Source organism: Uloborus diversus, chromosome 10 (assembly GCF_026930045.1).
Source record: "Uloborus diversus isolate 005 chromosome 10, Udiv.v.3.1, whole genome shotgun sequence".
In the NCBI taxonomy this organism is placed as follows: Eukaryota; Metazoa; Arthropoda; class Arachnida; order Araneae; family Uloboridae; genus Uloborus; species Uloborus diversus.
This window is the reverse complement of record NC_072740.1, coordinates 97,264,299-97,408,477: the sequence shown is the minus strand read 5'-3', so window position 1 is coordinate 97,408,477 and position 144,179 is coordinate 97,264,299. Positions and strand designations below refer to the sequence as shown.

Genomic DNA, 144,179 nt, shown 5'->3' with positions numbered 1-144,179 from the left:
ATAAATACGCTCAGTTAATCTTAAAACTGGGAGCTAAAAAATTTTTTCACAACAGTGAAAGATCTGCGTTTTTGCGACTTGTAGCAATTCAGGAAACGTTTTGACAATGATACTTAATTTTTCCAGGAAGTGGATAAAAACCATTAAAATCCCGAAACGTGACACGGAAATACCCAGTAACGTTTCGGAATTTTTTTTACAGTGTGTAGCCTTGGCCATGGTTGCTCTAATACTCCTGGAACTTTCTTAGTAAACCAGGAAAGTTCTAATCAACTACATTTAAAATTTTCTAGAAGGTTCACGACTGGGTTTAACAGGGGAGATTTCCCAATATTTCAGAAAGGTTACTGACTTTTATCGGAAAACGTTCCTGGTTTTTGTAAGATATGTTACTGGTGGAAATCGGGCACATCAGCTGCCTATTATTTTCCAGGAACGTTTCTGAATCGTTTTTACAGTGTAGTGATGTAAAGCGAGTCCTGTATGACACTCTCAAGGGTTCCAAACATTGGTTATCATAACAGGTCACTGTGCCTTATACCTCATGGCCACCTATGCAACCGCACAAGATCATATTTTGTTTATGGTGGACAAGTCGGCAAGTTGTTCACTATAAGCAGTTTCCAGCGGCCAAAACCATTACCGCGGCTATGTACTCGCAGGAATTGTAACGTGTACAACAAGCATTACGAATGAGCCATCAGTAATGAATCGCAAAAGAGTGCTCTTCCGGCATAATAACGCACAACCGCATTTGACACAGGTTTCCAAGGATACCATTTGGCGACCATGTTGGGAGTGAGGACCTTTGTGTCATCCTTTGTTTTCAACTGACTATGTGCCCACAAATTACCTCATCCTTCAATCCCTGTACGTTTATCTTCGGGGAAAATTCTTCATGACAGAAGTAGACCTGCGCAAAGCACTCGCAGATTTCTTTTCATCCAAGACATCCGAATTTTACCGCAAAAGGATTGCTGAGCAAGAGACACGTTAGCAGAAGATCTTCGATGACCATGCAGATTACTTCGAGGATTGGCTATACTTTCTGTAAGCAATCTTTTTTTTCTATCATTAAAAACGGCAAGAACTTTATTGGTTATCTTATAGATGATACATGATATCTAGTAACGGTACACGGAATTAATCAGTGACGTTTCGGAATTTTTTACCGTGAAAATATACCTTATTTTTTTTCCAATATTTTGCTTTAAAATCTAGCATTTGATTGGGGATCTTTACTTTAAAAATGAAAGGCTTCAATATTTATCCCTTCTTAAGGTGTTTTAAAATCACTCACTCAAAAACTATTCTTCTTAAATTTTTCTTTTAAGAACTTTGGAATACATTCTTGGTATGAGTTTTTTAATCAAGATTGTATTAAACTATGCAATACATTCTTGGTATGAGTTTTTTAATCAAAATTGTATTAAACTATCTAATACATTCTTGGTATGAGTTTTTTAATCAAGATTGTATTGAAGGGATAATTTATTCAGTTACATAGCAGCGGAGTATATATAGCAAATAAATAAGAATTCTTACATGTGTAACAGCAAATCACCATGCAATTTTTGAATGATTTGTTAATGAATTATGATTTTACTTCATTAATTTTAGCATATAAGCAAAAACAGTAATGACAGTTGTAATGAATGCTCAAATAATTTTTCTCATTCGGAATCAGTGAAAGTGCTATGTTATTTTTTTATTATGGTACCTGAAAATTAACTTTGCAATTAGTGTTTCTTTTGATTACAAAAAGCACTGTTTTCTGTTTTTTTTTATGTATACAAAGTTAATCAATTACAAAAGTTCTTAATGGATTTTTTAAATTTAAATTGACGCTGTGATTAAGGAGAAATTATTCGATGAGTGATAATTCATTAAATTGTCAAATGAAGACCGAAATGAAAAAGTTCAGAAAAAAAAATATTGAATGAGTTTCATCATCGTTTTAATGAATATAAAGTTAAAGTTTAACTTTATGTAAGTATAAATTCCTTGTTACCATGATTACGCATTGGAAACGGCACTTAAAACAATTCTTTTGTCACTTACTAAAGCATTTTTTCTCAGAAGATGTAATAAAAGTTGTCCAACTGTATTTCTCTGCTTTTTTATCATTTAGTTTTGAAGAAAGCTAAAGTTAAGCTTCACTATTTAGTTCAATAAGCGCCATAGGCAGCACTTTGATACTGGTAAAATATATATTATTAGGAATAGAAAATATGAGCAAGATGGAGCGAAATTTTTAACCAAAAATCCCAAAACACCATGGGGCTTCATCAGGGGGTTACTCCCTAAGGGCAGAGAAAACCATGATATGTTTCGTGAGTACTGCATGCGAAATCGCCTTTAAAATGCATCATCAGTACCAGTGATGTTCCCATCAATTTTTCTAAAGGGTATACTCCCTGTAATCCATTATGCACAGTATGTGTATGCAGTTATAAGGCGTTCAAAAGGCGTTGATTTAATAAAAAAGAAATTTAATTAAATAAGGTTTCTTGTGGGAAAACGTGGTTAACATAAATATATTATTTTTGCATTAAGAAAATTTAAAAAAGCATGGAATCTGAATTATAAATGAAAATTTTTGAAGCTTGAAAATATACGCTATAATTCTAAAAAATATTTGAGCGTATACGCCTTATATGGGGGGTATTAGCCGTATACCTACGGGAACACCATTGTTGTGCACCCCGACATCTCACAAGCCTACCAAAGGGGATACCGAAAGTCAAACAAGCATGCCAGAAATGTAGAATATTTTAAAACAAAAAATACAAGCATGACAGAAATTAATTAGAACATTTCAAAACAAATTTCAAACTACAAGAAAAAACAATTGAACTCAATTGAAATAGGAAAAACATGGAACAAAAACAAAAAAGTCCTACCAGTTACTCCTTCATCAGCTCACAAATGAATTTTTCGGTGAGATGCACTGGATACTGGTTCTCAGTTGAGGTTGCGGTTAATTTTTTATCGCTGTCTCCAGATTTGTTTTATTGTTGCAATTTTTTTTATCTAGTAATTTGCGAGATAATTATATTTCTGAACTTTTTTGCTAACACTGTTGTGAAAATAAATTAATAAGTAAATTTTAAAATCAAAATTATCAATCAAAATATTTAGCAATATTGGGACCATTTTTACTTAATAAAACTTTAAGATCCAGGAAATTAACTGAATCATCTTTATACGTCTGTTACAGCAGAAGTTCATTAGGGTAGATTTTTTTATATAAATTGTGAAAATATGTGTTGTAAAAAATGATAATGTCATCTTTATATATCTAAAAGCTTCGATTCTGTTGTTTGTTAAAAAACAAAAAGATTCGTAATAATGCAAGAAGATATTGGCAAATGTACCAGAAAAAGACGTACCCATTGAGATTCCGTTGATCAGTTTGTAGAAATTGGAGCCGTTGTGTATGTAACTTCCTAAAATAAAAAAAATTGAACCAGGTTTATCCAAGAGTGTAGGAGAGATCGGGGATAGTTGGCGAAATTTTTAAACTTTATTTTTTTAAGGTTGTAAATAAGGTATAGAAAAATTTTCTTTTATTGCTTGGATAATCCGTATGGTATCAGCAATAAAGTCATAATTTGGTTTTGACAGTACAATGCTTTGTCTATTTTTTATATATTTTTTTTGTGAACCTTCGCAGAATTCACACAGTTGCCTCGTCACTTGGTAAGTTGGGGAGCTGTATGGGGTAAGTTAGCGAAGTGAGAAAAACTCATAATAGACACAGAAAATTTCACATAACGCCTTAATAATGCTTTATTAAATAAGCAAGTAAAACTTACCAATGAATGAAAAAAAGCGAAATTAGTATTATAATACTGCTTTAAATATAGGTATGTTACACCATATAAAAGATTTAACTTATTTTAGAAGTAAACGCTGAAAAACGCAAACTTTTTTTTGAAATGAACTATATTATATTTGTCACCGTTCTTTTTTTGTTTTACTTTTGGGTTTACATTCCTTTTTTCTGAGATTCAGAGATTTCTTGTATGTCATGGGGACTTTTCGTGATGATTTGCGTTTTTCTGTTAAAATTCTTTCTTCCTGAAGAGCCTTTTTGACTGGAGTGTTAAAAAGTATTGCTGTAGACCTCTTTTGTTTAAATCCTTTTTTGATTTGACCCTTTCCAGCTTTAAGATAAGGTCGTATATGATCTGGAGTAATGCTCAGAGACGTGTTGGTTTACCTCACACTAGAGCCCCTTGAAAAAGACAGGCTGACTTATCCGACATTTTGGTTCCAAGACAGAATTGGATCCAACCTCGTTTCTAGTATTTATAAATACGTCATAATATTCGCTGGTTGCTAAGTCGTAAAATAAGTGATGATAAGTTGAGTAAAATGTCACTTTAGGTAAATTTTGAAAGATAACTTCGTTTACAAATTCAGCTAAAATGTATCGGGAAATGTTTACGGTAATAAACCTCATTTTCATACCTTATTTGTTTTTAATTTGTATTAATTAAATTGTATTCATCCACAGAATAAAATAATCAAACATCAATCGGGCAACACACCTAAAGTTTGGACACCAGTTTTCTGCAATGAGGCTTTTGTACTAATGTTTATTTTTTTCGCCCGATAATTTTGGAACCAAAATGTCGGATAAGTCAGCTCTCCTTATATAGGAGCCTTACCTCACACATAGTGCTATCTTTAGTAGGAAACTCTAACTCTAAATTATTGAATGAAGTAGCAAAATAATCTGCTCTAAGACAGGTACAGTCATAGAAAAAAAAAAACGAAACACTTTTAATTATTCAGCCATTATACATGCTAGGAAGGAAAGAAAGGTGTCATCCGACTTGGTTTAAAGTCTTCTTTAAATTTACGTTGGTAAAATTTTGATAAGGGACCATATACAAAGCAAAATGAGCACCAACTCTTGATTTTCGAATAGGAACCCCTAATTTTTGCTACATAATTATGTTTAGACCGCAAAATACAGCCAGGGTACGAAATTTCACTGCATTCCGTGCAGTAGAACAGGAGTTATTAACGAAAAACGTTTTAGGGACCGTCACCACATTGAAAACGCTTCTTTCAAGGTCACGGCTTCAACGGAATGTAAGCACTTAAAAAATCGAGATTATCCAGCTCAATTCATGATTTTTTGAAGTTCTCTTTTTTTTCCGTAATTCGATACTTTTCAGCCGATTATGTAGCGGCAAAAAGCGATTTACAGTCGAAAACTTTTTTTTTTTTGAAAAAAAAAGTTAAAATATTTAAATATTTATTGATTTTTGTCTATCTGGATTAACCTAAGAAAGATTTATGGGGTTTGGCGGGTCCATCGTATAGACCGTTGTTTAGTAAATCGAATAATGACAAATTAAAAGTAATGGAACTTTTTGCCTTTTGTAATATGAACCTATTGGATTGCTTATATAATCATTCAGCAAATTAGCCTCATAGAAATGTAAATATGCAACCTTATAACTAGAAATATGATGTGAATATGTTTGATAAATGTATTGCACCTATGTTACAGGTTTATTTTGGAATGAACAGAAAGTCTTTTGATGTAAAATGGAATTTCGCAGAACATCGGCAGAAGTTTGGGTCATCGAACACAAAAATATAAAAAATGTACCGCACTACGTGGTAAGACGCAGCATTAAATAGATTGGAGATTCGAGCGAAGCAAGGTCAATTTATTCCGTGAAAATTTGCTCTAAATACATAAAATGAACGAAGTATCAATCTAAAAAATAAAACAGAAACAGAATAAAATTACCCGTTAATAAGCAAACCGTTCATACTCGAACTTTATTTGGGAAAAATTTGGTTATTTGAATTAACACAGTGGACAAACACAGTAATAGTTCTAGCGGCTTTTTTGTAATTAAAAAAAGAGACTTTGTTTCAAATCCAAATTTGATGATAAAGATCATAATGCGTGGTATTATTTAAAAAGCATAACACAATCGGCGGTTTTAGTTAAACATGTAATGTCTCTTAAAAGCAATTTAGGAAAGTAATTTCCCAATGCTGTTTCTAGCAACGAGATTCGAGATGGTCCAATCCGTAATTTAAAAAGCCCAAAGTTATTTTAGCTTAAACCAAGGTGAACCGAAATCTAAATTCTTGTCATTTCTTCGATTTTGCAACATTACAAACAAATTTTAGCATTATTTGATTTTGTTTCGCGCACTATATACCTGCATACTAACATTTTTTTGTAATATCAGGCTGGCGCACCTATAGCAATACTATACGCAGCATACCCGACAGGTGGATTGATCTATCCAGCCGAGACTACAATTTCGTCCTTGCTGTAGATTTCTCAGACTGGAATCGAAATTAATCGTGCGAGAAGCAGAAGTCACCTTATTGAAGCTGAGAGTTCGAATAAACTGGTAGGTAAAGTAAATTTATCTGCTGTATGTTTAAGGCATCTCACTGGTGAGATAAATTTTCTTCATCCACCAGTTTGTAGGCACTCTCAGCTTCAATGACATGACACCTGCTTCAATGTTTGGTTAAATCTAGTTCAGGGCAGTTGTGCTCATTATTAAGACCCACAGCAGCCATCGAAGGGGATAACTAAACCGCAATTATGTCGTAGTGAAGACGCGGGCCGCATTCAGCCTTTGAAGCTGGTGCGTGTGGCCAGTTGTTTGCTTTATGATTAAGATCAGAAAGTAGGATTAATTCCAGTGTCATAAAGTTGGAGCCAAATATTCAGATATTGGATTCTGAAAAACATGCATTTAATAAGATAGGCATCTAGTAGTTAATAACAATAATTTATTATAACTCTTTTTTCGTCGATATTTTTCCATGTTATTCAAAAATGAAAATAATTTGAAATTTTATCTTTTTCTTGCGAGGATGATTTTAATGGAAATACACGGACAAAATGACCGAGAAAGTAAAAAGAAAAATAAGTATTTTAATTACAGTTAAGAATAGACAAAAACTCAACTTAATCTAACACGCAAATTAATGTTTTGTTAAATCTTTGACGAAGTCAAAAAAAGAAGTTCACAATTAGCTACAACTACTACTTTTGTGCAGAATACAGCTCAAAGCACGTTGCCTACTAATGCGACTGACATTTCCCTTCTTACATCTTAACACATTGAAAATTATTCAAACACTATACAAAAAATAATAATAATAATAATAATTTCTAAAAAACAGTAAACTTATCTAAGAGCAAATATTTTTCACCCATCTGAATACTGTTAAAGTCGAAACTTCACACCGTTGGCTATTTTTCGAGTGCTTTTTCCCGATTTTGGCAAGGCAATAATTTTTCCTTTTAGTAAATTATCACCGGAAAGAGCCATTAATTCTACACTGTCTATTGCAACATGACTAGCAAGACAATGAGGTTTTGTTGTATGTTTCTGTGAAAAAGTTGTGCATGTTAATTTTTTTGATCAATCACGATTGCTTATTGCTTTCATTTCACCGTCCTTGATGTTGTGGTTCTTTTTTCAGCTTGACCAGCACCACCGCCCACCGGCCAGGAGAAGCAGATAGCTCAGGATCGGAGCAGCCGCGCCGCGCCACCTGCAGAGGACGGTGGGCGGTGGTGCTGCAGAGGCTTCTGGTTCAAGCTAAAAAAGGCACGGAACATCAAAAACAGTCAAATGAGAACAATATGCAATCGTGATTGCTCGAAAAAAAAGAAAAAAAAAAGTATTTTAAGTGTAGCTTTTAATTTAAAAAGTTCTATAAAATATTCTTTTATTAGACAATGAAGTAGTGTTTCTCATTATTTAAACATTGATGTCTGAACGATATCCACAAAAAACTGACGGTTGCAATATTGTGTTGTTCTTCTGCAGAGACAGCGAAAAAATTTATGCATTTAAAAAATTCATAGACGGCAACCTCTAATATAGAAAAACCGCGTTATAATTGGTTTGCTTATTTTGTTGAACAATTTTTTTCTTTTTTCACGAAGAAACCAACTTTCATAATTTCTGTTTTAAAAAAGTATACGGTCCCCTAAAGTAGGAAAAAATGAATTTTTAAGCATAGCGCAAAAACTACTGAATATTTTGAGCTCCAATTTTGGATTTCCGCATAAAAGCTCTTCCAGATTGTTTTTCTGTTAAAATTTAATATGGTTTCAGATCATATTTTTTTCAAAAAATATTAAAATAATTCATAAAAAAACTAAAATTACATTTTAGGTGTTGTAAATTATGTATTTATTATTGGGTCGATTCATATTTTGATATAAAAAAACAATCTTTGCCGTGCCTAATCTAGTTTTTGTGTTATGAGTAAAAATATCAAAATACGTTTTAACATTACGAGAGGAATTTTTCAAAATTCGATTCTGAAGTAACGGCTGGATCGAATCAAACAAAACTTTGCATACAAAGTTAAAAAAGGATGCTGATCACAAATATGTGATAAAAAAATGGGGTTCTCATTAAAAAATTTGAAGTTGATGCTCGTTTTAATATGAAGACGACCCCTTAACAACAATTTTTTAATATAATTATGTAGAACTTTTTATTTCTGAAACAATGACACCTTACACGTGACTCTAGTGTTAATAGTCTTTGAATACGATCGAGTGTTTCGTTTTTTTTTTTCTATGACTGTACATCCAGTTTCACTACTTTCTTTCAACATGGTTGCTGCTGGGCCAAACAGATTCGCTCGTAGATCCAGGAGATTGGGAGTCTGGCCGATCAGTAATAGCGTAAGTGCTCCATTAGTCGACCGTGCTGCAGTAGTCGGTCACAAGGACACAAAACTGCTAATAAATATTATGTGTATGACTCAAAATCGGACATGAGCACTACCTCATTCCTTTATCTATCCCCAATTATCATCCAATATCAGTAAAGTTGTGGGTACTTTTTATTGAGTAGTAACGAGTCATTTTATTTTAAATTGTGTGCCCATCATCCTAGTTTGCGATTCGTCTTATTTTTTTGGTTAAGATGACACATCATCTTTAAATGTTAAGTACTCTTCTTTTTTTCGTTCTACTGTCAATTTTCTTTTATTTATGTTTTAATGGATTGTCCAACATAACGTTTCAATTAAAAAATAAACTCCTTCTTAGACTCGATTATTTTTAGAGGGGAGGCCGACCATTGGGTACTGAATTCTTATGCATTTCCAATAGTCGGCCATGGCAAACTGACCACTGTCTATATACTTTTTGCTTGATCTACTCAGTAGTCGACTGCTTACTTCCATTTGATTTTGTAATGTTCATCAAATAGTAATTAAAATAATGTGTTGACACAGCGGCAAATTATCTGTTTTGCGTAAAAATTTCCTTTACGACGTTATTTTTACAAAAGAAAATGTTTAAACTTTGAGCCTTAACTTTTTTTTTGACAAAAAGATTCATTTCGTCATTTTATTGCTTCCTCGAAAACAGGTGTTGTAAATACAGTCGATCGTTGCGTTTAGAAAAAAAGTTCTGTTACTCAACATGTCATTACCGAATGGTGATTAATCGTTTTTCTTATCAAATAATCTAACATTGGAGATTTGATTTTACTAAGGCAAATTATTTCAAATGTTGTAACCACTTCTTATTACTGCTTCTATAACCAAATATTAAATTATTTGGCCTTTATTTCTCTAGGACAGCTAAATTTATTTCTTGTTTAAAATAATGCCGACTTTACTTCAAAATTGCATTACGTAACTACAAATTCCATTTTAGTTTATTCATCGTTTACTAATATTCTTGTTGATAGCTGTATGATTATCTGCACGACACCGCCCCCCCCCCCAGTTTTTCAATTTACCTACAAACAAGCCCGTCATTTGGGCAATCAGGGGGGGGAGGCAAATGATCCCTCTGGATTTTCAAAACGTAATGCAATTATATATTTTGCTTTTTTTCTTTAAAATGCATTGGATTCATACCCTCTGCCCTCCCTTCCCCCGAAAAACTTTGAAAATACGGACGAGCCTATATAATTCATCTTACTCCGGTTCGTTCACGGCGAAGTGCCATTGTTTTTTTTATGATAAATTTTCTTTTAGATATGACTTTGATTGCTAAAATATTACGCCAACGGATTTTTACTTGCATTTTTTGAGGTCAAATTATTTCAAATTTTAATTTTATGTTCGGTACGTTGAAGGTTCGTTCTAATGAACCTGGGCCAGACAAGTGTCAATTATATCGATCAATAATTCGCTCTCTATCGGTCATGAATTCTATCAACTCTTTTGTTCAGTCTTTATGTTAACATAAACAGTTAATACAGAATCATTTTTCGCTATGGGGAAGAGGGGGGGGGGAGTATCCAAGATAAAAAGGATTGAGTACATTTTTTTTTTTTTTTGAGGTAATTCACGAACCAGGTGAGGTTGGCGTGCACATTAGTCACTTTCACATCATTAATGAGAGTGCTGACACTGTATTTCATACTCCAATGTGATCATAAAACCGAATGTCATTTTTTGTTTTAATTTTAATTTTACTTGATAGAACCTAACACCTTCTTTGATATTCTTCTGCTATCCCCTAGAGTCCCTTCCTTACCTTTCCCCATGGGTTAAGAACGCTGATGTAGAAGTCAAATAACAATTAAAATTATTGCATGTTGCATTTGATGCATATTCAAATTGATTGCAGTTTGGAAGATAATATAAAGATAAACGTTAAAAAGACATCAAGAAGGCAGAATGCTTTCGTAATTACTGGAATAATTAGTTTTGTAAGTACACTGCTGTGCTGTAAGTTTTGCATTCAATTTTGTTCAAATTTATTGACTCACACTCAAGGTTTCCAGTCGTCAACCACCAGGATTTCAAGGGACAGTCCCGTATTTTGAAAAATGTCCCGTGTCCCGGGGAACTTCCATACGGAACGGCTTAGATCTTGTATTTTAGCTAATTACAATATTTTATAACACGAGATAGCATTTTAAGGTAAAAAAAATAAATTAAAACGAAAAATGTGATTCAACTAATAAGCACCTGTTCCTGTCAACTTCGATCTGCATGCTGAATTTTGTTCTATTGCTTGATTTATTCTTTGAGTTCCTCTAAAAGTGCTCTCACAAATAAACATACTGGGAGAAATTATTCTAAAGCTATTTAAACATGATTGTTTATCACCCCTTAAAAATACACCATAATTAGTAATTGCCCTCAACCACAAAATTATCATCCCCTCCCCTTTCACTCTTAGAAGCCTGCCCCGTATTTACTGTTCTTAAAACTTGGCAACCCTGATCACACCCCATAAGAGAAATGAAACGGCTGACTACTAGGTCATGCATGGCCGAGCACTTTATTTCTATGGCCGACAACTGGAGCTTTTTCTCGAATTAGCAATTGCTTGAATTTTAAAATAAAAATGTTTTTATTCCAGAAATAAGTTAGTGAATCGTTATCAAAAAAGTATATCCTAAAGTCTTACAATGTTTTTATTGTTGTATTGATTGCTGAAATTTGTAAGTTAATAAAAACCAACAACCGATCTCTTAAACAGCCGACTACTGAAACGTTTACCCTATAACTTGGCATGAAGTCAGTCCTAAAAAATGTTTGACTTGCAGGGAAACACACCAGTTCTTTTGAAACCATTCATCATATTTAGGTAGCTTGCTTCTTGTGGAAAAGCAACTGTTACCACCATTGGTACGTCGTAAATCTTCATTGGCTTTCCTGGATTATTCACTATCCAAGAATCACAGGCGGAATTAACATAATTTTTCAATGGGCCATTTGACCTCTTATCAAGAGGCAGCAACTTATGGCTACAATGTAGTAGGAAAGAGGGTAATGTTATTATTATTTTCATAGTAGTGTAGTAGCTTCCTTACTAAAATCAAACACTTCTATTGATGTGGTAGTCGTAAATGTCTAGTAAGAGAATCAGAGGTTTTTCTTTGAACATCTAGTGTTTTTAGCAAAATCCTTTAAGAAATCTGGAAACATTTCGGCTGTCATCTACCTACTAGGAAATGTACCATACATGCAGCATTACATCTGGTGCAGTTTTCCCTTTGTTTTTTTTTCACTGGTATTTTTTCATTTCCAGAACGAGCACGTATGTTGGCAATTGTATAAGCATGTCCATAAGAAATGATAAGCTCAAGAATAGTGTAACTAATACAATTATTTCATTAAACTGACAATTTAAAAAATTTAATTTTCCATTGTTTAATGTTTTGAGTAAAAACTTAACTTGGGGCAAATATGCGAATTCCCACACTTACCCCGAAAAAAGTTCGCTTAACTACTAAAACTAGCCCCAACTCGTCGCATTGAAGTCAAGTAATACTGGTTTAAAAATGGTTTCATAAACTAATCTGAATAAGACGTCATTTTTTGCTCAGAAGCACGGAGTATTCAATATTAATAAGTTTTGGTAAATTACTCTACTATTATATGTTTTATAAGAAAATAACTAAGGAAAAAATTACTTAACACTGTAAAAAAAAACAATTTTCTCTTGTACAGCACGTTTGGTTTGGCAGATTTAACTGAAAATACACTGATAGTAGAGAGCCATCTGTCAAACTAAAAACGAAGAAATTTTTTTAACATTCGCGCACTTACCCCTTCGCATACTAGCCCCGGTCTCCCCTATATCAAGACTGATGGAATTTTCATATGTGTCCAAACTGAACCTCTAGGTGAAACGTCGATTATAATATTTTGGGTAATGTTAGTCAAAAGATTTTCAAAATCAAAAGTATAAATACTATAAATATCGTAAATACCACTGTTTAAGAAGTCCACAGCTTTCTGGTCGTTTAAAATTATGAAGCTATTTTATTCTGCTATTTTGGCTAAGCAGTTTTTAATTTTTTCAAAAAAAATGTAGCCGGCCTGATTATTGTAGCAGTATATTAAACTAATAACGAATCTGAATTTTAATGGATTTTTATGAAATTTAACAGTTGTAAAAGGGATCTGAGATGTCACGTATTTAGAACATCGTTCGATACAAGTATTATTTTCTTTAAGCTGGACTCTGCTTCATTTACCTTTATGTATGTGTTGACATTTGTATATTCTTTCTATAGCATAAGTTTATAAAAAAAAGCTTGCACATAATGGCAAAATTGTTAGCCTGAATATCAACTGTAGTTATTATAAAACTGTTTTTTAGATTCTCTATACTATTTTCAATTCTCAGTTTTTCAATCAATTAAAATATTATCCTGATCCCACTGAAGATTATAGAAATAACTGAATTCATCCAAAATAGTCTTCTTTCATTCTAGAAAGACTTCAGGGGCTAGCCTAAGCTTCAGTGAGTTTGCCTAAAATGGTCAATTACCAAGCGGAAAAAGAAATTTATTGAAAAGCATAAATTTACAATTTGTGCCAAATCGTTTCTTTTGTAGAAAGAACTGTAAATGCGGCTATAAATACTTTTTAGAAAAACATTGCAAAAACGCCTTTGTTTATATTTGCTGAAAGTACCTCTCAATTCTTTGTGTGCTAAAAAGAAAGAGAAGGAGATAAAGATCGATTTAAAATCGGCTATTTAAAGAAAGGAGCTAGAAACATAAATTCAGTTCGTAAGAGCATCACAAAAATCGACTCCTTTACTAAGATCTACTTCAAATTTTTTCCTGGAACTGCATCTGCGAAATTACTATGATTCAATTTCATGAGGGAAACCATCATGAGCGAAACATATAAATCTTTATATGTTTCAAGATTTTCTTTTGCTTATCATAAATATGTTTTTCTGATTCATCTAATCGAAATCGTAAAAAAAAAAAAAAAAAAAAATACCAATACATTATTAGATTGATTTTAAAATTGGATATTTTTGTAACTACTAGAGTTGTGTCTCTTGACTCTTAAAGCCGAATTTAAATGTTTTAAATCATCCTTATATATTATTTCTGTAGCCTGTTTTTCGTTTTTACGCGAGATATTCCTCAATTCTTGATCGATCCTTATACATTATTTCTGTAGCCTGTTTTTGGTTTACACGAGATCTTCCTCAATTCATGATCGATTTCTTTGATTTACACCTTATTTTAAAGCTTATCGTGCAGGCTTCTAACGAAAAATAGACCAACGACCTAAAAATTGAGTTTTTCTGTAGAAAAACCTGTTTTAAAGAACCAGAATGAGGTTTTCTGTTAAATTTATAACTTTAACTTGCACCGTGTCCGACAGAGCTGAATAGCTTGATTGGCAAAGCGTTCGACTGGTAACTAGAGAATGAGTGTTCGGGCCCTTGTCCAGACTATCTGCATCAAAAAATTAGAAAAATATCGCACGGTACATGAACACTTAATAACAATGAATAACAAATAAAAGGGAATAGATGAGATGGAAACGCTCCTTACTGTAATTGAAACTTGAGGCAACATAGAGCTAAATTGATTCTTAATTGCAAGGATTTTTTTTTAAAGCTTTGGCTCCGGTAAGAAAATTAAAGCATAATGTAAGCGAAAATATAAGTATCAGGTTTAAGATTTCAGACTGCAATGGAATTGTTTTTCGTTCAGAAAAAAATATATAAATCTTATATCTTATATATATAAAAATCTCGTGTCACGATGTTTGTTCGGGGTAAACTCCAAAACTACTCAACCGATTTTTCTCAAATTTCATATCTATGTGTCATTTGGTCCAACTTAAAAGATAGGATAGTTTTTATAATTTTTTATTGCAAATTTCATATTAATTATGCAGTAATAGTGTGAATTAATTGTTTAGTTCTAGAAATTCTTAATAGATGGCGGTGTAAATTAATTAATCGATATAACTCTAACATCGTATGACTTACTACTAAAAACACCATGATAAAAAAACTCAGAAATGCTGCTTAGAATTTCCATATAACGTTTCGGGATATTACAGGTTATTATTTACTTCCTGAGAAAATCAACTATATTTTTCAAAACGTTTCCTTGAATTGCTACAAATTGCAGATTTCACACCGTTGTGAAAAGTATTTTTCTCCACCAGTATCAAGATTAACTAAACGTATTTAATAGGTGTATCGGTTTCGGAGCGATTACGGTATGTCCAGATTGACTCAATACCCTATGAGTGCGAAAAGATATCTGGATCACGAAGCTTTGCAAGAGATAGAGGAGTTACATTCGAGCTACTTGCTTGAGAGTCTATCTTCGCGTTGGCAATGCGTGTATTAATGCTTTGAGAGCTTTCTTAGAAAAGCAGGAAGGTTCCAGGCTGTTATATTAAACCTGCGTTAGGCTTCTCTGAAGGTGCGAGAATCATAACTGCCTTTAACCAAGAAGACTACTGAATTCTTCAAAAATATTCCAGGTTAATTTCAGGAAGGTTAATGAATTTAAGCGGAAAACAATTATTTTCTTTATTTTGTTCCCCAAGAGATTTTTAATATCATTAATTCTTGCAAACATACGTTCGCAACAGAAAAGTGCAGTGACAATTGCATCGTCAGGCGTTGCTGCTACTTTTTTTAGATGGTAGACGAACAGCACATTCAGCTTTAAAGTTGCCTATCAGATATTCATAACAAACAAAACGCAATGTGTAACATTAAAGAAAAAAAAAAAAACGTGGTATGGCTGTAGTGTTGCAAGAGAATGAAATTATAATTTGGGATAAGTGTACTATGGCTTATGAGTAAAAGCATTCATTCGAAGCACATCCTAGGATTGTGCAAGATTTGAACGGCAACGATAAACTTTTAGGCGAAATCATCTGAATACTGTCTGGGGACTTCCGGCAGGCATTACCAATTATTCCGATGAAATCAACGCATGTTTAAAACAATCGTTTTTATAGCGTAATGTCGAGATAATGCGATTGGCCATGAACATGCGAGTATAAACGCAAAATAATCTTATCGCACAAGTATTTTCTAAGCAATTGCTGAGTATTGGAAACGGTGTAATTGAACTGTATCAAAATATACAGTACAACAAAAAATTTAATTTTTTTAAAATCATAATTGCCTCTGTAATCGCGCTGGTTTTGTTGCAGTTTTGTTTTCAGTAAACATTCCCGAACAGACAGGAATATTTGTGGATCGTCAATTGTCGATTGTCAAATACATATCCTGATGCATGTCGCAAATTGTATTTATTGGTCGCACAAAGACACTGGGAGTTCACACTTTCTAATGCAGGTTTGACATAAGGAGAAACTGTATTCGTCAACTGTTTAAAACAATTTTGACGACATACTACCCAACACAATCATTATTTTTTAAGAAGAAACTATATAAGTTTCACGTTTGAAGACGTATTTCATAAAGTTTAAGAAACACATAAATGTCCAAATCCAGATTTTACACCAGAGATGAATATGAAGCTTTAGTTTTAACTGAAGGTTTTTGCGTTTCAATTTCAAATTTGCCACTTAGTTATTATGATATGCCGTCACTTGATAGTTGGGCCACCGACTTAGTTTGCACTGATTTGCAACGTACAACAACAGAGCAATGATGCTGTCTTAGCTACAATTATTGCGAATAATGAGCCATTACTGACGGCTGGAAATAAAAGTTCCCCATTGATGCTGAACAAGCCTATACAGTTGTCGATGAAAACAAAGCAATAAACATTCCAACTGAATTTTTAAATTCCCTGGATACACCAGGAATGCGACTACACGATTTCCAGTTGAAAATTGGCTCAACAATTTATTCTTTTTCGCGATTTGAACCCACCTTAATTACGCAACGGTACACGTTTCTTCATCAAAAGTCAACAATTTTGACAGGAAAGTTTAAAGGAGAAATGTTTGTGTTCCCACGTAATCCATTAATAGCGTCATAATTTTCAAACACATTTGAAAGGCATCAATTTTTGATTCGTTTAGCTTTTGTAAAGACCATAAATAGATTTCAAGAACAAACAATGTCTTCTTTCGGTTTGGACTTGAAAGATAAATATTTCTGTTATTGGCAACCATATATCGCCTACTCACACGTGAAAAATTTTCATACTTTTCGTATTAGCAAAAGACTGATTAAGCAAGAACATTGTGCACAACTTAGTGCTTATACAGTTTTCAAATAATAGAAACAATAGTTCGAAGTCAATGTTATCTACTTCATTGAAAAAATTTAAATTTTCATATGTTTTTAATTTAGTTAGTGTATTTTGTAAAGAATTTATTGATTACAAACTATAGAGAAAGCTGAGGTGAATAAAATGTAGTGTAGAATCTAAAAGTGCATGGTGGTTTACGCTTAGTTTCTACGTTCGGTTATTTTACAATCAGTTTCGATATTTACTATCACTTTCAAGTTCTTTTTGCTTTTTTTTTTGGCCGAAGTCGTACTTACAAAATTTACTAAGGAAAGTATAGTGCTTTTTCCACAGAAAATTTAGTTAGTACTTACTGAATTCAATAAGTACTTTCTTCAGCCTGCACTGTAAAAAAAAAAAAAAAAATCCGGAACGTTATTGAGTAAAAATTTTCGATACTTGCTTGCAGTTCTGGCTAAGCTTTGGCTATGTTTGCATTACTGCTTATAGAAGTTCCTTAATAAATCAGAAATGTGCTAAGCTTTTTTTTCAAACGGGAAGATCTTCGAATTTTTCAAGAGGCTTCAGAGATAATTTCAGGAAGGTTATTAACTTTTATCGGAAAACCCTTTCCGGGTTTTGGCATGACATGTTACTGGCAGAAATTTGCCACATCAGCTGCCCATAATTTTCCAGGAACATTTATGAATCGTTTTTACATTGAATCACGCCCATTATCAATCTCATATGTGTTAAAGTCGGCTATACTATTTTAAGCTCTATTAAAAATATTTTTTTGATTCTATCAAAATAATGACTAAAAGTTTATTTTAATCCAACTTCTTTGCCACAGCAACGCGTGGCTGGGTCAGCTAGTCTATATATATAAAAATCTCGTGTCACGATGTTTGTTCGGGGTAAACTCCGAAACCACTCAACCGATTTTTATCAAATTTCATACCTATGTGTCATTTGGTTCAACTTAAAAGATAGGATAGTTTTTATAATTTTTTATTAAAAATTAGATATTCATTATACAATAATAGTATGAATTAATTGTTTAGTAATAAAATTCTTAATAGATGGCGGTGTAAAATAATTAATCGATACAACGTTATCAGCGTTTGACATCTACACTGTCAAAAAATGAACTGTAGAAAGTTACTGATTATTTCCAAAGAATGTTTCGGGATTTTACAGGTTTTTATCCGCTTCCTACGAAAATCAAGTATATTGGTCAAAGTTTTCTGAATTGCTGCAGGTTCACAAATGCAGACTTCTCACTGTTGTTAAAAACATTTTTCGCTACCAGTATAAAGATTATTTGTTCGAATTTAATTAGTTTATTGGCTTCATTACGATCGTGATGCGTCCGTACTGGTTAAACTCCCAATGCGGGCGAGTATGTTGTTGTGTGTGTTAATGCTTCTGGAAGGTTTCTTGGCATAGCAGGTAGGTGCTAAGCAGTTATTGTAAACTCGCTTAAGTTTTCTGTGAAAGGGCTAGAAACACGACTGACATTAAGCGGGAAGATCATTGAATAATTCAGAAATATTCCAGGATAATTTCTAGAAGATTACTAAATTTAAGCGGAAAGGATTTCGTTTATTTATTTATTTTTTATTTTTATTTTTTCTGCTAGATGTTTCTTACATTATTAAGTATCTTGTAGGTTAAATCATTCTCAAAAAGTTTTACTCTTGAGTTGATTAAAATTCACAAATTATACTATGTTACGGATATCGATGGTTATCAATTGTATCGCCGTAGAAACGATGATAATAGAGGCCACATTTTTCAATGTAAATGTCAAATTCTACAAATCAAGTTGAAATTGATAAGCGGCGTGTAGTTTCATACTCACCACTGCTTTTAAAAATGTATGAGGCTCATATTAATGTCGAAATTTGCAATTAGCTGAAATAAAATACGTTTTTCAAATACGTTATTGAAGTACCTTATTAGGTCGCACTTGAAGTGCGAAAAATACGCTAAAATGACGAAATAACAAGATAAAAAATGAGAAGATATATAAGCAGCAACGAGAAACTATCGGTCATAATTTAGTTTCCTTATCCACGAAAGAGACCCATCTGTCCAGTATCTTGCAGTACATCGCGAAAACGGTGAACGAGTATATTTTTCCAAATAAATCTTCTACACAGAGCACTTAAGTCACCAAAAACGACACTGATCTTTTTACATAGTAGTTTACAACCATATCCAAAACAAAACTGTGCATCTGAAAAAATTAATTTTTTTTTAATTTGCATTTATTTTCGGTAAACATTCCCAGACAATCAGGAATAATTGGGGACCGTTAATTGTCGAGTGTTTAAAACACATCACGATGCATGTCGCGAATTGTAATTATTGGTATCACACAATCATTGGGATTAGACACTTTCTAATGAAGCTTTGACATAACGACAAACAGTATTCGTCAACTGTTTCAAGTAATCTTGACGACTTAATATCCAACACAATCATCATTTCTGTGGGGAAGCTATATAAATTTCATGTTTGAAGACGTACTCCATAGAGTTAGACAAACACAACGACGTTCGAATCTAGATTTTACACCAGAGATGTATAATGAAGCTTTAGTGCTGATTGAAGACTTACGCATTTAAATTTCAAATTTGTTATTAAGTCATTATGGTGTGCTATCACCTGATCGATTGGCGACTGACTTAGTTCACACTTATTTGCAACGAGAAAAGTGCAATGACGCTGTCTTAGCTACAATCATTGCGAAAAGTGAGTCAACTGACAGCTGAATAAAAAAATATTCATAATCAGATTGATACGGAACAAGGCAATACAGTTGTTGCTGAAAATAAAGTGGTATGCATTCCATTGGAAGTTCTGGTTAAAAACTGGTTCATCAATTATTCTTTTTCACAATTTAAACCCACCTAGAGTATGCAACGGTACACGTTTATTCATCAAAAGTTAACAATTTTGACGGGAAAGTTTTAAAGAGAATTTTTTGTGTTGCCACGCACTTCCATTAATAGCGTCATAATTTTCAAACACATTTAGAAGGCTTCAACTTTCAAAGTGTTCAGCTTTTTCAATCACTATATAAATATCTTGAGACAAAACAGTGTCTATTTGCGGTTTGTACTTGAAATATACATATTTATCTCCTAGGAAAACTATCTATCGCCTACTCACGAGTGGGAAAGTTATCCTTATATATTATTTCTGTAGCCTGTTTTTGGTTTCTACGCCAGATTTTCCTCAATTCTTGATCGATTTCTTTGATTTACGCCTTATTTTAAAGCTTATGGTGCTGGCTATTGACGAAAAATAGACCCACGGTCTAAAAATTGTTTTTTTCAGCCGAAAAACCTGTTTTAAAGAACCAGAATGAGGTTTTCGGTTAAACTTATAACTTTAATTTGCGCTATGACCGACAGAGCTGAATAGCTTGATCGGCAGAGCGTTCTCTTCGTAACCAGGAGAATCCGTGTTCGGGCCCACGTCCGGACAATCTGCAACAAAAAAGTAAGAGAAATATCGCGCATTACATGAACGCTTAATTAAGTGAATAACGCCCATGAAGGAATAAAATGAATGAGAAGGAAACGCTCCTTGCTGATATGAAAACTTGAAGTGACGTTGTGCTAAATTACTTCGGAATTGTACGTTTTCTTTTTAAGTTTTGGCTCTGGTAAGAAAATTAAAGCATAATGTAAGCGAAAATATAAGTAACAGGTTTAAGATTTGAGACTACAATAGAATTGTTTTTTGTTCAGAAAAAAAATAATAAATCGTATGTTGAAATATATATTCTTCTAATGAGTTTTTGACTCTTTGTACAAATAAAAAAATTACTACCTCAATTTGAAGGGTAAAATATATATTTTTTCTTCTTTTTGCAAAAAAACAAATAGCTTATCACATTTTTACTACATTCGAAAAGCTACGCTTAAAAAAAGAGCATAGTTCAATTTATTTTGTATTTTAACCGTTCTGTTAAATGATGAACACGTGCTGCCATCTAAGTCATAACGGTTCAAGCAGCCTGCGGTAACAAATTGTAAAAATTTTCAAGATTAAAAAAATGTTTCTTCAATATCTTATCTTATATATTATTCCCTTCTCATTTTAAAACGTATCAGGCAGGCTAATGAAGAAAAATAGACTTACGGTCGAAAAATCAAGTTTTCGAAAACGCCCCTTGCTGTTTCAAAACCTTGATGCTGCCTGTAGTTCTTATGCATTTTTTAAAAGCAAAGTTCTAATGCAGTTTTCCATTTTTTACGTCGCTTTCAGCAAAAAAAAAAATAGCCAGTGTGTGTGTTCATATTTTAATAAAGCTTAAAAGCACTGGACTTAGTTGTTCGGTTAAATTGATAAGTTTTTTCGGTAGAGCGTTCGGCTATAAACTATTCGAACTTCGGGCAAGTTTGGGCTGTCCGAAAGAATATCAAATTTATATTAGTATTACGCATTACATGTACTCATAACATACAAACGTAATAAAATAAATGCAGTGGGATTGCTACTTGGTGTTTCGACTCCTTTATGCAGGCTACAGTTATCATTCGGATAAGTTGACTGTTAATCGAAGAGTGTTCTTCCTTTTTTTAAGCTTTGACTACATCCAGATCACTCAGCATAATGTAAGCATAAAAAAGTATTAGATTTACCAAAAGGAAATTTTTTTTGTGCAGAAAAACATTTTCATTGTATACTGAAATGTAGATGTTTCTAATAGCAGTGTTCGATTTTTTGTACAAATGAAAAAATACTACGCCAAATTAAAACTACGAGTTTCACCCAGTAAACCTTTAATTTTTTATTCGCGCGAATACGATAGAAAGCATTAAAATTATTATCAACTTCATTAGCAAGAAATCATTTTCTACTCCTCTGCTTTCTGCTGAAAAAAAAAAAAAAAAAAAACATTTTGTCTACGTTCGAAAAAATTACACTTAAAAAACGGACTCAGTTCAACTGGTTTTGGTTTTGAATTTTAAGTGTTCGATTAAAAGAGAAACACGTGCGGGCATTTAAGCCGTAACTGTTAAAGCAACCTTCTATGTGAAATAGTTCAATATTCAAAGATAAAAACACTTATTTTCAATCTAATTTATTACTTCTCTAGAATCATCGTTTCAATCGCTTCGTGAGATCTTCGTCATTCTTTAATCTAATTCCATGCTTTTCGAATAATTTTAAATCGTATCATGCTGATTAATGACAAAACATAAAAGTATGATCTTATTATTATTATTATTATTATTATTATTTTTGGCAAAAAGCTTTTTTGCTGTTTTTTACTACGCATTCCTTCAATGAATAGCTTTCGAAAAGGAAGGCGCAATTGCTAGGTTTGTTGGGGTGTCGGGCTGTTACTCAGAATGGCGCCAATTCGAATCCGTGCCAATAAATATCTCTTTAATATTTCTTTTCCCGTCAGATGCTCACATGGGCAGGACTCTGTTTGCCACAACCTGTTTTTTACATGCACAATTATTGCTTTTTCACGAATCACTACTCAGCCACACTTTTAATGATATTTATGTTTGAATTGAAAATATGTACGACGAAAAGGTGAGCGATGATCAAATTATCACAACGTTGTATTTAACGAGGTTTTGTTACTGATGTCTTTAAATTACATGCCTTCTCTTCTGCGCTTGCTTTTTTTTCGGTTCTTCTTCATAATGTTCTTCCTTTGAAATTCTTAAAGAGCGAAATACCTTATAAAACGATTCGAAGCACAGTGCGGAGTTCCGCACGGGTCGACTATTCATACCTATTCGTGTTAGCAAAAGACTGGTAAAGCAAGAATATTGTGCTTATCTTAGTGCTTAGATCAATACTCATTCAAATAATAGAAACAATAGTTCGAAATCAACGTTATCTACCTCGTGCTTAGACTGTTTTCAGTTTTCAAGTAATAGAAAAAACAATTCGAAATAAATGTTATCTACCTCATTTTTAAAATTTAATTTTTATATGTTTTTAATTTACTTATTGTATTTTGTAAAGAAGTCATTGATTACAAACAAAGGATACAATGTAGAATACGTTCTAAAACTGTATGTTGGTTTATGCTAAATTTCTACGTTCCGATATTTTACAATCAGTTTCGATATTTACTATTAATTTCAACTAATTGTGTATGTTTTGTCGAAGTTGATCCAACTACTGCGCGACAGCAACGCGTGGCTGGGTCAGCTAGTACAGGTATATAATCGTGTTTACACGTATACATACGTGAATTCGTGTACTCGTGCTTCCACAGATATATACGCGAGTAGACACGTACAGACACAGGCTAAATGTATTCACGAATTAACTCGTGTATACTCATATATGTACGTATGTACACTTCGCGTATATACGTCCACTATACACGTATATGCTCAGGTATGTACGATTGTACGTATATACTTCAGATGCAAATAGATACACACATATGATGTTCGTTTACACGCGTACATACTCGTATATGCACGTGACACGTATATACTTGTGTAGACACGCATACACTCTTGTAGGTATCCACGTATACATGCTTATATACTCGTGTATACGCGTATGTGCTTGAGTAAACACGTGCATGCATGTATCTGATGTATACATGTATCTACTCATATAGGAACGTGTTTACTCATGTTTACACGACACGTATATACTCGTGTATATACGCATATACTCGTGCATATACTTTTAACTATAAAAATAACCGAAATGAACAAATATTAGGGTTATTTATAATGGTTATTGCATCAATTTAAACTATATGACCACTTTACCCCATGCTATGAACACTTTCCCCCACCCCATGGGGTAAAGTGGTCACAAATACATAAAGAAAAGAAAATGCAATAAAACTACTTAAATCAATATTTCTTTCCCTAAAATTCAATGTACTGTGTTCTTTACTAATACAAAGTAACATAACAACAAAGATATTATTGTATTTATTATCCACCTAAGTTGAAAACCTACGATTTTATGACCACTTTACCCCACCAGACCCTAGTTAAAACTGATATGAATGAAATGTACGCATTAAAAGTGTATGTTGGTTTGTGCCGAAATCGTTCTTACAAAATTTACTAAGCATAAGTATAGTAAGTAATGCCTACCATAGAAAATTCAGTAAGTACACTGTTAAAAATTCAGGAAGATTTTCTGGTAATTGTTACTGTAAAATTGCATCGCCGACGCAGCGCTGATTTTTACGGTAATTTATACCGGAGAAATAAGCGATCCCAGCGCCAATTGGTTGCTGCGGCCTACCGAGGATACCGTAAAATTTTACAGTAACATTTGATTTTTACGGTAATAGTTACTGGCAACATGGATGCCAGTAACAATTACCGTAAATTTTCCGGAAAATTTTTAACAGTGTACTTACTAAATTAAATAGTCACTTTTTTCTGCAAAACACGCCTATTATCAATCTCATATGATTTAAAATAGGCTAAACAATTTGAAGCTTTATTAAAAATATTCCCCTGATTGCTTCAAAATGATTAGTAGAACATTAGGTTAAGCTATTGTAACAACTGAGCAAGAGCAATACGTGGCTGGGTCGGCTAGTCTTTACAGTGGCTCCCAAAAGTGTTCGTACAATTTGAAATTTTTTAGTACCACCAAAATAAAGCGAAACTGAATTCGAATGTGAAGTCCAATATTTTTTCACATCCTTCTTATGTTATTCTAAATAAAACCTGTTTTTTCAAAATATTGACAGATCTTCTTTTTTAAATGGGTCAAAAACGAAGAGACAGAGAAATAACGCGCCCCAAATTCATCGTACACTTAAATATTTTCGAATAAATTCACAATTAAAATTATCATATGTTGTTTTTTTATTATTTTTGCATTGTAGTGACCCTTAAAAGTCATTTGGCTTTAATTTTTGTTTATTTATTCCTTAATAGTGTGCTTATTTCTTTAAAATGGCTGGTATTCGTAAAAAACAAAAAACACCATTCGAAATTTGACTTTTTTCCTTACAGTAGGGGTAAATTGGCTTGAAATGTCTCTAAATTAGTTAATTTTTTCCATTCTATTGTAAAGTACTTGATAAAATGCTTTAAAGAAAGGAATCGGACCGAAAACAAGGTAAGAAAAGGTCAACCGGCAAACTTGACAAAGCGTGATTCGAGATTTAAAGTTAAAAAATGTATGAAAAATTCACATTCGAGTGCTGTGAAAGTTTCTGCAGAGTTAAATGAAACATTTTACATTTTATTTTCACCTAAAATTGTTCGCCAAGTTCTCTGATTAACTGGACTGAATGGGATCTCTTCCCGCAGAAATTCTCTTGATGATGTTAAAAACAGAAAGCTTACGCTTTTCGTCACAAAATCAATGATAAATAAGCTCATAGCGTTTTGGAATTACGTCTTACTTACACACGAAAATAAATTTAACATTTTTGATTGAATTGTTGCATTATTGTAAGTAGAAGAAAACATGAGGATCTTTATCTTGAGAACTTAGTTGGATCAGTTATTGAGGACGGTGAAGGTGTTCTTTTTGGTTTTTTATTTAAAAAAAAATGAGTTTTAATATTTTTAAAAATAATTTTATGTGGTTATGTTGTAAATTGATCATAGACTTTATAATTAAATACCTGTTCCGAATAATAAATTTTAACCAATGGATAGAGGTCTATTTCATTGAAAGTCGTAGGTGTACGAACACTTTTGGGAGCCACTGTATATGTAAAAATATAGTGTCACGATGTATGTTCGGGAAAAATTTCTAAATTACTGACCCGATTTTAATCAAATTTCATAAGTATTGGTAATTGGGTGTAACTTAAAATTCAGAGTAGATTTTATCATGAGTTGTTACAAATTAAATGTTTACTAGCTGACCCAGCCACGCGTTGCTGTGGCAAAGAAGTTGGATTAAAATAAACGTTTACTCATTTACTCATTATTTTGATAGAATCAAATAAATATTTTTAATAGAGCTTAAAATGGTATAGCCTATTTTAAAACATATGAGATTGATAATGGGCGTGATTCAATGTAAAAACGATTCATAAATGTTCCTGGAAAATTATGGACAGCTTATGTGGCCAATTTCTGCCAGTAACATGTCATGCCAAAACCCGGAAAGTTTTCCGATAAAAGTTAATAACCTTCCTGAAATTATCTCGGAAGCCTCTTGAAAAATTAAAAGATCTTTCTGTTTGAAGCTAGTCGTGTTTCTGGAACTTTAGTGTAAACTTAGGAAGGGATTTATGAAAAAAGCTTAGCGCCTTTCTGATTTATTAAGGAACTTCTATAAGCAGTAATGCAAACATAGCCAAAGCTTAGCCAGAACTGCAAGCAAGTATCGAAAATTTTTACTCAGTAACGTTTCGGATTTTTCTTTTTTTTTCTTTTTTTTTTTTTTTTTTACAGTGCAAGCTGAAGAAAGTACTTATTGAATTCAGTAAGTACTAACTAAATTTTCTATGGAAAAAGCACTGTACTTACGCTTAGTAAATTTTGTAAGTATGACTTCGGCCAAAAAAAAAAGCAAAAATAACTTGAAAGTGATAGTAAATATCGAAACTGATTGTAAAATAACCGAATATATAAACTAAGCATAAACCACCATACACTTTTAGACTCTACACTACATTTTATTCGCCTCAGCTTTCTCTATAGTTTGTAATCAATAACTTCTTTACAAAAAACACTAACTAAATTAAAAACATGTAAAAATTAAATTTTTTCAATGAAGTAGATAACATTGACTTCGAACTATTGTTTCTATTATTTGAAAACTGAAATCTGTCTAAGCATTAAGTTGTGCTTAATGTTCTTGCTTAACCAGTCTTTTTCTAATACGCAAAGTATGATAACTTTCCACTTGTGAGTACGCGATACATGGTTGCCCATGAGAGAAATATTTATGTTCAAGTCCAAACCGAAGGAAGACTTGTTTATTCTTGAGATGTATTTATGAACTTTGCGAAAGATAAACGAAGCAAAAATTGAAGCCTTTCAAATGTGTTTGAAAATTATGACGCTATTAATGGATTACGTTGCAAAGACAAACATTTCTCCTTTAAACTTTCCCGTCAATATTGTTGACTTTTGATGAAGAAATGTGTACCTTTGCGGAATTTAGGTAGGTTTAAATCGCGAAAAAGAATAAATTGTTGAGCCAATTTTCAACCGGAAATCGTGAAGTCGCATTCCTAGTGTATCGAGGGAATTTAAAAATTTAGTTGGAATGTTTACTGCTTTGTTTTCATCGACAACTGTATAGGCTTGTTCAGCATCAATGGGGAGCTTTTTTTTCCAGCCGTCAGTAATGGCTCATTATTCGCAATAATTGTAGCTAAGACAGCGTCATTGCTCTGTTGTTATACGTTGCAAATCAGTGTTAACTAAGTCGGTGGCCCAACTATCAAGTGACGGCATATCATAATAACTAAGTGGAAAATTTGAAATTGAAAAGCAAAAACCTTCAGTTAAAACTAAAGCTTCATATTCATCTCTGGTGTAAAATCTGGATTTGGACATTTGTGTGTTTGTTAAACTTTATGAAATACGTCTTCAAACGTGAAATTTATATAGTTTCTCCTTAAAAAATGATGATTGTGTTGGATAGTATGTCGTCAAAATTGTTTTAAACAGTTGACGAATACTGTTTCTCCTTATGTCAAACCTGCATTAGAAAGTGTCAACTCCCAATGACTTTGTGCGACCAATAAATACAATTTGCGACATGCAACGGGATATGTATTTGACAGTCGAAAATTGACGATCCACAAATATTCCTGTCTGTTCGGGAATGTTTACCGAAATTAAAACTGCTACAAAACCAGCGCGATTACAGAGGCAATTATGATTTTAAAAAAATTAAATTTATCTGGGAATAGACTCTCAGTTAGTTCACTTTTCGTCTCAACGGCAGTGTAGAAATTGTCTGGCTCTTTGTTGTACTGTATATTTTGATGGAGTTCAATTTCACCGTTTCCAATACCCAGCAGTTGCTTAGAAAATACTTGTGCGATTAGATTATTTTGCGTTTATATTCGCATGTTCATGGCCAATCGCATTATCTCGACATTATGCTATAAAAACGATTGTTTTAATCATGCGTTGATTTCATCGGAATAACTGGTAATGTCTGCAGGAAATCCCCAGGAGTATTCAGACAATTTCGCCTAAAAATTTATCGTTGCCGTTCAAATCTTGCACAATCCTATGATGTGCTTCGAATGAGTGCTTTTACTTATGAGCCTTAGTACACTTATCGAAAATTATAATTTCACTCTCTTGCAACACTACAGCCATTCTGCGTTTTTTATTTTTTCTTTAATGTTACACATTGCGTTTTGTTCGTTATGAATATCTAGAAGGCAACTTTAAAGCTGAATGTGCTGTTCGTCTACCATCTGAAAAAAGTAGCAGCAATGCCTGACGATGCAATTGTCACTGCAATTTTCTGTTGCGAACGTATCTTTGCAAGAATTAATGATATTAAAAATCTCTTGGGTAACAAAATAAAGAAAATATTTATTTTCCGCTTAAATTCATTAACCTTCGTGAAATTAACTGGAATATTTTTTTGAAGAATTCAGTAGTCTTCTTAGTTAAAGGCGGTTATGATTCTGGCACCTTCAGCGAAGCCTAACGCAGGTTTCATATAATAGCCTAGAACCTTCCTGCTTTTCTAAGAAAGTTCTCAAAGCATTAATGCACGCTTTGCCAACGCGAAGACAGACTCTCAAGCAAGTAAGTCGAATGTAGTTCCTCTGCAGCTCTTGCAAAGCTTCGTGATCCAGATATCTTTTCGCACTCATTGGGTGTTAAGTCAATCTGGGCGAACCGTAATCGCTCAGAAACCGATACACCTATTAAATACGTTTAGTTAATCTTGATACTGGTGGAGAAAAATATTTTTCACAACGGTGTGAAATCTGCAATTTGTAGCAATTTAAGGAAACGTTTTGAAAAATATAGTTGATTTTCTCAGGAAGTGAATAACAACCTGTAATATCCGAAAACGTTATATAGAAATTCTAAGCATCATTTCTGAGTTTTTTTATCATGGTGTTTTTAGCAGTAAGTCATACAATGTTACAGTTATATCGATTAATTAACTTACACCGCCATCTATTAAGAATTTTTAGAACTAAACAATTAATTCACACTATTATTGCATAATTAATATGAAATTTGCGATAAAAAATTATAAAAACTATCCTATCTTTTAAGTTGGACCAAATGACACATAGATATGAAATTTGAGAAAAATCGGTTGAGTAGTTTCGGAGTTTACCCCGAACAAACATCGTGACACGAGATTTTTATATATATAGACTAGCTGACCCAGCCACGCGTTGCTGTGGCAAAGAAGTTGGATTAAAATAAACTTTTACTCATTATTTTGATAGAATCAAATAAATATTTTTAATAGAGCTTAAAATAGCATAGCCAATTTTAAAACATATGAGATTGATAATGGGAGTGATTCAATAAAACAATGATTCTCAAATGTTCCTGGAAAATTATGGGCAGCTGATGTGGCCAATTTCTGCCAGTAACATGTCATGCCAAAACCCGGAAAGTTTTCCGATAAAAGTTAATAACCTTCCTGAAATTATCTCGGAAGCCTCTTGAAAAATTCGAAGATCTTCCCGTTTGAAGCTAGTCGTGTTTCTGGAACTTTAATGTAAACTTAGGAAGGGATAAAAACAAAAGCTTAGCACCTTTCTGATTTATTAAGGAATTTCTAGCAGCAGTAATGCAAACATAGCCAAAGCTTAGCCAGAACTGCAAGCAAGTATCGAAAATTTTTACTCAGTAACGTTTCGGATTTTTTTTTTTTAACAGTGCAGGCTGAAGAAAGTACTTATTGAATTCAGTAAGTACTAACTAAATTTTCTATGGAAAAAGCACTATGCTTACTCTTAGTAAATTTTGTAAGTATGACTTCCGAAAAAAAAAAAAAACTTGAAAGTGATAGTAAATATCGAAACTGATTGGAAAATAACCGAATGTAGAAACTAAGCGTAAACCACCATACACTTTTAGATTCTACATTACATTTTATTCACCTCTGCTTTCTCTATAGTTTGTAATCAATAACTTTTTTACAAAATACACTAACTTAATTAAAAACATATAAAAATTAAATTTTTTCAATGAAGTAGATAACATTGACTTCGAACTATTGTTTCTATTATTAGAAAACTGCAAACTCTCTAATCACTAAGTTGTGCACAATGTTCTTTCTTAACCAGTCTTTTGCTAATACGAAAAGTATGATAACTTTTCACTTGTGAATAGGCGATATATGGTTGCCCATGAGAGAAATATTTATGTTTCAAGTCCAAACCGAAAGAAGACATTGTTTGTTCTTGAGATCTATTTATGGTCTTTGCAAAAGCTAAACGAATCAAAAATTGAAGCCTTTCAAATGTGTTTGAAAATTATGACGCTATTAATGGATTACGTGGCTACACAAACATTTCTCCTTTAAACTTTCCCGTCAAGATTGTTGACTTTTGATGAAGAAACGTGTACCGTTTCGTAATTTAGGTGGGTTTAAATTGCGAAAAAGAATAAATTGTTGAGCCAATTTTCAACCGGAAATCGTGTAGTCGCATTCCTGGTGTATCCAGGGAATTTAAAAATTCAGTTGGAATGTTTACTGCTTTGTTTTCATCGACAAATGTATTAGACTTCTTCAGCATCAATGGGGAGCTTTTTTTCCATCCGTCAGTAATGGCTCATTATTCGCAATAATTGTAGCTAAGACAGCGTCATTGCTCTGTTGTTATACGTTGCAAATCAGTGTTAACTAAGTCGGTGGCCCAACTATCAAGAGACGGCTTATCATAATAAATAAGTGGCAAATTTGAAATTTAAACGCAAAAATCTTCAGTTAAAACAAAAGCTTCGTATTCATCTCTGGTGTAAAATCTGGATTTGGACATTTGTGTGTTTGTTAAACTTTATGAAATACGTCTTCAAACGTGAAAGTTATATAGTTTATCCTAAAAAAATGATGATTGTGTTGGATAGCATGTCGTCAAAATTGTTTTAAACAGTTGACGAATACTGTTTCTCCTTATGTCAAACCTGCATTAGAAAGTGTCAACTCCCAATGACTTTGTGCGACCAATAAATACATTTGCGACATGCATCGGGATATGTATTTGACAGTCGACAATTGACGATCCACAAATATTCCTATCTGTTCGGGAATGTTTACCGAAAATAAAACTGCTACAATACCAGCGCGATTACAGAGGCAATTATGATTTAAAAAAAATTAAATTTATCTGGGAATAGACTCTCAATTAGTTCACTTTTCGTCTCAACGGCAGTGTAGAAATTGTCTGGCTATTTGTTGTACTGTATATTTTGATACAGTTCAATTTCACCGTTTCCAATACCCAGCAATTGCTTAGAAAATACTTATACGATTAAATTATTTTGCGTTTATACTCGCATGTTCATGGCCAATCGCATTATCTCGACATTACGCTAAAAAAACGATTGCTTTAAATATGCGTTGATTTCATCGGAATAACTGGTAATGTCTGCCGGAAGTCCCCAGACAGTATTCAGACAATTTCTCCTTAAAGTTTATCGTTGCCGTTCAAATCTTGCACAATCCTATGATGTGCTTCGAATGAATGCTTTTACTCTTGAGCCATAGTACACTTATCCCATCCCAAATTATTATTTCACTCTCTTGCAACACTACAGCCATTCCACGTTTTTTTTTTTCTCTAATGTTACACATTGCGTTTTGTTTGTTATGAATATCTAATAGGCAACTTTAAAGCTGAATGTGCTGTTCATCTACCATCTAAATAAGTAGCAGCAATGCCTGACGATGCAATTGTCACTGCAATTTTCTGTTGCGAACGTATCTTTGCAAAAATTAATGATATTAAAAATCTCTTGGTTAACAAAATAAAGAAAATAATTGTTTTCCGCTTAAATTCATTAACCTTCCTGAAATTAACCTGGAATATTTTTGAATAATTCAGTAATCTTCTTGGTTAAAGGCAGTTATGATTCTAGCACCTTCAGAGAAGCCTAACGCAGGTTTTGTATAATAGCCTGGAGCCTTCCTGCTTTTCTAAGAAAGCTCTCAAAGCATTAATGCACGCATTGCCACCGCGAAGATAATCTCATGCAAGCAGCTCGAATGTAACTCCTCTGCAACTCTTGCAAAGCCTCGTGATCTAGATATCTCTCCGCACTCATTGGGTGTTGAGTCAATCTGGACGAACCGTAATCGCTTTGAAACCAATACACCTATTAAATACGTTTAGATAATCTTGATACTGGTGGAGAAAGATACTTTTCACAACGGTGTGAAATCTGCAATTTGTAGCAATTCAAGGAAACGTTTTGAAAAATATAGTTGATTTTCTCAGGAAGTAAATAATAACCTGTAATATCCCGAAACGTTATATGGAAATTCTAAGCAGCATTTCTGAGTTTTTTTTATCATGGTGTTTTTTAGCAGTAAGTCATACGATGTTAGAGTTATATCGATTAATTAACTTACACCGCCATCTATTAAGAATTTTTAGAACTAAACAATTAATTCACACTATTATTGCATAATTAATATGAAATTTGCAATAAAAAATTATAAAAACCATCCTATCTTTTAAGTTGGACCAAATGACACATAGATATGAAATTTGAGAAAAATCGGTTGAGTAGTTTCGGAGTTTACCCCGAACAAACATCGTGACACGAGATTTTTATATATATAGATAATACAATAAAAGCGTGTAGTAATTGTTAAATTCTAGGAATTCCTAATAAATGGCGGTATAAGTTAATTCTTCGGTCCAAATCACACACGAAATCAACAAAGAGTTTACACAAAAACCATTTAAGAATGTTACTATGTCATCCAGAAAGGTAATCGATGTTATAAACTATTATTTATTGGCAATTAACAACGCTCTTTTTATATCCGGCATTCATCTGTTGCGCTTCAGAAAAAAATGCCTAACTTACAACAAGTAGCTTGAAGAACAAAAATATTCACATTGCAATTTTTACCGTCAAAGAATATGCTCGATTGTTAAGTTCAACTTAATACATTAATGTCTGTAGTCGATGATAAATGGTTTTCAATCCCCTTAAGTGAATTCTGAGACAAAATATTCTCTTTTAGTCAAAATCAGGCTGAATATTTTATGGTAATGACATCACCAATGAGTTCTTGCTCAGTCACGGCATGCTACTAAAATAGCTTAAAAATAGTCCACCTTTAGCATGTTATGTAATCTGTTTATGAATTGAATTTGAAATAAATGAATAAAAGGGTTGTAGATTACTGTATTGATTTTCCGAAGATTATTTTTAGTGCAAAATGAAACAGAATTGTAGCCATCGAGAATTCTATATCTCATGTCGTGTCAGTTATTAAATAATTTAGTCATGCGTTAGTATGCAGTATGTATGCTCAAATCGTTTCTGAAACAAAATATTTATTTATTTTTTAATGTAAAAAAAAGGAAATTTTTTTATGGATATTTTCTACCAAATTTTTATTTAATTATTGTAAACATAAATATTGACTATTAGATTTAATACTATTTGCTCAAAAGGTTTCATCAAATTATCTTTAGAAATTTATTTAACAAAACAGTCTATCCGAATGCATGAACTAAAAAACCTTTTAGCCGTAACTTAAAATTTGGACTTGGATATTGTTTAAATATTTGAATAAACAGTTAAAAAGAGGAAAAAAATGTGTTCAAAATAGTAACGAAGAAAACATTGTTAAACAACTTTGCGTCAAGAAAAATAAAGAGTAATACAAAATTGTAACACTACATTTTTTAATTTTTTTTCACATTTTTTTAATGTAGTTTGATGTCAATCTTTGGTGACGTTATTGAATTTTTTTGTGAGATTAGACGAATTAATTTTATGTATTAAACTCAGTATCAAGTTATATGGTCAAAACAAAAAGTTTTCATCTAAAATATGCTTCAAAAGTTCAAAAGAAATGATACAGTGTTGCTATTATGATACGTAATGTCTTCCTTATTATATTTTTTTGCTTATCTTGCCTCAAATTAATCGTTTTAAAAGATTAAATTTAAATTCCACTCACTGTAAAATCTAAATTTATAACTGTATAACACAGAAAAAAACAAAAGTAAACTAAATAATATATGAGATAAAAGTTTTTTTTTTGTTTTGTTTTGTTTTTGTTTTTGCTGAATATATTCAGTGTAAGAAAAATATTAAGAACATCTCTGATTCAACTGCAGAAGTAGAAATAGTGTACAAATCGTAAAAGCAGCAATCAATAGAATAGCTTAATGTGATTCTACTGGAAATTTTGTAGCAATGATCCACTGTCGGTCAGGTTAGAAAGGATTGCTTTCTATCGTCGAGGACCATCCATTGTCTAGCGGCGGTTGAGAGGTACACATTGGAAACATGTTTGGTTCTTGTAAAAACATGTTTGATGTGTTTTTGGCTTTTACGTTGGGGAACTATGATACTAAAATAATATTTTAGCTTTGGTAGTGAAAAGCGGGGCTAAAGGTTCCTCGGCTAAGTTGTTCCCATTGAAATATTTCAGTGAAGAAAAAATATAAGTATATTTAGTCAATATCTGATTAAATGTAATGCTGCAGCTCACCGATGGCAGCCATATTAGTCCGGCTAATAGTGTCCGGTATATTAAAAGCTTATCACGTGCATCACTGATCTACTTTTGTAAATATTTTCCATTATGAACTTTTTTCTCTTTTTCTTAAATTGTAATATATCACAGCCTCAGAACAACAGTAAGATATCTAATCCCAGAAATAGCACTAAGATATCTTATTGTTGCTCTGAGGCGACGATATAGTGATTGGTTCCTTAGTGTTTTTATGCAAATATAGATTGTGCATCCTGATGTACTTCGCTGAAGCGATTTACGTTTCGTTAACTAACCAATGATTTGATTTTTAAAGGACATGTGCGTGTGGGGCTAGTTGTTCTTTTTTTTTGGGGGGGGGGGGGTAAGTCGTTCCGAGAAACCACTATCCCCAAGGAACTTCTCGATTTTATTCAACAGCATCAAAAATGCAATAAACAAAAACATATATATATAAATATTACAAGTTTATATTTGTTATCGTGAAAGACCGATTCGTTGTTATCGTGGAGAATGTCGATTTTCACCGACGACTCACCAGAAATATTCGGTCTTTTATAGTAGACAGATATATAATTTTTCACTAGACAGATAAATAATATATACCATTTTTGAAAATCAAAATACCTTTTATGCTTCAATATCAAATTAGGAAATTTTCAAAGGATCTCCTATTTTGTTCTAGAGCTTGATTACGCCACCTTGGGATGGTTTAGGAAATTAGCCAAAGAGGTAAAATAATTCAATGTTGCTCAAGCTAGGCAGATGTATCATCGGAAAGATCATAATCTACCTTATTGGATGTTTCTAGACAGTACCTTTTCAGCCGCCATCAGCCAGAGACTGCACCTCCTTTTTTATGAGTTAAGCCTGGTTGAATTTTTTGAGGTTTTTTTTTTTATCGGAAGTGTAAATTAAAAACACAATTATTTTTTTTTTTTTTTGTTATTTGGAGAAAGTCTAGTTGCAACAGTCACTGAAAATAGCAATTAGAATATCAGACATGTGCAGTTAACTCGAGATAATTCGTGGAATAGGGGGTCACGGTAACCGCGTTTAAGAGAATCGCGAAGAAATGCATCTGATGTTGCACAATAGCACTGTAAACTAATTCCGAAACGTTACATAAATTTTCGGTGGAACATTTCGAGAGTTCACCGTTTTTCATCTACATCCCCGAAAAGTTAAGTATATTTGCAAAAAATTTTAGTGAATTCATACAAAATGCACGAATGCAGAATTTTCACTTTTTTTTCAATGTTTTTAGCAACCAGTTTTATGATTGTCTGACCGTGTTTATTAAATGTATCGGCTCCAGAACAAGTACGGCCCGTCCGTATTGACAAAAGCCTCCAGTGAGCGCGAAAAAGTTCCTGAACAGTTGCAGCCAAGGGTGGAGTCCCTTGAAAAGGATAGGTTTTAACTTCTCCGACACTTTGGTTCCAATATAAAATCGCATCCAACCTTGTTTCTAGAATTTATAAATACGTTATAATATTCGCTGGTTGCTATGTCGTAAAATAATTGATGTTGAGTAAAATCTCATTTAAGGTGAATCTAGAAAGATAACTCAGTCCACAAATTTAACAAAAATGCATCGGGAAATGTTTACTCTTCTAAACCTCATTTATATGCATTTGTTTTTAATTTGTATTAATTTAAATCGTCTTCATTTACAGAATAAAATAATCATACATCAATCAGGCAACACAGCTAAAGCTTGGACACCAGTTTTCTGCAGTGAGGCTTTTGTACATATAATATTTTTTCTGCCCGACAATTTTAGAAACAAACTGTCGGATAAGTCAGCTCCCCTTATATAGGAGCCTTAGGCCAGGGATTCGCTTGATTTATACCTGATATTTCTGCCTTGGTAATGGTTGCATTTCCGCTTCTGGTGCCTTCTTGGTAAATCAGGAAAGTTCGAATCAAAATTGTTAAACTTAGCTAAATTTTCTTGAAGATCCATGAGTCATGATTGGCTTTAACCGGAGAGATTTCCTTATTCTTCAGAAAGGTTACTGACATTTAGCAAAAAACCTTCCTGGTTTTTCCGAGATATGTAACTGGCAGTAATTGGGCACATCAGCTGTTCATTATTTTCCAGGAACGTTTCAGAATTGTTTTTACAGTGAAACAATAAACCATACTGGCTACATACAAGCGCATAAAAAAATGAAGACCACTAACATACATTTAAGTTCTCGAGTAAGAAAATTCTTCGAAGAGACTAACTTTTAAACAAGCACAATAAAAACGATATTTGTAACGTGTAAAAAAAGTACATAAACGCACTATATTGCAAACGGACCTAGCAAATTATGCAAGAAGAACAACTAAATCAAATTAAGTTAAGTTACGCCAAAACACTTAAAGCAGTGGATTTTTTCGAACAAAACTGATCCAGTCTGTCTTCTACAGGTAAAGCGTAAGGAATGTAGATGTAAAAATTGAGTTTCAACTACTCAAGTTTCGGTGACCTAGGAAACTTCGATGTCATTGAGAAGAAGATGGGGAACATAAGGAATGTATAGGAATAGATAAGCACTTGTTAAAATAAAATGTGCATTTTTTGCTCATCAAAACAAAATTAAATAAATAAATAATAAGTATACAATATCCGTTTGTGAGCAATCAGAATTCATTGTAATAACCCCTTTTATGGATAATCTGCTAAATATTATATTATTGTAGTCAGAGATGGTTTTCTGTTATGAATTGTGCAACTGATTTTCCCGTCAACTGATTGTGACCTTTTTACTCTGCAATGAGTTTGTCTCAGCTAATGTGTCTTAAGAACCGTTTTTAGCTGCTAAACCACAGCGTCTTTCTACGACATGGAAAAAAACCTTTTTTTTAGATTTTTTTTTTGTTTGCAATTGACTACCAGTCTTTTGCTGTGCGTGTTCTTGTTTTTATGGACTAATGGACTGAGTGTTGTCGTTGTTTTTCTTTTATTTCTTACGTTGCTCTCGAACAACCAGTTCAGATGTTTACTGGTTAAGATCGAAAACCTTTGAGACTTTTCCTATTTTGTTTAAGTGTGTGATGTGATCGCGTGTTATATGGTGTTTTTTGATGTTACAATTGTATTTACTTTCTTTGAGTTATTTGTATGTGGGATAGTTCCTTTTTAGTACAGTCATAGAAAAAAAAAAAAAAAAAAACGAAACACTCGATCGTATTCAAAGACTATTGACACTAGAGACAAATGTAATGTGTCATTGTTTCAGGAATAAAAAGTTCTACATAATTATGGTAAAAAATTGTTGTTAAGGGGTCGTCTTCATATTAAAACGAGCATCAACTTCAAATTTTTCAATGAGAATCCCCTTTTTTTTATGACATATTTGTGATCAGCATCCTTTTTTAACTTTGTATACAAAGTTTTGTTTAATTCGATCCAGCCGTTACTTCAGAATCGAGTTTTTAAAAATTCCTCTCGTAATGTTAAAACGTATTTTGATATTTTTACTCATAACACAAAAACTAGATTAGGCACGGCAAAGATTTTTTTTTTATCAAAATATGAATTGACCCAATAAAAAAAAACATAATTTACAACACCTAAAATGTAATTTTAGTTTTTTCATTAATTATTTTAATATTTTTTGAAAAAAAATATGATCTGAAACCATATTAAATTTTAACAGAAAAACAATCTATTAGAGCTTTTATGTGGGAATCCAAAATTTGAGCTCAAAATATTCAGTAGTTTTTGTACTATGCTTAAAAATTCATTTTTTTCCTACTTTAGGGGACCGTATACTGTTTTAAAACAGAAATTATAAAAGTTGGTTTCTTCGTAAAAAAAAAGAAAAAAATTGTTCAACAAAATAAGTAAACCAATTATAACGTGGTTTTTCTACATTAGAATTACGTCCATTAATTTTATAAATGCATAAATTTATTCGCTGTCTCTGCAGAAGAACAACACAATATTGCAACCGTCAGTTTTTTGTGGATATCGTTCAGACGTCAATGTGTAAATAATGCGAAACTCTCCTTCATTGTCTAATAAAAGAATATTTTATAGAACTTTTTAAATTAAAAGCTACACTTAAAATACTTCGGTTTTTTTTTCTTTCTTTCTGCGTTTAGCCATTGCCTTTTGTAAAACAATAACTCAAAAAAAAAATATATATATATATATCTATATATATAAAAATCTCGTGTCACACGATGTTTGTTCGGGGTAAACTCCGAAACTACTCAACCGATTTTTCTCAAATTTCTTACCTATGTGTCATTTGGTCCAACTTAAAAGATAGGATAGTTTTTATAATGTTTTACTGCAAATTTCATATTAATTATGCAATAATAGTGTGAATTAATTGTTTAGTTTTAAAAATTCTTAATAGATGGCGGTGTAAGTTAGTTAATCGATATAACTCTATTATCGCATGACTTACTGCTAAAAACACCACCACAAAAAATTTAGAAATGTTGCTTAGAATTTCCATATAACGTTTCGGGATATTACAGGTTATTATTCACTTCCTGAGAAAATCATTTATATTTTTCAAAACGTTTAATTGAATTGCTACAAATTGCAGATTTCACACCGTTGTGAAAAATATTTTTCTCCACCAGTATCAAGATTAACTAAACGTATTTAATAGGTGTATCGGTTTCAGAGCGATTATGGTTCGTCCAGATTGACTAAACACGTAAAGATTGCGAAAATATATCTGGATCACGAAGCTTTGCAAGAGTTGTCGAGGAGTAACATTCCAGCTACTTGCTTGAGAGTCTGTCTTCGCATTGGCGATGCGTGCATTAATGCTTTGAGAGCTTTCTTAGAAAAGCAGGAAGGTTCAAGGCTATAATATTAAACCTGCGTTAGGCTTCTCTGAAGCTGCTAGAATCATAACTGCCTTTAACCAAGAAGACTACTGAATTCTTCAAAAATATTCCAGGTTACTTTCAGGAAGGTTAATGAATTTACCGGAAAACAATTATTTTCTTTATTGCGTTCCCCAAGAGATTTTTAATATAATTAATTCTTGCAAAGATACGTTCTCAACAGAAAATTGCAGTGACAGTTGCATCATCAGGCATTGCTGCTACTTTTTTTAGTTGGTGGACGAACAGCACATTCAGCTTTAAAGTGGCCTATTAGATATTCATAACAAACAAAACGCAATCTGTAACATTAAAGAAGAAAAAAACGTGGAATGGCTGTAGTGTTGCAAGAGAGTGAAATTAAAATTTGGGATAAGTGTACTATGGCTCATGAGTAAAAGCATTCATTCGACGCACATCATAGGATTGTGCAAGATTTGAACGGCAACGATAAACTTTTAGACGAAATTGTCTGACTACTATCTGGAGACTTCCGGCAGACATTACAAGTTATTCCGATGAAATCAACGCATGTTAAAAACAATCGTTTTTATAGCGTAATGTCGAGATAATGCGATTGGCCATGAACATGCGAGTATAAACGCAAAATAATCTAATCGCACAAGTATTTTCTAAGCAATTGCTATGTATTGGAAACGGTGAAATTGAACTGTATCAAAATATACAGTACAACAAATAGCCAGACAATTTCTACACTGCCGTTGAGACGAAAAGTGAACTAATTGAGAGTCTATTCCGAGATAAATTTATTTTTTTTAAAACATATTTTCATCTGTAATCGCGCTGGTTTTGTAGCAGTTTTATTTTCGGTAAACATTCCCGAACAGACAGGAATATTTGTGGATCGTCAATTGTCGACTGTCAAATACATATCCCGATGTATGTCGCAAATAGTATTTATTGGTCGCACAAAGTTATTGGGAGTTGACACTTTCTAATGCAGGTTTGACCTAAGGAGAAACAGTATTCGTCAACTGTTTAAAACAATTTTGACTACCTACTATCCAACACAATCATCATTTTTTAAAGAGAAACTATATAACTTTCACGTTTGAAGACGTATTTCATAAAGTTTAACAAACACATAAATGTCAAAATCCAGATTTTACACCAGAGATGAATATGAAGCTTTAGTTTTAACTGAAGGTTTTTGCGTTTCAATTTCAAATTTGCCACTTAATTATTATGATATGCCGTCACTTGATAGCTGGGCCACCGGCTTAGTTAACACTGATTTGCAACGTATAACAACAGAGCAATGACGCTGTCTTAGCTACAATTATTGCAAATAATGAGCCATTACTGACGGCTGGAAAAAAAGATAACCATTGATGCTGAACAAGCCTATACAGTTGTCGATGAAAACAAATCAGTAAACATTCCAACTGAATTTTAAATTCAATGGATACACCAGGAATGCGACTACACGATTTCCGGTTGAAAATTGGCTGAACAATTTATTCTTTTTCGCAATTTAAACCCACCTAAATTACGAAACGGTACACGTTTCTTCATCAAAAGTCAACAATTTTTCTCGGGAAAGTTTAAAGGAGAAATGTTTCTGTTGCCACGTAATCCATTAATAGCGTCATAATTTTCAAACAAATTTGAAAGCCTTTAATTTCTGATTCGTTTAGCATTTGCAAAGACCATAAATAGATTTCAAGAACAAACAATGTCTACTTTCGGTTTGGACATGAAATATAAATATTTCTCTTATGGGCAACCATATATCGCCTACTCACACGATCAAAGCTATCATACTTTTCGTATTAGCAAAAGACTGGTTAAGCAAGAACATTATGCACAACTTAGTGCTTAGACAGTTTTTTAGTTTTCAAATAATAGAAACAATAGTTCGAAGTCAATGTTATCTACTTCATTGAAAAAATTTAATTTTTATATGTTTTTAATTTAGTTAGTGTATTTTGTAAAGAAGCTTTTGATTACAAACTATAGAGAAAGCTGAGGTGAATAAAATGTAGTGTAGAATATAAAAGTGTATGGTGGTTTACGCTTAGTTTCTACATTTGGTATTTTACAATCAGTTTCGATATTTACTATCACTTTCAAGTTTTTTTTTTTTTGCGGAAGTCATACTTACAAAATTTACTAAGCGTAAGTATAGTGCTTTTTCCATAGAAAATTTAGTTAGTACTTACTGAATTGAATAAGTACTTTCTTCAGCCTGCACTGTAAAAAAAAAAAAAAAAAAAATCCGAAACGTTACTGAGTAAAAATTTTCGATACTTGCTTGCAGTTCTGGCTAAGCTTTGGCTATGTTTGCATTACTGCTTATAGACGTTCCTTAGTAAATCAGAAAGGTGCTAAGCTTTTTTTTGTATCCCTTTCTAAGTTTACATTAAAGTTCCAGAAACACGACTAGCTTCAAACAGAAAGATCTTTGAATTTTTCAAGAGGCTTCCGAGATAATTTCAGGAAGGTTATTAACTTTTATCGGAAAACTTTCCGGGTTTTGGCATGACATGTTACTGGCAGAAATTGGCCACATAAGCTGTCCATAATTTTCCAGGAACATTTATGAATCGTTTTTACATTGAATCACGCCCATTATCAATCTCATATGTTTTAAAATAGGCTATACCATTTTAAGCTCTATTAAAAATATTTATTTGATTCTATCAAAATAATGAGTAAATGAGTAAACGTTTATTTTAATCCAACTTCTTTGCCACAGCAACGCGTGGCTGGGTCAGCTAGTATATATATATATATTTTTTTTTTTTTTTGAGCAATCATGATTGCTCATTGCTCTCATTTGACTGTTTTGATGTCCTTTGATTTTATTTTCTCCCCGCTACCTTCTGCAGCATCACCGTCGACGGGGCCTCACGATGCTGGTTGCATCCATGTCCTACACACATGCGCATACGTACACAACTACACACACACGCCTACATACACACACTCGTGATTGCGAAAAACATAATTTGAATTCAAGATGTCAAAATTCAAAAAATATATATATATACTAGCTGACCCAGCCACGCGTTGCTGTGGCAAAGAAGTTGGATTAAAATAAACGTTTACTCATTTACTCATTATTTTGATAGAATCAAATAAATATTTTTAATACGTTTAGTTAATCTTGATACTGGTGGAGAAAAATATTTTTCACAACGGTGTGAAATCTGCAATTTGTAGCAATTCAATTAAACGTTTTGAAAAATATAAATGATTTTCTCAGGAAGTGAATAATAACCTGTAATATCCCGAAACGTTATATGGAAATTCTAAGCAACATTTCTAAATTTTTTGTGGTGGTGTTTTTAGCAGTAAGTCATGCGATAATAGAGTTATATCGATTAACTAACTTACACCGCCATCTATTAAGAATTTTTAAAACTAAACAATTAATTCACACTATTATTGCATAATTAATATGAAATTTGCAGTAAAACATTATAAAAACTATCCTATCTTTTAAGTTGGACCAAATGACACATAGGTAAGAAATTTGAGAAAAATCGGTTGAGTAGTTTCGGAGTTTACCCCGAACAAACATCGTGTGACACGAGATTTTTATATATATAGATATATATATATATACTAGCTGACCCAGCCACGCGTTGCTGTGGCAAAGAAGTTGGATTAAAATAAACTTTTACTTATTATTTTGATAGAATCAAATAAATATTTTTAATAGAGCTTAAAATAGTATAGCCGATTTTAAAACATATGAGATTGACAATGGGCGTGATTCAATGTAAAAACGATTCATGAATGTTCCTGGAAAATTATGGGCAGCTGATGTGGCCAATTGCTGCCAGTAACATTTCATGCCAAAACCCGGAAAGTTTTCCAATAAAAGTTAATAAACTTCCTGAAATTGTCTCGGAAGTGTCTTAAAAATTCGAAGATCTTCCGTTTGAAGCTAGTCGTGTTTCTGGAACTTTAGTGTAAACTTAGGAAGGGATAAAAAATAAAAAAAAAACTTAGCACCTTTCTGATTTATTAAGAAACTTCTATAAGCAGTAATGCAAACATAGCCAAAGCTTAGCCAGAACTGCAAGCAAGTATCGAAAATTTTTACTCTGTAACGTTTCGGATTTTTTTTTTTTTTTTTTTTTTTTTTTTTTTTACAGTGCAGCCTGAAGAAAGTACTTATTGAATTCAGTAAGTACTAACTAAATTTTCTATGGAAAAAGCACTATACTTACGCTTAGTAAATTTTGTAAGTATAACTTCCGCAAAAAAAAAAAAAATAACTTGAAAGTGATAGTAAATATCGAAACTGATTGTAAAATAACCGAATGTAGAAACTAAGCGTAAACCACCATACACTTTTAGATTCTACACTACATTTTATTCACATTAGCTTTCTGTATAGTTTGTAATCAATAACTTCTTTACAAAATACACTAACTAAATTAAAAACATTTAAAATCAAATTTTTTCAATGAAGTAGATAACATTGACTTCGAACTATTGTTTCTATTATTTGAAAACTGAAAACTGTCTAAGCACTAAGTTGTGCACAATGTCCTTGATCAACCAGTCTTTTGCTAATACGAAAAGTATCATAACTTTCCACGTGTGAGTAGGCAATATTTCGTTGCCCATAAGAGAAATATTTATGTTTCAAGAACAAACCGAAAGAAGACATTTTTTGTTCTTTAAATCTATTTATGGTCTTTGCAAAAGCTAAACGAATCAAAAATTGAAGCCTTTCAAATGTGTTTGAAAATTATGACGCTAATAATGGATTACAAGGCAACACAAACATTTCTCCTTTAAACTTTTCCGACAAATATTGTTGACTTTTAATGCAGAAACGTGTACCGTTGCGTAATTTAGGTGGGTTTAAATCGCGAAAAAGAATAAATTGTTGAGGCAATTTTTAACCGGAAATCGTGTAGACGAATTCCTGGTGTATCCAGGGAATTTAAAAATTCATTTGGAGTGTTTACTGCTCTGTTTTCATCGACAACTTGTTCAGCATCAATGGAGAGCTTTTTTTTAAAGCCGTCAGTAATGGCTCATTATTCGCAATAATTGTAGCTAAGGCAGAGTCATTGCTCTGTTGTTATACGTTGCAAATCAGTGTTAACTAAGTCGGTGGCCCATCTATCAAGTGACGGCATATCATAATAACTAAGTGGCAAGTTTAAAATTGAAACGCAAAAACCTTCAGTTAAAACTAAAGCTTCATATTCATCTCTGGTGTAAAATCTGGATTTGGACATTTGTGTGTTTGTTAAACTTTATGAAATACGTCTTCAAACGTGAAAGTAATATAGTTTCTCCTTAAAAAATAATGATTGTGTTGGATAGTATGTCGTCAAAATTGTTTTAAACAGTTGAAGAATACTGTTTCTCCTTATGTCAAACCTGCATTAGAAAGTGTAAACTCCCAATGATTTTGTGCTACCAATAAATACAACTTGCGACATGCATCAGGATATGTATTTGACAGTCGACAATTGACGATCCACAAATATTCCTGTCTGTTCGGGAATGTTTACCGAAAACAAAACTGCTACAAAACCAGCGCGATTACAGAGGTAATTATGATTTTTAAAAAATTAAATTTATCTGGAAATAGACTCTCAATTAGTTCACTTTTCGTCTCAACGGCAGTGCAGAAATTGTCTGGCTATTTGTTGTACTGTATATTTTGATACAGTTCAATTTCACCGTTTCCAATACTCAGCAATTGCTTAGAAAATACTTATGCGATTAGATTATTTTGCCTTTATACTCGCATGTTCATGGCCAATCGCATTTTCTCGTCATTACGCTATAAAAACCGTTTTTTTTAAACATGCGTTGATTTCATCGGAATAACTGGTAATATCTGCCGGAAGTCCCCAGACAGTATTCAGACAATTTCGCCTAAAAGTTTATCGTTGCCATTCAAATCTTGCATAATCCTATGATGTGCTTCGAATGAATGCTTTTACTCATGAGCCATAGTACACTCATCCCAAATTATAATTTCACTCTCTTGCAACACTACAGCCATACCACGTCTTTTTTTTCTTTATTGTACACATTGTGTTTTGTTTGTTATGAATATCTAATAGGCAACTTTAAAGCTGAATGTGCTGTTCGTGTACCATTAAAAAAAGTAGCAGCAATGCCTGACGATGCAATTGTCACTGCAATTTTCTGTTGCGAATGTATCTTTGCAAGAATTAATGATATTAAAAATTTCCTGGGGAACAAAATAAAGAAAATAATTGTTTTCCGCTTAAATTCATTAACTTTCCTGAAATAAACCTGGAATATTTTTGAAGAATTCAGTAGTCTTCTTGGTTAAAAAGGCAGTTATGATTCTAGCACCTGCAGAGAAGCCTAGCGCAGGATTAATATAATAGCCTGGAACCTTCCTGCTTTTCTAAGAAAGCTCTCAAAGCATTAATACACGCATTGCCAACGCGAAGACAGACTCTCAAGCAAGTAGCTCGAATGTAGTTCCTCTGCAACTCTTGCAAAGCTTCGTGATCCAGATAACTTTTCGCACTCATTGGGTGTTGAGTCAATCTGGACAAACCGCAATCCCTCCGAAACCGATACACCTATTAAATACGTTTAGTTAATCTTGATACTGGTGGAGAAAAATACTTTTCACAACGGTGTGAAATCTGCAATTTGTAGCAATTCAAGGAAACGTTTTGAAAAATATAGTTGATTTTTTCAGGAAGTGAATAATAACCTGTAATATCCCGAAACGTTAAATGGAAATTCTAAGCAACATTTCTGAATTTTTTTATCATGGTGTTTTTAGCAGTAAGTCATACGATGTTAGAGTTATATCGATTAATTAAATTACACCGCCATCTATTAAGAATTTTTAGAACTAAACAATTAATTCACACTATTATTAGATAATTAATATGAAATTTGTAATAAAAAATTATAAAAAACTATCCTATCTTTTAAGTTGGACCAAATGACACATAGATATGAAATTTGAGAAAAATCGGTTGAGTAGTTTCGGAGTTTACCCCGAACAAACATCGTGACACGAGATTTTTATATATATAGACTAGCTGACCCAGCCACGCGTTGCTGTGGCAAAGAAGTTGGATTAAAATAAACGTTTACTCATTTACTCATTATTTTGATAGAATCAAATAAATATTTTTAATAGAGCTTAAAATGGTATAGCCTATTTTAAAACATATGAGATTGATAATGGGCGTGATTCAATGTAAAAACGATTCATAAATGTTCCTGGAAAATTATGGACAGCTTATGTGGCCAATTTCTGCCAGTAACATGTCATGCCAAAACCCGGAAAGTTTTCCGATAAAAGTTAATAACCTTCCTGAAATTATCTCGGAAGCCTCTTGAAAAATTAAAAGATCTTTCTGTTTGAAGCTAGTCGTGTTTCTGGAACTTTAGTGTAAACTTAGGAAGGGATTTATGAAAAAGCTTAGCGCCTTTCTGATTTATTAAGGAACTTCTATAAGCAGTAATGCAAACATAGCCAAAGCTTAGCCAGAACTGCAAGCAAGTATCGAAAATTTTTACTCAGTAACGTTTCGGATTTTTCTTTTTTTTTCTTTTTTTTTTTTTTTTTTTACAGTGCAAGCTGAAGAAAGTACTTATTGAATTCAGTAAGTACTAACTAAATTTTCTATGGAAAAAGCACTGTACTTACGCTTAGTAAATTTTGTAAGTATGACTTCGGCCAAAAAAAAAAGCAAAAATAACTTGAAAGTGATAGTAAATATCGAAACTGATTGTAAAATAACCGAATATATAAACTAAGCATAAACCACCATACACTTTTAGACTCTACACTACATTTTATTCGCCTCAGCTTTCTCTATAGTTTGTAATCAATAACTTCTTTACAAAAAACACTAACTAAATTAAAAACATGTAAAAATTAAATTTTTTCAATGAAGTAGATAACATTGACTTCGAACTATTGTTTCTATTATTTGAAAACTGAAATCTGTCTAAGCATTAAGTTGTGCTTAATGTTCTTGCTTAACCAGTCTTTTTCTAATACGCAAAGTATGATAACTTTCCACTTGTGAGTACGCGATACATGGTTGCCCATGAGAGAAATATTTATGTTCAAGTCCAAACCGAAGGAAGACTTGTTTATTCTTGAGATGTATTTATGAACTTTGCGAAAGATAAACGAAGCAAAAATTGAAGCCTTTCAAATGTGTTTGAAAATTATGACGCTATTAATGGATTACGTTGCAAAGACAAACATTTCTCCTTTAAACTTTCCCGTCAATATTGTTGACTTTTGATGAAGAAATGTGTACCTTTGCGGAATTTAGGTAGGTTTAAATCGCGAAAAAGAATAAATTGTTGAGCCAATTTTCAACCGGAAATCGTGAAGTCGCATTCCTAGTGTATCGAGGGAATTTAAAAATTTAGTTGGAATGTTTACTGCTTTGTTTTCATCGACAACTGTATAGGCTTGTTCAGCATCAATGGGGAGCTTTTTTTTCCAGCCGTCAGTAATGGCTCATTATTCGCAATAATTGTAGCTAAGACAGCGTCATTGCTCTGTTGTTATACGTTGCAAATCAGTGTTAACTAAGTCGGTGGCCCAACTATCAAGTGACGGCATATCATAATAACTAAGTGGAAAATTTGAAATTGAAAAGCAAAAACCTTCAGTTAAAACTAAAGCTTCATATTCATCTCTGGTGTAAAATCTGGATTTGGACATTTGTGTGTTTGTTAAACTTTATGAAATACGTCTTCAAACGTGAAATTTATATAGTTTCTCCTTAAAAAATGATGATTGTGTTGGATAGTATGTCGTCAAAATTGTTTTAAACAGTTGACGAATACTGTTTCTCCTTATGTCAAACCTGCATTAGAAAGTGTCAACTCCCAATGACTTTGTGCGACCAATAAATACAATTTGCGACATGCAACGGGATATGTATTTGACAGTCGAAAATTGACGATCCACAAATATTCCTGTCTGTTCGGGAATGTTTACCGAAATTAAAACTGCTACAAAACCAGCGCGATTACAGAGGCAATTATGATTTTAAAAAAATTAAATTTATCTGGGAATAGACTCTCAGTTAGTTCACTTTTCGTCTCAACGGCAGTGTAGAAATTGTCTGGCTCTTTGTTGTACTGTATATTTTGATGGAGTTCAATTTCACCGTTTCCAATACCCAGCAGTTGCTTAGAAAATACTTGTGCGATTAGATTATTTTGCGTTTATATTCGCATGTTCATGGCCAATCGCATTATCTCGACATTATGCTATAAAAACGATTGTTTTAATCATGCGTTGATTTCATCGGAATAACTGGTAATGTCTGCAGGAAATCCCCAGGAGTATTCAGACAATTTCGCCTAAAAATTTATCGTTGCCGTTCAAATCTTGCACAATCCTATGATGTGCTTCGAATGAGTGCTTTTACTTATGAGCCTTAGTACACTTATCGAAAATTATAATTTCACTCTCTTGCAACACTACAGCCATTCTGCGTTTTTTATTTTTTCTTTAATGTTACACATTGCGTTTTGTTCGTTATGAATATCTAGAAGGCAACTTTAAAGCTGAATGTGCTGTTCGTCTACCATCTGAAAAAAGTAGCAGCAATGCCTGACGATGCAATTGTCACTGCAATTTTCTGTTGCGAACGTATCTTTGCAAGAATTAATGATATTAAAAATCTCTTGGGTAACAAAATAAAGAAAATATTTATTTTCCGCTTAAATTCATTAACCTTCGTGAAATTAACTGGAATATTTTTTTGAAGAATTCAGTAGTCTTCTTAGTTAAAGGCGGTTATGATTCTGGCACCTTCAGCGAAGCCTAACGCAGGTTTCATATAATAGCCTAGAACCTTCCTGCTTTTCTAAGAAAGTTCTCAAAGCATTAATGCACGCTTTGCCAACGCGAAGACAGACTCTCAAGCAAGTAAGTCGAATGTAGTTCCTCTGCAGCTCTTGCAAAGCTTCGTGATCCAGATATCTTTTCGCACTCATTGGGTGTTAAGTCAATCTGGGCGAACCGTAATCGCTCAGAAACCGATACACCTATTAAATACGTTTAGTTAATCTTGATACTGGTGGAGAAAAATATTTTTCACAACGGTGTGAAATCTGCAATTTGTAGCAATTTAAGGAAACGTTTTGAAAAATATAGTTGATTTTCTCAGGAAGTGAATAACAACCTGTAATATCCGAAAACGTTATATAGAAATTCTAAGCATCATTTCTGAGTTTTTTTATCATGGTGTTTTTAGCAGTAAGTCATACAATGTTACAGTTATATCGATTAATTAACTTACACCGCCATCTATTAAGAATTTTTAGAACTAAACAATTAATTCACACTATTATTGCATAATTAATATGAAATTTGCGATAAAAAATTATAAAAACTATCCTATCTTTTAAGTTGGACCAAATGACACATAGATATGAAATTTGAGAAAAATCGGTTGAGTAGTTTCGGAGTTTACCCCGAACAAACATCGTGACACGAGATTTTTATATATATAGATATACTAGCTGACCCAGCCACGCGTTGCTGTGGCAAAAAAGTTGGAATAAAGTAAACGTTTACTCATTATTTTGATAGAATCAAATAAATATTTTTAATAGAGCTTAAAATGGTATAGCCTATTTTAAAACATATGAGATTGATAATGGGCGTGATTCAATGTAAGAACGATTCTTAAATGTTCCTGGAAAATTATGGACAGCTTATGTGGCCAATTTCTGCCAGTAACATGTCATGCCAAAACCCGGAAAGTTTTCCGATAAAAGTTAATAACCTTCCTGAAATTATCTCGGAAGCCTCTTGAAAAATTCAAAGATCTTTCTGTTTGAAGCTAGTCGTGTTTCTGGAACTTTAGTGTAAACTTAGGAAGGGATTTAAAAAAAAAAAGCTTAGCACCTTTCTGATTTATTAAGGAACTTCTATAAGCAGTAATGCAAACATACCCAAAGCTTAGCCAGAACTGCAAGCAAGTATCGAAAATTTTTACTCAGTAACGTTTCGGATTTTTTTTTTTTACAGTGCAGGCTGAAGAAAGTACTTATTGAATTCAGTAACTACCAACTAAATTTTCTATGGAAAAAGCACTGTACTTAAGCTTAGTAAATTTTGTAAGTATGACTTCGGCCAAAAAAAAAAAGCAAAAATAACTTGAAAGTGATAGTAAATATCGAAACTGATTGTAAAATAACCGAATATATAAACTAAGCATAAACCACCATACACTTTTAGACTCTACACTACATTTTATTCACCTCAGCTTTCTCTATAGTTTGTAATCAATAACTTCTTTACAAAAAACACTAACTAAATTAAAAACATGTAAAAATTAAATTTTTTCAATGAAGTAGATAACATTGACTTCGAACTATTGTTTCTATTATTTGAAAACTGAAAACTGTCTAAGCACTAAGTTGTGCTTAATGTTCTTGCTTAACCAGGCTTTTTCTAATACGCAAAGTATGATAACTTTCCACTTGTGAGTACGCGATACATGGTTGCCCATGAGAGAAATATTTATGTTTCAAGTTCAAACCGAAAGAAGACTTAATTATTCTTGAGATGTATTTATGAACTTTGGGAATGCTAAACGAAGCAAAAATTGAAGCCTTTCAAATGTGTTTGAAAATTATGACGCTATTAATGGATTACGTTGCAGACACAAACATTTCTCCTTTAAACTTTCCCGTCAATATTGTTGACTTTTGATGAAGAAATGTGTACCTTTGCGGAATTTAAGTAGGTTTAAATCGCGAAAAAGAATAAATTGTTGAGCCAATTTTCAACCGGAAATCGTGAAGTCGCATTCCTAGTGTATCGAGGGAATTTAAAAATTCAGTTGGAATGTTTACTGCTTTGTTTTCATCGACAACTGTATAGGCTTGTTCAGCATCAATGGAGAGCTTTATTTTCCAGCCGTCAGGAATAGCTCATTATTCGCAATAATGGTAGCTAAGGCAGCGTCATTGCTCTGTTGTTATACGTTGCAAATCAGTGTTAACTAAGTCGGTGGCCCAACTATCAAGTGGAGGCATATCATAATAACTAAGTGGAAAATTTTAAATTGAAAAGCAAAAACCTTCAGTTAAAACTAAAGCTGCATATTCATCTCTGGTGTAAAATCTGGATTTGGACATTTGTGTGTTTGTTAAACTTTATGAAATACGTCTTCAAACGTGAAATTTATATAGTTTCTCCTTAAAAAATGGTGATTGTGTTGGATAGTATGTCGTCAAAATTGTTTTAAACAGTTGACGAATACTGTTTCTCCTTATGTCAAACCTGCATTAGAACTCCCAATGACTTTGTACGACCAATAAATACAATTTGCGATATGCAACGGGATATGTATTTGACAGTCGACAATTGACGATCCACAAATATTCCTGTCTGTTCGGAAATGTTTACCGAAAACAAAACTGCTACAAAACCAGCGCGATTACAGAGGCAATTATGATTTTTAAAAAATTAATGTTATCTGGGAATAGACTCTCATTTAGTCTCATTATTCGATTTACTAAACAACGATCTATACGATGGACCAGCCAAACCCCATCCGTCTTTCTTAGGTTAATCCAGACAGACGAAAATCAGTAAATATTTTTACTTTAAAAAAAAATAAATAAATAAATAAAATTCGATCGTAAATCGCTTTTTGCCGCAACATAATCGGCTAAAATGTATCGGATTACGGAAAAAGGAGAACTTCAAAAAATCATGAATTGAGCTGGATAATCTCGATCTTTCCTTTGTTTACATTCCGTTACTTGATGAGCTGTGACCTTGAAAGAAGCGTTTTCAATGTGGTGACGGTCCCTAAAACGTTTTTCGTTAATAACTTCTGTTCTACTGCACGGAATGCAGTGAAATTTCGTATCCTGGCTATATTTTGCTGTCTAAACATAATTATGTAGCAAAAATTAGGGGTTCCCATTTGAAAATCAAGAGTTGGTGCTCATTTTGCTTTGCAAATGGTCCCTCATCAAAATTTTACCTACGTAGTTTTAAAGAAGACTTTAAACCAAGTCGGATGACACCTTTCTTTCTTTTCTATCATGTATAATAGCCGAAAAATCAAAAGTGTTTCGTTTTTTTTTTCTATGACTGTACAGAAAAATCTGTTCTTATTAGCTTAATATCTGATACACTGCCCTGAGGAGAGTACGGTAACAAATTAATTTTTGAACTTACGCTTGTAGTCTGGAATTTATTCCTGTAAATTATTATACGGAATCCTTAGATATTATTACTGTAGCCTGTTTCTTGTTTCTACGAGAGATCTTCCTCAATTATTGATCGACATATTTGATTTACACATTATTTTAAAGCTTATCGTGCAGGCTACTGAAGAAAATTAGACCCACGGTCTAAAAATTGTTTTTATTTTTGTCCAAAAAAAAAACCTGTTTTAAAGAACCAGAATGAGGTTTTAGGTTAAATTCATGAATTTAACTTGCACTCTGACCGACAGAGCTAAATAGCTCGGTTGGTGGAGTGTTCGGCTGGTAACCAGGAGAGTGAGTGTTCGGGCGCTTGTCCGGACAATCTGCATCAAAAAATTAGTAAAATATCGCGCATTACATTAACACTTAATAACATTGAATAACAAATATGAGGGAATAGATGAGATGGAAACGCTCCTTGCTGTTATAAAAACTTGATGCTTGGAGCTAAATTGATTCTTAATTGTAAGGCTTTTTTTAAAAGCTTTGACTCCGGTAATAAAATTAAAGCATAATGTAAGTGAAAATATAAGTATCAGGTTTAAGATTTCAGACTACAATGGAATTGTTTTTTGTTCAGGAAAAAAAAAACAAATAAACTGTGTATTGAAATATAAATTCTTGTAATGAGTTTTTGACCCTTTGTACAAATACAAAAATTACTACCTCAATTTGAAGGTTAAAACATATATTTTTCTTCTTTGTGAAAAAAGACAAATAGCCTATCACATTTTTACAACATTCAAGAATTTACGCTTAAAAAAGAACTTAGGTCAAATTATTTTGTATTTTTACCGTGCGGTTGAATGATGAACACGTGCTACCATCTAAGCCATAACGGTTCAATCAGCCTGCGGTAACAAATTGTAAAAATTTTCAAAAATAAAAACACTTCTCTTCAGTATCCTGTAGTATGTAACGTATTTACATATGAGAAGATTATATTATTCACGGGGAAGTAAATATTGGTCTCTCTCTTGATTAGATAATGAAGTGAATAAATTTCTTTCAAAACCTCATAAAAACGAAACAAAAGCGTATGTACGAGTATACCATGATAACATGTATACCATGATATTTTAAAGCAAAAAAATCTGCAAAATATTTATTTAAGACGAATAATTTTTTCAACCCGAACAAGTTCGACGCGCCACTAGTAGTTGTATACTTTGATATTTTTATAGTATACAACTATATATCTTTAAGTATGTTTCCTTTCACAACATTAATACGACTATTTGAAATTAAAAAGATAATAACACTTTCAATTAATGTCTTTATTATTTCTTCACAAAACAAAATATACATTTTTTTTGCAATGTGGACGTTGAATTTTGTTTACAGCAATGCCGGTAAAACCGACATATTGTTATCACAATCACAAACAGTCTCATCATTTACCCTGAATCTTGATATACATTTGGAAAACATGATGATTTAAAAGTGCTTGTTACAAATAGAATTTTAGAGACATCATACATACTGCATGACAAACATACACCACGCACACGGACACAAACATACAAGCATTACATATTTTTAAGCTGAGGACATCAACCGCATATTATTTACATATTTAAATATATACACATCATGCCTCAATAAAAACATCAAGAGTTTTCTAAAATGTTACATGTTTTTCGACCCTTCATGAGTCTAGATTGACACGATACAACTTGTAATTATAAGGACCATTTCACGAAAATGTCAACCCTTTGCCCCGTACGTGACAATCCATGTACATAATTAAAAGTAATAATTTTAACGGGGAATGTGAAGAAATTTTTTGCTTAAGAAATCACATAACCTTGTAATTTGTTAAGCAGAAAAAAATGTGTTCATTAAAATTTTAAAGTATTATTTTTAATGAAATATATGAGACGTCACGTTCGGGGCAAAATGAGTTTTACGTGGATTTTCCTATAAGATAAAAACTGACCACTGGATTGGTAGATTTATTACTGGCTTACGGACTATAGATACTCTGCAAAGTTACCCGAAATGATACATTACAAGTATTTTTATGTACAATAAGTAACAGAAGTAACTACGTCAATGTAAATTGACACAAAATATTTATTTGTGATTTAAAGGAACAGTTGAGCACTTTGGTTCCTGTGCTTATATAAATATTTGTATGCAAAAAAAAATCATTAAAAACGTGCTATCATAACAATGCTCGCATACAAGACAAACTTTATTTCATAAACATGATAATTCAGTGAAACCCTTTGGATATGTTAATGAGGAAACTTTTGACAACAATAATAATTTATAATTTTTACGTGGTATTTTTACGAATGAAGTGCAAGTTTTGGACATACATTTGGCATATTTTGCGAAAACTAGTGTATCCAAATAGTCTCATCATTTATATGTATTTATAGATAAAAGTTAGAAATTCATATAATATTGACAAGAAATGGGGATAAAACTCAATCGTAAGTATTTAAATGGAAGACCTAATAGAATCCAATAAATCTCACTTAAACAAATTTATTTAAACTGTTGTGCTGACGAAACAATTAAAGATTGGATTGTAAGCAGGTATTTTTAACAAATTGAGCAGCATTTTAGCATAACGAATTTCCGCACAATTACTGTTTTTCTTTTAGAGGCCGGTTTTTATTCATTTTATTTTCTTCGTTTACTTATTGACTTATTTATTTATATTGTAAAATGAACATAATTTTAAGAACATTGTTCACTAAATTTCAAATTTATATTCATCTGGTCAGTGGTTTAAAAGTTGTTGCGTTTTAAATAAGGTTGCCATCTCAAAAGCGTAACATAAATAAACTACAGCAGAGAATGAGAAATTATTATTCAATTTTGCAATGCAATGTGCGAATGAAAGAATTTTTTCTTCTTCCTTAAGAGCACCATTTATTACTTTTTACGTTATAATATTTATATAATTATCTGCATTAATAGAACATAAAGAACGCCTATTGCATTGATATGTCTAGCTACATTAATAATCAAAACACACTCTTATTCATTTATTAATTCTGTTAAACCATCCGATAACAATGTTGTAACAATGTTGTAACAATGCTGTGCTTAATATATTACATTTTACTACTAAAGTCAAATCGTATTTTCTTATCATCTCCTACACAAACTACTTATTTATTCATGTATGTTTGCGGCAAGGGGAGTCCGATATAATGGCTTTAGGAGATCGTGAAAAGCTAATTTGTTGTGAAAGATATAAACAGAAGATAGTTAAGTGCTAGTTTAAAACATTAAGTTTTTCTTTTAATACTTGTAATAAACTATTGTCTTCTATAAAACTACAGTTGAAGTTTCGAAAATCATAGTTGAGTTGTAACTAAAAAACAACTATATTTTTCGCAAATTGTCGCACTGAGGATAAAAAAAAATTGTGCCCGTGTCACTTCTCAGATTTTAAATTGTTTGCTTAGTAACTTATTATTTATTTGTTCATTGTATTACCTTTTGCTGTGTTGAAATGTTGAATTCTTTTAAATTGTATAGTGTTCGTCATTTTCGTATAGATATTTTAGTTTATTTTTTCACCAAATATGGGCTCTCAAATGCGAATAATTTTTAAAATAGAGCTCTGAATTAAAATTTTGCCTTCAAGAAAGGAAAATGAAAGATAGTCAAATTATTTCTTGACATTACTGTTGAAAAATCAATGATACCTATTATTAAGTAGTTATGATACCTATTATTAAGTAGTTAAGTAGTGTGTGTTTTCTATTCTTCTGTTAATAACTATGTACTGATGGAATATTTTGTTTTGGTGGGTTCAAAGCTCGATTAAAAATAAATAAATAAATAAATAAATACAAATAATGATGCTAATGAAAACAATAGTCAGACCTCGATATATAGTCACCCGCTTAGAAGGTCACCCCGCATATAAGGTCACTTTTCTAAAGTCCCGGCTTGCTGAATAGGAATTCTATGTTATGTATTATCGGATATATAGTCAGGTCATAATACATTAATAGCTTATAAGGTCTTTTTTGTTTGACTTCTTTAAATGATTCCATTGCCTAATCGATTCACTTCCAAGAATTTTACGCGATGTACGATCCTTAAAATGTTAGAAGTCATTTTTCCTATTAACGTAGTAAATTAACAGTAGAAAGTGAGTGTTACGACAGTGTGATACTAAAATATGAAGCAGTAACTTGAGCACTCAGTATGTACATATCGCAATTTTTTACCAGTCATTAGAAGCCGAAGAAAATTTTCAGAAGATACTTAGAAACCATTGTGTTTAAACTAAAGAAAAAACGCATCAGTCCTGTATTAATGTAATTTTAAGCGAGGTAAAATGCACATTAGTTCTTTGCTTGGACATATTTGAATGCAGTTTTATTCTAAATGGAAGTTTTAAAAAAGCATTTCAAAATTTCTTATTAATTCCAAAAAATTCAATTGGTTCTAATCAATTCAACTATTAAAATTTAATTAACTGATGTTTTAGGACGTGTTAAATTTTGAAAAGAATTAATGTATACATCCTTGTAAATACATCCTTATTTATCAATAAATACATATATGAATCGGTTATAAGGTCATCCCGCTTATAAGGTCAGTTTTGTGAGCTCCCGTGGAGTGACCTTATATCGAAGTCCGACGTACAGAATGCACACGAAATTAAGTTTTTCAACAAAGTAGTTCTATAACTACTCAATCAAGCTCAAATAAATACAAATGGGCATTTGTGCGTTGTTATACATTGAGCATTGAAATTCCTTAAAAGAAAGGGTTATGTTTTTCTTTACTACCTCTTCGCCATATATACCGCGTAAGAGAAATATTTATTTAGCTTACAATCAGTCATCCATCTAGGAAATTGATGGAAAACGCTTCACCCAACATATCCAACATATCTAATGATTTCAAGAGTATAAGGGAATTGCAAGGTAAAACATAGTTTTCTTAATGTTTCTTCTTCAAGGCGTTTATTTCATTTTTGAGCAAGATTACATTGCTGTAATTAAAAGCACTAAGGCCATTATTTTTAATTAACCTTTAAAAATACTTACAGCAAACTGATTTATTAAATAGGTTACACCAATGTTTTACAGTACAGCCATTTAATCTTAACTTAAAGTCACACAAACCTAGGGACTTATAAGAGGTATGTTCTAAATTGAAATAGTTTTATGGCCAATGAAGATGAAAGGCAAAATTGTAAGAAATTATTAAGTTAATTGAGCTTATATATATTTGTGCTTTTTGAAAGCTTTAGACATTCCTAACACTAAACGTCGGTTTTGAGGTTTCAGTTGAACTTTAGCTTTAAACTAGCGAGTTTTGCTTCTAATACTGTTGCAGATTAGGTAAGATATATAAACCGCGTGCACAAAAATTTAAATACAGCAACTACACAATGATGCAACTGAAGCTAAAATTTACGACCTAGAGAAAAAGTCATGCCTTTGACCCCTTGGCAAAATGAACTTAAATGAAAGAACGTTCTTGGAAAAGTGGGAAAAAGTACACAAGGAGGCAATGAAAACAAAATATGATTAATAATAAAAGTTAAACACAGAAAATTAATGTAAAAATTAGTTTAGTGACACCTCTATGAAACTTTAAGTTTTTAAGAACCCAAATAAGGACACAGAAAAACGAAAATCCCCCCTCCCTTTCCCACGTGACTGCTATTATATTTAAATTAAACTAATATATTTTTTAAAATTAAGTAACAGAATTTTGTAGCTTAAGAATTCACAACTGTTTGTGTTATTTCTTACGCAAAAAATTAACCCATTATTTTTTGATATTGCCTTTTTACTGATATATATATATACTAGCTGACCCAGCCACGCGTTGCTGTGGCAAAGAAGTTGGATTAAAATAAACGTTTACTCATTTACTCATTATTTTGATAGAATCAAATAAATATTTTTAATAGAGCTTAAAATGGTATAGCCTATTTTAAAACATATGAGATTGATAATGGGCGTGATTCAATGTAAAAACGATTCATAAATGTTCCTGGAAAATTATGGACAGCTTATGTGGCCAATTTCTGCCAGTAACATGTCATGCCAAAACCCGGAAAGTTTTCCGATAAAAGTTAATAACCTTCCTGAAATTATCTCGGAAGCCTCTTGAAAAATTAAAAGATCTTTCTGTTTGAAGCTAGTCGTGTTTCTGGAACTTTAGTGTAAACTTAGGAAGGGATTTATGAAAAAAGCTTAGCGCCTTTCTGATTTATTAAGGAACTTCTATAAGCAGTAATGCAAACATAGCCAAAGCTTAGCCAGAACTGCAAGCAAGTATCGAAAATTTTTACTCAGTAACGTTTCGGATTTTTCTTTTTTTTTCTTTTTTTTTTTTTTTTTTACAGTGCAAGCTGAAGAAAGTACTTATTGAATTCAGTAAGTACTAACTAAATTTTCTATGGAAAAAGCACTGTACTTACGCTTAGTAAATTTTGTAAGTATGACTTCGGCCAAAAAAAAAAGCAAAAATAACTTGAAAGTGATAGTAAATATCGAAACTGATTGTAAAATAACCGAATATATAAACTAAGCATAAACCACCATACACTTTTAGACTCTACACTACATTTTATTCGCCTCAGCTTTCTCTATAGTTTGTAATCAATAACTTCTTTACAAAAAACACTAACTAAATTAAAAACATGTAAAAATTAAATTTTTTCAATGAAGTAGATAACATTGACTTCGAACTATTGTTTCTATTATTTGAAAACTGAAATCTGTCTAAGCATTAAGTTGTGCTTAATGTTCTTGCTTAACCAGTCTTTTTCTAATACGCAAAGTATGATAACTTTCCACTTGTGAGTACGCGATACATGGTTGCCCATGAGAGAAATATTTATGTTCAAGTCCAAACCGAAGGAAGACTTGTTTATTCTTGAGATGTATTTATGAACTTTGCGAAAGATAAACGAAGCAAAAATTGAAGCCTTTCAAATGTGTTTGAAAATTTTGACGCTATTAATGGATTACGTTGCAAAGACAAACATTTCTCCTTTAAACTTTCCCGTCAATATTGTTGACTTTTGATGAAGAAATGTGTACCTTTGCGGAATTTAGGTAGGTTTAAATCGCGAAAAAGAATAAATTGTTGAGCCAATTTTCAACCGGAAATCGTGAAGTCGCATTCCTAGTGTATCGAGGGAATTTAAAAATTTAGTTGGAATGTTTACTGCTTTGTTTTCATCGACAACTGTATAGGCTTGTTCAGCATCAATGGGGAGCTTTTTTTTCCAGCCGTCAGTAATGGCTCATTATTCGCAATAATTGTAGCTAAGACAGCGTCATTGCTCTGTTGTTATACGTTGCAAATCAGTGTTAACTAAGTCGGTGGCCCAACTATCAAGTGACGGCATATCATAATAACTAAGTGGAAAATTTGAAATTGAAAAGCAAAAACCTTCAGTTAAAACTAAAGCTTCATATTCATCTCTGGTGTAAAATCTGGATTTGGACATTTGTGTGTTTGTTAAACTTTATGAAATACGTCTTCAAACGTGAAATTTATATAGTTTCTCCTTAAAAAATGATGATTGTGTTGGATAGTATGTCGTCAAAATTGTTTTAAACAGTTGACGAATACTGTTTCTCCTTATGTCAAACCTGCATTAGAAAGTGTCAACTCCCAATGACTTTGTGCGACCAATAAATACAATTTGCGACATGCAACGGGATATGTATTTGACAGTCGAAAATTGACGATCCACAAATATTCCTGTCTGTTCGGGAATGTTTACCGAAATTAAAACTGCTACAAAACCAGCGCGATTACAGAGGCAATTATGATTTTAAAAAAATTAAATTTATCTGGGAATAGACTCTCAGTTAGTTCACTTTTCGTCTCAACGGCAGTGTAGAAATTGTCTGGCTCTTTGTTGTACTGTATATTTTGATGGAGTTCAATTTCACCGTTTCCAATACCCAGCAGTTGCTTAGAAAATACTTGTGCGATTAGATTATTTTGCGTTTATATTCGCATGTTCATGGCCAATCGCATTATCTCGACATTATGCTATAAAAACGATTGTTTTAATCATGCGTTGATTTCATCGGAATAACTGGTAATGTCTGCAGGAAATCCCCAGGAGTATTCAGACAATTTCGCCTAAAAATTTATCGTTGCCGTTCAAATCTTGCACAATCCTATGATGTGCTTCGAATGAGTGCTTTTACTTATGAGCCTTAGTACACTTATCGAAAATTATAATTTCACTCTCTTGCAACACTACAGCCATTCTGCGTTTTTTATTTTTTCTTTAATGTTACACATTGCGTTTTGTTCGTTATGAATATCTAGAAGGCAACTTTAAAGCTGAATGTGCTGTTCGTCTACCATCTGAAAAAAGTAGCAGCAATGCCTGACGATGCAATTGTCACTGCAATTTTCTGTTGCGAACGTATCTTTGCAAGAATTAATGATATTAAAAATCTCTTGGGTAACAAAATAAAGAAAATATTTATTTTCCGCTTAAATTCATTAACCTTCGTGAAATTAACTGGAATATTTTTTTGAAGAATTCAGTAGTCTTCTTAGTTAAAGGCGGTTATGATTCTGGCACCTTCAGCGAAGCCTAACGCAGGTTTCATATAATAGCCTAGAACCTTCCTGCTTTTCTAAGAAAGTTCTCAAAGCATTAATGCACGCTTTGCCAACGCGAAGACAGACTCTCAAGCAAGTAAGTCGAATGTAGTTCCTCTGCAGCTCTTGCAAAGCTTCGTGATCCAGATATCTTTTCGCACTCATTGGGTGTTAAGTCAATCTGGGCGAACCGTAATCGCTCAGAAACCGATACACCTATTAAATACGTTTAGTTAATCTTGATACTGGTGGAGAAAAATATTTTTCACAACGGTGTGAAATCTGCAATTTGTAGCAATTTAAGGAAACGTTTTGAAAAATATAGTTGATTTTCTCAGGAAGTGAATAACAACCTGTAATATCCGAAAACGTTATATAGAAATTCTAAGCATCATTTCTGAGTTTTTTTATCATGGTGTTTTTAGCAGTAAGTCATACAATGTTACAGTTATATCGATTAATTAACTTACACCGCCATCTATTAAGAATTTTTAGAACTAAACAATTAATTCACACTATTATTGCATAATTAATATGAAATTTGCGATAAAAAATTATAAAAACTATCCTATCTTTTAAGTTGGACCAAATGACACATAGATATGAAATTTGAGAAAAATCGGTTGAGTAGTTTCGGAGTTTACCCCGAACAAACATCGTGACACGAGATTTTTATATATATAGATTAGCTGCAAATTGTGAGACAAAATAGCTGCTTTTCCGTGAAATGGCTCATTAGCAGTGTTTAAAATGTGGTCCGTATGTGAGAATTGTATGACGATCCGCGATTTACGAATGACATTGTGACGTTGCAGTGACGTCTTAAAAATATCTGACAGGTCAAAAATCAGTTGCAGCAGCGATGATGCAATGAAACTACAATGATTTATGTCACACGTGTCAAAGCATGGCTCCAAGCAGACATCGCAAATCTGTCTCTTAGCTTGTGAGCAATTTGCATTGCAGTGACGTCACTGTAAGTCTGCCGTTACATGGTATGCAGTCAGGAAAGATAGAAACCACTTGCTCTGCATTGCAACACATTTTGTGTAGACAAAAAATTATTTTACTTACGCTTAAATTTTTTTAAAGCTTTTAATAACATTTTAAATTATTGAAAATTAAATTGTACTTTCTCGTTTATTTACTCATTAAAATATCCTACCCAAAAGCTTTTACACAAGTAAAAATGCATAAATACTCACGTAGATGTATTGCTTTAAACTGGGCAAACTTAGCCGTTTTATTTATAATCGCACTACAGAAAAAGTGAAATAGGTATGTAATACAAAAACTTTTTAGCAAAATATCGTTTCAAAGTAAGATTTTGATACCAAATTTCCTAAACCTGTTTTATTTTCCAAACAAAATGCACATGGATGAAACGTAATACCTTAAAATTTTCATAACCTAACATATGTCGAAATCGTATATATTTGAACCACATGGTATCAGCTAAGGATACTGTGTTGTTTTCATGAGAATATTCAAGTTGAAATGACATATTACAGAATATGTGCAGTAAACACGTGGATTCCATGATGAAAGTATAACGGAATATGTACTGGCTTTTAATTCATTTTTCCCAATTTTCAATTCCCATGACAGTCATAAATGTAATTGATGTCTATATTTTAGTAACAAGTTGTTTTTATCTAAAAAAGTAAAATATGTTTATTTTTTAAAATCATCTGTTAGAAAAATTTCAACTTATTATAAGAATTGTCACGAATGAAACAAAGTATTTTTTACATATGTATTTTTTTAAATCTTTAACTTAAAAATTATCCCTGCAAAAAAATAAATAAAGAAAGAAAGAAAATTCCTGCATGTTTTGTCATTAAAAACATTTATTAAGTGGATTTATATCAACTCAGAGAGATGGAATTTAATGTCCATTTAGAACATAAGAAATAACAGCGTCAAAAACCAAATTTCAGGTTACTACTGACACGTGTTTCGACGATACGCAGAACGCCCTTTTCCATGCAAAAGAAATGAGCTTCATCCTTAAGCTCATTTCTTGTGCATTGCAAAAGGCGTTCCTTGTAACTCCGACACGTGTTTCGGCGATACGCGGAATGCCCTTTTTAATGCAAAAGAAATGAGCTTCATCCATAAGCTCATTTCTTGTTCATTGCAAAAGGCGTTCCTTGTAACTCCGAAACACGAGTCTGCAGTAATCTGCAATCTGTGCTTTTTGACACGTTGTTACTTCTTATTTTACTTTTTAGCATAAATCAAATACTACAAATCCAATCTCTTATTTTATAACAAAATCTCATTTAGAGTATTGTGATAGAATAAGAGATTGGATTTGTAGGTTATAAGTTTAAACTAAAAATAATAATTTTAGTTTGTCTTTAAGAGTAAATGTTAATTTTGTATAAAATATATTGAATACAAAAACGTTATTCATTTTACGAATCAATGCTCATCGAGTAGTATTTTTGTCGACATCATCTTGAGAAATACTTATACTGCGCACAGTTATCGAGTTCATTTCATTCCTTATTAAAGAACGTGTTGCAGCGCGGTTTTTGTGCATGCGATTTAATTTACACAATAGTACGTCTACCATAGATGCTCTGAAGTTCTCAGACAGAATAGCATACAAGAAAGGATTAATTCCAGAATTCATGTACAAAATCAATGTGGTTATAATGGTAAGGATTACGGACGAGTTGCTAGTGCCATCATATCGGGGAGACCAATTTTGCCACAACTTTCTGGCATGAAAAGGAAGATTACAAAAAGCAAATGTGAGCACAACTGACACTAAAAGACGAATGACTTTCCTCCGAGACTTTAACACATGGTTCTTTGCGCTGCGACAAGTTGTCGTTGGATGAAGCTCGCTACTTGGGCAACGGTTACGCTTCAGCGTCATGGTATATTGTCCATCATGGACAATGATATCAGAAGCTCGTAGATTGTTACCTGTAAAACTTCGTGAATGACTGACATTATCAAAATCGTAAGAGCAACGAGTCGTCATGTTATGCAATTCTTCAGGTTGACTTGACGAATGGGACCTGGCTCTGTTGTTTATGGTTGCACGTGCTGTGAAGGTGGTGGTGCTGTAATGCTTAGATACTTGATTACTTCTCCACAAACGAAGACAAATAATGAAATACAGAACTGTAATCACAATTAGGGGGATGACAAAGCAAACGATAAAGTTTGTCAAGTCATATGTCTTGGAGTCGTAGAAGGATCTCTTTAGAATGCAGATAGTTTCCATTTCTCCAGTAATGGAGGGGACTTCGGTTGTTCCATACATAATTAGACGTGGACTGCAATATGCTGCACTAACGAGCCAAACAGTAGCACCCACAATACGCAAGCGTCTCAGCGTCATTACCTAAAAATGAAAAATTATGAATGAAAGTATGTTTAACTGTCAGAAGAACATTTAAACATCAAAGGTTTCCTTGCTCAAAAAAGGAAAGTAAAAGTGTTTTCTCTTTGAGGTTACATTTTTCCATGAATTCGGACATGCTATCATATCAATGTAGCATTTAACCTCGTAGCACGCCCCCTAGTGGAGAAAACGTTCAGAACAGTCTTGCTGCAAGGATGGGGCAGACAGGAGAATAAAGCACTCTTTCGTATTCAACGATTCTTCATTTTAGCTCGATCATGAAATTGTTGTAAGGGATGCTGTCATATTAAAATGAGAATCAACTTTAAAATTTTTAATGATAAATCTCTTTTTTTTATTTTTAAGGATAAATCTTTTTTTTTAATTTTTATAAATTAATCTTTTTTTTTTTTTAATTTTTAAGGATAACTCTTTTTTTTTTTTTTGCCTCAGAGCAACAGTAAGATGGTTATTCCTAGTATTAGGTACCTTAGTATTGCTCTGAGGCGACAATTTAGGTTTTAACTCAATATTTTGTTCGATTTTATTCAGCCGTATCTCACAATAAAATGGAGAATATAACATCTGATAACGTTAAAAAAATGTACTTTTGCGTATTAAACCTAAACTAAGTAAGGGTACAGAAATTTTTTTTTTCTTTTTTAAATCAAAGTATGAACGAAACCATCTGTAACTAAGTCACTTTTGGTTTTAAAAAACGCAATATTTGTTTTTTTAAAGAATTGTAAAATAAGTGTTTAAAAAAATAATATAAGTTACATATTATTTTCCTCCCTTTCGATTATTACATTGTACAAAACTTGCATGACAACACCTATAACCAGCCATGATTAAGTCATATTATTAGGCGACATTGAACGCAGCAGCTGAATCAGTTGTAAATGTAATTCATATTAATTGCTGTTAAACGGCAAGTTATATCATAAAAACGTAATATTTTTATCTCGAAATAGTTTCATTTCCAGAAACTGAAACTTTGTGTTAAAACAAAATGACTACTCACCTGTTTACTTAGCATGGGGTGGCATATAGCGACATAACGTTCAACAGATATGACAATAAGAATCGCAATTGATGCTGTGTAGCTCAAGCTGTGTACAAAGTGATACATCTTGCAAAGGAACTCTCCAAAAGCCCAGTGAGTAGTAAGATAGAAGGATAAATTTTGGTAAACACAGAAGAGACCCACGCACAGATCTGCTGCAGCAAGGTTTGTTAAAAAGAAGTTGGTTATGGTCCTCATACGCCTGTGCATGATGACTACTATCATAACCAGAAGATTTCCTAAAAAAAAATCGTTTATAGATAATTCAATTTAAATAGATGAATATGTATTAATATTAGGGTGATCCTTATTTTTCATGTTTGTCTTTTCTAATGTCTCACACCTTCATTTTTTTATTCTTTTAACTATTGATTTATAACAAACACCAGAAAAATATTGGGTCATTCCCGAAAACTAAAGTACCTGCATAACTTTTATCTAAGATAGACAATTTTTCAACCCATTTATGGTCGGGTCGGGCCCCCACACTATGAAAAAATACTGAAAAGTCATTGAATATTTCCGTGGAACGTTATTTCGTGGGATTTTATTTATTTCTACGTAAAATTAAGTATTTTTGGAAAAATAATTTCTGAATTGCTACAACATATGCAGACTTTTCACTGTTGTGAAACATTTTTTTAGCTAATCCTAACTGGCAAAGCCCCCCAAAAGATGAGGCTATGGGTTGCTGCAGTTTTGCAAGGCATGTAGGTACTTGTTTCTTTCGTGCAATTCTGCTATAGCTTTGACCATAATTACATTGATACTTTTGGAGCTTTTGCGGTAAATCAGGATGGTTCTTATCAATAAAATTTATCCTACCGAATTTCACATGAATGTTCCGGACTGGCTTTAACGGGGATATTTCCAAATTCCTCAGAAAAAATCAAAGATAATTTCAAGAAGGTTACAGACTTTTTGCGGAAACAATCCTGGTTTTTACTAGAGTTGCTACTGGAATACAATGGACACATTAGGTCCCCTTATTTTCCAGGAACGTTTCTGAATCGCTTTTACAGTGTAGATTCACATAAAAAGTGAAGTTGGTTCTCACTCTAGAGATATTCTCGCTTAAATGCATGAAAATACCTTTGTTATCGTTATAAAAATCATTTTTTGTTGCGGAAAAATGATTAAGAGTGAAGTCAGTGGTAGGTTTTATTTAGATGGATTTTGTCTGAAAATATGTCGTTAAGTTAATTTTAATGTGAACTGTAACCAAATAAATGATTTGCACATCGTTTCAAAACCTGATAAAAGAGCTTTTTAAAATGTATATTTAAGGTGAATTCGTGAATATCCACAGAAGAAATATGAAAGTGTTAAGTAAAATCGCTCAATAAACGTTCTTTAGCAAATTGGTAAATATAAGTCAAAAATAGGCAGTTGCAGGCTATATTTGGACAATTGAGGGAGGAGGGATCAAGACCCTTCACTAGTCTTTGGACCCGCCCTTGGAAAAACATACCTATGTTAGCTCAAAATAACTACTGCTTGCATTGAAGTATGTTGATTCAAAGTGGAAAACTTTGTGCTGACAAATTTAAAAGTAATTTAAGTTCTTCTGTGAAAAGATGATTGACGACTACTAATTGTTTATTAAGAGAACATTTTCTAAGCGAAAATATAAATAAAAACAGGTAATACAGTCCTTGAAATAATACACTTAATATGTGTACAACTGCATAAGATTAGAACTACATAAGATTAGAACATTTTCACATATTCCTAAACAGATCTTAATTATTAAGTACCATTTATATGTTGTACCTTGGAACGTGTCCCATGGTACAAAATGTTTAGCTGTCCCAAAGTACAGTCACCACGTGGTTTAAGAAAGACCAAAATGGTGGTCAATCTAGATGCAATATCATTATTTTCTATTAACCATAATATATAAAGTACTTCTCTTTTATAACAAAATAAAATTCATTTGATTAGTTTTACAAACACAAAGACAGAAAATAAGATAGAAATGAATAAAATATTTACTTTTGAGTCATAAAATTATATTCTCTCACAAAATCGTCAATTTTACTTATTTAATGCTGATTGTTACTATGGCACCATTTAGTGGTGAAGGTTAATGTTAGAAATTATAAAAAGATGGCTGCTAAAAATATATTTTTTTAGTAATTAGCGGTGTCAAAAGGAACAACACTCTCCCCTACTGCAGTACAAGGGTATGTATTTTTGTATAATAACGTACATGGTATACAATTTAATAAGACAAAAACATTGAAATATCATACCAAAAAAACAGCAGCAGAATACAAAAGTATAAGCCAAGATCAAGACAATTCGGGTGTCAAGCCTGTTAAAGATATAATCACCATTCACTGTAAAATTTGTTGCATTATGACTGATGCAGTACGGACATTCTCTGTCGACAGTGCTGGGAATCCCTGTTTGGAATTCAAATGGATAGTCTTCGATTTTCTCTGCCATCAGATTGCCTGTGAAATAGAAATAAGAGCAAAATTAATTATCTTAATAAAAAGGTTTTTGAACAGTTTAGGAAGTAGCATCAAAAGTTGTGAAAGACAGGGTGTGGCATCTCAAACTCACGTATTTGGAGAGGGCACTGTGTGAGTCATGGTTAAGATACAGTGGTGGAAATAGTACGAATGGATAGTAGTATATTACAACGTAACTGACAACAACATGTTATAGGGCCATTCCATGAAAAAGCCGCCATTTTGTCCCGCACGTGTCAGCTCATAAGTTTATTAAAAGTAATAACGTCAGCGGGATTGGACAACACTTCTTGCTTAAGAACGCACACTTACATTTGTGATTCCGTAAGCAACAAAATTTTGCCCATTACCTTTTCAAATTATTTTTTAATGAAATATATGAGTTGTCACGTGCGGGACAAAATGCCTGTTTTCCGTGGAAGGGTCCTATAGGAATATGGTTTTCTCAAAAACAATACGTCTCGTGATTGTTTATACATTTTACTAATAACATAAAAAAGTAATTTTCTCAAAAGCACAAAATCCATAATTGGTACACATTAGGGTGGATCCAAGGAGGAAAATTTTCGAGAAACAACTTTTAATACCAAAAATAAATTGTGTATTGCCATCCTAAATGTGAGGAAAATAGTTAAAAAAAAAAAAGTCTTCAGCTCGCGCATTAACTGCAAAACTTGAAAAAAAAAGGTAAAACATGGCCAATTTGCAAATATTTTTATGAAAATTCAAGTGTTAAAACTTTTTGTTCGAACACCGTTCTAATGCTTCCTTTTGACCACTATTTTCATATATCTATGAAAATATGTACATTCTTTCTTGGCACATTTCTTGGCGGTATTTTTTCTTTCAGATTCCAGTATAAGGTTCTTTTACAATTAATGTGTACTACGCATCTTCTGGTTGAAAATTCAATTAAATTTTATTACATTCTCATCTCACCACTGTAAAATTGAATCAGAAGTGTTTCTGAAAAATAATATGCTGCTAATGTGCCCAGTTTCTGAAATTAACAAATCTTGAAAAACCCAGGAGCATTTTCTTGGAATTGTATTTGAATCTTTTTGAATAATTTGGAATTATCCCGAGGCAAAGCCCGGCTATGTCTCTGGAACCTTCAGAGAAAAGAAGGAAGATTTAATGTGATTAATTATATGAGAAAAACTTTATGATCGTAATCTTCGAGTTTGACTCGAGTCACAAGTCCAACATCAAGCCGTGATCCAAACGTAGAAACTTGAATAAATTCATATAGAACCGTGAATTCCAGGTTGTAATTGCAAACAAAATATTATTGAATTTTGAACAAAGAACTGAAAACACACTTTTACCGTAGAAAAAAAATTATAAATCCTTATATATTATTTCTGTAGCCTGTTTTTGGTTTCTACGCCAAATTTCCCTCAATTCTTGATCGATTTCTTTGATTTACGGCTAATTTTATAGCTTATGGTGCTGGCTACTGACGAAAAATAGACCCAAGGTCTAAAAATTGTTTCTTTTAGCCGAAAAACCTGTTGTAAAGAACCAGAATGAGGTTTTCGGTCAAACTTATAACTTTAATTTGCGCCATGACCGACAGAGCTGAGTAGCTTGATAGGCAGAGCGTTCTCTTCGTAACCAGGAGATTACGTGCTCGGACCCATATCCGGACAATCTGCACCAAAAAAATTAGAGAAATATCGCGCATTACACTGAATTAAATGAATACATACTATGAGGGAATAGAATAAATGAGAAGAAAATGCTCCTTCCTGATATGAAATCATTCAGTGATTTTGTGCTAAATTACTTCGAAATTGCACGTGTTTTTTTTTTTTTTTTTTTTTAAGCTTTGGCTCTGGAAAGAAAATTAAAGCATAATGTAAGCGAAAATATAAGTAACAGGTTTAAGATTTCAGACTAAAATAGAATTGTTTTTTGTTCAGAAAAAAAATAATAAATCGTATATTGAAATATATGTTCTTCTAATGAGTTTTTGACTCTTTGTACAAATAAATAAAATACTACCTCAATTTGAAGGGTAAAATATATATTTTTTCTTCTTTTTGCTAAAAAACAAATAGCTTATCACATTTTTACTACATTCGAAAAGCTACGCTTAAAAAAGAGCATAGTTCAATTTATTTTGAATTTTAACCGTGCTGTTAAATGAACACGTGCTGCCATCTAAGTTATAACGGCTTAAGCAATCTGCGATAACAAATTGTAAAAATTTTCAAAAATAAAAACATTTTTCATCAATATCTTATCTTATATATTAATCCCCTCTCATTTTAAAACTTATCAGGCTGGCCAATGACGAAAAAAAGACTTACGGTCGAAAATTCAAGTTTTCGAAATCGCCTCTTGCTGTTTCAAAACCTTGATGCTGCCTGTAGTTCTTATGCATTTTTTAAAGCAAAGTTCTAATGCAGTTTTCCATTTTTTTTACGTCGCTTTCGGCAAAAAAAAATAAAAATAAAAAATAGCCTGTGTGTGTGTTCATATTTTAATAAAGCTTAACAGCACTGGACTTAGTTGTTCGGTTAAATTGATAAGTTTTTTTCGGTAGAGCGTTCGGCTATAAACTATCTGAACTTCGGGCAAGCTTGGGCTGTCCGACATAATATCAAATTTATATTAGTATTACTCATTACATGTGCTCATAACATACACACCTAATAAAATAAATGCAGTGGGAATGCTACTTGGTGTTTCGACTCCTTTATGCAGGCTACAGTTATCATTCGGATAAGTTGATTGTTAATCGAACTGTGTTCTTTAACTACATCCAGACCACTCAACATAATGTAGGCATAAAAAAATATTAGATTTACCTAAAGAAATCCTTTTTGTGCAGAAAAACATTTTGATTGTATGCTAAAATGTAGATGTTTCTAATAGCAGTGTTCGACCTTTTGTACAAATGAAAAAATACTACGCCTGATTATAACTACGAGTTTCACTCAGTAAACCTTTAATTTTTTATTCGCGCGAATACGATACAAAGCATTAAAAGTATTATCAACTTCATTAGCAAGAAATTATTTTCTACTCCTCTGCGTTCTGCTGAAAAAAAAAAACATTTTGTCTACGTTCGAAAAATTACACTTAAGAACGGACTCAGTTCAACTGGTTTTGGTTTTGAATTTTAAGTGTTCGATTAAAAGAGAAACATGTGAGGGCATTTAAGCCGTAACGGTTAAAGCAACCTTCTGTGTGAAATAGTTCAATATTCAAAGATAAAAACACTTATTTTCAATCTAATTTATTACTTCTCTAGAATGTTTGTTTCAATCGCTACGTGAGATCTTCGTCATTCTTTAATCAAATTCCATGCTTTGCGAATAATTTTAAATCGTATCATGCTGGTTAATGACAAAACACAGATGCATGATCTTATTATTATTATTTTTTTTTTTGGCAAAAAGCTTTTTTGCTGTTTTTTACTACGCATTCCTTCAATGAATAGCTTTCGAAAAGGAAGGCGCAATTGCTAAGTTTGTTGGGGTGTCGAGCTGTTAGTTAGAATGGCGCCAATTCGAATACGTGCGAATAAATATCTCTTTAATGTTTCTTTTTTTCCCGTCAGATGCTGACATGTGCAGGACTGTATTTAAACAAATGTGTTTTCACATGCAGAGTTATTGCTTTTTCACGAGTCACCACTCAGCCACACTTTTAATGACATTTATGTTTGCATTGAAAATATGTACGATTAAAAGGGGAGCTATGATCAAATTATCACAACGTTGTATTTAACGAGGTTTTGTTACTGATGTCTTTAAATTACATGCCTTCTCTTCTGCGCTTACTTGTTTTCGGTTCTTCTTCATAATGTTCTTTGAAATTTTTTAAGAGCAAAATGCCTGATGAAACGATTCGAAACACAGTGCGGAGTTCCGCACGGGTCGACTAGTAGAATCTAAAAGAAGAAATACTGCAATGTGAAAATCAGCTAAAAACGCCAAATTTTGGTTAATTTCACAAAACTTTACAGCTCATGCGGGAACAAAAATATGTAAAGGAACATAAATATTTTCAAAGATTTTTGAAAAGATTGTTTAAAAAAGCATTTAAACGGTATTAGAACACAAATTTTAAACATTTGGATTTTCATAAAAATATTTGAAAAGTTACATTTTTTTTAACATTTTTTTTTTCAAACTTTGCAGCCAATGCGCGATCTGAAGAAATAAATATTACATTTTTAAAATTGTTTTTCTGGGATTTATGATGGCAATACACATTTTTGTTTTTGCTAATTAAACTTTCTAATCAAAAATATCCCTTTTTCGGCCCACCCTAGTAAACACTCTTCGTACGTTGCGTAATAAAGATTTAAGTTTCGATTTTTCAAGAGGCCTTTAAACGACAACTGGGAAATCTCTCAGAAACTGAGGATATTTACTTTAATTGCTTCATTAATAACTTAAAAATGCAAATCACGCAAAATAAGATGTTTAAGTGTTCTTTGCTATGGATAGTCTTTCTAATTTTTCTCAAATAAAGCATTCTTTTCTGAGTTGTAACACCCTATCGCATTTAAGAAGTGCAGAAAAATATTAATTTGATACTTCGTCCTTGGAAAATAATATGCTTACCTACAACTTACAATTTAAGTGCTGTTATCATATACTTCATTTTCAATGCAGTAATTTAGCTATTATATTTTTGAAATCAAGTAGTGTAATTAAAAAAACTGCTATAGCTTGTTCATTATTTTTCGAAGCACCGTTCTTTCCTTTCATTAGCATTTCACTTTGTTTCGACTCTTAAGCTAAATAATTGTTTTTCTTTTATTCTACTAAGAAAATAAATATGCATTGTAAGTTTAGTTCCATAGTATGTACCATTTTCAACACATCAAAAAAGAAAGATCTTACACATGTAAGTATAAGTAGTAATAACAGCTATTTTTTAGGCTAAAATGATATCGCTGTTGCAATTGTTTTAAATATTTCAAAACCAAGTAATGAAGTACCATTTCTGCTCTTGTTTCTTTTCTACTAAACCATTTACGTGTTAAACATCTTTTTTTTTCCTGTAGCACTCTAGAAGATATCACTATTTCAGTTTGCATTGACTTATCAATTGATAACTTGTATTGGGCAATAGAGGGTTGTCCAATATTAGAAATACTAATGATTTCCTATGGCCACACTAACTTAGTTTTATAGGCATGCGCTAAGAAACTAAGTTTAATTCCTTACATCTCATTTTAAACATCTAAACCAAAGATGTTATGGGAATGTGAAACAAAGTGAAATGGTTAAAGTAACTTACCTTTTTCAGAAAGTGAAAAACGGAAACTTGTAATGGAAATTCCAGTACACGGAGATTAAAAAAAAAAAAACGATGTATTAAAAAAAACCAAAAAACAAAACCACTGAACCATTATTTTGTAGATATATTTTTGGCAGAAGATTTGTAGCTTAAAAATAGGGGGGGTGGAGATCATTTTTCTTCTTATTTTTTTCACGGAGAAAATTGAAAAATAAAATATTTTGAAAAAGAAATATTTTTCATTTAATCATGATTTTTTAAATATAAAATGTATGAGCAAATAAAAGATTGAATGAATAAATGAGTAGATATTGAGAAAATGAACAACAATTAATTACTGTATGATAGAAAACAAATGAAGAAGTAAAATATAGTAAAGAAATGAATGAAAAACTGAATTTAAAAAGTAAAGGAAGGTGAAAGTTAATTAATAAATATATTTGTCAGCGATTGAATAAATTATTAAATAAGGGGAAAAATGAACTACACTTGTGACATCTTTGTCAATTATGCTCCAATTGCATTGACATTTTTATACTTTGCAAAAAAAAAAAAAACGCACAGAAAGTTTTAATTTAATATTCAATGCTTGTTGATTTTTTAGCCTTAAAAGCTAATGTTTCCTATGAAATTTATTTTTTATCATTTGAAAACGAATGTAGTTTTTAACATGAAGTATAATGTAAAGTAAAATATTTAGGGAATTGCATGGCATTAATAAGTTTTAATAATTGTAATAAGTACAAATAAAGAAAATTCACACAATTAAGAATGGTGCAAAGACGAGCAATTTAACGAAAATTCTAATACTACGCATTACTTCCAAAATTATAGTTTCTTCAAATAAACGGCAGAAACATTCATTTTAGAGAGGGTAATTAAAATTATTTCGAAAAGATTGTTGAACAACTATTTTACACTTCATGACGCAAACACTACTTTGGTCTTGCACTTAAGATAAGTACTTAAGATGTGATTTAACAAAATTTATTTGAGTATTTACCCTAAGTATGCTGTAAAGCTCATGATTTGTGATCAAATAAACTCTTGATAATAACTGTATTTTGAATAAATTTTACGAAAGATTTATAGCTATAACTGTCATTCCAAATCAGTTGTATAATGCTCATTAAAAGCAATTATAGTAATTAAGATACTTTGCGTTTATTTTTTAAAGCACTGATAAAAGCATTTTCAAGCATTTTTTTCAAAGTAAACTAATAATAGTAAAAATAATTTATATACTTCACACTAAAATAACTCAGAAACTTTTCCAATAAATGACGGGTAGATTTCTGGAACACTTGTAGAATCTTCAGACAACCCTTAAATAGGTTAGCAGTAACAACTTAGACCCTTCCTGATCTTAAATGAAAGGTCCTAAGGAAAGTTTCGCCGAAGCTATGACAGACCCGCAAGCACTGAACACATGTATCTGCCTTCATCTCTTTCAAATACAAAACTATCCAGAGACTTCTATCCACCCTTTACTGTGAGACGGCCAATCTGGAGAGCGCCGCAGCGGCGTTGATTGCGAAACACTTAATAAACACACTAAATATATTTTTACACCGGTAGATAAAATGTCTTTCAAAACAGTGAGAAGTCTGCATTCATGAAACTTGCAGTGATTCCAGAAATATTTTTGAAAATATACTTATTTTCAAAGGAAACTGATGGAAACTCGTGAAATCCCTGAACATAAGGAACACACGCATGCATTCACGGCCATTTTTATGCATATTGGTTGATTAGAATATTAGTCAATATACCAAATAAATACACAAATAGGCTCTGAACATCAAATGTAAAGAAACAGTTTTATGAATTCGAAATCCGGACTCCACATCAATAAATATTACACTTACCATAACACTTACCACGCACATTCAAAGCTGGTGTAATGATTTAGTAGTTGGATAATCTATCAAGGTTCGTATGATAAGCGACTAGAATAGGTCGTGACCGATGGAGTGTTGATATTAGTAAAGACATTTTTCATTCATTTAGGTTGCATTCTTTAATTCATGGGGGCAAATTGTTTTCTTTTCAAATAGTTGAATAAGAAAATGATCTATAACAAATAATTACGGAGGTAGTTCCATAGCTAGGCTCGTTGTGGTCTAAATTAAATGTGGTCTAATAGAAAGACTGCTTCATCGCTCATACCCAGTCAATTTTCAACCCTTATAATTACCATTTCATGGTCTACAACTCACACGCATCATTATATACTACACTGTTCAATACAATTAGAGGAGCACGGAGCAATCACACAAAAGTGAAGAAACAGTTGTGAGGTAGCCTTGCAAAGGCATAAAATGAAGTGAGTATACATGTGTATTAAGATGTAGTACAGCAAAAAAAAAAAAGAAGCAGAAAACATTTTTCTGAGAACTGTACTCCTCGAGAACAGTGAAACGAACATAAAATTATGCATCTCCAACATCGTCTGCTACAGTTCTGTGTGTTCGCCCCGATTCCAGTCCCCGGATAAAACGTCAAGCCATGGATTCCGGTAAATTACAGTGTCGTAGCATTTTTCAATCGAAAAAATATATATATAAACGGTGAGAATTTTACTGCTCAGACATTAAAAAAATGAGCTTCTGACAAATCGCGATTTCTGCACTGGTATCATTTTTCTGCTTTTCGACGACAGAAACGTTGATTTGCTTTCCAAGTTTAGGTCTTATTCTCATGTTTTCTGAAACCATTGATGGTTTATTGGAAATTAGTTTCCAGAATAATATTTTTCTCAGTTTTGTTAAAGCTATGTACTCCCCTATTTTTTTGAGCAATGTACAAAAGTATTTAACAAATCTAGGACTTCCGAAATAACAATTTCGCTTGCTAGAACTTTTACAGAACGACGTGTCTCACACAGGGTTGCTGCAACCATCACAGAACTAGGCCTCCTCCACAAAGTGGAAGAGAAGCGTGCATGAACGTTGAATTTCAATATACAGTGAACGAACGTGAAAAATCATGTTATTTATAAGTAAATACTAAAGCAAAAACCAGACTGGTGGTAAAGAAAAAAAAAACATACGAATAGAATGAAACCTCTAGAGACTAATAGATGACTAATAATACTGACTGAATACTATGAGATGAATTACAGCTGTACCTTCTTATAACTATTGTTTCGTCGCTCATACCCAGTCAACTGCCAACACATACAATTACCATTTCAAAGCCTCATACGCATCTTTAAGTTCTTCAAAAAATGTGATTAACAACCCGAGGCCTCACGAAATGACACTTATACTTTTTACAACCTCTACGGGTCATTCTCATAAAATTAGTCATTTTGATCCTATTAAGTTCAGAAAAGTGCTGGTGAGTGGAATTAAATGAAACCTTTTATAGGTATAGAAATATGTAAGGACTTTATGAAAAAAATATTTGTCCACTGAAACAAAAATATTTTTTCCAATAGCATTATACTCAGAACATCATAAACTCACTTAAGCTTCATTCCCTCACTAGTGAGGGAATGATGAATTCATTAAAATTGGATTCTAGTAGTTATGCTTAACTAATATTTGAGTTTTTTCGAATACAAATATTCTTAAACTAAGAAAAAACTTATGATCATCATGCAGTTTCGATGCATTTTTTTATTTTATTTTTCTATAAAAATAGATATGAGGGAATGACCGGATGCAAAATCCCTTCTCTGATTTTATGCTTTCATGTAGATGTCAAGCTGAAATGCAAGCCAAAACAACACACGATGCGATACCAATCAATTTTCTCTTCCTAACACAACTAATTATTCCAAGTGAAATGTTTTCCCCAACATAAAACTACTCGAGATTTCTAGCTAATCAGCTTCCTCAATCTAGAGCAGTTCAAGATTCCCAACCAACTTCCTTATTCTCAGACAAATTACTATTTGCTTTTAATAATAAAGTTTCTGCTCTACGAACTAGAGGATAAATTTTCCAACGTATTCTCAACGAAAATGAATATTATCATGACCTTTTACACTAACAGTTGCAAGTTTGTAGTTTATTTCTTTAATTTGAAAGAAAAACAGTCACGATACAACTTTTATTTCGTATCTTTTCAAGATGCATTCTATGGTTTTTAAAGGTATTTATCTATAACAAATTCATTCCTTTTGTATAGATAAAACTTAAAGTATTGGGACAGTTTCAAATGTTATTTTGTACCGATTTCTCAAGAAGCAGGATACCTGTTCTATAACTTTTGTCGTGCACTGTAAAAAAATTCTGAATTCTTCTGATCTCTTTCGGGTGACGTTTCGGTGTTTCGAGTGTTTACACCCGTGTTCTGTGAAAAATCAAGTTTTTTTCGAAAAGATTTCTTAAGTCTCAACAAGTTCCCCGGATGTCATTTGAATACTGAAGTGAATAACGTTTATAGCTACCAGTATAAAAATATACTAGGCATCTTCATTAAATGCTTCTGCTCCGCCCAAGGCTTCTATATAAAGGGAGCTGACTTATCCAATATTTTGGTTCTAAAATTGTCGGGCGAAAAAAATACTATTTGTACAAAAGCCTCATTGCAGAAAACTGGTGTCCAAGCTTTAGATGTGTCGCCTGATTGATGTTTGATAATTTTATTCTGTAGATGAAGACTGTTTAATTAATACAAATTACAAGCAAATAAGGTGTGAAAATGAGTTTTATTACAGTAAACATTTCCCGATACATTTTTGTTGAATTTGTGAACTAAGTTATCTTTCTAGATACACCTTAAGTGACATTTTATTCAGCTTTTCTTCAATTGTTTTACGACATAGCATCCAGCGAATATTATAACGCATTTATAAATACAGAAATGAGGTTGGATCCATTTCTTCGAACCAAAATCAGGTAAGTCAGCCTCTCCTTTGCAAGGGGTTCTAGCGCTGCGGAGACGCCGATGGTCATCGCGTATCATTAACTATTTCAGAAGAAATTCTACGAACCTCAGGTAAAAAGGCACCATTGCTTTGTATGCTCGCAAAAAATGCCCTGCTGCTGCTTAGCTAAGGCCTTTCTGGATTGACAGAACCTCTCGCAAAGGCATAAATGCAGTTTCCGATATTATGGCTCTGAAAGAGTTGATTCCCTCTCCGTCTTAGCTTCGGCCTGTTTGCTTTGGGAGCTGTTGCTATGGACATATATTAGCTTTTTCTGAAGTTTCTTTGTTAGTCCAGAAACATCACTGGCGTTTATTGGGAAAGTTTCTGAAGTTTTCAGAATATTTCCAGGCTATTTTAATGGAATTTACTAACTTTTAGTACGAAACTTTCCTCTTTCTTACAAGATGTGCTATTAGGAAGAATTGGGTACATTAGATTCCCATAATTTTCCAGGATTTTTTTAAATTCAATTTTTCAGGGTATATAATTATACATGTAACTGTTTCAGTTTTGGAAAATCTCACTCATACGCGCATAAATAATAAATGCAAATACATCTACATTCAAAAAGGATGTTTTTTTTCTTTCTAATAAGGCTGCCGTAGAGGTACTGCCAAAGATAGTTATTCTTTGGTACTGCCTTTTGCAGACCTACTGCGATCCCTCGGCATAGCATCCTCGAATTTCACGTGGCACCACTATCGTTGGGATGCTATTACCACGAGAATTTTTACGCCCAGTTTCCTCACTAGATGGAGGCACCTGGGCTCTATTTGATGCGAAACAGCAATTGGGAATTTAACTTTGCAATGAGATACACCATACCAAACGAGTACTCAAAGGGATCTTTTTAATGCCGCATAATGATACGACGTGGACGCTGTCAATTTTCTACATCTTGAAAAGCCACCGACTGGAGCCAGGACCGAACCTGCGCCTTAGGGTGTAAGAAACTAGCGTCTAACCGCAACACTACTCTGTCGGCAATTCAAAAAAGATAGTTTTTCTTAAAATTAAATCGAAAAAAATTATCATACCTTCTACATTTGTTTCTTCTGTTATAACTAGCAGTGTGAATTTCACAAAAGAAACAGGTAAACCCCATCGTGTGGTTTTACTTTGTGTTAAGTATTCACCTTTACATAATTTGTAGCATTATGAAAATTTAATAGTAAAACACTCCAAAATGTATGATGTTTAATGTGCATCGCGTTACGAAAGGCGCACGCACAGAACATTTGTGAGAGACTAAATACTCGGACAGTTTATCTTTATTTTTATGTATCTTTTATAGTGCTACGCGTAATAGTTTATGAAATATAAACTTTTAAATCGGGATATTCTTTTATGCTAACCCTGCATTAAACTAAATATCTTTCTCTAAAATGATAAAAATTTATTTCGCTTCACATTTTGCATCCCATTGAGATAGATAAAACATTTATTAATGGTATTCCCATTATTCTTTAGATATATTAGACATTTATAAACATTTATTTCAAGACGCAGACAGAAGGTATTTTTATTCATGATGGTAAAAATTAGCAACGTTGTTACAGTTCCCGAATGTTTTGATAAAATTAATAACATAATCTATTAGGTTTTATTGTTTTTAATGAAAAGTTGTAAAGCACAATAACTTGTTTTTACGTGTAGCCTAACTAAACGAATACTTAGACTAGTACTGTACATTAATATTGCTTTTTTTTTTTTTTTTTTGTTGCTCTACAAGAAACAGTGAAAGTTGTAGCAGCTATTTCGTGCTCATGAAACTTAAGCTTGCAACGCTGGGAATTCTCAAGAGTGTTGCAACATAATTAGTATATAGTTTAAAATTTTTCGCGAGTAATAGTTGAAGAGAGGTAACTTCCGAGTTAATTTGCATTTGTAGGTTTTTAAGTTTCTCAGTAAATTAAGGCTCCGTCTTATATTTAATTAGAAAACTATGTCACACTTGAGTAAGGAATGTTTGAAACTCTCCTGTTGTAAAAAATCATTTAGAAAAATATCCGTAGCTATGTTAACAGATGCATTGTTTTCAAACTGCTAACTGAATTTTTGATTGATTTAAATTAATAATAAATTTCACTATTTATTAATCCTAGCAAAAAAAATTACTTTGAAAATGATAAAAAAATCATAGACTGCAGCTTTTAAAAATTATTTTAAAATTTTTGACTTAAAGAAAATATATTCATTTATACATGTTCATTACGTAATACAACGGTTAAAACTTTCTAAAACCATCATTTATTTTTACTTTGCAATAACACCATAATACCCTGACATACCTTTTAAAAATTGTCAGTTTACTATTTTAAAATTTTTGCTTCATCGCATACTCTCTCCCAATTTAGCATTTTAGATTTTAAGGATCATCCATGTTTTGAGGTGGATGTAGCTGTGTTGTATGATCGGAATTTTTCTCGTTTTCTTTGATTCAATGCGCAAATGCAGAGTCATCCTGAAAAACCTCTTTTACGAAATTCCTTTAATCCTGTCTGCTCTAAAGTACCGCAACCCAAATTTCGTCGAGTCTGCTGGTGTTCCTGAGCTGTATTACACAAAGAAAACCGACGAAGAAACTAGGGCTCGACCGATGGCATTTTTTGGCCGATGGGCCGATGCCGATTGTTGGCTGATTGTTCAAAGATGGCCGATGGCCGATGGCGATGCCGTTGGCAGATGGCAAAAAAACAAAAAAAAAAACAGAAATAAATTGATAAGATTATAAAAGATTTCGATCATTGATTCATTTCACTTTACTTTCTTTCTACGAATAAGGAATCGTAATCACAAAAAAAAAATAAATAAATAAATAAGATTTCGACCTAAGTTTCTATTTTACGATCACCCAATTCAAACTTCACAAGTTTTTTTTCGGCACATCTGTACATGCATATGTACTTAAAAACATATACATGACCGAAATATCCATTTTGAACGCCTCCTCAGTCAATTATCGCAAATTCTCTTGTGATGTCTTTATTCTCGCGCGTAAACTTGCGTCAGTCAAAAGTGTTTTGAAATAGTAAGTTGAAAACTCATACGTACGTAGTATGATCTAAAAGATCGAGGACAAGTTGTATAAAACCTTACCCTGAATAGTTCACATTACCGAATTACATCTATCTACAAAATAGTCACCTTGGACGACTATGCACTTCTGCACTGTAAAAATGATTCAGAAACGTTCCTGGAAAATAATAGGCAGCTGATGTGCCCAATTCCAGTCAGTAACATATCTTCCAAAAACCAGGAACGTTTTCTGATAAAAGTCAGTAACCTTTCTGAAATATTAAGAAATCTCCCCTATTAAAGTCAGTCGTGAACCTTCTAGAAAAATTAAATAGGTTTAATTTATTTGATTAGAACCTTCTTGATTTACCAAGAAAGCTCCAGAAGTATTAGAGCAACCACGGCCACGCTACGCGAAAATTGCAAGTTAGAACCAAGCATATTCCTTGCCTGCAATTCCTGCCTCTCAAAACTGTAGCTATCCAGTGACTTATTTGCTCCCATTGAAGGCTTAGTCAATCCGGACGGGCCATAAGCAATCTAAAGCCGATACACTTAATAAACACGCTCCGTCAATATTTAAACTGGTAGCAAAAAATATTTTTCACACCAGTGCAAGGTCTGCATTCGTGCATCTTTTAGGAATTCAGGAAACTTTTTTGCGAAGATACTTGATTTTTTGGGGAAATAGGTGAAAACCTCTGAAATCACGAAACGTTCCACGGAAATAACCAGTAACGTTTCTTAATTTTTTTACAGTGTGCCAACGTTCTTATAGCTTTTAGAAGCACTCTTGGAAGACATTTTTCGCAACCTTTTGTAAGGCATCTTCCGCTGCTGCTTTAACTTCATCGTGAGGAAGAAAGCGACTTTCATGTTGAGGATGCACGGTTCGATTGGTCAATACTCTGATATGACAAACAAATAACATAACGTTTCGTCGAACTTAGCTCTGTGTGACTTTTACCTGCTCCTAGCAAAAAGATATTTGCATGGACGCCACTTTCTTCCGTCAGGAGAAGATAAAGCTGCATCATAGAAGGTAGCAAAAATGGCTTCCAGGAGTGATTTCAAAAATTATATGAACACTGGCAGAAGTACATAGTCCGTCAAGGTGATCTTTTGAAGGTGGATGTGCTTCGGTAATGTGAACTATTCTGGGTAAGGTTCTATACAGCTTGTCCCCGAACTTTTGGATTGTACTACGTACAATCTGTTTCGGGTGTAATTATGCTTCTCCTTTTTTTAACTGCTGTATGATGAAAGAGAAAGAACAACAGCCAAAAAAAAAAAGAATGGAAGGAAGAAAAGCAAAGAGACTGTTTATATAACCCATTGATTTGATTTTTTTTAAATTGAACATATAACTAAGATTCCAGTAATATTGTAATACTGTAAGTCTTTAGGTACACTAAAAATAGTTAAAATACATTAAATTATGTAGTTTAATCATTCAAAAAATAAAAAAAGAATAAAACTATGAAACCGTCAACAAATTACGCAATTAAAGTGGAAAGATTGCGCGTAGACATTTTTTAGTCATCAAATTAAACAAAAAAGGTAATAGATAAATTAAAATATTAAATCATAATAGGAATATTTTTGTACTTATTTAAAATTTATGAATAGAAGAGCTTGCATTTTTCATAAAAGCTATAAGAGTGACATAAATTTTGCTGAAAAAAGAAAAAGTCATGAAAAGAGTGAGGTTCTTAAAACGCAGCTACAATAAACAAACTCAATATTTACACCAAGTTAATAACTGAATAAATACACTACTTGATCTGATGTTTGCACACATAATATTGAACAATTTGATTGTTTAATCTTTATGAAGCTTTACAAAGAAGTTCAAATTCAGTTTTTCATTTTAACAATAATTTTCTGAAATTTAAAAAATTGAACAATAGAAAATCCTTGAAACTTTTTATAAAAAACAAAAATAACTTATTCATTGATTTTATATAAATACATAAAAATAGTAACTTACAACAGAAAAAAAATCGATCGCTATTAATGATGCAAAAAAGATGGCGCATTACGAAATATAGGTGAAACAAGTAAGAGAAATACACAAAATGACTGTTCTTGACCAAAATAAATAATCACTAAATATTTAAGAAATGCTTGAAGAGTATATAGGGGCACCGTAGGAGATACAAAAATGCTTATGATAAATGTTTTACAACTTCTGTGATAGATAAATAGGGCCCCAAAATGTATTTCGACGATACAGAAAAGACTACATTCATATTACAAAAATCGAGAAATTAAAAACTACCGTCGATTCAACGGGAACCTAACAAAATGACACAAAAACCGGTTTCGCCATCTGATATTTGTTTCCATGGTCTCCAATTTGGCTATACGAGTATATCACCAAATGATCATCAGTCTGAGACGCTATATTAATTTTGCATTGAAATAAATAACTAATAGCGACAAAAAATGAATAAACTGGCTTTTCAGAACACCCGACATAAAACAAAAAGGGAAGTGTACAACTGGAATGTACGCACACCCCAAATGAGAAAATTGGACCTTATACAGCTACCATTTTTGAGTTATGACTTATGAGAGATATATACGTACATCCAGCTGCAATAAACAACGTAATAGTTAACTTGTTTGGTACCTGAATGCAGTATTAAAAACCCTTTAGGGATGACTAAAATAGAAGTTCATACTGAAATTTAAGTACACTATTTTATATGAAAACTAGAGGAACCGACACACATTGTTCTGTTAAAACATTGTAAATTCAAAAGTTGAAAAATTTCAATAAATTTTCAAGTGTTTGAACCGTTCTGTTGAAAAAAAATAAGTAAAAATAACAATGTTTTGAGCTGCTGTGGTGTCAGAATGAGTATATTTATTACAACTTGATTTATCTAATGCCCACTGAGCAGTTGTTTTATCAACTATTTTTTCCCCGTACTTGATGGTTTGTTTCCTCAGTCATAATCAAAGGATAAAAAGTGTCCTCAGATATTAAGTGTAAAAATCTAACTACCCATCTAGAACAAATGGGAAATCCCAATGCAATATCCCCCATATGAAAAATAATGAAACAATCGAAAGGATATCGTTTAGAAAAATGATAAAGGTAAAAAAAGTTCTCTGAAAAAGCAAAAATTACTCATCTCCCCCCCCTCCTGATGTGAAATAAACACATTCTTCGACTAAAATGACTAAAAACTCTTAAAAACGAAAAACAGTTTTTTTTGCAATTTGAAACATTTCGCCAAATGAACAAACAATACAGTAAATTACATTAACAGTAGCTTTAAAATGTAAAGAAATGATCACGCAACTCGATTGTTTATAGCCTGAGTCGCCAAGCCACTACGTTACTGTAATCCAGCCGATCAATGAGGGAAGTTAACTCCGACAGATTTACGATACGATCTTTTGAAGGAAAACTTTTTAAACTACATATGTACCCTAATTTGTTCTTTCCACCAAAGATAAAATCTTCCACTTCACTGATCTTTTGTGTACAGAACTACACTGTTATAATTTATTTGGACGAAAATAAAATTTGCTTCGTCTTTAAATTCCATAATCTTTTCCTTTAATAATATAGTGATTAATTAGATAACCCTTAAAGTATTCTTGACATTGGTGCCAAAACTCAGATGGATTTCAGCCGAGAAACAAATGTTGCTGGAAAACCTAAATCACCGATCCGGTCACATGGTTCAACCAAGGTGAACCTTCCAGTACTTTATATACTTTAAAATATATCACGGGACCTAAAATCGTTGCTTTCAAGAAATAAAGGCTTCACTCATTCTCTCTCTCTACGCGTTATCTATTCTCAATTGACGTATCACAGTAGGAAATTTCATTACAAAAAGCAGAGCTGGCTTATTGTCCTTTGGCAAATGGTTAAATATTTATTTCAGTTCTCGCTCAACAATAGGTTAAAATAAATATTAATCATTTGAGAGACATAACCATCCAATGTTTACATTATTTAATTAATTAACAAAAACGTTTCCAAATCGATCCTCGCGCTTCGAAACCATGCTTGCCACAATCAAAAATCGATCCAGCCGTTTAAAAGCCTTATGGTGACCAACGTCCGCACAGAAGATTTTTATATATTAAGACAATAACTCCCTTTACTTTGTATTAAAAAGTAAAACAGCAAAGGTCCTATTTTTAAAAAAAAACATCGGCAAATTCCATCGACTTTTCGATGTATTTTAAGGCCGATGGCCCGATGTTTCCTGCAAGTTAGCATCGGCCGCCGATGCCGATGGCTAAATTGTTGAACCATCGGCGCCGATGCATCGGTCGAGTCCTAGAAGAAACATCCATTTTCTAAGAGTTTTTAATTACAGTGGCTTCCAAAAGTGTTCGTACACTTTGAAATTTTTTAGTAAAATCGAAATAACGCAAAACTGAATTCGAATATGAAGTCCAATATTTTTTCACATCATTTCTATGTCATTCTAAATAAAGCTCTGCAGATTTTTTCAAAATATTGACGGATCTTCTTTTTGAAATGGGTCAAAAAACGAAGAGACAGAAAAATAATACGCCACAAAAGTCTTCATACACCCAAATATTTTCGAATAAATTCATGATTAAAATTTATAGTATGTGGTTTTTTTATTATTTTTACATTGTGTTGACCCTTAAAAGTCATTTGTCTTGAATTTTATGTTTATTTACTCCTTAATATTGTGATTATTACTTTAAAATGGCTGGTATTCGTAAAAAAATTACAAACACCATTCGATATTTGAATTTTTCCTTCACAGTATCGGTAAATTGGTTTGAAATGTCTCTAAATTAGTTAATCTATTCCATTCGATAGTAAAGTGCTTGATAAAATGCTTTAAAGAAAATAATCGGACCGAAAACAAGGTAAGAAAAGGTCAATCGGCGAAGTTGACAAAGCGTGATCGAAGATTTACAGTTAAAACATTCATGAAAAATTCACGTTTGATTGCTTTAAAAGTTTCTGCAGAGTTAAATAAAAATTTTTACACTTAATTTTCACCTAAAATCGTTCACCAAGTTCTCTGATTAGCTGGATTAAATGGGACCTGTTCCCGCAGAAATTTTCTTGGCCCAGCGAAAAACAGAAAGCTTTCGCTTTTCGTCGTAAAATCAAATTACGTCTTACTTACAGATAGAAATGACGTCAAGATTTTTGGTTTAATTTTTGTATAATTGTAAATAGAATAAAAAGTTAGGAACTTAATCTTAAGAATTTAGTTGGAGCAGTTAACCAGGACGGTGAAGGTGTTCTTGTGTGAGGGTGCAAATCAGCGCCAAGATTTAATAGTTTGGAATTTTTTGATGAAATAATAAATCATGCTGTTCATATAAATATTTTAAAACCGAATTTTTAATTCTTAGCCGAACATTTGGTTATCGGAAACAACTTTGTCTTTTTTATCAAGATAACGATAAGAAGCACACGGTTTTCAACGTTTGCGTCTAGTGCCTCAAAAATGTCCTAAAGTTTAGAAAATACCCCTTTAATCTGAAGATCTGAACTTAATGTAACATATTTAGAGATATCTGGAGGCTGGATTACGAAAATACGGCTTTGAAACGAAAATAGGGCTAGAAACAGTAAGACTCGAAGTATGGTTGAACACTTACTCAGAAATTACGAAAAAAAAAGAAAGAAAAAAGAATGAAATCTATTCCCAGACGTTTAAATGTGTTGTTGATACTGTATGATATTCTACTAAATAATAACTTAGTAAAAAGTAAGATTATTTAATAGTATATAAACATTGTTTAAAGTGTACGAAGACTTTTGTGAGATGAAATTTTCGGCACTTTTTGTTTTTTGATTTTCGAAAAATTAAGTTTAAATATTTTTTTAAAACGTTTCATGTAGTTTTATTGAAAATTGATCATAGATCTTATAATTCAATACCTATTCCGAAATATTAAATCTAACCAATGGATAGAGTCCTATTTCATTGAAAGTCGTAGGTGTACGAACACTTTTGGGAGCCACTGTATATAAAATAAGGGACACTTTTTAAAATATTATTTTAAAAAAGAGAATAGCTTAAAATAAAAGCTATCACATCATCATTTTTACTGTATAAATACAGTTATCATCCTATCATTTCTAAAATAAATTATCCCGGCTTTCATTCATTCAGTGAACAAATGCAGGATCATCAATAAATTCCTTTATAGTACAAAATTCCTCTAATATTCATAGCTCAAAAGAATCGCAACACAAAATTCGCAAAACCCGCTGAAGTTCCTGCACTGTAAAAAAAAAACCCGAAACGTTACTGAGAATTTCCGTGCAACGTTTTGGGATTTAAATGGTTTTTATCCAGTTCCTGGAAAAATCAAGCATCATTGTCAAAAAATTTCCTGAATTGCCAAAAGTTGCACGAATGCAGGCTTCTCAGTGCTGTGAAAAATTTTTTAGCTTCCAGTTTAAAAATTAACTGAGCGTATTAATAACGTGTATTGGCTTCCGTTCAACTACGGACCGTTCATGCTGATTAAGCTCCTAAAGGAAGAGAACAAGCTTAGACTGCGAATCTTTGCAAGAATTGCATTCGGGTAAAATTCTCGTGTAAAAGTTACTGCTTGCAAGTCTGGCTCAGCTTTGGCCACGTTTGCAAAACTATCTGTGGAACTGTCTTGATAAATCTGGGAGGTGCCAAGCTAGTATATTACAACCTACCCAAGTTTGCTCTAAAGTTACAGAAAAAAGACTGACTTCGAACGGGAAAATTTCTTCTGAATTTTTTAGGAGGCTTCCAGGATGAGAAAGGTTACTGAATTTTAGCGGAAAACGTTCCTGGTTTTTGTAAGGTATCTTACTGGCAGAAATTCGGCGCATTAGCTGCTTATTATTTTCTAAAGATGTTTCTGAATCGTTTTTACCATGTAAGTTTTTAAACATAAAGCAACATACTAACAAATATAAATTTTATTATTGTTAATAATTTGCAATAAGGTGCAATTAAATATTATTTAAAAAATGAAAATAGTTTGAAATAATGAGTTTATCATCATTATCATTTCTATCTTATTAATTGCCAAACTATCATGTTTGATACACTGTAAAAAAAACCCAAACGTTTGTTTTAAAGAATGTTTTCATCATCGAACCAATTCTATGTCTTTGTATATTCAACGTTCAAATACTGTGAGCTAATTTATTAATCAAAACCAATTTTCGAATTTTTTCGTTGTTACTGTATTTTTGCTTTATTATTATTATTTTTTAAGTAACGACTCCATTTCAAAAGTACTTGAAGTCGCTATATTTAAAAAAAGGATAGTTTGAATTAACCGTGGTTGAAATAAATGTAGTTCGCTATAAGAAAATTTAGTTTTTCCGACCACTGGTTTTGATTAAAAGTACACAAATATTTTTTTGACGTTTAAAAATAAAAACTTCCTAATGAAGACACGAATGCCATCTTATAGTTTTCTGGCAAAGAAAATAAGTAAAGGTAGGTCTCGGATTTTTTTCAGCACACACAAGTAAATAATATTCAATGTGGGGTACATTACCCTGTCGATTCATCAGTAGGGCAAATAATCTGTAATCAGGTGGAGCATATAACTTTTTTGTCAAGATGAATTGCGTTACCACCACTTGTTCATACATCAAGCAAATTCTGCTGCAAACAACAGTAAGAACCTGTTTTATGTTCTCTTGTTGTGTGCATCGATATAATTTAACAGAATATTGGATCGTTAGTCACTTTAAAAAAAGTTCTTAAAAGAACTAACTTAGATCAAACGTTAAAAAGTGAAGCTCTTATTTTTCACTTTGCTATAACGCTGTAATTACCACGAAAAATTCAGTAAAAATTGCTGTACTGTATGCGTAAAAGATCTTTTTACACGAATACTCTTGAAAACTTCGAGAGGGGCACAATTTATTCCGAAAATCTTGAACTACAGTTCCTGAGCGTTTTATCTGACGAGGCGTAATGCCCCGACTTAATCTACAACTTGCACTACTGCAGACTTCTCACTGTTGTGAAAAATATTTTTAGCTACCAGTATAAAGATTAATTCTACGTATTTAAACAGTGCATCGGCTTGCAAGTGCTTCCGAACTGTCCAGATTATTTGAAATGGCAATAAAAGGGAATACCTCTCTGGAGTTCGAAGAGTTGTGGGAGGATAAAAGTCATGGTATTCTGTGTTCGCGTTGGCTGTAGTTGTAATAATGTCTTCGTTCGTTTTTTGACAAAGCCAGAAGGTGCCAAGATTTTATTTTAAACCACTTTAATTTGTCTCTGATGGCTTTAACCGAGGAGATTATGGCGTTCTTCAGAAAGATTCCAGAAAAGTTTCACGAAGGTTAAATTTTAACGAAAAACACTTCTGTTTCTTGCAACATGTGTATCTTCCAGAAATTAAACACATCAGCAGCCCATTATTTTCTAGGCACGTTTGTAGAATGATTTTACAGTGCAGGAATTATTTTAGCTTTCATTGATTCAGTGCGCAAATGAATGGTCATCATTAAATTTATTTATTTCAGGATTCCTCTAAGCGTCCTTGCTCTAAAGAATCTCAATACAAATTTCGCATAACCCCGTTGAAATTCTTCAGCTGTTCAACATAAAGCAAACACACTAACAAATATACATTTTATTGGTGTTTATATGTATGTACAATAAGGTGCACTTATGCAGTATTTAAAGAATGAAAATAGTAGTTTGAAATAATGAGTTTTCATCATCATTGCTTTATATCATGTTGTATCGTATTCACAAATTTTGCATAATCTGTTGAATTTTTTGAGCTATTCAACGCAAAGCAAACATAAAAACAAATTAAAACTGCTATTTATGTTGTGGAAATGAGGTGCATAAATATATTATTAAAGAATGCAAATGATTTGGAATAATAAGTTCAAATTTTATTAGAAAAAATCTGCTGAGGCCATTATAACTAAGTCAAAATTAGATATTATAAAAAACATGAAAATAAAAATAGACTGTTCTAATTTGATTTGCTTTCCATACCTTATCTCATTGTTCTATAACTTCAAAACTGCGTTCCAATTGTGCTCCAGAGCATTGTAACGACGTACGAATAGCAAATGAGCTACTGAAAGTATTCCCCAGCATATTTGTGTATAAATTACTGGATCTGTCTTAATACTGATGATTTATCTTCTCTGTTGTAGCCTCAGAGAAATAAATACTTTGTTAGAAACCTCAAGTTCTTGTTCAGCAAACTTTGAAATGCTTGATATCCATAATTAGATCGTTAGTATTCTGAAATCACTCGGTCTCTATAGCGATGAAAATGTATCAGGAAGATAATATGCTACATACTGGGTGAAATATGTATGGAAGAATAACTTTTATAATTTTGGAGCTCGTTGCAACTCACGCAGTATGACTCGCAGATTCATTTAGCATTATAGATCGCTATGTGACGCTGTTATTTTTTTAACACGATATGTCATTATTATTAAGCGAGTTGATTTTTGCACAAGATACGGAAATAATACTATTATTGTATTTATTTTTTACAATTAAATTAAATAATAATAAAAAAGCAAATACATTCCAGATAAGAATAACAATTTTAAGGAGAACTGGCACCTTAAAATCTTGAAAAAAAGCAAAAAAAAAAAAAAAAAAAAATAGTTTTATAGTTTTAAAGTATTCAAATCAACAGCTTTCAAGCGACTCTGAATGAATTTTTCTAAGTAGGTTAAAACTAGCCCAATTAAAATATTCATGGGGCAGGAGAGTATAGTTAAGCAATTTGTTAGCATCTTACTTAAAAAACGGGTAATCTAGAGATTCGTGACTACTGTCACCAAATAGGCGATGTTGGAAGATTCTTACAAGTCATTCAGATTTGTACTGTGTTATATAAGAGCGCAAACGCAGACATACTCGCTTTGATCATGACTACCCCTACATTTGTTGTTTATTCAAGAGTATCTGTTGAAAGTGCGTTTTACTCAACTTTAAATTAATTACTTTTACAGCATACACTGTAAAAAAATCGCGAAATGTTACTAATTATTTACGTCGAATGTTTCAAGATTTCAAAGCTTTTCATCTATTATTCCGCAAAATCAAGTATCTTGGCAAAACGGTTTCCTGAATTGCTACAAATTGACGGAATGCAGATTTTTTCACTGATGTGAAAAATAGTTTTAGCTACCAGTTTCAAAACTGACTGAAAGTTTATTAAGTGTATCGGCTTCCGTAAGTCTACTGCCGTGCAGATTGACTGAGCTCCTAATGAGTCCATGAACAGCAGGCCCGGACAGATTCACTGAGCGCCCTTTGGGCGCTAATAAGTCCTCGGATAGCAGCAGAATTGCCAACCAGGGAGATAATTGGTCCTCTTTTGAAATATTGTCTTATCTCTGGACATGATTGCGTTATTATTTCTGGAGTTATCTTTGAATATCAGTTGAGTAAACACCGACCAATATTTTCCCTGTAAGTTTCCAAGACTTGTCTGGATTTAACCTGAGATATGGTCAAATTCTTCAGAAAGTTCAAAAATTGGGCATATTAGCTGCCCATTGTTTTACAGGAACGTTTCTGAGTTGTTTTACAGTGTTAACAAAGATATTTGTGTGACGAAAAGTCACCATGTCTTTCTTTAACTTCTTCATTGGTTCAGTGTACTTCTGCCAGGCTTTTTATGAATATGCATAAGTGTAGAGTGGGAGATCATAATATTTATATTAAAAAAAAAAATTTGATATGAGTTTGAACGAGATAGTGGATAAAAGAGTAGAATAAATAATAGTTCTGGACGGTGTAAACCATTAAACCAGCAACTATCAACATAATGTAGCCACCTCTTCTTGCACCTGTCAGTGGTAATTTGCACTATTTTTAGCTTATCAAATTTCAGACCACACGTAATAATTTGAATTGAGATTTCGTATTTTAGTCGTAAGTTTTTTGTGGTACAAATACTTTTTTGGTACAGTAACAGTAATGGTGATAAATGTGGTATCTGTAAACAGTTACAGAATTCGAAAACCAAATGACCTGGCATGTATAGCTTGTTGCCACAGGCTCGTAGAAGAAACACCATTACAAAATTAGCAGCATTTAATGGATTTACATTTTTATCAACCCTTGCTCATTTATAACAGTTAGGTTTATTGTCTGAAAGGATTATCTATCCTCAAATTCCGTTCACACATTTTCGCTGATAGCGTCATGTGCAAGGACAATTTCGAATTTTAGGGCAGGTGATCAATGTTCGAGTTAGTGCAAATAGAATGGATAATCAGTTACCTACGAGTAATGATAATGACCATTGTATCAACACTCATATTTAAAAAAAAAAATCATCGATCAGGCTACTTAACAGGCCTAATCAACAAGAGACATATAAAAGTAAGGCGGAGATGCGAACATTATGATAGAGAAAAATATTTTTTCCCCTGAAATAGGGGAGGAATCCTCAAACATAAAGCGGCTCCACAACGGAGAAGGTAAGAACTTGGGGAGGGAAGTCCGACTTTTGAATGAACATTTTGTGACAGCAAACAGTTGTATTGAAATTGCCTGCTAGGATTTTTTTTTTTTTTTTGTTAAGCTGTATTACTATAAAACTATATTTTACGTTTTTAACAATTTAAGTAATAACAAGATTACTTACTTGAACTACTTGTTATAAAACTTTGACTCAGCTTCAAAAAAGAAACAAAAAAAAATCACAAAAAACGTAAGACATAAATCATAAAGTAAATCGTTTAAGAATTTTGTGTTGCTTACCTTTACTCCCGATAGACTTAGAAAACTTTTATGTCACATTCCATATATTGATGATTTTTTAAACTGAATATGAACATAAATTAGTTTTATACACTCTAACATTCAAACCGCAAAAAGAGCGCACAATTCAAATAAGTATCATTAATCCTTATGAGGGCAATATATTCATGTGAGTCAATTATTTTCTATCTGAAGTACCTTGAAAACTTTTGAAGTAACTTCAAAATTTACCTTACATCAGTCTTTATTTATTCGGATATTATGAAATGACATATTCCATTCATCTTTTACCTCGCTTCATAATTCTAGACAAGACCACAGTATATCAATTGAAATGGGTTCGTATAATGCTATAAGGCATATAGTTTTAAAACATTATTTTACAATAAACTTTTGATGTCTTGTGTTGATTTAGGTATGCGTCGAATAAACAAGTGTTTTGATCTCATTATGAAAATAGTAATGATTCAAAATTTGAAATGCTCATGTTTATCTATAAACGTGAATTTTCATTTTTTATCCTTTAATGGTTCCATAAATATTTAAATTCAATTAATAAAATTAATAATCAATAATTATATTTATTTTTCTGTTTTTTGTTACATATTTAATCGTAATTAACTCGGCACTCTGTAATATTTATAAAAAACGTAATTGTAAGGAGATGCGCTAACTTATTTCAATGCTTAGGAAGGTTTTGATGAAAATTAGTAATAGTTAATATCGTATTAGAGTGGGTGCTATATTTTCCCGTCAAACAGTTCTATTTATCTTTTGACGGAACAATTTTATACTTTTTTTTCAAAATAAAAAGACTATAATATTTCTATTGTATAGAAAATTATTTCCTCCATAAAATATTGTTAAAACGTTTCTTTTCATACACTGAATGAAAAGATTATTCTGTACAACAAGGTTATTATAAATTTTGTAAGAATTGTAATGAACAAAATTTATTTTTATCAAGATTATACAGAGTTTTAGTGAAAAGCAGATATATAGAGAAGAGTGGAGGCTAATGAAACAATTTTTTGTTTCCCACTGCATTCCAATCAAAATACAAATTATTTATTATTTTAAACAAGTTCGTATGTTGAATATTTATGCACAAAAAAGTCAAATGAAAGTTTAAACCTAACCATATATTGGAAGTTGCAGGTTTCATACAAATCTGTATTTGTCTCAGTAAATCAAATATGTAGATTCTAATGGTGCGATGTAAAACGCTAATAGGAAATAGTGAATTATGTGCTAAATTTGAAAAAAAAAACGAAAACGAAAAAGGATCTAGGAAAGCATTTATAAGTAAATTTAAAAACAAGTGCTAAATATATTTGCTCTGTAGAGTTGGACGGGGGCACCTTTTTGAAACAAAGTATTTCAAATAGAAAAAAAAATTGAAACTAAAAATTGAGGATGCTTGAATTTTATCCAGACAATCATTAAGCAGGAGGGTAGTTTAATAATCGAGTCTATTCGTCCAAACACTTTCATCCTTTTCGTGGTGTGAGTTTTGGAAAACTTTTGTTTTTCTTTAGATAACTTAAATATAAATTTTTATATTTGAATATGGTTAACTTTCCAGCAAATTTACAAACACGACATCATTTAGCATTCAGTCTGTTCCCTCCACGCAATGTTTTTCTCCGGATAATGAATTTACATACGATACTGGTAAATTAATTCATTACTCACTCATTTGAAATACGTAGTACACTCAAACCTGTTTTTGTGCGGTGTGATTTTTTTTCCCTTTACATTTTTTTTTTTTTTGGTGCAATTTCTGTTTGTGCGGTATATGAAAATTTCAATCAGTTTGGGATTCAATTGACGAAATTATTTTTAAGACGACTGCGAAGTAGTATCTTTAAGTGACGACATAGGCATCCTGATAAGTAGTTACTGTGACCTCCCAGGAATTTCTTATTCGGGAAATGTCGTCCGACTACTCGGCAAAATTATCTTCACTAGGTTCACTTAGATTTCGTTTAAAGAAGTAATTCTTACTTATTTTAAAAGTTTTAGGCTACTTTTCTATGTGAGACGTTTTGTTATGCGGTCCCTAACTACCGCATAAAAACTTATTTTTTTACTGTGTTGCGAAAACAACTTTTTATAGCTACTGGTGAAGTTTCGAACATTTTTGTTGTGCGATTTTTTTCATGCGGTCCTTATCCAGTGCATAAAAACAGGTTTGGATGTATAAGGCAGTCAAATGACAGCATATGTTTGATTTAAAGGATTAGTAACTTATCTGAGTACGCTGTTTAACATTTTGATAAATTTTTCAACAAATATCACATTATGTTTATTTATGTCCATTAGACTACACACTTGCTGCCCTGTTGGATTCCAAAGTGAAATTATTTGTAAATGGTCTTACTCAAAGCTGGTTTTTTTTTTCTTGCAATGCATAACACGTACTATTTTAAAATGTGATATATTTTTTAGCGAAAACTCTGATTCAATTAATTTAAAAGTTTAAGTAATGGTTTAAAAATTCAATAAAATGTAGCATTTGAACTTTGGTTGGATTTCCAAAAGCCCCAACTTTTTTTTTTTTTGCAATTCAGCAATGCATGTAACGGCTGATCAATTGTTATAAAAGAATAATTTATAACTCTTATTGTTATGAAGCGTAAAAGTATTTAATTCAAATATATCATTCACCACAGTTTTCCTTTTCTCCACCCTCTCATCTCTCCTAATGCCATAATTGTCATTGCATAATTTTTAATGTTAAACAAAGAAGTAAACATTGATTTTTGGACTTACTTTTTGTTATTTGATATTGTTAGATGTACATGAAAAATTTGTTCCTTCACTTCTTATGTTTAAATTTATATTTAATTAATAATTTTGCTTTCCGTTTTAAATATATTTTTTTAATCGTTTCCTTTCAAACTTATCATCTTACTGCGCTAAATGTTTTGCTGATAACCTACTTTCTTCAGAGCTGCTAAACGTTAATTTATATAAAAGAAAATTATGAACTGCTGTATTGATTAATGGTGTTGGGATTGATTTAGTTTAACTATTTAGTCAGTTGCAATGCTAGACAATTAAGAGCATTTTATTTTTTGCTTGTCTTTATTCAGTCTTATTCAAATCACTCTTCTATATATGTTTTTCATTGTTAAATTGAGCTCAATTATTTAGATTCATCTGATTTTCACACAGAATAAAAAATCCTAACTTTGTTAGACATTTTTGTTTTTTATTGCGTACAATTATTTTGACTTTTAGACATTAAAAAAATACTTTTCATGTTAATTAAACATACTTAAAATATTGTAGATAAAATAAAATATATCTAAAAGGAAATACAGGAAAGAATTACTACATACAGTATTAGAGTGATTGCCGCAATCATTTTGGGAGTTTCGGGCACGAAAACCAACACATATGGCGAAGTATGCTCATTTTATTTAGAATATATTAAATTTAATTTCTTGAGTACTTAATGAAGATAACTAGTAAGGCATAATCTTCGTAATAAGATTTACGATAGTCATTTTTTAATGGTCCCCGTGAGATTCATTTCTGTTAAAATTTTTTAAACAGAAGAGAGTATCAAAAACAATACTGATTGAATTGATCGCTAAACAACTGACAGAAGAAATAGTACACATTCGAAGCATTGCGAATAAGATAAAAAAGTTTAGAGGTTACAAGGATAAAATACCTCAGTAAATAATGAAAACTACTGTGGAAAACCATAGGTAGTACTTACTTGAGTTTTTTTGCATCCAAAGAATATTTAGACGCTATGCGTAGGATCGCATTATCATATTTTATCTTCATATATGTGAACGCAAGTGCCTAGAAATTCTTCACTTCGTGCTTTTTAACGATAATCAGTTATACTTACAATTGTTCATGCATGGTTATGCGTTTGAACTTGGCTTGTCGCTCCGCTCATTTTTGCATTCTCAAAGAGATCACACGTTAGCATAAAAAAGGGGCTGTTGGAAAATAAAGGAAACCGTTTTCACACAATTCGTATTTAGTTTTAAACGCTCTGCCTTACCTATATCCTTCGCCTTAGAAATAATATCGTCTTCAAAAAGGGCAAGCCCAAAGAAATGACATGATTTTAAAATTCATATTTTTGAAATTTTAAAACTCCTTAAAAAGCTGATACACGACATTTAAAAAAAATGTACTCAGTTTTTCATTCTTTAGTTATGCTACTGTGTACTATTAGTATCGTAACAGTGAGTAAATTTTTTTTGTTTAACTCTAAATTATGTGATCATAAGAGCATTATTTTTAACTATATTTCAGATTGCGACTTAGCACAAAATTTTACTCCTAATAAACATACAGTAAAAAATATTCTTTTGGCGAAACTGTGTAGTGTGAAAGAAATATGCATTTATCAGTCATATAATTAAAAATCAATGTATATTACTTACTTTTCCCGAAACCTAAAATCTATTAATTTTTAAAATACTTTGTTTTGCAAACTCACATAAGGAAGGGAGACAGTTTATTTTTTTATAATACTCACGAAAAGGTTGATTTATTGTTAACCAATAACAGATTAAAAATATTATTTGCGTTTTTTCTCTATTCATTATAAAGTGAACTTCAACTCGGAGCATTTGTGACACATAATGCTTCTTAACTGGTTAAAAGCTTATATTTTAACACAAGCTACAGGGGTTCTCCACAAATGATGTAACGCATTGAAATAAGCGATCGTGAAATTTGTGATAAGAATATGGGAGGGAGGAGGAGGTAACAAGAAGTTTGATGTCACGTATTTTATTTATAGAAAAAAATAATATGTTTATGAAAAGTTGCTTAAACATGAAATAAAGGGTGGAGAGGTCAAAAGTATTTTTAAAAAAGAGTGACATCATGTATGATCAGTGACAAAGTATACACGTTTGAGCAGATAAAGATTGTCAAAATATCTAACTATATGGTTCTTCGAAAAAAATTAAATTTTTGGTGTTACATTTTTTCTTTTGCTGTAAACAGTATTTAATTTTCTTTTAATCAAGCAGAGAACTTACCTTTACGGATTTCCAAGTTAATCACTTCTTTAGTAAAGGTGTGTGAGCAATTCAATAGAAGTTACAAACCTCAAAGGCGTTTGTCCAGTTGTCTATCGGTAAATGTAGCTGCAAAAAGAACATTACTTCAGAAAATTCATAAAGTGGAGATTCAAAAACTCTTTTAAGTTCATACCTTAGTAATTTTCACTTTATTCGTATTTAAAAGCAAAGTGTGAATAAATAATTAAACATTCTTTAAATTCCAAAGAACAAAAAAAAAAAAAAAAAAGAAACGTTCCTGGAAAATATTAGGCAATTAATGTAACTAACTTGTAACACATCAGGTGAGCAACATGAAAGCGTCCCGCCAAAAGTCAGTAACTTGGAACCTTTCTGAGGAGTTTAAAAGCCTTTCCCAATAAGGGCTAATCCATTTTAATGGAACAAATCAGGAGCATTTAGTGAAAACTTATATAAGCAATAGGGAAGTTTTCGATTTTTCAATTTTATTTTTATATGATAGAGTAACATGTATGAACATCATAGGTGAAAAAAATTTTTGCGATACGATAAGTATTTTTTTTTAAAATTAATTTTTAAAGTTCAAGCAATTGTGACGTCAAATGGCACAGGAAGTGACGTCATGCGTTCTTCCGCCGCGGTAGTTGCGGCAGTTGATTTCGAAGACGAAACGTAAGGCTTACCTCCTCGCATTTAACTCCTCGCGTTTCTGGAACATCAAACCTCTCATCCTCTCGGAAATATTCAAATACCATCATTGATGTTACTTGAGGAAGAGGTTTAGATTGTGCTTTAACGAATCCGGCCTCCAAAGTGTGTTCAAAAGGATTATTGAATTTCTAAAAAATAAAAATATGAGCGCGCTCAAAATGTCCGTAACGAAAACAAGGGATCTTCGGCGGAAGGCTGCCCATTAGTGTCCTGTGACGCAAGCTCTTGACGTTTCAGAAGAGCGCACTTTTGCGCGTGGATTTTTAAAACTTCATAAAAAATCAATCACGGTGTTTTAAAATTCGGTGGTGGTGAATTTTTTTAGTTTTGAGGGTCAATTAACAATATCAAATAGTCAAAATATGAACATTTAATAGGTTGCAGCTTCCCTATTATGCCAAACTATTACTATGATAATATGATTACAGTGTAATGGCTTACTACATCTCTGCATTATTATTATTACTGCTTTCGCTTCAAGTCTGGCGGAAGCTACGGAGGAATTGCAAAAAAAAAAAAAAAAAAAAACGATCATATTACTATTTTTAAATCCATGCAGGGACAGAAACACCGACTGGTGATGCTACCCCTTCAGCCTAGCACAGCACTCAGTTCAACTGTAGGACACCACAGGTGGTCTGAAGGTGAAACACCCGATAAATAAGTTGATTGCATTTTCACACTGGTAGCAAAAAATAATTTTACCGACAGCGTGAAATCTGCATGCTAGTTCAGTCATTATAGTAAGTTCACCTCGGAATTCGAGATACCCAGCTGTAAGTCTGTAAATACTTGTATATTGACACCCTAAAAGTTGTCTCAAAACCTACATATGGTAGGGCGTACGCAACTATTTAATTTCAAGGTCAAAGGTCACAAAAATCGTTTTTTTTTGCGCTTTTTTTGTAAATATCTCATTTTCTATGGGTTTTTTTGCTATTTGTTTTACTATCGATATTATAGAATACAAAATTCTCTACAAATTTTGTCCAAAAAAAGTTTTTATACGGTGAACCGTTTTCGAAATAGCGGCGCGATCACAGGATCACCTCAGGTCAACCGGTGCCTCCGGTCGCTGCTCTGTCGGTCATAGTGCATGTTAAAGCTATTAATTTAACCGAAAACGTCATTCTGGTTCTTTAAAACAGGTTTTTTTGACAGAAAAAAACAATTTTTAGACAGTGGGTCTATTTTTCGTCAGTAGGCTGTCCGATAACCTTTAAAATAAGGTGTAAATCAAATAAATCGATCATGAATTGCGGAAGATCTCTTTTAGAAACAAAAAACTGGCTACAGAAGTAATATATATGGACTAGTCGACCCGTGCGGAACTCCGCACTGTGCTTCAAATCGTTTCATAAGGCATTTCGCTCTTTAAGAATTTCAAAGGAAGAACATTATGACGAAGAATCGAAAAAAAAGTAAGCGCAGAAGAGAAGGCATGTAATTTAAAGACATCAGTAACAAAACCTCGTTAAATACAACGTTGTGATCATTTGATCATAGGTCCCCTTTTAATCGTACATATTTTCAATGCAAACATAAATGTCATTAAAAGTGTGGCTGAGTGGTGACTCGTGAAAAAGCAATAATTGTGCATGTGAAAAAACAGGTTGTGGCAAATACAGTCCTGCACATGTCAGCATCTGACGGGAAAAAAAGAAACATTAAAGAGATATTTATTGGCACGTATTCGAATTGGCGCCATTCTGACTAACAGCCCGACACCCCAACAAACCTAGCAATTGCGCCTTCCTTTTCGAAAGCTATTCATTGAAGGAATGAGTAGTAAAAAACAGCAAAAAAGCTTTTTGCCAAAAAAAAAAAAAAATAATAATAATAAGATCATGCATCTGTGTTTTGTCATTAACCAGCATGATACGATTTAAAATTATTCGCAAAGCATGGAATTTGATTAAAGAATGACGAAGATCTCACGTAGCGATTGAAACAAACATTCTAGAGAAGTAATAAATTTGATTGCAAATAAGTGTTTTTATCTTTGAATATTGAACTATTTCACATAGAAGGTTGCTTTAACCTTTACGGCTTAAATGCCCTCACATGTTTCTCTTTTAATCGATCACTTAAAATTCAAAACCAAAACCAGTTGAACTGAGCCCGTTCTTAAGTGTAATTTTTCGAACGTAGACAAAATGTATTTTTTTTTTTTCAGCAGAAAGCAGAGGAGTAGAAAATAATTTCTTGCTAATGAAGTTGATAATACTTTAATGCTTTATATCGTATTCGCGCGAATAAAAAATTAAAGGTTTACTGAGTGAAACTCGTAGTTTTAATCGGGCGTAGTATTTTTTCATTTGTACAAAAGGTCGAACACTGCTATTAGAAACAGCTACATTTTAGCATACAATAAAAATGTTTTTCTGCACAAAAAGGATTTCTTTAGGTAAATCTAATACTTTTTTTTGCTTACATTATGTTGAGTGGTCTGGATGTAGTCAAAGAACACAGTTCGATTAACAATCAACTTATCCGAATGATAACTGTAGCCTGCATAAAGGAGTCGAAACACCAAGTAGCATTCCCACTGCATTTATTTTATTAGGTGTGTATGTTATGAGCACATGTAATACGTAATACTAATATAAATTTGATATTATGTCGGACAGCCCAAGCTTGCCCGAAGTTCAGATAGTTTATAGCCAAACGCTCTACCGAAAAAAACTTATCAATTAAACCGAACAACTAAGTCCAGTGCTCTTAAGCTTTATTAAAATATAAACACACACACAGGCTATTTTTTTTTTTTTTTTTTTTGGCGAAAGCGACGTAAAAAATTTAAAACTGCATTAGAACTTTGCTTTAAAAAATGCATAAGAACTACAGGCAGCATCAAGGTTTTGAAACAGCAAGAGGCGATTTCGAAAACTTGAATTTTCGACCGTAAGTCTTTTTTTCGTCATTGGCCAGCCTGATAAGTTTTAAAATGAGAGGGGATTAATATATAAGATAAGATATTGAAGAAAAATGTTTTTATTTTTGAAAATTTTTACAATTTGTTATCGCAGGCTGCTTAAACCGTTATAACTTAAGATGGCAGCACGTGTTCATCATTTAACAGGACGGTTAAAATACAAAATAAATTGAACTATGCTTTCGAATGTAGTAAAAATGTGATAAGCTATTTGTTTTTTAGCAAAAAGAAGAAAAAATATATATTTTACCCTTCAAATTGAGGTAGTATTTTATTTATTTGTACAAAGAGTCAAAAACTCATTAGAAGAATATATATTTCAATATACGATTTATTATTTTTTTTCTGGAAAAAAACAATTCTATTGTAGTCTGAAATCTTAAACCTGTTACTTATATTTTCGCTTACATTATGCTTTAATTTTCTTTCCAGAGCCAAAGCTTCAAAAAAAAAAAAAAAAAAACACGTGCAATTTCGAAGTAATTTAGCACAAAATCACTGAATGTTTTCATATCAGCAAGGAGTATTTCCTTCTCATTCATTCTATTCCTTCATAGTTGTTATTCATTTAATTCAGTGTTCATGTAATGCGCGACATTTCTCTAATTTTTTTGTTGCAGATTGTTCGGACGTGGGCCCGAACACGTAATCTCCTGGCTACGAAGAGAACGCTCTGCCGATCAAGCTACTCAGCTCTGTCGGTCATAGCGCAAATTAAAGTTATAAGTTTGACCGAAAACCTTATTCTGGTTCTTTAAAACAGGTTTTTCGGCTAAAAGAAACAATTTTCAGACCTTGGGTCTATTTTTCTTCAGTAGCCAGCACCATAAGCTATAAAATAAGCCGTAAATCAAAGAAATCGATCAAGAATTGAGGGAAATTTGGCGTAGAAACCAAAAACAGGCTACAGAAATAATATATAAGGATTACATTAAACCTGCCTCATTTCCTTTGAAGATCCCAGATAGGCTTTAAACGCGATTTCCAAATTCTTCAGAAAGAATTAGCCCATTGTTTTCCATGAACGTTTCCGAATCGCTCTTACAGTAAAAAAAGAAAATTTTGAAAAATCGACTTTTTGAGTAATCCTCACTTTAAAAACCGATAAATATTGATATTTTTCGAATATGATTTCCAATGCTGCATTCTGTTAAAGATAACACTGTAAAAACGATTCAGAAACGCTTCTGTTAAATAATGAGCAGCTGATGTGCGCAATTTCTGCAGTAACATGCTTTGCAAAAACCAGGAAAGTTTTTCGCTAAAAATCAGTAACCTTCCAGAAATTATCCTTGAATCATTCTGAAGATTGCGAAGATATCTCCGGTCAAAACCAGTTTAGAGCCTTCAAGGGAAATTTGGTAAGTTTATATAATATATTAGTACCTTCCGGGATCCCTAAAAAAGCTCCAGAAACATCAATGGCCAAAGTGATGCATCAGAACTGCAGGTAAAGGCCTGGCACCTACCTTGCAAAGCTGCAGCTGTCCATGGGATTTACTCGCTCCCATTGCTGCAAAGTTGCAGCTATCCTGAGACTTAGAGCCCCTTGTACAGGACAGACTGACGTATCCGACATTTTGGTTCCAAGTCAAAATTAGATCCAACCTTGTTTCTAGTATTTATAAATACGTTATAATATTCGTTGGTAGCCATGTCGTAAAACAATTGATGATAAGTTAGTAAAATTTCCTTTAAGGTGAATCTAGAAATATGACTTAGTTCACAAATTTAACAAAAATGTATCTGGAAATTTTTATTGTAATAAACCTCATTTTCACACTTTATTTGTTTTTAATTTGTATTAATTATTTCGTCTTCATCCACAGAATAAAATAATCAAACATCAATCAGCCAACACATCTAAAGCTTAGACACCCGTTTTCTGCAATGAAACTTATCAGCCAACTCATCTAAAGCTTGGACACCCGTTTTCTGCAATGAGACTTTAGCACATATGCTATTTTTTTCAACCGCCAAATTAGGAACCAGAATGTCGGGTAAGTCAGCTCCACTTACATAGGGACCTTACTGAAACTTATTCACTCCCATGAGGCCCCTTAGTCAACCGTGACGGTTCGTAGTTACGATAAACACGACACGCTTCATAAATACACTCAGTTAATGTTTAGGCTGGTTGTTAAAAATATTTTTCACATCAGTAAAAGGTCTACATTAATGCAACTAGTAGCAATTAAGGAAAGTTTTTTGCAAAGATACTTGATTTTACGGGAAATCGGGGAAAACCTGATAAACCCTGCAATGCTCCACTTAAATAATCAGGAACGTTTCGGAATTTTTAGTGTACAATAAAATATGCTATATAATTTGTTATATAAGAGCTTTATATCATTACTTTTTAGTAAAAAAAAAATTCTTGGGGAAAAAATCCTTCAAAAAAATACAATGAAGAAGAACATTCTGTGGGGCATTTTGTGGTTTTCAATAGTAATGCAAACTTTTTCTAGGAATGAAACACAAGGAATTTCGTTCTCAGTGACCACAAACTCCCCCTAAAATGCTTTTCGTTTGAACATGAAAAAAATCAGTCAATCGACATGTTGCAGGCATGAAAGTAGGACCTCAATGGTTGCAGGTGGTGGTCTTCTCCCACTTTGAGGGAATTAATGTAGCTTCCCCAAAAACAAGTTCCTTTCTTACTAGTAAAGCAGAAGAATTTTTCTCCCTGTCCAGTTTACTTAAAAACTTCACTCTAAACGTTCAAACACTTAATCCACAGTGGAAAAGCGTAATGTTCTGTCAAGAAAAAAAATAGCATTTTAAAACGCTTCGACAATTTACCCATGCTGATTTAAAGAAATGCTGCAGTAAAGCTAAAAGTGTATCAGTCATTACTTTGTAAGTTGCTAAAGAATTGTGACGAAATTGAAAACAAAGCGAAGCTAAATGAAAATTTAAACAACTAACGAAACCATACGAGACAAAAGGGTGAGGCTGAATATGCTTTGAAACTGTGGTTTACGAATGGCGCGGAAAATAATGCGCAAGTAAACGGTCATATTTTATTTCACTTATTACTAGGTGTTTAAAAATTGCATACATCAATTTTCCTTTTTAAGATTCAGATATTTCCATTCTGTTAAATTAGTAATTTATAATATAAAACTGCCTTCAGGTGAGTCATTGTAATTGTAGTTTGTGGTTGCGAAATTAGTTTTGTAATTGAAAAAAAAAATATTTTGGGACTCCTGGATTCTTTTCGGTTATTGTTATCAAATTGTATTTGTCCCAAAGTGATCACATTAAGCGGAGCCTACTGTAGTTGAGAAAGCTATGAAAAGTATCCAGTAAGTTAAATAAAGGGCATTAAAGTTGAAAAATGTTGTGTAAAAGTAACACTCATAACGAAAAAATCGCCCTTACAGAAATATTGAAATTTATAGGGAGAAAGGGTGCGTGACGTTATTTCTGAGAAAAAAAAATATTTTTTCAGGTAAAATATTAGTTACTTAAGTCACAAATGCAAATAATTTCATTTAATAATGTGTTAATAATAAATAAGAAAAACATCATTAAATTATTTCAAAAGAACAGCATTCAAAATTGCGAGAATTTGTAGACAAATGCGTGAATAACTTTTTACGCCACACTAAATTATGAAAACACAAGGTTCTTTATTGGAGTTATTCAGAAGATATTAAATGTCTTTGAAAATTGTAGTTAGAAAAAATGAGGTTTATTTAAATACAGAATATCCTTAAATAGCATTAAAGAACATTAAGTACTGAAAAAAAAACTAATTACAAGTCTTGGAACAAAATACTTCCATACATTATGCTTTAATTAAAACATCAGTTTTCCTTTCAGAGAGATGATTCTTTTTTCCCCTTAAATCTTGCAATTTATTTGAATAAATTGGATTGTCGGCTCTTTTATTTTACGAAATATTGAAGTTATTCGAACTTAAACATTTTTTCTGAGTGCAATTAAAATATAATTATCACACAACGCGTTAAAGTATCATAATTGGTGAAAGTTTGGTTAACTTTTAGAATAGCTGCAAATTAAAAAAAAAATGTCGACATATTTTTGTGCTTAAATGTACTTATTGAATTTTTGGAATTCAATTATCACTTCGTATTAATGATTTTCCCAGTTATATTCTAGGAGTTGACAATTGATCACTTGTTTTAATGTATAACAAAACTGGAAGTAAATTATTTTTTAAACAAGGACGAGAATAGTTACAATTTATCCGGAAAAACTTTATAAAAGAGTTTATACATTTTTCAATACAAAACAGCTAAAGAGCTAGTTCTATCAGCCACAGTTCAATAGTTCGACAAAAATATGAATAAATGAAAACGAAATTATACATGTAAATAAATTATTAACATTAATAATAACATTTCCTTTATAAAAAAAAAGTCATTAGAGAAAATGGTACGACAAAGTTACCCATGCAATGTTATGCCAAAAATTTACTGTGATAGTATGTGAAATTAAAAATCACAAATTATAATGTTTTACGATTTCTTGGACATTTTTCAAAACATGTATTTACTTCAACACATTTTGAACCTTCTTGGGAATGCTTACAATATACCGACAGCCGGGTTATTCTATCCATTGACTGCAATTTCGACCTTGTCTGGGATAGGGATTACTCGAGCTGGAGACAGACGCCATCTCAATAAAGCTAAGAGGGCCAACAACTGGCAGATAACGAAAATTTATCTCCCCAGCGAGAGCCTAGTCAAGGTAAGGATCAACTCGAAAAAATGAAGGCAAATTTTCGGTATTTAGCTGGAAGGTAGTCCTTAAGGCAGGGCTGAGGTATAAACTTTGCATCTCCTTAGAGCCCCTTGAATAGGACAGGCTGACTTATCCGACATTTTGGTTCCAAGACAAAATTGGATCTAACCTCGTTTCTAGTATTTATAAATACGTTATAATAATCGTTGGTTACTGTCGTAAAACAATTGATGATAAGTTGAGTAAAATGTCACTTAAGGTGAATCTAGAAAGATAATTTAGTTCACAAATTCAACAAAAATGTATCGGGAAATGTTTTACTGTAATAAACCTTATTTTCACACCTTGTTTGTTTTTAATTTGTATTAATTAAATCGTCTTTATTTACAGATTAAAATTATCAAAAATCAATCAGGCAACACATCTAAATTGGATAAAAATGGAACAACGTTTAAAAGCACAAAAAGGATAAAAAGTTTATAAAAACGCAGACATGTTCCATTTTTATCTAATTTACCTGCACAAAGCTATTAGCCCAGTCAATAAAGGTTTCGTGTCGCAACAAATTTAGGGAAAGCTAAATTTTTGCAGGTTGTTAGTACATAAAGTATACACTAAAAAAATACAAAGTCACGACCCCTACCCCTCTTGCTTTCTCCCCCACCCCCTCCGAAACATTGCAATAGCAGTACTATGATTATACGCTTTTCGTGTCGCAACTAATTAAGGGAAAGCTGAATTTTGGCAGGATGTTTGTACATAAGGTACACACTAAAAAGCCACAAAGTCCCGACCTCCACCCCTCTTGCTTTCGCCCCCATCCCCCTCCGAAACATTGCAAGGGCAGTACTGTGATTATACGTTTTTCGTGTCGCAACTAATTAGGGGAAAGCTGAATTTTGGCAGGATGTTAGTATATAAGGTACACACTAAAAAGCCACAAAGTCCCGACCCCCACCTCTTTTGTTTTCCCCCCACCCCCTCCGATACATTGCAATAGCGGTACTATGATTATACGCTTTTTGTGTCGCAACTAATTAGGGGAAAGCTGAATTTTGGCAGGATGTTAGTACATAATATATTCTTTAAAAAAGTAAAAAGTCCCGGCCCCCACCACTCTTTCTCCCCCCCCCCCCTCCCTCACCCCTCCGAAACACTGCAAGAACAGTTCCATGATTGTACGCTTTTCGTGTCACAACTAATGAAGAGAAAGCGGAATTTTGGCAGGATGTTAGTACGTAATATATTCTTTAAAAAAGTACAAAGCCCAGATCCCCACCCCTCTTGCTTTCCTCCCCACCCCCTCCGAAACATTGCAAGAGCAGTACTACGATTAACGCTTTTCGTGTCCCAACTAAATAGGAGAAAGCTGATTTTTTTTTCAAGATGTTGGTATACCAAGTATACACTAAAAAACACAAAGTCCCTACCCTTATTGCTTCTCCCCCCCCCCTCGCCCCGTCCGAAACATTTCAATAGCAGTATTATGATTATACGCTTACAGATCGAAAACTAATGATGATACTGGAATATTCCTTTTTTTTTATTTCACTTCTTACAATATTATAAACCAGTGGTGCCCAACCTTCGTCCCACGGGTCACATCCGACCCATGAAACTGATCAGTGTGAACCGTTATTTTGCGAAATGTTACAACTCGAGGACTATGTAGCAAGTGAACAGGTTACATTCAAAAAAAAAAAAAAAAAAAAAGGCATAAAGTTATTATAACTACAATTTTTCTTTTATAAGGGGTCATTTAACAATTTGGCTTGGTCTGAAATATTGTTACAATGCATTCTACTACAGTGTCCACACATAAACGTACAATCGAACCCAGTTTTACGACAGCTACAGTTTGTAACAAAATGTTTTACAGTTGCAAGATATTAGTAGGAGAATTTCGCTTGGAGCAGAGAGGTAATTGTAATGATCTTAGGAATCAGTCTGTTCCTTGAAATATATTTCCAAAACCATTCTTCTGCTGGAAGTTTAAAACTTAACCAAGTTTGAATAAAAGTTTGTGAAAAGCAAGTAATCGGAAAAATGTCCCTAAAGTCCACTTTTGATTTATCAAAACTTCCACTAACTTCAGACGTCACTCGTCAACATCTTTTTAAGGATTCCACCAGAGTTTTTAGTGTCAACACCAGATTCAAACTTGGTTAGGTTTTAAACTTTCCCCAGAAGAGTGGGGTTGGCATTATACTTCATGCAACAGACTGACTCCTAAATTCATGAAGATTACCTCTGCTTCAAATGAACTTCTCCAATTAATATCTTGCAATTGAAAATATTATGTGTTTCAAACTGCATCTGTCGTAAAGCTAGGTTCGATTGCACGTGTATGTGTGGACACTGTAGTGGAACGCACTGTAACAATATTTCGGACCAAACCAACGAAATATTAGAAGATGGCCCCTGATATAAGACTTAAAAATAAAAACCAAAGGTAACATTAAACGTTAATAATATCCGCTGTGAGAAAATAATCAGTTTAAATATACTATTTCTGATTTATTTAAAACTTAAATAGTTAGCCAAGCATTAACATTATTTTGTAGACTATCGCCGACACAAACGAATTATAAACTTTTGTAACAAATAATTCCATTATGGTAGTAAAAACTTTAAGTGAACGTCATTATATTGTTGATCCATTTCAAGAAAATGACTATTATCACATTATTATCTATAAATTTCGTTCAAACATTTCTTTCCAAGACGTAATGATAAAAAGCTATTAATTTTTTGAAGTTAATTTTAGGTTTTTGTTGTGAGATTTCTGCATATGATTAAGTTGGTAAAATGGTGAAACTGAGCTATCTACATAAAAAGTGTATCTTTCATAATTTGTGTATAACAGTGGTCCCGAACAATATTTTCAGAAACCAATTTCTAAATAATAAATTGGCTAACAATTTGTAACATTGTCATTAATCGTGCTCTTCGAGTTGTAACATTTCACAAAACAACGGGCAACACGGATCAGCTTCGCGGGCCGGATACGGCACCTGGCCCTTAGGTTGGGCACCACTGGTTTATAATATTGTTAGGAGTGAAATAAAAAAAGGAACGCCCTGGTAACTTCATAAATTTTCAAGCTGTACGCGTATAATCATAGTACTGAACTGATCAGTGTGCAATGTTTCCGAAGGAGAGGGGGGGGGGAAGCAAGAGGGGTTGGGGTTGGGACTGTCTAGATTTTAGTGTACACTTTATGTACTAACATCGTGCAAAATTTCAGCTTTCTCTTAATTAGCTGCGAAAAGAAAAGCGAATAATCATAGTACTGCTCTTGATGGTCTAAGTGTTTCGGAGAGGGTGGGGGGGGGGAAGCAAGAGGGGTAGGGGTCGGGAATTTGTGTGTTTTTAGTGTTTTCTTTATTTACTAACGTACTGCCAAAATTCAGCTTTCCCCCAATTAGTTGCGACACGAAAAACGTATAATCAATCATAGTACTGCTCTTGCAATGTTTCGGAGGGGGTGGGGGAGAAAGCAAGAGGGGTGGGGGTCGAGACTTTGTATTTTTTTAGTGTATACTTTATTTGCTAACATCTTGCAAAAATTCAGCTTTCCCTAAATTAGTTGCGACAAAGCCTTTTTTTTACCTTCATTGACTGGGCTATATAACTTTTCAACACATCTAAAGCTTAGACACCAGTTTTCTGCAATGAGACTTTTGTACAAGTACTATTTTTTTCGCCCGACAATTATGAAACCAAAATGTCAGATAAGTAAATTCCCCTTATATAGGAGCCTTAGGTAGAACAACGGACAAAATACTGCCGATCCGGTTGAGATACTGCAGTTTCGTCCTGGCTTGGACTCATCTGGCTGGAATATTACGAAACTATCAAGCTGGAGGTGGATGCCATCTTATTAAAGCTGAGTGTGCCAACAAATTGTTAGGTAAAGGAAATATATCTCACTAGCGAGATAAATGTTCTTTATCTCGCTGGTATATTACGTAGTTCTTCCTTAGGCCTGACTTGGGTGCTGTAACTTATTGCTTTGCCTTCAATTTACGAGTTGAACCACTCCGTGTCTGCGGTTCTACGGTTTTCAGCTGCATATAAGTGGAAAAAATGCGCAACTAGCTTTTATGAAATACAACAACTTGCATATATAGTCAAAAGTATCAAAAAGACTTTTTTTCATATTTCATAGCCTGCAAATAAATTGAAAAAAAAAAAAAAACATTGATTGGAACCAAAATGTAAAAGCCGACTTCCTTGTCTTTAATGCAGTTCAAATGGAGTTTGAAGATATTTCGTTAGATAAAGTGTTACACTTCTACTACAATTTTTAATGTTTTTTATAACGTAAATTAATGCCGGTAAAAAAAAAAAAAAAAACATTGATTGGAACCAAAATGTAAAAGCCGACTTCCTTGTCTTTAATGCAGTTCAAATGGAGTTTGAAGATATTTCGTTAGATAAAGTGTTACACTTCTACTACAATTTTTAATGTTTTTTATAACGTAAATTAATGCCGGTAATTATCTATGTTAGCTTAGCTGTGTTAGTTTAGTCTAGTCTTTCCACCCTCTCACTGCCGTGGGCTTATAGTCGACAGTTCATTTGTAAATTAAAATTATGTTATCCTAAAAGTTTTACTCCATGGCAAAACCCCCCCAAAAGTGCTTCCATTATCTGCATCAGTATGATAGATTATGCACACCACTTGCGGCAAGTATCGGGTTTTGAAGATTTCAAAACGATTTTCACACGAGACAAATTTTAAATTACTGCGAGATAGTTATATTAATGCCCAATTTAAATTTTTTACCTACGAAACTAAATTTTGACAAGAAGATAATAAAATAAAATGTAATTGACATGAGTTCACATCCCTCCTAATTGATAATAGACCTTTTTAAGGTTCTTGATATCGATTAATGGTGTTACTCCCTTTTTCATATTTTTTATTGAAGTAAAATATCTGAAACCGAGCGAAAATTTAATGATTTACCATTATAAGTTTTTCTCGTTAGCAAAGAAAAAAAAAATCATACCGTGGATACTTCACAGGGAGATTCTCGGAAAAAGTCCCGTGGGTAACGATAAGTTTTTAATTTTTTCCAGCTAACCAAAGCCTTCAAAAAATAGTGCTATTGGGGAATAAAACATATTTTAATGTACTATCAAAACATAACAATTAATCCCATATTTAATTAATAGTTACATGAATAAAATAAAAAACTTAGCGTTACTCACGTGTCATTTTTTCGAGAATCGCCCAACGGCATTTTTTGTCTCTCCCAACGGCACCCACTGTAGGAAATCCTGTTCCAGCTAATATCTGAAGCCAAGGATGTGAAAAAGTGGGGAAGGGGACCAGTGTTACCACACTCTTTCTGCTAATTTCTACCAGATCTTACAAAAACAAGGAACATTTTCTGCTAAAATTCAGTAAAATTCCTGAAATTATCGTGGAAGCTTCCTGAAAACATCTGAAATGTTCCCACTTAATGTCAATCATGCCTCTGCAGCTTTAGACTAAACTGTTGTAAAAGTCTTATTGAATTTTGAAGGAAGTTCCAAAAGCCGTTTAGCAAACATGGCCAAAGCTAACTCGGAGATCAGTTATTTTGTACGGGCAGTACTCGAAACGAAGCCATAAACTTTATAAATACGTTCAGTTAATCTTTAAACTGGGAGCTAAAAACATTTTTCACAGCAGTGAGAAGTCTGCATTCGTGCAACTTGTAGCCATTCAGAAAACCTTTTGAGAACGATACTTGATTTTTCCAAGTAGTGTACAAAAACTATTGAAATCCCGAAACATTACAAGGAAATACTCAGTAACGTTTCAGATTTTTTTTACCGTGCAAGTAAGAAGCAAGCATCTACCTCGCCTGCAGTTATAGCGTTGCAAAACGCAGCTGTTGAGTAACGTATTCGCTTTCACTGGAGGATTAGTCAATTTGGACGCGCTACAGCTGACTTTGATTCGATACACTTAATAAACACTCTCAGCCAATCTTTAAACTTGTAGATAAAAATATTTTTCACAACAGTAAAAAGTCTGCATTCGTGAAACTTGTATCAATTCAGGAAATTTTTTGACAAATCGTAAAATACTTGATTTTACGAGGAAATACATGGAAATGTGTAAAATCCCGATATATTCCTCGGAAATAATCAGTAACGTTTCGGATTTTTTTACAGTGTTGGATTTAACACATAAGACCAATCCAAAAATGCGAGTTTATATCAATGCAAAGACAGTTATGACCAAACCATCACCTTCCAGAATGAAAGTTCAGGCTGACCCAGTGTCTGGCGCGAAGTAGAAATTTGTCTAAATCTTCTCAGAACATCCAAATACGGATTAAAGTTGAGAGAAAAGAACTTTTTAGTTAAGGAGTAAAATAAAATAATCATATTTCAATCAGAAGCACTTTCAACGACAAATATTAATTTAATTTGAGAAACATTAAAAAACTGGTATACTAATAATTTAACATACCTAAACTTCAACGACAACCGCGTTGAATAGTAAGCATTAATCAAAACCGTTTTAAGAGAACTCATGAGTTCATGAAGAATTTAATCAGGTGTGTACTGTATCCAGGAATAAGTCGTTACGTGACCTTTATTTACACTGCAAGATGCTCCTGAAAGAAATAATAAAAAGCATTAGAATTTAGCAATTTCACTAAAAATGTATAGTCTTAATGTGTGCACTGTTAAAATTATAATTTCACTAGTCAAATTGCCGAATCCAGCAAAATTTAGCTTTAACCTGGTGTTGAGTTTCACTGCCTTTACAAATTGGTCTTCGTAAAGCCAGCATAAAATTGTTGAAAATTATTGCCTTTAAGGAATAAGGATGAAATTGTACAACAATTGTTAGCTGTTTATTTCAGAAATCGAAAAATAAATAAAAAACGAAATCACAGCTATGAAAATGTCACAAAACTTAAAATGTAATGACTGTTGATTGTTTTTTACTATTTTTTTATTTTTCTTCTTACAAAGAAAATTCTATCCTCAGTAGTTAACTTATTAGGAAAATCATTCAAAATTAAACCAAAATAATTGTTTTTACTATCTTACCTTTAATGCTGTATTAATTTATGCTCTCTTCAGCAATCAATTTTGACGCAATTAAATTTTGTATCTAATAAAGTTTTCAAATGAGTTTTACTTTTTTTTTTGTTAGAAAGTTTTAAATGCAACCATTAGTTGAATGCAGCTTTATTTGGTACTGCAAAAGTCATAAAAAACAAACACAATTGGAATTCCGAAAACGTAAATCGGGAAACTTTGCACTTAAAAAAAAAAGGAAAAAACAACTGAAGTTTTTCAAACGTACACTCTGATGGAAAAATATATTTTTATACGGGGGGAAATATTGACAAAAGAGAAACTTTAAGAACTTTTCAAGATAAGAATGCAAAAGTAAAATTTATTCTAGATCAAAGGTTTGGTCATGAAACAACATAGGAAAAATAAACTCTGGTAAATCAATGTGCATGAAAGAAAGAAAGAGATATTTCTTGTGTGAATAAAACACTAATACTATTGGCTTATTCCTTTTTTTTTACGATGTAAGACTCTAAAGAAAATTTATCAGAATTTCAGGAAACTTTGTTAAGTTTCGTTTCATAGATTTGTTAGAAACAGTTAAATCATTAAATCAATATCTCTTTGAATAAACTCGTTGAACTGTACTTAGTGTTGCAATGTTCTTTGATACTAGTAGTATGTCATCAAAGCATTCTTTATCACTTTACCAATTTTAAATCTTTGTAATGTAATTAATTACACTGCTGACTTACAAATACTGATATTTCTACTACAACGTAACCGTATGATATTTGCTTCAAATACAACTGAATTAAAAACTTAACTACTAATGGTTGTACGTAAATACCATAGTATTTCTTAGTTTTAACTTTCATGCTAAAAAAATAGCTACCTTATGGCCAAATGGTAAGTAAAAAATATATATATATAAGGAAACGAGTAAGGATAAAAGTAAACGTTAAAACACTTCCCCTAATTTGCGCTACGTGATTTATTTGATCATTTTGTGATTTGCGTTTTGTTGGAACTGGCAGTTTTCTTAATAAAACGTTAAGACTGGAGACATTTTTAATATGATATTTCGAAAAGAATGTAGTGTTGCACAGTCGCTAAAATCTTGTAAAATACAGAGATAGGACGTCCAACAAACGGATTTGATGTTAAATATAATAATATCTTCGTATAACTTTCGTATAACCTTTGGCCGGCTGATAACCACCCCAATATTTTCCAAAAAAATTAGTAATTAGCCCCATACAATTTTATCGTTAATTCTGTGGGTATTTTCTAACAATTTTCAAACTGACACTTCATTTGACATTACATTTCCACTGTCAAATTTTTCGCCAACTTGGAAAAATATAGTTTTACTTCAGGAATCGGCGGGGCAGTTGCCAAACCCCCCTCCCCCCATTTTTTCTCCTCGTACAAGACAATTGCATGTGATCGTTCATTGATGGCAAGTGGTTACAGACAATTTTCGTCCTATTAATTCAAATCGATATGCCTGATTTCCAATATCTTCCTCCATTCACTATATTCCACGATTTCTGAGTCATCCAGTTCAGATAAATCGTTATAGTCCACCAGATTTGTTTTTTGAGTAATCCGCCGAATTTGAGGTGTAAAATTTTCACCTGTAAGCGCCTACAAATTACTGATTAAGAATCGCTGTTTTAGAAGACTGAACTGAATGTGTTGTTAAATAGCAACACGAAGTATAATGAATAAAGAGTTATTTAAATATTTTATAAAATTGCAAAATAATAATTTAAAAGGAGGAATGCATATTATACAAGATGTAGAGAAAAATATTTATAACTCTCCGTAAGAACATAGAGCTTAGAGTTAAATTTCGGAAAAAAATTGAAATCTTTGAAATAAAAGTGTGTACCATAAAAATTAAGAATTCCTAACCTACCAATTATGTTACTTACCTCACTTCATCCATTTATGTACTTGAAACAGTTTATGATTTTTCAGAAGGTGGTAAAATACCACGCCCCCCCCCCCAAGACCTGCTGCAAATAAACATCTATACAAACATATGCGTATGTAAATGTTATATGTCAAACTCAGAGGCTCAGTGCCACGCCTCGGGTTCGAGCCCCGGGTTGGGCACGGTTCACTCAACCTGTCATCCCTTCAGTTGGTCGATTAAATCAGCTTGCTTGTGAAGTAAGCTCTTGGGTATACGCGTTCGATCGACCACCTGACTGGAACATTTGCCTTGCTTCCCAGAGCCCTCGGTCTCGTAAACTAAGATGAGCGCAAGAAGCCTTAACCCCCATTGACCGTTGCGCTACTGAGCTTTGTATTTTAACCTATTTGTATGTTTTTTCAAAGATATTGTTGATTGTTTTGAAACCCAAATTTTAATTCATAACCGTATAGTATAGTATTTCATTCAAATGGACAAACTTTAGACATCTCAGAACTTTCGTATGCGTTGATCAAACATCTATAAGTATAAACACCAAAATGTGATAATTTTAGCTTTTGTTACTAGGAAACATTTCTTGATAACTACTAGTCTATTAGTATGCCCACGCTGATGTTCTTAGCTCAAAGCAGTTAAACTGCATCAGACGAGTTAGTCTAAAAGCTTTTACTAATAGTAACTCTAAAGTTCGTGTTTAGAAGTTGAAAGCTTTGTTTTACAGCAATATAAATTTTAAGCTAATGCATTGTTTTCGGATTGTAAAAGCTAACGGAAATATCTTTCTACTCATTAGCATAATTGTCTAGAGAAAATTTAGAACTGCAGAGAGCTAATGCGTAGCTATTCCTAGAAGATATAAATAAAAATTAATCATGTAATTTTAGTCACCCGGATTTTAAAGATTATTTTACAAGTTATATAATTTCGTTTTTTATCTCTTCAATATAACGTTTTTTTTTTCTATTACGGTTTCCCAGACTTTTTGGCATGAATTTATTTAAAATCAAATCAACAGTCGTTTATGGCTTCAGCATGTTTTTAGTTTTCACTTAGAACTTAATTTTGTTATTTCTTTCTTTATTTATTTATTTTTGTTTTGTATTTAAGATAAACAAATGAACATCGCTATACTAACGACTTCAATTCTCAACAATTATCACATCCAGCTACATAATTACCAGAGTAGTTACGGTGGTGATTGGTGGGGTTATAGCAAAATAAAATATCGAGTTTAATATTTTTTAAGGATAAAAAATTTCTTTTAACAGTTACAGCAATAAATGCTTGTTTAAATTCCGTGAAAGTAGCGGATTCGCTGATACGTGTTCCATAGTTCCAAGTTCTTACAATTATGTATCGTTTAAATTATGCTAAATCGCGTTCTACACCCATATTTTGGCAGACAATTCATTTCAACCGCTGTCTCAAGTACTAATCTTTCCTATTTTGTACCAACCTCGTTCAGTAATTGCAATAGTGTAATTATTCTTATAAACTGAACTATTAAGTTATGTGATCAACATTTGTGTTGACATAATGGTTTCTTTGGAGTGATGAATGCTAACGAAAGTTAAAACCGTTGTAATTTTTAGTTTTAAAAGACCTATTTTGTAGTTGCTTGTTCAGTTTAGCTTTTCATAGCTTTTTTTGAGCAATCACGATTGCTTATTGTTCTCATTTGACTGTTTTTGGCGTCTTTTGATTTTTCCACCGCCACCCTCCGCACCATCACCGTCGACGGGCTCCTCACGATGTTGCTCCTATAGCGAAAGCCGTCTCCAGGTTGCATCCATGTCCTACACACACGCGCATACATACACAACTACACACACACACAAACACACACAAACACATACACACACATACATACAGACACCCACACATACACACAAACATACACACACACATACACACAACTACCCACACATTCATGCCTGCACACAGGCACAAACACATATGCCTACACACACATACACATACTCCCCACACACACATTCATACACACAACTACCCACACACTTATGCCAGCACACAGACACAAACACACATGCCTACACACACATACACATACCCCCTACACTCGAATACACATACACCACACACAAACACACACGCCTACATACACACACTCGTGATTGCGAAAAACATAGTTTGAATTCAAGATGTCAAAATTCAAATTAATTTTTCTTTTATTTATTCATTTATTTATTTTTTTGACCTTACGTTTAGTGCCCTTTAATGTGTGCATCATTTAACAATCACATTTTTAAACGTTACTTAGTACTTAGCAAGAAGCAAAAACTAAAAATGCAAAATGCTTCCGAATCCATTCTTGTTGATTTGTATGTAAATGGTCTCCTCAATCGAAATATTACCACCATTTTTCTCATCACGTCCCACTTTTTCAAAATGACTCTCCACCCCACATTTCTTTCGAGTTTTAGACAGTTTCATAGCCGTTGTTTTTATTTAGAGGGAAATGGAGCATTAATATATCCCTTAACATTCTTCTGGGGGGCTGGATAGGTGCAAAATTCAGGAACATTTGTAGCAAGTGAAAATAATCATAGGGGTTATTAACTTCTAAACACATATCTAAAATCTTCAAAACCGATCTTTTTTCTAGGGCTCTATTTTTGAAATTATTTCACTTATTTTTAGCATTCATACTCACTCTTATTACTTCCATGTCCGAAAAATTACTAGTTGTGAGAAAAGAAAGACAATAAAACATTGCATTATTGCATGTTGCTTAGTCAGGGTCGCTTTGCAGATCTTCACTAAAAGAATCTTTCCATATTATTCAACTAACATTCACAGATATAATTAAGATTTTAAAAAAAAACTTAAGAATGATTATAATTAAGCATTACTGTATGTATTTCTTAAGATGCCCTTCCCCCCATTGTTCATAACATCTTGATATAGTGAAAAACAGCAGAGGCAGTGCATTCCCATAAGTCTTAATAAACATTAATGCACGGAAACGTCCTGTAGTTTCAATGAACTTCAAATGCTTAAGATTATGTCCTTACACTGAAGTGACAAAAATCATGGGATACGTCTTAATATCGTGTAGGTCCTCCTTTCGCACGGCGAAGTGCAGCAACTCGACGTGGCATGGACTCAACAAGTTGTTGGAAGTCTTCTGCAGGAATATTGAGCCATGCTGTCTCTATAGACGTCCATAATTGAGAAAGTGTTGATGGTGCAGGATTTTGGGCACGAACAGACCTCTCGATGATGTCCCATAAATGCTCGATGGGATTCATGTCGGGCGATCTAGGTGGCCAGATCATTCGCTGGAACTGTCCAGAATGTTCTTCAAGCCAATCGCGAACAGTTGTGGACCGGTGACATGGTGCATTGTCATCCATAAAAATCCCATCGTTGTTGGGGTACATGAAGTCCATGAATGGCTGCAAGTGATCTCCAAGTAGCTGAACATAAGCATTTCCAGTCACTGTTTGGTTCAGTCGCACCAGAGGACCAAGTCCATGCCATGTAAAAACAGCCCACACCATTATGCTGCCACCACCAGCTTGAACAGTGCCTTGTTGACAATTTGAGTCCATGGCTTCGTGGGGTCTGCGCCAAACTCGAACCCTACCATCAGCTCTTAGCAACTGAAATCGTGACTCATCGGACCAGGCCACGGTTTTCCATTCATCTAGGGACCAACCGATATGCTCACGTGACCACGAGAGTCGCTGAAAGCGATGTCGTGCTGTCAGTAAAGGCACTCGAGTCGGTCTTCTGCTGGCACAGCCCAAGGAAGACAAATTTCGCCGCACAGTCCTACCGGACACGTCCCTCGTACGTCCCACATTGATTTCTGCGGTTATTTGACGCAGTGTTGCTTGTCTGTTAGCATTCACAACTCTACGCAGACGTCGCCGGTCTCGGTCGTTAAGTGCACGCGGTCGACCACTGCGCTGTCCATGGTGGGATGTTATGCCTGAAATTCGATACTCTCGGCACACTCTTGACACAGTGGACCTGGGAATGTTGAATTCCCTAACGATATTCGAAATGGCATGACCCATGCGTCTAGCTCCAACTAACATTCCGCGTTCAAAATCTGTTAATTCCCGTCGTGCGGTCATAATCACGTCAAAATCTCTTCACATGAACAACTTGAACACAAATGAAAGCTCTGCGAAAGCACTGCGCATTTATACCTGTTCTACGCGATGCTACTGCCATCTGTATATTTGCATATTGCTATCCCATGAATTTTGTCACTTCAGTGTATAAAGGCCAATGCCAATTATCTTTTCAACAGGCAAAAATATCTCTTTAGCGCAGTGAAGTACAGTGTTTTGTCTTACTTCACTCTAAAAAAAAAAACAGAAACATAACTGATTATTTCCGTGGAACGATGCGAGATTTCACGGGTTTTCACCAATTTCCCCGCAAAATCAAGTGTCTTTGCAAAAACGTATCCTGAATTGCAGCAAGATACACGAATGCACACTCCTGACTGGAGTGAAAAATATTTTTAGAAATCAAATTAAAGATTAACTATTAATTTTTAGCTACCAAATTAAAGATTAACTATTAATTAAGTCTGTCGTTTTTAGTTCGATTACGGCCCATTCATTTTGATTAAACTCCCAAATTAGAGCGAATAAGTATCTGGATAGTTGCAGCTTTGCAAGAGCGATGCCTGGTTCTTACTTGTAATTCTGCGTTGGCCATGGTTGCATTGATGCTTTTGGAGCTTTCGTAGTAACTATGGAAGGTTCTAATGAATTGTGTTAAACCTACCCATATTGAATAATGTTCAAGAATAATTACAGGAAGGCTACTGAGTTTTAGCAGAAAACATTCCTGGTTTTTTGCTAGATATGTTACTTACAGATAACGAGCATATCAGCTGCCCATTATTTTCCAGGAACGTTTCTAAATCAATTTTACATTGATATTTCTTTTCCAAACGTAAACAAAGCTTAAGCAATAAATCAAACGAGCTGATGTGTGCATCACATGACTTCCTTTTACTCCAATTTAATGTCATTTCCCCATTATTCGCTATTTTAATGTGATTCAATATTTATTCTCTAAATATCACCAACAATGGCCAAATTGAAACCAAAAAAAAAAAAAACTCCGCCAAATTTGTCGCCAAGTTGGCGACAAAACTTGGCGACCAAAAGACTGGCGATATATCGCCAAGTGTCCGACAAATTATAACGCCACTTGAGTTTACATCGAAATTAACAATGATTTCCCCCCCAAAAGGTGCAAAAGACCCCCTTAGGAACATCCGAAAGCAACCAAAAGGGGAGGTGCACAACTAGACCCCACTACGAGTCTATGTACCAAATTTCAACTTTCTAGGACATACCATTTTTGAGTTATGCGAGATACATACGCACATACGCACATACGCACATACGCACATACACACATACGCACATACATACAGACGTCACGAGAAAAGTCGTTGTAATTACCTCGGTGATGGTCAAAATGGATATTTCGCGTGTCTATACATTCTTAGGCACTTTTCCGCATGTGGTCGAATCGAAAAAAAACTCAACATTCATTTGGGGGTGAGCAAAATGGAAATTAAGGGCGATTTTTGAGTGAAAATTTTTTCGCGAATACAATACTTCTTTTTTTGTAAAAGGAAGTAAAAAGGGAAGAATTTAAAGTTGAAACATTAAAACTATGTTTCCTTTGCCCCAAATGACTACTGTCTTGTTTTCTGTATTGGGTTTCCTCATTTAGTACAATCGTATTATTATTTTATTGACATCAATTTTAATAATAAGTATTTTTAGTCAAGAAACCTAAAGTGCTGTTGAAGTTTTAGTCTAACATCAGACTTCTTTTTGGTTTTTTTTTCCATCTTATGATTTTATAACGGAGTGAAAATGCGTATAATAACATTTGAACTAGCGTATAGGGTATAAAATAGCCAAATACGTTTAAACTATAGTCTTTAAAGTAATGTGCTGGTGCGATGTAAACCTCTAAAGCAGATACTTTGTAAACGGAATTGTGTTTTACTTTTAACATCCACGGCAACGTTATCGTTCGCAAGCAAATCATTTAAACGGCTTATTAAAGCAAGTGACTTTACATTCTCCTCTAAAACTCACACAAGCAGTGAAGAGTCACAGGAAAACACTACTTTAGAATAGGAAATAACGCTACTGTAGTAACTGTGAACGAAATGGCCCTGAAGATTCGGGTCCATTAAGTTCACTGATTGTAGTTGTTTATATATCTGACGATGATGAAAGGTTTAATGGTTCATTAACGGCCTTTCAGCATAATGCACAATGGTAAGGAAAGTGACACAACTCAAAATTTTTCTGAAACGTGCGAGGTTTATATTTAAAATCTAAATTGAACGCTCTTTCTAGCCCCAAAACACGCAAAATGATCTTATATAACTGGTGTAAAAGCGATAGAATGAATAGTGACACATCATTGAAACATTTGTAATTTAAAAGAAAACTTTTTTAAAACTTAGGGATGCCTTATGAATTTAGATTTAAAAAAAAAAACTAACCATTCAGCATCACTTTATGATTTTGAAGTATGTTTGAGACTAAATCACTCAAAACTACTCTTGCGTAAAACCTTGATTTTCACCAATGCATTTTTTTTTTTTTAATTGTGTCACTTTCCTTGCCATATGAGTTTACAACTGTAATGAGCGATTATAAAGCATGATTATACTGGGTGTTCCAAAATGAAATTCCCCTATACATGAAACACTAGCTGCCTAACCTCTGAACCAATCGAGCTAAATCTTAGTAGTCACCTAGAGGAGGCGGGAGGCGCTTCATTAATCAAAGTAGACGAAGTAAGAGCTTTTTTGTTTCTCATAATGCGAGTTTTTATGGAACTCTTTTTTGAAAATATGAGTGTTTTTATCAGAGCGCGAATGCTTGCGTGATTTCCTGAAAACAGATTTTATTTTGTTTCATAAAATATTAAACCTATATCGACTTAAACCTTTGAATAAATCAGTTTTGTACTGTAATTTGTGAAATTGAGGGAAATAGGTGGTATGATAGAAATTCCGAGAGCATGAATTTTTAGGTTACTCATATTGACGCGAGTTCTGGACAGTTAAAAAAATTAAAGACATAAGGCCAGTTTACAATTTGTTAGACTTCGTCTTATATAAATAAATAAATTGGGAAATTTCTCGTCAAATCGACACAGCAATACCATTACAGAACCTTGTCATCTCAGATTTTGTTTAAAATCTAGCCCACGTACACATTTGTTAAGCAACAATTAGAAAATTATGAAATTTTGCGGATATATTCACACTTAATTGACAAGGTCATAAAATTTGTAAGAAAGTGGCTAAAACATGGAATGACAGTTGACTGAATGTTGAAAATTTCTGATAGGTTTGAATAGAGACATCTGTCTCATTTTACAGCATTTTGTCGTCTCCTTCTTTATGATATGTAACTAAATACAAGTTACTCAATGCTTAAAAAAAAATTTAGAATCATTTTTTTTTTTTTTTTGCAAAGTAAATTATTGAAAACTTTGATAATTATTTTATGAGCACTTTGTACTATGTCATAAGTCAAAATACAAAATTGGGATGGTATTGATTCTAGTGTTTAATAGAAATTCACGTTTTACTTTTGTTCGGAAACCCTAATAAGACATCGTCTTTGCTACGCATTGTAGTCAGTGCCTTGCAAAAAACTTTTTTAAAGCATCCATACTTAACATTTTCATATCTACGAAATCACTAAAATATGTTATGATTTTTAGCAGCGAAAAAGGATCGTTTTAATGATAAAGTAAGTTGAAGTAAGCAAAGCAAGCGCTATTACAAAAAAAAAAGAAAAACTTTAACTTTTAAATTCTTTTGAGTGATGGAGTTGGAAAAAAAAACAGAGATGAACCGCACTGGTTTGCATCTTAATAATACGATAATTATTTAAAATAGCGTATATAAAATTTAAATACTTTCATGCGTTAAAACGCTATAATAACAAAGTAATTTTACGTGGCACTCATAAATTTTGGGACAATAAAAATAAATAATGTAAAGTAATTACCCATATTTAGCTACTTAAGCAGAATTTGAGCGTCTAAATAAATTATTGCATTTTAAATGAAACTTTCTGTCGTGAAAATATTATTTTTGACTTCGACTTCTGCAGCTTCTTGGATACAAGTTATGTAATTATATCAGCGCGAAGTTAATATCCTGATGCTTTAGGCTTGGTTTGAGATTTTTCTAACATTTCCGAAAAGTAGATATTTAATTAGATAACAGTTTCTAACAAGCCGCTTAACAACCTTGATAGCTTACAGTATGGTATAAAAGTGCAACTTCATATCGTTAAGCACTTCGACGTGACGATAAAATCAAATTTATTGCGTAATGATATATTGACATTTAAATGCCATCGATTATTGTCGAAGCAAGGAGCATCAACTTGTAGAAAATCTGTTTAAGTACGAGATAAAATTCAATTGACAGTAGAGGATAATGTTGTGTAACTCCATAAAGAGAAAGCGATGCTCGCTTTAAAGAACGTGAGTATTTATAGTGTATTTGTAAGGAAATTTTCTAAGTGAATCGTTAATATCCCTATGGATCAGGGAGAATTAGTTTAAAGTAATGCAGGGAAATCGCTTGTCCGGGAGCGATTTAACCAGAAAATGGATTTATCCGGTTAACCAGCCTCAAAATTTTTGAAATAAAAATACTCATATATTTACAACCTGCTCGCTGAGAGAAATTTAAACTGCAATGCCTCTGTTTTCGCAACTGTGGGTCCTATATACATAGTTTGCGTTTGAAAAATTGTCAAATTCAAACACAAAAAAAGAACATCACGACCAATATTAACAGAGATATGAGACGTAGCTTTTCGTAAGGTATAAAACTTCACTCTCGTGCTCATTTTTGTTAAGGGAGGGGATAGAGCAGCTAATAAAAGTAAAAAAAAATGTGCGTTTTTTTTTTTTTTAAATTCCTGAGCTTTTGTAGTGTGTTTTTACGAATCATGCTACAACTGCTTTGGCGCTATGTTATTGGGATAACTGATTGATATAATTGGAGAAAATACTCTTGCTATTAAAGAGCCGCTTAGTGACTATATATATATATAAACTAGCTGACCCAGCCACGCGTGACTGTGGCTGAGGAGTTGTAATCGATCAAATTATTTTTTTACTAATCATTTTGATACAATAAAATTAAAATTTTTAATAAAGCTGAAAATAATTTAGTCAATTTTAAACCATATGGGATTAAGAAGGGTTCAAGGGTCATAGTGATTGGCCGAAGTAAGTACATTTTTAATTTACTAAGCATAATATAATAAGTAATTCTTTTACTACAGAACATTTAGTAAGTATTTACTAAATTTAATAAGTACCTACTTCGGCCAAACACCTCCCCTTTCTCAATCCCATTTGATCAAAAATAGACTAAACTATTTTTAGCTTTATCAAAACGTTTAATTTGATTGTATCAAAATGTTGAGTAAAAATTAATTTGATCTACTACAACTACACTGCCACAGTAACGCATGTATGGGTCAGCTACTATTAGTATGGTTTTAGCTCAGGCTTTAAATCACACTGGTATTTTTAATGCTTGTTTAGAAATGAGCAAAAGGGCTCATCCTTTATTGTTGTTGCTGTATTACTTTCCCATTGGGGAAGTGTAAAACTTGTTGAATATCTATCCTAATTAACATTTTAAATGCATGGCTCTCTCAGACTACTCAGAGCGAGTATGCTAGAGCGAAAGCGTTACCACTGCCAATATTCATTCCAACGGTGAACCATTTCAATTGTTTATTTAATTTTAGGCCATAAATCATGCTGGTGGGTTAAATGTTTGTTTAGAAATGAACATTAAGGTATCTAACCCAGTAAATTTAGAATGAACGTAGGGTCGATGCACCACAAATTTATAATTAGCTGAATTTTTCAGGATTAGTTCCTGAACATGAGTAGAGCGAATCCTGAAGAGTCTCCTAAGTTCCCATGTGAGCTTGTGTCCAAAATGGCGGATCAAAGATGGCCGCTTGGTACAATAATAGGAAAAAAAAAAAACGAAACACTCGTTCGTATTTGAATACTATTGACACTAGAGCCACGAGTAAGGTGTTATTTTTTCAGGAGTAATGCGTTCTACATAATTATGTTAGTAGTTGTTAAATGGTCGGGTCGTCTTCATATTAAAACGAGCATCAACGTCAAAATTTTCAACTAGAACCCCTTTTTTTTATCATATAATTGTGATCAGCATCCTTTTTTAACTTTGAATACAAAATTTTGCTTAATTTGATCCAGCCGTTACTTCAGAATCGAGTTTTGAATAATCCCTCTCGTAATTTTAAAACGTATTTTGATATTTTAACACATAACACATAAACTAGATTAGGTTCGGCAAAGATTGTTTTTTTTATGTCAAAATATGAATCAACCCAATAATAAAAATGTCATTTACAAGAGCTAAAATATAAATTTAGATTTTTATTAAATTATGATATTTTCTTTGAAAAAATATGATCTGAAACAATATTAAATTTCAATAGAAAAACAAACTAAAAGAGCTTTTATGAGGGAATCCAAAATTTGAGCTCAAAATATTCAGTAATTTTCGCGCTATGCTTTAAAAATCATTTTTTCCTAGTTTAGGGGACCGTAAACCTTTTTAAAACAGAAATTATGAAAGTTGGTTTCTTCGTAAAAAAAATAACAAAATTGTTCATTAAAATAAGCAAACCAATTATAATGTGGTTTTTCTACATTAGAGTTACATCTATGAATTTTTAAATGCATAAATTTATTCGGTGTCTCTTCAGAAGAAAAACTCAATATTTCAACGGTCGGTTTTTTGTGGACATCATTTAAACGTCAATATGTAAATAATGCGAAACACTATTTCATAGTCTAATAGAAGAATATCTTACGGAACATTTTATAAATTGAAAGTTACACTTAAAATACTTCAGGGTTTTTTTTCTGCGTTTAGCCATTGCCTTTTGTAAAACAATAACTCTGAATAAAAATTAACAAACACTACTTTTTTCACAGAAACATACAATACAACCTCATTGTCTTTCTAGCCATGTTGCAATAGGCAGTGTAGAATGAATGGCTCGTCTCAGCGATAATATGCTAAACGAAAAAATATTGCCAATTTCTGAATCAGGAAAAAGCAATCGAAAAATAGTGTGAAATTTCTCCTTTAACGGTATCCAGGTGGATCATTAGGTAATATTTGCTCTTAGATTAGTTTGCTGATTTTTACGATTTTTTTTTTTTTTTTGTTTTTTGTTTTGTAAAGTGTTTGAATAATTTTCAATGTGTTAAGATCTAGGAAAGGAAATGTCAGTCGCACTAGTGGGCCGCATGCTGTGAAACCTTATTCTTCACGCAAAGTAGTTGTTGTGTCTAATTGTGAACTTTTTTTTTTTTTTTTTTTGACTTCGTCAAAGATTTAAGAAAACATTAATTTGGATGTACGATTCAGTAGAGATTTTGTCTATTTTTAATTATAACTTAAATACTATTTTTCTATTTACTTTCTCTGTCATTGTCCGTACATTCCCCTTTAATATAATTCCCACAAGTCAAAGAAAAATTTAAAAATATTTTCTTCTTTTTTAAATAACATGGAAAAATATGGAAAAATAAAGAAAGTTATAGAAAAATATTGTTATCAACTACTGGAAGCTTATTTTATTAAATGCATGTTTTCAGACACCAATTTCTGAATATTCGGCTCCAACTGTATGACATTGGAACTAACCGTGCCTTCAAATCTTTTACATTATGCAAACAATGGGTCATATGGACCAACAACGCGGTATGATTGTGGCCCACGCATTCACTCAGATATACAGGGTGATTATAATTAAAGTTCCACTTTCAAAACGCAGTAAAAATAAAACCACTGGTCAGAATGACCTCAAATTTCAACGGAATATTATCGAAGAAGGGGGAAAACGTATGACAAAAGAAAAATAAATAGTTGGAATTTTTAGCAATAGATGGCGCTGCAAGTGTCAGAATACGCAAATCAAAGCACCTGTCATGCGCCCGACTCATTGAAGTTGCTGTAAAAACGCCAAATACGCGTTTTTTTCCTGATTTCGCATCTGAGAACTTCACTATGACTGTCTCAATGAAAGACCTGGCCGTCCCGATCACCTGATCTTAACCCGTGTGACTTCTGGATATGGGGCTATCTGAAAGCTGTTGTTTTCATTGCCCCGATTGCAAAATTTGCTAAGCTGAAGGCATGCATTGCGAAACACATTCTAAACATGACCCCGGTAACACTTCAATCAGTCTTTGAACATGCTGATGCTGTTTCTCGATTTCAACTTGTTACACAAAACGAGGTATATTATATTGAACATCTTTTGCGCCAGTCTCACGAAAATTAAGGACCGATTTGATTTTTACTGATGCTTTTTATGCGGTTTTCGGCCTCAGAACAATTAAAAACCAATTTTTCCCATCCGATGTGATATGACCCTTCCGTGTTGGATGGGCTTACTTAACTAACAGTATCACACCAATACCCTCCTGCACGCTGAGTAGTACGGAGTTTTAACGTATAGTTTACACCTTAGGTAATATTTTTTGATTTATTTATCATTTGTAGTCGACCATTATTAAATATGATGCTTACAGCGCCATCTATTGCTAAAAATTCCAACTATTTATTTTTCTTCTGCCATCAAGTTCCCCCCTTCTTCGATAATATTCCGTTAAAGTTTGACATCATTCTGACCAGTTGTTTTATTTTTATAGCGTTTTGAATGTTGAACTTTAACTATAATCACCCTGTACTAGAGTTTCAGTTATCCCATTTGAAGACTGTTGTGGGTAATAATAATGGACTTTACGGCCTTGAACTTGACTTAACCGAAAAATGAAGCGGATGTCATGTCATTGAAGCTGAGAGTGCTAACAAATTTGTGGATAAAGAAAAAGGAAATTTATCTCACCAGCGAGAGACCGTAAACATACAGCAGGTAAATTTTACTTTACCTACCAGTTTGTTCGTACTCTCAGCTGCAATGAGATGACTTCTGCACGAAACACGATTAGTAAGGTTCCACACTGCAAGCAGTAATGAAGTTCACAGTAGTGACGAACTAGCAGCATCTAGACAGACTAGTCCGATTGTAGGTCTGTTGCGTGTTGTTTTACTACAGCTGCGACAGCCTTTTGCTTGATACTATAGAAAATGTTTGATCGCGAGTATTTGGTGAGCAAAACAAAATCAAGTAATGTTAAGCTTTGTTTGCAACTGCAAAAGTTACAAAATCTGAGAAATGACAAGAAGTCTGATTTCGGTTCAGCTTGATGTAAGCTAAAATAACTTTTGTCTCTTTCAATTACTGGTTGGATCCATCTTAAATCTCGTTGCTAGAAACAGCATTGTGAAATCACTTACCTAAATTGCTTTGAAGAGCCATTACATGTTCAAATTAAACCGCCGATTGTGTTATGCTTTTTTAATAATGCCACGCATTGTGATCTTTCGCATCAAATTTGGATTTTAAACGATTTCTCGTTTCTTGATTACAAAAAAAAAAAAAAAAAAAAAAATCGCTTGAAGAACTACTGTGTTTGTCCATCGTGTTAACTCCAGATGAACCAGATGTTCCCAAATAAAGTTCGAGTATGAAAGTTTTGCTCACTAACGGGTTTTTATATTCTTCTGTTTCTGTTTTATTTATTAGACTGATACTTCGTTCATTTTATGTATTTAAAGCAAATTTTCACGGAATAAATGGACCTTGCTTCGCTCGAGTCACCAATCTATCCAATGCCGCGTCTTCCCACGTCGTGTAGTAAATTTTGTACATTTTTGTATGCGATGTTACAAACTTCTTCCGATGTTTTACGAAATTAAGAACTCGAATTCCATTTTACATTAAAAGACCTTCTATTTATTCCAAAATAAATCAGTAACATAGGTGAAATACATTTCTCAAACATATTTACATCATTTTTCTAGGTATAAGGGTCAATATTTACATTTCTATGAGGCTTGTGGCAACTAAAGCCACTGGATAAAGGATACTCCCTACGCAGGGAAATTAAAGGGCATCTTCCCTATCCAAAGGGGGATTCCAATCAGATGCAAGGGACACTGCGGTAGTTAAGACGCGTATGTATGTGTTGGCTCGGATTAAATAAGAATCCGAGTGGAATTATGGCAATTAAACCAAATATTTGTAAAGGGCAGTGTAGTATGTAATAGTAGTGTTTTGTATAGTAGTATGTAATAGTAGTGTTGTGATTGTAAATAAAATGGACGAAATGAAATTGGTCGAAATCCTTGGACTTGTAGGAAAACACGCAACATGTCGTAACATGAGTGTTGCGACAAGTCTAATGGCTGAATTATTTAATAAGCAATGCAATAGATTCATATTATGAAAAGTCAAAAAGTTCTATTACTTTCAACTAGTCATTATTCGATTTATCAAACAACGATGTATACGAGGTACCGGCCATACCCCAACCGTCTTGCTAAGATTAATCCAGATAGACAAAAATCAGTAAATATTTTAACTGTATTTCAAAAAAAAAAAATTCGATCATAAATCACTTTGTAGCGCAACATTATCGATCAAAAAGTATCGAACTACGCAAGGAAAAAAAATCATAAATTGAGCTGGATAATCTCGATCTTTTCTTTGCTTACCTTTCCGTTACTTGATAAGCCGTGACCTTGAAGGTAGCGTTTTAAATGTGGTGACGGTCCCAAAATGATTTTTCGTTAATTACTTCTGCTCTACTTAACGGAATGCAATGAAATTTCGTACCCATGCTGCATTTTGCTGTCTAACAATAATTATGTAGCAAAAAATAAGGGTTCATATTTGAGAATCAAGACTAAGTGCTAATTTTACTTTGTATATGGTCCCTTATCAAAATTTAACCTACATAGTTTTGAAAAATGACTTTAAACCATGTCGGATGACACCTTTCTTTCCTTTCTAGCATGTATAATGGCCGAATAATTTAAAGTGTTTCGTTTTTTTTTAAATCTATGACTGTACCTTCCTGCCTTACCAAGGAATCTCCAAAAACGTTACTAGCCACAGCTAAGACAGAATAATAAGACAAACATCATGAATCTTTGTCACTTGCAATTCTTGCACACCTACAGAATTCAGAGCCTTTTTCGTTCCCTCAAAGAACTTGTTCAATCTACACTGACCGCAATCGTACTTAGGCCGGTTCACTTATTAAATACTCTCAGTTAGTATTTATACTGTTAGCAAAAAATAATTTTTGCAACAGTATATTTACATTCATTCAACTCGTTTCAACTTTATTCAAAAGAAAGGGGGGAGGTTAATCCAAAGTTAGAACTTCGAAATTATGTTTCTTTTTACGCCAAATGACGCTGTTAAATATTTTATCGGCTTTTTACGTGGCTCAATCGAAACTAAGGTTGCTCAGTGTCGAAACTATTTGTCAAAGCTTTCTTTGCCTGTTCAGTAATGAGTAAAGAAGATTACTTACTAAGGATTTATTCAAAAGAATGCAGCGCAATATCTGTGCTTTATAGAATGCATGATCACAGTTTCTAAATTTTCCGAATATCCTTAAAAACTGTCATTATCTCTCATTGTATTATCCATATCATGCGACAATATTACATTATTTATAACCTAAGCCTGCACGAAGAAGCGGGCCATTTAAAACGTATGAATTCGCATTAATTCATTTCATTCATCACGACGATGTTTTTTGTGATAATCACCCTACTTACGTTCAACTACCTGTGATAAAGATGATGACTTCTCCCACCATTAACTAGATGAGCTTTTAGAAAGGCTTTCTGTGACGATGCATCTGTTCTTATGTGGGCGGGTGTGCCTTGTATCAAACGCATCACTGAGGATATTCCCTATAGAATATGGCTTATAAAATTCGTGTGAGTTTCTTACTTTTGTTCCTATTATCATCCAATTACCTAACTATAAATGTCTCACCAAACCGTGCTTAACGACTCGTATATTTTTTTACGAGTTGTTTTTCTAAATTTGGTTTTTTTTATTAGACTAAACGATGCCTAATAACGCTTCAACTTGGTTTCTCATTCAATTTTGGAATGTTGCAACTAAACGAATAAAATACTTAAAGTATAGTTGATTATCAAAAGTATGCGAAAGAATAAATAAACATTCAATCATAGTATGTATGCAATCAAAAGAGTTATTTTATTATTTTTATGCAGTCACGCTTCCCTTGGATTGCTTCTAACAGCTTCCTTTAAAGGCTACGTCAAAAATTAGGCAAATTTGCGTGTTACACGCTTGGCAAATTAGTGCTTAAACTTGAGAGGAAGTGGTTAAAGCCTGAACTGTTGGAGTGGCAAGAGAAAGCAAGAAATAATTAGTGAAAACTAGCTTGGACGATTTGATACATCCATCTATTTCTCTGGTGTATTATAAACTTATCTGTACGGAAAAAAATACTTAAAGCTGTGCTAGGAGTATTATAAAGAACAGTCATGTTATTAGAAAAATATATCATTACCCCTATCTCCCAACCTTTTTTTTTTCTGCTCCTACCTTTAAAAATTGATGTGAATTTACGCTCTCCCCCTCCCTCTTACACTAATACCAATCTAGTAAATGTAAGTAGTCGGGGAATATGCGGTAAAGTGAAATAGCGGGGCAAAGTTAAATGGTGAAATATTTACTTTGCTTCTAGTGCCACCTATCTTGTAAAATTTTAACTATGTAGTAAAACAGGTTGTCTATTCCAGTAAAGAAAAAAAAAATTGGAGAATTATAGAATATGATAATACAAACAAGTTTCAAAAATTGATACTCATATTGTAATATTTTGTTAGGTCAGAAACGACTTTTTGTACTATTAAAGTTCTTGTAATAAACAGTTAAAATATGTTCTGAGACCTTCGAATATTTGATGCAGTGTTTATATTATAAATATTAAGCTTATTTATATTTGAAATATTTTGTACAATTAGACAAGTACATGCGGGACAAAGTGGATAGGGCAAAGAGAAATAGTTAATTTCGTTAAACTGTTCAGTCATTTATTAAATCTTTCACGTATTCTTCATTGGTTACTTTATTAACGTACCTTAATTTAGCAGTTCAGTTATTTATACATTCATTCAACTATTTTCTAATGCATTCACTCTTTTGCTCACTCATTTATTTGTCCTCATACATTTTTTTTTTACTTTTCAGATGTATCAGTCTTTTTTGGAGCACCCTGTACATACTGATGCTGAAAAGTCCAGATTCTCAGAGATATGCGGATAAAAACTGCACAAAAAACTTCAAAAAAAGATATATAATGTCAAAAGTATTTACATGTGATCCCGATATTGAGCAAATTATAGTCAGTTTTAGTTTTTCAGGCGTGCTTCCCTGTTTGTGAACTCCTGCTGACAAAAATAAAATCGTTAATTTGAGACAAAACTAACTACAAAATTATGTCCGTAATTAAAAGCAAGATCAATATGTGTAAAACGCCACTTGTTAAAGATAATAATAAAAAAATAACAATAATAAGATTATAGGCAACTGTCAAATTAAGGATTGTCATTTGAACTTTGGAAATACTTGGAGAAACTGAGAGTTCTGAAAGGTAAATGTAGAAATAATAATTAAAACTGACTGTTTTAATGCAAAGTACACTTAAATTAATATGCATTATTACGTAAAGTATCGCTTGTAGAAACTTCATCGAGAAAACGAGAAATGGAAAATCAAATGTCACTAGAAATACTAAAGGAATAAACATTTTAATCATTTAATTACAGAAAAGTTGCGCTGCATAATTTTATTAGCTTGTCTAGAGAATTTCATCTTTTCTAGTTAAATAATGAACACTGTAAGAGAAAATTAAACAAACCATTAATAAAGCATATTGCAGAAAAAAATAAAAATAAAACCAATACTAAGTAAAACATTCGGCTATTAGTTTAACTTTTTTCCATGTTAAATGTTATTTGAGAGCTAATTAAAGATTCCGTATAATAGTTTGTACTATGAATTACAAATGCCTTTTGGCAGTCCAATCGACAATCGTTTTTTCTAGTTTCCTTTGTTTTATTCAGCGTCATTAATTCATTAACTTTTACTGTAAGCAAGATCTGGTGTTTTTTTTATTAATTGATAACTTATGTACTAAGAACCTTGGGTTTTTGTCAGTTGTAATGGTTGGAAATATGCTTTAAAATGGATACTTCCAGTAGTGGTTATACCACAAAATTATTGGGAATTATTAATGACTATAAGACATTCCGAGAGTTTGTCATGCTTCCAACACGTGTATTAGCGCACTGTAAAAATGATTCAGGAACGTTCCTGGGAAATAGTGGGCAGCTGATATGCCCAATTTCTGCCAGTAACATATCTTGCAAAAGTCAGTAACCTCGTCGGCATTATTCTGGAAGTCTAATGGAAAATTCAGAAATATTCCCTTTGAAAGCCAGTCGTATCTCCGAAAAATTCGAGTAAACTTAAGAAAGTATAACATAATAGCTCGGCATTTTCCTGATACATCCAGGAAGTTCCAAGAGCATTATTGCAAACATAGTCAAAGGCAAGTCAGAATTTCTGGTAAGTAACGAGAATTTTACTCGATTGCAATTCTTAGCAAAGCAATGCAGTCCATACCTATTCGTTCCCTTTGGGAGCTTAGTTAGAATGCAATGCAGTCCATACCTATTCGTTCCCTTTGGGTGCTTAGTTATAACGGACGGGCTGCAGCTAAATGAAGCCGATACACTTTATCAATACGCTCAGTTAATCTTTAAACTGGAAACTAAAAATATTTTTACAACAGTGAAAAGTCTGCATTTGTGCGCCTTGTAGCAATTCAGGAAACTTTTTGACAATGATACTTGATTTTTCCAAGAAGTGGATAAAAACCATTAAAATCTCGAACCGTAAGTCGGAAATACACAGTAGCGTTTTGGAATTTTTTTACATTGCGTGACACCTTTATTTAAAATTCACCAACAGTTTAATCATCTTACATTCTATTTTAAAACAGATCTACCAACGAGAAATACCTGGTTTCAACTATTTTATTTATGATGATTTTATGAAATATTCAAAATATTAAGTCATGCATTTCAAAATGGTTATTTTTAAAAGCAAGCTAGATGGTTTCAATTGCTCCCAAAATGTTTGACACAGGAGAAATTGGTAGCAAATAAACTTTTCGTGCTTCCTGTCGGTTTGGAAACCAATATAAGTTATAATTTAATGTGAATTACATTTTGTCTGTTTTACAAAAGTTACAATAAGCTGATTTTTAGCAAGATTTTTCTAGTAAATGATAGACTTTTTTTGGAAATATTTCTTAGCCAACTCTCTTTCCTCAAAAGCGTTTACAATAGTAAATAAAAAAAAGGAAATAAAATTAAAAATCGAAAATAAATATCACAAAATATAAATAATTAAAATACCAAATTAGCTATTGCATGCAGAAAAACATTTTATGTCTCGTTTATATGTGCCTGGAAATACGCCGTGACACATTACGCCGTTACACCCGAGTACACATTATTCAATTGTAAAAATCAGAAAAAATCTAAGAGTTTGAAAAGTATATAATCGGATCACAATAACTCGAAGATTCTAACTCTAATATTCCTTCATCTTGAACTTTTCATTGGATCCCGAACTCTTGAGACTGTTATGGAATTTTCCCATAACTCGAACTACTAGTAATTCGAACGTTTTAGCCGGTAACTTGGGACTTCGAGTTATCGAAAGATGACTGTACTTTTAATTTCTGAACACAAACTAATTCTTCAAATAAGTTATAAAGAAATAGAAATTTTATTTTCTGAAGAGTGATAAATAATAAGCCCTTATAGACATTATCTTAGATTACATTAATTCCTAAAAAAAAAGTTTACCTAAAAGTTATGGCAAATATCCTTAATTTCCAAAGTTTTTTTTTTGTTTCTTTTTTCAATTTCTTTAAAAAACGTTTTTATTTAGACTAAAAAATGGGGTGTCAAATACTTAACTAAGTATAAAATTCTGTGAAAACAAACTAGTGTATATATTTTAACTACATGTTAACTCCATCAGCTTCAAATAGTTCGTTTAACAGTTAAGATTTTTGCGAAAGTAAAAAAAAATTCCCAAATAAACACTGGGTAAACAAGTTCTCAAACTCAAACACTGGGTTTCAATAGTGACACTCTCTTTAAAAGTAAAATGAGGTTTCCAACTTTTTATTTTTTGTTTCAATTCCTACGTCTTTTAAATTCGTTTCCTTTCCTGACGTTTCTTTGAAGAGTAAAGTTAACATCACAAAAACAAGTTGTATACAAGAAATAAACTATCTGGTGTTATAGAAAAGCGAATGTTTTATTTGATAACAAAAGCAGTAAATATATCTATCAAGTGAAGGAGCATTTTTGTTAAAGTTTTATGAGGAAAGAAAACACTAGAAATCTTTTTTTCAAGTTTCCTTATGTGTTAAAATTTTCGAAAAAAATATTTCCTTTCCAACAACGGTACTTTTATAACAACGTTATTTTTATACTAGTCGACTCGTGTGGAACTCCGCGCTGTGCTTCGAATCGTTTCAGGCCTTTCGCTCTTTAAAAATTTCAAAGAAAGAACATTATGAAGAAGAACCGAAAAAAGTAAACGGAAAAAAGTAAGCGCACAAGAGAAGGCATGTAATTTGAAGACATCAGTAACAAAACCTCGTTAAATAAAACGTTGTGATAATTTGATCATCGCTCAACTTTTGGTTGTACGTATTTTCAATGCAAGCATAAATATCATTAAAAGTGTGGCTGAGTGACACGTGAAAAAGCAGAAATTGTGCATGTGAAAAAACAGGTTGTGGATAATACAGTCCTGCCCATGGGAGCATCTGATGGAAAAAAAAAAAGAAACCTAAAAGATATATTTATTTGCACGGATTCGAACTGGCGCCATTCTGATTAAAAGCACGACACTCCAACAAACCTAGCAATATCGCCTTCTTTTTCGAATGCTATTCATTGAAGCAATGCGTAGTAAAAAACAGTAAAAAAAAAGCTTTTTGCCGGAAAAAAGTAATAAAATCATGCGTCTATGTTTTGACATTAGGCAGCATGATACGATTTAAAATTGTTCAGAAAGCATGGAATTTGAAAAAAGAATGAGTAAGATCTCACGCAGCAATTGAAACAAACATTCTGGAGAAGTAATAAATTAGATTGAAAATAAGCATTTTTATTTTTTAATAATGAACAATTTCCCAGAGCAGGCTGCTTTAATGTTGAAGCTCAAATGACCGCACATGTTTTTCTTTTAATCGAACACTTAAAATTCAAAACCAAAACCAGTTGAACTGAGTCCGTTTTTTAAGTGTAATTTTTCAAACGTAGACAAAATGTTTTTTTTTTTTTTCAGCCGAAAGCAGAGGAGTAGAAAATGATTTCTTAGTAATGAAGCTCAAAATAATTTTAATGTTTTATATTGTATCCGAATAAATAATTAAAGGTTTACTGGGTGAAACTCGTAATTTCAATTTGGCTTAGTATTTTTTCATTTGTACAAAAGGTCGAACACTGCTATTAGAAAAATTTACATTTCAGCATACAATGAAAATGTTTTTTTTTTTTTTTGCCCCAAAAGGATTCCCATGAGATAAATCCAATACTTTTTTATGCTTAACTTATACTTAGTGGTCGGGACGGAATCAAAGGGTTAATAAAAAGGAAGAACACCCTTCGATTAACAGTCAACTTATCTGAATGATAACTGTAGCCTGCATAAAGCAGTCGAAACACCAAGTAGCATTCCCACTGCATTTATTTTATTACGTGTGTTATCTGTTGTATGTTATGAGTACATGTAATGCGTAACATTAATGTAAATTTGCTGTTATGTCGGACAGCCCGAGCTTGCCCGAAGTTCAGATAGTTTATAGCCGAACTCTCTAAGGGAAAAAAACTTATCAATTTAACCGAACAACCAAGTCCAGTGCTTTCAAGCTTTATTAAAAAAAAAAACACAGGTTAATTTATTTATTTTTTCTTGCCGAAAGCGACGCAAAAAATTGGAAAATTGTATTAGAACTTTTGCTTAAAAAAATTTGGATAAGTACTTTAGGCTGCATCAAGGTTTTGCAACAGCAAGGGTCGTTTCCGAAAACTTGATTTTTAGACCGAAAGTCTATTTTTTGTCATTAGCCGGCCTGATAAGTTTTAAAATGAAGGTGGGGGGAATTTCTTCAAGAGATAAGAAAGATCTCGAATAGTGATAGAAAAATAATCCACATAAATAATATGTAAGATAAGATATTGAAGAGAAGTGTTTTTATTTTTCGAAATGTTTACAATTTGTTATCGCAGGCTGCTAGAACTGTCATGGCTTAGATTTCAGCGCGTGATCATCATTTAACAGCACGGTTAAAATACAAAATAATTTGAACTTAGTTCTTTTTTAAGCGTAGCTTTTCGAATGCAGCAAAAATGTGATAGCAAAAAGAAGAAAAAATATATATTTTACCCATCAAATTGAGGTAATAACTTTTTTATTTGTAGAAATAGTAAAAAACACAGAAGAATCTATAGAATCATTAGAAGAATCTATATTTCAATATTTATTCATTTTTTCTGAACAAAAACCAATTCCATTGTATCTGAAATCTTAAACCTGATACTTATTTTCGCTTACATTATGCTTTAATTTTCTTATCGGAGCCAAAGATTTAAAAACTAAAAATAAAATAAGATAAAATTACCGTAACATTAAGAATCAATTTGGCTCCATGTTGCATCAAGTTTTCATAACAGCAAGGAGCGTTTCCAGTTCATCTATTCTATTCCCTCATATTCGTTATTCATTGTTATTAAGTGTTCATGTAATGCGCGATATTTCTTTAACTTTTTGATGCAGATTGTACGGATATGAGCCCGAACACTCATTCTACTGATTACCAGTCGAACGCTCTGCCGATCAAGCTATACAGCTCTGTCTGTCACAGTTTAAGTTATAAATTTAGCCGAAAACCTCATTCTGGTTCTTAAAAACAGGTTTTTTTGACAGAAAAAAACAATTTTTAGACCATGGGTCTATTTTTCGTCAGTAGCCTGCACGATATGCTTTAAAATAAGGTGTAAATCAAAGAAATCGATCAAGAATTGAGGAAGATCTAGCGTAGAAACAAGAAACAGGCGACAGAGATAAAATATAAGGATAAACACTTAAAAAAAAAAAAAAAAGGTTCTTGAGTTATGAAAGAATATTCACATTTTGTCTTTGTTCTGAGTGTTTCTTTTTCTTTTTTTTCTTTTCCAGATGTTGGAAGCGTTTTAAAATAATTGTAATTGACGATAACGACTAATAACCACCTCTGTCTCTCTCTCTCTCCCTCCAAGAAATAAAAAAGAAATAAAAAAACGTCTGAACTATAACTTTAACGTATCTCTTCTGGCATTTGTTAAAACAAAAAATGACTTCAGGAATTTAAAAGCATAGAAAAACTTTGGCAGCCAAGTACAGTACTGGTGGAGCTGAAGGAAGCTATAGTAGGTGTACGTCTTCAAGAAGAGTTGAAATATAACACCCATTTCCTTCATGTATGTTGATAGTAAAATGCGCGTAACATTAAGTGGAAAAAAAGCTTAGCATAGCTTTTGATTGTTAAAGATCTCTCAGCATAAATTGACCTACTTTTCTGCACTTTAAATCTTCAGACGCTTTTCTATTTTTTTTTTTTTTTTTTTTTTTTTTAATCACGGACACTTGTCTCCTTTTTGAGAACAATTTAAAGACTTGTTTTGAACGTTTTTTGGAAAATTCCTCAAATTTATTTGATTTAACTCACGCTTCTGCACGCATTTGAAAAAAATATTTGAACACTGACACATGTCCCTTCAATTAGATTATTTCGTAACACACTTTTTGCAGAAGTTACGAAACACTCCGTGGGTTACATCAGTAGGTTTTGCTCCGAATTTTAGAGCATTTTACTAGCGGCAGCTGTAAACTGCCTTAGGGCAAGGGACGAGGTCTAGCTCAGGGTATGACCATCCTAGCATTGCAACAAAATTTCCACCTGTATCATATTGAGAAATTGTATTGACTGGTAGTTAAAGACAATTTTTTAAATTATTTATGTTGGAAATAATGCTATGATTTAAAGAAGAATTCCCAACAAAGCTCTTAATCTGTTTTCGATCGTAGGGTTACTTTATATACCGGGTGATACAAAATTCAACCAAGCCTTCAAAATGAGTAATTCAAAAAAAGAATAAAGTTAAAAAGATGTAGTTTGCACTAAACTTATGAAAAAGATGCCCGGTTTTGTCTAGGAGCGAAACAAAAACAGTTCTGTCGTCTCGTCCAGATTGATTGAGCTCCCAATGCAAGCGATTAAGTCTCTGAATTCTGCAGCTTTACAAAAATTGTTTGTAAATTCAGTCTTAGATTTAACCATGATTGCATTAATTCTTTTGTAGCGTTCTTAGCAAAACAGGAAGGTGTCAAGTTTATATTAAACTTACCTAACAATTATCTGAAGGTTCCAGACACGAGACTGGATTTAATCAAAGATATCACTGCTTTTTTCAAAAAGATTCGCCCACGCTGACTAAGCTCCCAAATTGAGCAAATAAGTATGGCTGTCATTACTTTGCAAGAATTGCCGGCGAGTACACATCTCGATACTTGCTTGCAATTCTGTTTTGGCTTTGGCCATGTTTGCAATGCCGCTTATGGAACTTTCTTAACAAATCAGGAAGGTGCCAAGCTATTATAACATACCTACTTACGTTTTCTCTAAAGTTACAGAGACACGACAGGCTTTAATAGGGAAGATTTCTGAAATTTTCAGGAAGCGTCCGGGATATATTTAGGAATAATACTGAATTTTAGCTGAAAACATTTCTGCTTTGTGTAAGATATGTTACTTGCAGAAATTTGACACATCAGCTGCCCATTACTTCCCAGCTACGTGTCTGAATTATTTTTACAGTGTGTATTCCCAATCTTTTATTAAATAAGCCTTCAGGTTCTTTTCACAAGTGTTCTCATGCTCAACTACCATAACAAATATCTTGAGCGGAACAATTTCGGAACTGAGTCTGGAAATATTTCAGTAACAGACCATATTTAGAGCAAATTTTAGCGCACATTCCGGCAACTTTAACTTTTATCGAATTAAATAGCTCCCAAAGTGTTTCCATTGTGTGTTGAAAATTTGCTGTGTACATGACAAAGCACAGTAATGACTTTTCCTAATTGTATACATGATTTCAGTTTCAGCTGGCAGTTGCTCATATTCACATTTGATTGGTTCCCAGAAATAAAAAAGATGTTAGCCAGAAAAGTTCAACGTAGCAAACCACTTCATAGCTGGTTTTGTTTTGGAATCAGTGTATTTTTAACGCTTTTGAATCGCAAATATTTGAATTTTATTGTAAGTGTGGAATTAAGTATTAATTCTTTCTAAGATGATGCATACAATTTTGCATTTTCAAAAAAGGTAATATTTTGTATACGCAAACTAAATCTCTAAAAAAAAAGTAAAATTTCCAAAATTGTAGCCACTTGTGTTTTTTAAGTTTCAATTTAAAAAAAGGAAACATTCTAAAAGTAATAATTTATTGCGTTGAGAATCCTCTGCGGAATTTAACAGAAAATTAAATTCAATTACTCCATTTTCTAATATTGAATTCAGGATTAAATCTTTTTTTTTTAATGATAGATACGAGTTTGCATTTTAAGAAAGGTAACATTTTCTATACTCATATTATGACTTAAAAAAGAGAAAGTTTTCCACAATTTTAGCCGTTTGTGCATTTACAAGTTTAATTAAGAAAAAGTAAAATTATTAAAAGTAATAATTTATTACATTAAGAATCCTATGTAGATACTAACACAAAATTAAATTTAACTACTCCATTTCCTAATATAGTTCGTGCTCTTCCGATGGAGCTTTATCGAAACGATCTTGGTCAAAACTGTCGAATAAGCATATTAACATAGCTTCAAAATATATTTCTCCTTTTCGATCATTAGCATTTTAAAGATTTTTGATACGTACTTCCAGCTTAATTAAATGTGTGAGCCTTGCGTCATTAAGCATTATCATATTTTGTAATCACAGGGTGGGAAGTATCATTTTATTGAAACAGCGTTCAAATTTCGCAATCACTTTGACAAAAAATTTCTAATTACTAAATTTATTTCAACACTAACGCTAAATAACTTCTTACAAAATTGTTTGGGTTAAATTTTACTACCTACAGGATTTTAAGTAGTTCTTTGTGTTTTCCTGCTATTAAGCTTTATGAAAATGTAATTGAAATAAAAATTATGTTTTTAATACATTGTGTTGTTATTATAAAAATATTAGCTCATTTATCTCGCAAAGTCAGGTCTTTTGTCTTCTTTGTTAAATAATATTTTGGAGCATATCATTTACCAGCATAAAATAAGAAAGCAATCAAGTATCATTTGTACTTATTTAGCTTCAATTTGAATATTCAGTTGACTGCAATTTAAGTTGCTGTTTATGCAACGTACAAAATCTAATTTTGCTTACTTAAAGCTTGTTATTTAGTTTCCTTTGTTTCTTTCCCTTATCTGTTTAATATTTAAGTAAGAGAACAAAAAATTAAGTATAGTAATAAATAGTGGGAAGTTAAAAATATAAAGAAACATCAAAGAACTAATGTTACTTTACGTTATTCATTTATTTAGTTTTACTTTAAAGATATATATTTGTATTTCTGCTTCGGTTTTATGTAAGTAATAAATATTTAACTAAGTAGGAGTACAGATAAGGAGACTCTAACTCAGTTAAACAAAACAAAATAACAAATCAATATTTCTTTAAATTCAAAATTTCTTTCATTTTATTAGAATAATTTGACTTACTTTCTTTTCTTATGTGTTTCTGTACTTGTTTAGTTTTTCTTTGAGAGTATTAAGTATATATAAAAGTTTTTTAATGAATCATTTCCAAAAAAGCTTTATAGCATTATTGGGACTTTTTTCCGAAAGTTGTTCCCACAGCAACAGAAGTTCTTCGATAAACTTTAATTCAAAGATCATTTATCTTTGCAAATTTGTTCTTGTTCCGCAGAAAATTGACTTGGAAAAATCGAGTTTTTTTTTTTTAAATTCTTAGTTTTAACATAGGCTGCAGTGCATATTCCTTTACTGACTGCTACTTTTACTGCCTTCCTAAATTAAATAACTCATAAACATTTTTAAAAGTATAAATTTGGCTTATACTTTACGGTAAGGTAAACAAGTATTGTATTTCAAACTTGATATATGCAAACATATTTTCAGTAAAACTAACTTTGGAGTATTGAACTAAATTCGAAATCAGTTGGCAGCATTGATAAAACTATATTGAAAGTTAAGTAAACAAGTATTAAAAGTAAAAGTATTTTTACCCAAAGTAAACATTACACGGGGAAGCCAATTTAAGGTCCTATTCCAAGCGGCATGGATTTTTGTTTCTCATTTGATTTCGACATTTTCTACACAGAAAGTTTTGTTTTTCTGTTCAACTCTCCTTTTGTAATGGGACGCCAGGCTCTAATTAAACTACTAGATGTGAAACCTTTTTTTTTTATCTTGCATTCAGAGTTGTAGATGTTGTATTACTTTTTTTTGTTCTTTTTTTTATTCTTGGTGCTTTGAACTGCTGTGGAAACTCTGAATTATATGGATTTAGTTCGCAAATAAATCCATACATTATAAATACATTTGTTTCGGGTTAACAAGTATTAAATTCTCAAATACATAACAGCGAATTCACTGATCGAGTAACGTTCCTGACATCACCAACAATGAAACTCGAGCAACAACATGATAAATTGATAATATTTTTTGTTAATTTTTGACATGCAGGGAAATGCTTTATTTTGACAAGGCTGAAGTGGATCCGGTAACTTAACTGTTTTACTGCCAAGACTGTCATTTTAAGAGAATGAAGAATTAAAAAACTACTGAATTAAAAAATAACTGACTACCGTCATGCTGGTCAGCAGTCAATGGTGTTCATAGCATTTGGAGTTTCAACTGACAGTCATGCTTATTTGTTCTCTTATTATACTCGAGTGAATAGAATTTTTTATGCTATAAAAATTAAGACAGAGTAAGAAAATTATCTGTTATTGATAATTTAGGGACGCTTTGGCCCTTCTCGTCTTTCTAGGTATAAGGTTGAACTAGTTGACACCTGCGGAACTCCGCACTGTGCTTCAAATCGTTTCATGCGGTATTTCACTCTTTAAAAATTTCAAAGAACATTTAGAAGAAGAATCGAAAAAAGTATTAAAGTAAACGGGAAAAAATAAACGCAAAAAAAGGGCAGGTAATTTGAAGAAATCAGCAACAAAACCTCGTTAAATCCAAGGTAGTGATAATGTGATCATAGCTCACCTTTTGGTTGCACGTATTTTCAATGCAAACATTAATATCATTAAAAGTGTGGCAGAATGACTCGTGAAAAAGCAGTACTTTTGCATGTGAAAAATAGGTTGTGGAAAATATAGTCCTGCCCATTTGAGCATCTGACGGGAAAAAAAGATACATTAAAGAAATATTTATTGGCACGGATTCGAATTGGCGCCATTCTGATTAACAGCCCGACACCCCAACAAACCTAGGAATTGCGCCTTCCTTTTCGAATACTATTCATTGAAGAAATCCGTAATAAATAACAGCAAAAAAGCTTTTTGCCGAAAAAATAATATCATGCGTCTATGTTTTGTCATTAGCCAGCATGATACGGCTTAAAATTATTCGTAAAACAG

At 32.6% G+C, this 144,179-nt stretch overlaps 1 protein-coding gene across 1 annotated transcript; it reads right to left on the bottom strand.

Annotated features, from left to right (window-relative positions):
* Positions 1-63,642: 63,642 nt before the first annotated feature.
* LOC129231101 (trissin receptor-like) lies at positions 63,643-118,968 on the bottom strand. Its single transcript, XM_054865348.1, has 6 exons — positions 118,628-118,968; positions 113,023-113,036; positions 67,894-68,097; positions 65,597-65,877; positions 64,230-64,572; positions 63,643-64,133 (listed from the first exon to the last, which is right to left on the bottom strand). The coding sequence occupies exons 1-6, from the start codon at positions 118,966-118,968 to the stop codon at positions 63,643-63,645; spliced, it is 1,674 nt and encodes a 557-aa protein (XP_054721323.1).
* Positions 118,969-144,179: the final 25,211 nt, after the last annotated feature.

What these genes read in the sequence shown, in the direction of transcription:
- LOC129231101 (XM_054865348.1), bottom strand. Translation starts at nt 118,968, where the DNA reads ATGGACTCAAATTGTCAACAAGGCACTGTTCAAGCTGGTGGTGGCAGC. An exon ending in ACCCCATGCTAAGTAAACAG is followed by an intron (nt 64,573 to 65,596) that starts GTGAGTAGTCAT and finishes TTTCATTTTTAG; the next exon opens with GTAATGACGCTGAGACGCTT. An exon ending in AGCCAGGTCCCATTCGTCAA is followed by an intron (nt 64,134 to 64,229) that starts GTCAACCTGAAG and finishes ACAATCTACGAG; the next exon opens with CTTCTGATATCATTGTCCAT.